General features: G+C 36.6%; 3 protein-coding genes, 2 long non-coding RNA genes and 1 pseudogene across 5 annotated transcripts; all 6 read right to left on the bottom strand.

The window, feature by feature from the left end:
• Positions 1–28,768: 28,768 nt before the first annotated feature.
• Positions 28,769–32,280, bottom strand: LOC140524365 (bromodomain testis-specific protein-like; annotated as a pseudogene).
• A 13,160-nt stretch (positions 32,281–45,440) lies between these two features.
• LOC140524366 (uncharacterized) lies at positions 45,441–49,236 on the bottom strand. The gene is made up of 3 exons (XR_011973698.1): positions 48,961–49,236; positions 47,699–47,836; positions 45,441–45,599 (listed from the first exon to the last, which is right to left on the bottom strand). It is a non-coding gene; the product is annotated as an uncharacterized lncRNA (long non-coding RNA).
• An 8,640-nt stretch (positions 49,237–57,876) lies between these two features.
• On the bottom strand, positions 57,877–61,463 carry LOC140524367 (uncharacterized). Its single transcript, XR_011973699.1, has 3 exons — positions 61,338–61,463; positions 58,970–59,259; positions 57,877–58,543 (listed from the first exon to the last, which is right to left on the bottom strand). It is a non-coding gene; the product is annotated as an uncharacterized lncRNA (long non-coding RNA).
• Positions 61,464–61,728: 265 nt separating this feature from the next.
• Positions 61,729–77,204, bottom strand: LOC140522504 (coiled-coil domain-containing protein 144A-like). Its single transcript, XM_072637925.1, has 6 exons — positions 76,970–77,204; positions 72,723–73,520; positions 70,057–70,206; positions 63,473–63,585; positions 62,358–62,471; positions 61,729–61,792 (listed from the first exon to the last, which is right to left on the bottom strand). Exons 1-6 carry the CDS (start codon positions 77,063–77,065, stop codon positions 61,729–61,731), a joined length of 1,335 nt encoding a protein of 444 aa, XP_072494026.1. The 5' UTR covers positions 77,066–77,204.
• Positions 77,205–79,455: 2,251 nt separating this feature from the next.
• Positions 79,456–106,389, bottom strand: LOC140522505 (ankyrin repeat domain-containing protein 26-like). The gene is made up of 13 exons (XM_072637926.1): positions 106,314–106,389; positions 105,728–105,856; positions 105,644–105,672; positions 105,478–105,559; positions 105,329–105,373; positions 96,206–96,255; positions 95,376–95,514; positions 93,211–93,424; positions 91,490–91,670; positions 89,734–89,877; positions 87,207–87,428; positions 84,007–84,156; positions 79,456–80,424 (listed from the first exon to the last, which is right to left on the bottom strand). The coding sequence occupies exons 1-13, from the start codon at positions 106,387–106,389 to the stop codon at positions 79,456–79,458; spliced, it is 2,430 nt and encodes an 809-aa protein (XP_072494027.1).
• Positions 106,390–113,519: 7,130 nt separating this feature from the next.
• LOC140522507 (uncharacterized) lies at positions 113,520–121,556 on the bottom strand. Its single transcript, XM_072637927.1, has 6 exons — positions 121,207–121,556; positions 120,522–120,636; positions 120,197–120,370; positions 118,558–118,664; positions 114,625–114,762; positions 113,520–113,694 (listed from the first exon to the last, which is right to left on the bottom strand). Exons 1-6 carry the CDS (start codon positions 121,434–121,436, stop codon positions 113,520–113,522), a joined length of 939 nt encoding a protein of 312 aa, XP_072494028.1. The 5' UTR covers positions 121,437–121,556.
• Positions 121,557–121,896: the final 340 nt, after the last annotated feature.

The raw sequence follows: 121,896 nt of genomic DNA on the forward strand, positions 1-121,896 counted from the left end.
GCTCACCAGTGGAAACTGCAAAAACACAAATTTTGATTTCACGTATAGACAAATTTTCTAAGAATTGGAGTCTTCCCAAAAGGAGATTGAGTGTTTGAAGAAAGCAAATGATGGAAAGCCTTTCATGTGCAGTCTTGCCAGGGCCTCTTAGAAATTCTGAGCTCCCTCTCATTCTCCGTTTCTCTAATCCTGAAGATAAAAAAATATCCCCGACAAGGAGGACTGAATCATAAACTATTTGAAAACTATTTGAAAAGAGATTTGAAAATTACCAAAAATAGGTGAAACAAAATTTGATTGCAAGATGATTACCGCTAATATTAAGAAACTTCACAATACAACATAGAGTTAAAAGTGAAGGACTTTCTCTATGAAAAAAGGGCTCGAGTTGGTTTAAGGGAAGGAAAGACTCTAGTAGTCTAAAGATTTTCATTTCATTCCTCCAGTAAGTGGGTGAAAACCTTTTTAGTGCACTATGTCCTCTGCATCGCTTTTCTATTTTAGGGAATCAAAGACCTTCCCCCAGCATGAAGAATAAGAAATTGACTCATTCATCTTAAACTCTTTCTTTTCCTCTTCTTCTTTTTCTAATTTTGTTTGCTTTCAGTGTTGTACAGTCATATCCATATAACTTAGATTGTTGTTTTCCTCTTCCCTCCTGCTCCTTTCCCCATGGGTTCATCAAGCAATAGATTGCTACATTCCTTCACTTTGTGTCTTGTGTATCTAAATTATTCCCCTGATCTAAGATTCTGTTTCTTAGCCAAGTGGTTTTCATAATTATTGCTTTATTATATAATTTGAGATCTGGCAGAGATAGGCCACCTTCCCGAGCATTTCTTTTCATTACTTCCCTTGATATTCTGGACCATTTGTGCTTCCAAATGAATTTGGATATTATTTATTCTATTTCTAGAAGATATTTATCTTGTGTTTGGTATGGCACTTAATAAGCAAATTAATTTAGGTTGAATTGTCATTTTTTAAATATTTTATCTGATTTAAACTTGATCTGATTATTTGGTGTCATGGGTAGAAGGGAGGAAAATCAAGGAGGGAGAAAAGTTTGGAACATAAAATTTTACAATAATGACTGTTGAGAACTATACATGTAATTGGAAAGAATACTACTAAGAGCAATAATGAAAACATTAGAAGACTATTTGAATGTGAGTTACTAGTTTTATTAAGAAAGAGAATGAAATACCAGAGAATTAATAATTAAACAACTAAAATGTGACTACATTTTGTTCATTTGTACATTTGTTCAGCATCAAATCATCTTAACCACATATGTAGAAATATGCCAATTGCATTTTGTTGAGTATTCTTTTGCTGTGGTCAATCAAATTTTAGAATCATAAAGCTTGAGGTATAAGAGATTTCAGAGGACATCTCAACCAACGCCATTATTTGAGATATGAGAAAAATGCAGGTGAGGAATGTCAACTGACTCTCCACATTCATACTAGAAATATGAGGCGTGGGATTTGAATCCAAATGATCTGACTTCAATCTGTGGGGTTTTTTCCCCATTAAAGAGTGCCTGCTTCTCTTAAGTTAAAGCATTAAGTATAATAGAATATTTTCCAACTCCTGGACATGTAGGCCTCGGTCTTCAGTCTTTCTCTGAACAGAATGTGTTATCAGTGGTCATGTGGCTCTCAGATTCAGAGTAGAAGCCGAATGCTCAGGTTTTTTAGCAGCTTTTACATTTTTCATAGACTAATTTTCCATGTGTGCGAAGAATATTTTCAAAGAATTGTCAGAAAGAAAAAAAAAAGAATGCATCTTTCCTCCTTACATGATACATAAAGCTTTCAATGGTCCTGGAAAGCTTTGGTAACAGGATAGGGACGCTGGGGAAGGGATTTTACATCTTCTGAAAAATTGATCAAAAAATCATTCTTTAGACAGGGTGGGAAGGTACATATATGGGAAGAGATTGTAAAGTCAAACGACTTATTTAAAAACATCTAGGTCAGCCTAATGTCTGCTTTATTATCAATTGTTATATGTCCCTTCAGCTTGCGTAGATTGTTATTTCAAATAGGTTAGATATATTTTCAATTTTTCTGCAGTGGAGGATAGTGGCATTTATGATCTAACGATTAACAAATTCTGAGATAAAATTTTGCATGTCCTTAAGGAGACAAGTGATAGAAGTGTTTAAAATGATAAAATGAACAATTAAAGGGCATTTGTTTGTCATGCTGTAGACTCGTATTTCTGTGATATAAAATCGTTATGAGGAATAGGGACAATATCTGTAAGGGTAAGAAGTGTACGGAGAAGTGTAATACAACTGAAAACACAGGAAGGAGGCAGTTTATGAAGTTATTGAAAAACCAAGTAGAGGATTTTGTATTTGATCTCAGAGCTAAAAACGAGCCAGTGGAATTTACTGTGTAGAGAAATGAAATGATTAGAAGATTTGGAATTAGGAAGACCACTTTGTCTGCAGAATAGGATATGGACTTGAAACAGGTAGTGACTGGAGGCCAGCAGATCCATTACGAAGGTTCCTGAATAGTCCAAGAGCCAGTTAATGAGGGTCTGTATGACGATGATGGGATATATACAAGAGATGATGTTTAAGGTAGAAACAAGACTCGGTAAGAGGTCTGATATGTGGTATGAATGCAAAGAAACAGTCCAAGTGATGCCAAGGTTATAAGCCTCAGTGACTGGAAAACTTTACCTAGTGTAAGACAGTTCCTACAATAAGGTCCAAAAAAGAAAAGAAACTCCCTCAATCAGTAAAAGTTTCTCCTCCTTGACGAAGGTAATATAAGTTTGGAATGCAAGATCCTTTTAAGGTTATTAGTACAACGAACTCATAGATAGTACAAAATAATTCATGACAAATGCTTGAGAAATTTGAATGAATCCCTTCGTGACGTCAGAAAGGGGAAAAATAACTCTGATGCAGGATAGATCTTTTATGTCCAAGGAATTTCAAAGTGTTTTTTTAAGTAACGCATTAGCTTTTTAAGAAAAACAGATATTGCACTTTGGATATGAAGAATTACTTTAGAACTGTTGAAATTTTTATTACAACTCAAAGGTTCTTAATCTGTATTGTAAGAGTCTATGTTAATGTTCAAAAGGCTAACAATGTGCTATATTTCAAAAGGCATTGGTTATGAAGGTCGCAATGGAATCTTCAGAGCCAATCAAGTAGAAGTCATTTACAAAGACATCCAGAGAGACGAAGTGACTAAAGTTACATAGCTGGTCAAAGTTCCCATTTCCTATGCAATCATTTTTCTCTTACACCTATACCTCTTGCTCATCAAAATGTTTAAGATGTGTCATCCTATTATGATTAATCATAGAGAGCAACAAAAATAAAGAAATGAGATAGGAGTTTTAGTAATTCCTGAATTTTTTACAGTAAATCGCAGATTCTTCAATGTAACAACTTCTGAATTCCTAACATTCCTATTAATCTGAACCTCCTCTCCCACAGCTACTCTTTCCCCTCCACCCTTACCCTTGTTGTAAGCTTAAGGAGAAAAACGGTTAGGAGCTTTTTTTTTTCCACTGGAGCAGCGATGAAAGGAGTGGTATCAGATATTGCAGTCTGCCGAGATGAGGAGACAGACTTCTCTTTTCATTTTCTGTTTTTCCCCATACTTGCCATCACTAGTTCCATTATGGGTACAAAATGAGAAAGTTCATTTGATTTGGGCATTGATCGTCTAGTAGTCTCAGTGAGTGGATCAAACATTGCTAAGAAAAGAGTTACAAGACACTAGTGTACATATATTCTGTTAGACTGTATTGCATTGCATTGCAATATATTATAGTTATTTTTATATTTTGTTATGTTACATCATGTTACATCACATCACATCAAATGACATCACATTACATCATCACATGATATATTATGTCATATTTTATGATATCTTTTCATTATATCATATATTATAATTGTATTATGCCATGTTATATGGTATCACATTAAATCATATGGTACTTATGATATCTCATTAACTTATTATATTTACTATCTCCTCCCATTTATTCAGCACCTCAAAATGCTATTATTTACAAAGTTCACTCCTCAGAACAACTCAGTTAGATAATATATAGAAGTGGATGTAGTAGACAATAAGGAAATATGCAGGAGAGAGTGAGGAAATATGAAAATTCTACTCTGAAGAATTTAACAAGATTCACCACTGTCGCACGGGCTAACGGCAGTGATAAATTGGAAAAGTGGAAATGTAACACAAACTACGTGCGAAAATATACCTAAGAATCAAGAACTCAAAGTGACCACTCAAAAGTCTAACACCTATATAACATGAATATTTTCCTTAGTCGAGTAGGGAGACAACAAATATAGTGAACATTCATATACTCACTCACTCACACACACACACACACACACACACACACACTCAGAGACATACACACACATGGAGACATTTATCTTATAAGAAAGGAAATCATGGGTTACTGTCATAATAATTACTTAATAATGAATTATCTCTATGTGGTTTAATCATGTTCTTGGTAGAGGCTAATCTTGGTAGAGAAAAGCAGTAGAATTATCTTTGAAGAAAAAAAGGGGATATAGCATGGAATTACATCAGCTGCAACACCAGAAATATCAACATTCAATGTCAAGTATTTTGAAATGGTCAAAAGGAAAGATATAGACCCTCATCTATTTCTTTTTTAAAATCATTTCTTCAATATATTTTGCTTTCTTCCATCACCAGAATTTTTCCTAGTGTCCTTTCCTGTACCTCCAGAGCCATCTCACATAAAAAATAATATTTTCAAAGTAAACTATAACAAAGAGAACAGCTAGGAAAAGTTCAATTTAACAAATAAATCTGGAAACATAACCAATATTCCACACTGATGAACTTCCCACCAGTGTAAATGAGTGAGGTGGGAGTGCCATTTTAACTCTTCCTTGGGAACAGGCTTATTTGTCATTCTACCACATTCACTTTTGATTGTTTTGTGCTTGTGGTTTCATTTACATTACCATAGTCCGAGTATATATTGTTTTCCTGGCTCTCATTTCTTCACTCTGAGTCAGATCATGCAAATGTCTCCATGATTCTTTGTTTTCATGATATTTGCAGTTTATTATAGCACAGATAAATATCTGACTACATTCATGTACCATAATCTGTTTAATTATTCTCCAATTCTTTGGCATCTACTTTCTTTTCGATTCTTTTCTATGACAAAAATTAGTGCAATAAATATTGTTTTGTGGATGAGGACTTGATTCTTGTCAAAGATCCTAATAGTGCAATCTCTGGCTCAGAAAGTATGAATGTCATACCCTCTTTATTTGCACAACTCCAAACTGCTTTCCAAAATGATTGAACTACTTTGCTGCTCTACCGGCACTATGCCTCTGTGCTTACCTTCTTACAATCCCATACCATGCTTTCTAAGAGTAGCTTGATGCTTTATGAAGGCAAAATTCTTACCACAAGGAGAATGTCCGGAAACTTCATTTTCTTGACAGTCAGAGATGGCCAGGGAAGGGAAGGGCAACATAGAGTTAGACTATAAGCCCAATTGTAAGAGTTCGTAGAAAGTTAACCAATCAACAAGAGTTTCATAAGCATTTACTATATGCTAGTCACTGTGCTTAGGGCCAAAGAACATAAGATGACAAACAACATAAACTCACAAAACAGTGAGGATGAAAAGCAGTAGGGGGAAAAGTTAGTGTGGAGTTCTTAGGGTTCTAAGTCGATTCATAAGTTACAGTGGATGAACAATATAGAGACGTGAAATGGAGCAGGTCTGAACATTTTTTCTGATTAGTGGTGATAACGGAACTACAACATTTGAATTCTACCTCTTCTATGCCCTATTTAGAATGTGAAGAAATGGCAACAGCAGCTGAACAGATAAAACTAGGAAGAACACTTGGATCTAACCAACATATCCAGAAGAATTGCATAACGATTAAATTTACAATTAATTAAATGAATACAACAAAATTTTGATGGAACTGAGGAATATGTTTTCAAGGTATCTGAAAGGAGGAAAGAGTTCAGAAGGAGTGAGAGGCTCCTTTCCTTTTTAAAATGTGACTCAAAAATACAGCAGCAATTAAGCCTCACACACAGTCCTCATCATGATAAACCATAGGAATGGACTGTGCTTGCATACAAGGTATCCTGGATGGATGCATCATAAGGGAAGAAAAGGTTTTCAGAGGTTGTTATCAAGCAGACCATACCTTCTTAAATGGACGTGTTTGGATATCTTTGTTAATTTTTAAAAGTCCTTGACTCAAAAAAACGTTTAATCTTCTCCTGAAACATGATATCCCCAATCCTATGCTAAAATCATACAAAATTCTGTAACAGAGGCAACCAGTCGTTTAACAGAGGACAAAACACAGACATATTTGCTTCCTTTATTTATCTTTTTCTTGAAGGATATCCTTTGAAGATTGAAAATGAAAGGATCCCAATCTATTCAATGAAATTCAACAAAAGTCTTTTAAAAAAATATGTAATTTATTTATTTTTCAGTTCTCAACATATAATTCCACAAGAATTTGAATTAAAAATTTTCTCCCCACCTCTCCCCAGCCACTACTCCAGGACAGCATGCACCCCATCCACCCCTTCCTCCAGTCTCTCCTGCCTTCTAGTACCCACCTTCTTCCTTCCATTCCCCTTCACCTCTATTTTCCTGTAAGGAAAAATAGATTTCTGTAATTCTTTGCCTCTACATCTTCATTTCCACTTGCATGCTAAAGCAATATTTAACATTTAGTATTAAAATTTTGAGTTTCATATTCTCTCCCGCCCTCTCCACCCATCTCGATTGAGATAACAAGCAATTCAAAATAGGTCATATATGTCTAACAGTGCAGGGCACTTCCATAGCGTTTGGTTTTAAAAGACTTACCACATTACTCTCTGTCTTATCCTGCCCTCCACTTATTCCATTCTCTCCCTTGACCTATCTTCCCGCAATAGTGTTTGCTTCTGATTATCCCTTTCCCAAATTTGCTGTCCCTTATATTATCTTCCCTCTCCTATGCCCTTTCCCTTTGCCTTCCTGTAGGGGAAAACAGATTTACACATGCAGTTGAGTGTATGTTATTCGCCCGCTCTAGCCATATCCCATGACAGTAAGGCTCACTTATTTCCCTTCATCCCCCACCCCTCGTCTCCTCCGTTGTAAAAGCCTTTCCTTCTATTTTTCATATGAGATGATTTCCTACATTCCACCTCTCCCTTGCTCTTACTCATAATACATACCCTTCAATAGTAAGTTTCATCTTTTTAGGTATTTTCGCTTCATATTCAGGTCATCCTGTTTCCTCTGTCTATATTGTTTGTGTGTATACATATATACACGTATGTATACAAATATATACGTATATATATACACATATATATATATATACACAGACACATATATACTGAGACACACATAGGCATATATAATATACATATTTACATACCCATATATATCTGCATCTACTCACAGACATATGGAATTATATACATATAGTATATATGTATATGTATGTATATATACACACACATACATATACATATACTACCCCTAACTGCCCTAATAATGTAAAAGGTCTCAGGAATTGTAAATAACAACTTTCCACGTAGGAATGTAAGCAACTCAGATTTAATGTGCTCTTTAAGACTTGGCTTTCTTGTTTATTTTTTCATATTTCTCTTGATTCTTGTATTTGAGAGTCAAATTTTCTATTCACCTCTGGTCTTTTCTTTTTTACAAATTCTTATTTCTGAGCATTCATTTCCACAAGATTTTGAGTTCCACATTCTCTCCCCGTCTCTCCCCTCCCCCATCCCAAAACACCCTGCATTCTGATTGCCCCTTCCCTCATTCTGCCTTCCCTTCTATTACACCCCTACCTTCCCTTGTTCCCATCTTGTTTGTTTTATGATGGGATAAGATAGATTTCTATACCCCATTACCTCTATTTCTTATACCCCAGTTGGGTGCAAAGCAATTCTGGACATTCTTTCCTCAAACGTTGAATTTCAGCTTCTCTCCTTTCCTCCTTCCCCACTCATACCTATTCAGATGTCAAGCATTTCAATATAGGCTCTATTAGCAGGGTTTTGCCAAAGACTTCTATGATAATCGTGTTGTGAAAAACTAACTATATTTCCCTCCATCCTATCCTGCCCCGTATTTATTTCTGTTTTCTCTTTAGATTTTTGTCCCTCCCCTAATGTGTTTACCTCCAATTACTCCCTCATCCCATTTGCCTTCCCACACCCCAGGTATCCCTTTCTCCCCTATTTTCCTGTAGTGTAAGATAGATATTTATAGGAAATTGAGTGCGCATGTTATTCCCTCCTTAAGCCAAATGTGATGACAGTAAGCTTCACTTTTTCCCTCCCACCTCACCCCTTTTGCAGTCCATTGAGAAAGCTTTTTCTTTCCTCTTTAATAGGAGATCATTTGTCCCCTTTCATTTGTCCCTTTCGCTTCCCAATATATTCCTCTCACCTCTTAGTTTTAATTTTTACTTATCATTACTTCCTATTCAACATACCCTAAACCCTCTCTCTCTCTGTCTCTCTCTGTCTCTCTCTTCTCTGTCTCTCTCTCTCTATCTCTTCTCTCCTCTTCCCTCTCGTCCTTCTCTCTTCTCATCTCTCTCTCCTCTCTTCTCTCTCCTCTCCGTCTCTCTCTCTCCCCTCCCTCCCTCCTCTCCCTCTCTCCCTATCTGCACGTGTGTGTGTGTGTGTACTCTTCCATCAACTAGCCAAATACTGAGAAAAGTTTCAAGAAGTAATGCTCGTAACATTTCAACTCTAGTAAGTCCCTTATGGTTTCTCTTTCATGTTTACCTTTTCATGCTTCTTCGATTCTTGTCTTTGAAAGTCCAATTTTCTATTCAACTCTGGGGTTTTCATCGTGAATGCTTGAAAGTTTTCTATTTCATTGAATGACCGCTTTTCCCCCTGAAGTGTTCTACTCAATATTGCTGGGTAGGTGTTTCTTGGTTTGAATCCCAGGTCCTTTGACCTCTGCAATATCATATTGCAACTCCCCAGTCCCGTAATGTAGAAACTGTTAGATGTTCTGCTTTCCTGATTGTATTTGCACCATACTGGAATTTTTTCTTTCTGGCTGGGTGCTGTATTTTCTCCTTGACCTAGGAGTTCTGGAATTTGGCTGCAATATTCCTAAGAGCTTTTCTTTTTGGATCTCTTTCAGGAGGTGAAATTTTTACCTTCTGCTTCGAGAATATCGGGGCAGTTTTCTGAGATAATTCCATGAGAGATGGTGTCTAGGGTCTTTCTTGGGATCACGACTTTCACGTAGTCCCATGATTTTTAAATTGTCTCTCCTGGATCTATTTTCCAGGTCAGGTGTTTTTCCAAAGAGATATTTCACACTGTGTTCTATTTTTTCATTCTTTGGGGTTTTTTATTGATTATTTTATTTACTTTCAGTGTTGTCCAATCACTTCCCATTATCTTAGATTTTTTTCAGCATCCTCGTCCTCATTGTCTCCTCTCTCCCTACTCCATCGCAAAGACAGCAAGCGGTATTAAAGAGCCTATACAATACATTCCTACTGAATGCAATTTCACCTCCGTCGTGTTGTTTAGAAGACTTAAAATGAGTGGGAAAAACCATAAAACCAAACCAAAGGTAACACACAAAAAATGGTTTTCTTCATGCTGTGATGTATCCCACAGTTCTTTCTTTGGACGTGAAAGGCATTTTGCCTCCAAAGTCCATTGGGAATTGTTGAAGTCCTTGCATTGCTTTGCAGGACGAAGTCTACCAGAAAAATTCCTCACACACTGTGGTTGTACACACACACTGTGTACAAAGTTCTCCTGGTTCTCCTCCTTTCACTCAGCATCAGTACCTGTAAGACTTTCCTGGCCTCTCTGAAGTCTTCCTGTTCATCATTTCTTATAGCAGAAGAGCATTCCCTTACATTCATATATCACATCTTGGTCAGCCATTCCCCAAATGATGGGCATCCCCTTGATTTCCAGTATTTGCCCATCATAAATAGAGCTGCTTTAAATATTTTTATACGTGGGAGACCCTTTCCTATATTGTTGTATCAAAGGGTATGAACATTTTTGTAGCCCTTTGGGCATCGTTCTAAATGGCTCTCTAGGATGACTGGATCAGATCACAGGTCCACCAACAATGAATTAATGTTCCAACTCTTCTACATCGTTTCCCACAATTATCATCTTCGTGTTGTCTCATGTGAGCTTATCTTATAAGTGTGATATGGCACCTCCAAGTTTTTTATTATTTGCATCGCTCTAATCAGTATTGATTTACAGAACTGGTTCATGTGACTACAAGTAGCTTTAATTTCTTACTCTAAAATGTGCCTATCCCTATCCTTTGACCACATACCAGGTGGGAAATGACTTGTATTCTTGTCCACTTGACTCAGTTCTCTCTATATAGTAGAAACTAGACCTTTTACACAGACCCCAGTGGCAAAACTTCTTTCCCAGTTTCCTGTTTTCCTCCTAATCTAGGTTGAATTGGATTTGATTCTGCAAAAACTTTTCAAGCTAATATAATCGAATTTATCCGTTGTGCACTTCATAATGTTCTCTCTCTCTTCAGTCAAAAATTTCTCCATTCTCCATAAAATGGACAAATACAGTATTACTTGCTCCTCTAATTTGTTTATAGTATAAATCTTTATACCGAGATCATTTGGACTTTATTCTTGTGTAGGTATCAGGCTTTGATCTCTGTCCAGTTTCTGCCACACTGCTATCTAGTTTCGCCAGGAATTTTTGTCGAACAGTGGGTTCTTTTCCCAGAAGCTGGAATCTTCAGCTTTCTCGAACAATAAATTGGGACATTCATTGTCTATTGTGTCTTGTGTACCTATATTTTTCCCCTGGTCGGGTCTACTCCTCTGTGTCTTAGCCAGTAGCAAATGGCTTTGATGAATGCTGCTTTGTAATACAATTTGAGATCTGGAAGTACTACCCCCACTCCACTCGCATTTTTTAAATTAGGTCATTTGATTTTCTGGACTTTTGTTCTTCCAGATGAATTGTGATTCTTTCTCTATCTTTTGTAGGTCTCTAAAATAGTTATCTGGTAGTTTGATAGGTATTGCACTAAAGAAATAATGTAATTTCAGTTGAATTATCATTTTATTATATTGACTCAGCCTACCCATGAGCAACGGGTGCTTTAATACCTACTGAGATCGGCCTTTACTTGTGTAAAAAGTGTTTTGTCAATGTGTTCATATAGCCCCTGGTTTTCTTCTGACAGGTAGAATCCCAGATATATTACAGTGAATACTGTAGCTTTCAGTGGGAGAAGGTAGAGAAGTAGGAACTCAAAGTTTGAGGAACATATTTTGTAGAATTGTTTTTGCATACAACTGGGAAAAAGGAAATAAAGGGAAGATAATGGAGTACAGAAATTTATTTTGCCCTACAAGACAAGGGAGAGGACGGGGACAAGGGAATGTAGGGATATGATAGAAGGGAGGGTATATTGGGTGAAGGGGTAGTGAGGATGTTCAGTGTTTTGGGGTGGGGTTGGGGAGACATGGGGAGTAAATTTGGAACTCAAAATTTTGTGGAAATAAATGTTGAAAACTAAAAATAGATAAACACTTGAAATCAACGAATGAATCAGTGAATGAATAAAAGCTGTAGCTTACCTGAGCCTGAGGTGGCTGTTGTGAGAAAGCAGAGGCTAGATGAAATCATTCAAGATTTCCCAGGACTTACCAGAGAGCTAGCTGCCTTAAGTGTGTGGGAGGAGTGGTCTGGCCACAGAAGATCTCCTCTGTTGAACGAGAGCATAGGAACACTCGGTGGTTGGTGAACGTGTCTGCACTACTGTCTTCCCTAGTCCCCTAGGATGCTGAGGCATGTATAGATTCCTGGTGTTGGTTTGTGGACTCCAACGCACTGGGGTTTCACATTTCTTCCTTGTTCGCTGAAGTTCTTGATAATTTCTTAGAAGATATTGTCCAGGTCCTTTTTTGCACCATGGCTTTCTGTTAGACCAAGAATTCTTGCATTTTCTCTCCTGGATATATTTTCCAGGTTAGTTCCAGAACACCTACAATACTGGTCCCCTTCAGCCTTAGCAAGGGGGACCACCCAGCCCTTTGAGATATTCTGAACCTCACAGGCTAAGAGACTGTTTTCCACTTTGGCTGATCCCACTGTTCCAGGATTTGTCCTGGGGAATTATTTTAAGGGTTTTTCAAAGATCAACAAGGGGAAGGGCAGAGCATTGAACAATCACTCCTCCATCTTGGCTCCCAGAAGTTCAAGTAGATAACTTACAGACTTTGGATCTGTGGGCTGAGAGTCACAGGAGTGACTGCTGCTGTTACCAAGGGTCCTGTACATCTCTCTCCCTCACTTACACAGGACTCCTTTCCTGGGCTGATATGTTGGAGAATTCGCATACCTTCTTCAGTTTCAGTCCAGCCAGGTGCTCCACTATGGTGTGTTCTGTGCTGATGCAGCATGTGCACTCCACGCTCCCCCAGCCCCATGTTAGAGATTCTTCCCATCGAAATTCCAGACCGTCCTGGGTTGGAAATCTGCCACACTCCATTTCACAATGGATTCTGCCACTCTCGGATTGATTCAGGGTAATTGTAACAGGGCAGCAGAGTCAAGATAGTAGAGTGAAAAGAACGACTCACCTAAGCTCTTGGCAAAACTCCTTCGGATACCTCTGAAGGCAGAATCTGACCAAATTTTGGAGGTGTGCGATCCAGTGAGAGACAGACTGTGGAGGATTCAGAGCCCAGGACAGACTGGAAGGTCCATGGGAAGGATCGGTTCTGCGGGGGTCAACCCACAGCGCACAGTGCAGTGTGGCCAGCACAGTGGAGTGGAGGGGCCCCGGGAAACCTCATAGCAGTAGGCAGAACGGGTTGAGCTGCAACCATGTTTGGGAGGCCATCAAAGCCAAGCCAGTGAGAGCTACTCAGTGCCAGATATCAGCAAAGCAGCTCCTGAGACTTTCAGCCCTCAGATCAAACAAGGTGAACCTACTTGAACTCCTGGGAGCCAGGATGGCAGAGTGATCAGTAAGTGCTTTCTCCTCCTACCCTGATGACTGTGAAAGAACCATAAAATATTTCCCCATAAAAATCCTGCGTCAGCGGGAACAGCAAAGGGGGCAAATAGTCTCATGACACCTGAGGCTAGGAATATAGGTAAAGAGGATTTCTCCTACTGTGGCAGAGGCAAACCAGAAGGTCAGAGGACCCAGGGCAGAGAAAAGTTGCACTGGGACCCAGCCGAGCCTCAGCACCGTGAGAGAGGCCCCAGAAGGGGTGGGAACTCAGACTAGCATCTAGGAGTGTCTTAGCACTCCTGGAGAAAACGGGAAAACAATAGGGCAGCTGTGATCACCATCCCCTGAGCTTACTTTTGCCTCAGTGCAACAGAGGAGATCGCCTGTGACCAGATCACACCTCCCCCACACTTAAGGAGCTAACCTCAGGGCTGTTCTGGGATACACAAAGCAAAAATTTGCTCTTAGCTTTTTCACAAGTCAGCTCAACACCACGTTGCGCAGCTTCTAACTGAAAGCATTAGAAGCCACAACACACAATCAATATCATGAACAAGAAAAAGCAGAAGGGCAAAAACCATAGAATCTTTCTATGGGAATAAGGACCAAAACACAAATATCAAAGAGGTCAGTACTGGGGCTGTACTTCCTTCTGAAACTTCAGAATGGTCTAGAAACAGCTCGCATGCACAAACAACTCTCCTGGAACACCTGAAGAAAGAAATAGAAGAAAAACTGACCAATGATTTTAAAATGATAAAAAAAGAATTCACTGATGAGAACATCTCCTTGAAAAGGAAAATCGAACAAATGGAAAAGGAATACAAAATTAACTGGAGAAAATAACTCTCTAAAAGGAAAATTTAGTCAAATGGAAAAGGAAGAACAAAACCAAACTGGGAAAATTGGGCAAATGGAAAAGGAAGTACAAAAATTAACTGGAAAAAAACACTTCTTCAAAGGAAAAATTGGACAGATGGAAAAGGAGATGCCAAAGTTAACTGAAGAAAACAATTCCATAAACATTACAATTGGGCCACTAGAAACCAATTAATCAAGGAGACAGCAAGAAGCAGTCAAACAAAATCTAAAGAATGAAAAGATAGAAGAAAATGTAAAATATCTACCCAGAAAAACAACTGACCTGGAAAATAGATCCAGGAGAGACAATTTAAGAATTCTTGGCCTGCCAGAGAGCCATGATGAAAAAAAGAGTCTGGACAGTATCTTCCAAGAAATCATCAAGGAAAACTGCCCAGAAGTGCTAGATCCAGAGGGCAAAATAGTCATCGAAAGAATCCACCGTTCCCCTCCCGAAAGGGATCCCAAACTCAAAACCCCAAGAAATATCGTGGCCATATTCCACAACTATCAAGCGAAGGAGAAAATACTACAGGCAGCCAGAAAGAAACAATTCAAATATGAAGGAGCTACAGTCGGGATCACACAGGACCCTGCAGCTTCTACATTAAAAGATCGAAGGAATTGAAACCCAATATTCCCTGAAGCAAAGAAGCAGGGATTACAACCAAGGATCAACTACCCAGCACAGTTCAGCATTACATTTTAGGTAAAGAGACCACCATTCAACGAAGTGAAGGATTTCCAGACCTTCCTGACAAAAACACCCGAAAGTAATAGACAATGTGATTTTCAAATGCAGGTCTCAAGAGAAGCATAAAAAGGTAAACGGGGGGGGGGGGGGGGGGAAGACTTGTTACTCAATTTGGGCAAACTGCTTACCTCCATATGAGGAAAGATGATATCTGTAAATCTTGAGAATTGTGCATCTATTATGAAATATCAAAGGGATATATGCAGAGGGAACGGGCATAAAGTAAATGATGTCATGTTAAAAATATGATTGAAGTATGCCCAAAGGATTCTAAGAGGAGATGTGAAAAGGAGGAAGCAGAAAATGGTAAATTACATCACAGGAAGAAGTACAAAAGTATAGTAGAGGGAAAGAGGGGAGGGTGATGAGCATTGTTTGAGAGGTACTCTCATCTGATTTGTTTCAAGCAGGGAACAATAACCTTAATTAGATAATCCTAACTAGTTTCAGAGGCAGTAGGAGGGGAAGGGGGAAGAAAAGGGAGGGAAGATAAAAGGGAGGAAAGAAGCAGTAAGGGTAAAGGAGAGTAAAAGGGAGTGGGGTCAAAAGAAGGAAGGGAAGGCTGCAGGAGGAGGTGGTGAAAAGTCAAGTTTATTCAGATTCTCCTTTTAGAGATATCTGAAGGAATTTCTGGTACAGCATAGGTGAGTACACGCTCTCCCTCTCCCATCTTGCAAAACAGCCCCCTCAGATTCTAATAAAAAGCAGCAATCATCCAAACCACTTGGTACTGGCTAAGACATAGTTGGTTGGGCATAGGTTAGGTACACAAGAGACATTAATCAATGCTTATAGGATCCTATTGTTTGAGAAACCCAAGGATTCCAGCTTCTGGGATACAAACTCACTGTGTGCCAAACCTGCTGGGAAAACTGGAAAATAGCATGGCAGAAACTGGGCATAGACCAATGCCTGACAGCATATGCTCGAAAAAGAAGTCCAAATGGTTCACGATCAAGCTGTAAAGGCTGATACTATATAAAAATATCAGGGAGCAAGGAAGAGATTATTTCTCAGTTGAAGGAGAATGGAGACATTTATGACCAAATAAAAGATAGAGAATATTATGAAATGCAAAATGCATAATATTGATTACACTACATTTACAAAAGTTTGCACAAACATAGCCAATGCACCCAAATTAGGAGGGAAGCAAAAAACTGGGATTTTTATGAATATTGGCTGAAGAAAGGCCTCATTTCTAAAATATATAGAAAACTCATTCAAGTTGAGAAGAATACAAGGCCTTCCCCAACTGATAAACAGTCAAACGATATGAACAGGTAATTTTTAGAAGAAGTAATTAACGATACGTATGGTGACAGGAAAAATGTCCTAAATCATTCTTGATTAGAGACATGAGAATCAACACAACACGAAGTTAACTCTCGGTTGATGCACTAAGATGTTAGCAATCAACAGCAGGAACTCATATATGTTGGACCAGTGTTCTCCAGTACACAAAATGGAAGGAAAAATACATCTGAAAGTAAGCTTGTCTTCTTTTTTAATTAAAAAATGACAACTAGTTTAGCAATTGTATCTGAATAAGAAGTAAACCTCTCTTCTCTATTATTTCTTAAATAGAAATTACATTATAACGTTCAACGATAGGTAATTAAAGTGTTCTAGCCAATTTAGTGGTCTCTAGAATTCCTGCAACAACTAACAATTTGAGGGACACTGTTAAAAATATAGTGAAATAAACTTTTTTAATAAAGGATTGTACAAACATATTTTCATACATATACACATGGTGCATATTAAAACATGACACAACATATTTTCGAAGTCAAGATTTGTTCACTTTTGTATATTTAATGGAAAAGCAGTAAACATTGTTAAACATAGTTCATTTGATACATAAACATTATTTCTTCCTCTAAGCGTATTTCCGGATGCTGATTCATCTTTGGCATTCTCAAGGATTTTTTAGTCTGTTGTCTCCTGGAGAAGTCCGTCAAGGTTTGAAATCAAAGTTTATCAGTAGCTGCTGGGAAAGCAAAGAAGGAAAATCTATTAACCTTATATATATGTACGTCTATATGTGTGTATGTATACACATACCACATATATGTATGTGTGTAATTCTTTACTTTTACTTGGGACAAAGGATTCATTATAGGAAGGAATTCTGTGTGTGAGAAGCATGAAAATTGTCACTGGTCCAACTGAGCCTAAGAGTGTCCTGAGCCCTTTGAAGTGAAGGAAGTTGGTCATGGTGTCATAGGCAGCATGTATCTTATCATAGGGATGAGTTGAACTCAAGCTCTTGGGGAAGTCATCTACCATACAAGGTGTTTTAAAGTTCAAATACAAGGTTTTCAATGTTTCAAGTGCTATAATAAAGTTCATCTTTTTATTACACTTAAGATATGTGTTGATTTGATTTTAGCAAATTGTTACTATGATTTTCCTTTTAAATTTTTGCTGTAGAAATCACTATATACATAACAATCAGGATGATGTTCATAAAAACATCTTTACTTATGCTCATATTGAACTATGCTTCCTACTTAAGAATGCTGATGTTTGCTTTTGAGTTCACCACACAATCAATCATGCCAATAATTTGATTTGCCTATTTCAAGAAAATAAGAACCACAATAGCAGTTAGCGGCAACTTCTTTGTATCTTTTGGTTAAACTGATACCCAGGGCGTCAATAAAAATTTTGCTTTGATTTTCAGTACTGTTGGTCATGGGAAAAAGAGTGTCAATTGAGGTACTAACAATTATATTGATATTTGTAAACGGTTTTTCAATCCTGGCATTCTTAGTACCGTTTGCCCCCTCTCTACTCACCCTCATGAAATCATCGTAGAATCACAGCATGAAACAGAATAATAGAATCTCAGGATTGAATATGACTTCAATAGCTTTCTAATCCAGACAGTCCTTGATCCTCTATCATCTTGATGGCATTCGCCCAATGTGACTCATTTCTCATTTGAAGATCAGAAGGTGCTACCGAGAACTCAGCACTATTCTTCCTTCTGTTTCATGGGATATGGTGGCCAAAGATTCATTACTTACTGACCAGGCTTCGGCATCTGAGTCTCTCTGTAACTGACCAGGCTTCTCTTCTGGAAACAGACACAAGAGGGCTTGTGCCACCTTTCTAGCTTATTGGAAAGAAGCTGCTAAATCTTGCACTTCACCTGCAAAGAAGAATCCCTGGTTGCTTCAAAGTGATGAAGAAAGAGGGATGTGGAAATGAAACAGCACCTCTGTGGAAGTTTTTCACCATATTTAAAAATCAGGTATAGTATCTAATCATAACATTTTATTTGTGACCAGTTAGGACATACCTTCATTGAGTTCCCTGGTTATATTTTCTTCCAACTCCTGTCACATCTGAAGTCAAATGAAAAGACAAGTCAGAACAGTGAGGTAAATGAGGAAAGGGGAAGTCAAGATAATACACAGAACTCAAAAAATCTTATAAAGAATGCAGACATCCAAAGAAATGACTAATAAAATTAAGACCTCAGTATATTTGATTTTAGACATTCAACAGAAAAGTTATTGACGTAATAAATTAATATTACTATGAACACAATCATGAATTTCTCACGATTAAATAAAAAGAGACATGTGAACATTTTTAGCACAGTAGTCATGTCTCAGGTTGGGAATACAATTTTCGTCTGTGTTAAGCAAATTGTGCCCTCTTTATTTCCATTGGATCAATATAACATTTTTCGTTAAAAAGAAAATCAATTTCATATTCTATGCTTAAAATACTTAATTTCAAACATTAAAATTGTGTTCATTAAGTTTCAGTATAAACAGAAAATGACCCGTAAGTGGTCCTTAACAGAAAAGAAAATTCCTGGAAATGATGAAATACAATACACTATCGCCAAGGAAGGGCAGAGAGTACTAAGTGAAAGCCGCTCCTGCATTGTCTGTTACATTCGAATTATGTCTTTATCCAGGCAGACACTGATTTCATTTGAGTTTCAAAATATATGCTTTCTCCTTGTGCAGATTTTAGAAACCACGCTAAGATGAATTCTACTTCCATCTTTAACTTGTAAAGAAGGAAGGAAAGATTGTTTCCTCATTCATTACTTCAATTCTTAAAACCACTTCATAGATACAGAAAGAGAAGATGAAATGGGAAATCACTGTTGATAACGATTAAAATGGTATAGTTTCCCTTTCAGGAGACAAATGAAATAGTTTGAATAGTATAGATAGATATGAGGTCAATCTTACAACATACACATACACCATTATTTGGACATTTTGTTTGTATTGAGTGTGACCTGGGGTGGAGTATGCCGACTTCTCATGTACTATAATTTGGTGCCTCCACTCTTAAGGCCACTCTCGTAATTAGTTTTTGCGTTCTGTATTCTGCAAATGTGAAGTTCAAGATGGGTTTGTGGGAATTATTTCGTGTTTACCTAAGTAATGATAATGTTTGTTGCCTACGTAAGGGTCAAGGATGCCCTTCGGGCTGAACGTAAGGTTAATGTAAGGTTAATGGTTCATGGGGGAAGAATTCAAGACCTCCCCATCCATTAATGGGCGTCAGACATGTTTTGCTAATTTCTAACGAGGCACAGAGTCACAATAGTCTTGCCCTTCAGCCCTGAAAAGAGTATCTACGCTCTGAGGTGAGGGTTTATTTTGGGGCTTAGTATTTGGACTCTTAATAATCACTCTGAAGGCAGGAGTGTCCATACTCTGACTACTTCTTAAAGAGGCCTATTCAATGAATGAGCATTGAGTCCCCCTAACGGAATACCTGTATAGCCATTGGCCTAAAAGTGCCAAGGTCTCCCATTGCACCTGTGGTCATCTCCAGGCTTCCTGAGGAATATCACTTCACTAGATGCAGATGGCTCTGGGGACGAAGTGATTCTATTGACGGTCCACAGCCCTCCCTCACTCAGAACAAATTCAAGTGTCATCAATTCTTTGATGGGAAGGTGTTCTTCGGGGATGAAGAACAAACACATGTACGTGTCCATGGAGAAAAATATTTATAGCAGCTCTCTTTGTGGTGGCCCAAAACTGGAAATCAAGGCGATGACCATCAATTGGGAAACAGCTGAATAAACTGTGGTATTTAACTGTAACGGAATGTGAATATACTATAAGAAATGACGTACAGGAAGACTTTGAGAGACCTGGAAAAACTTGTATGAAATGATGCTGAGTGAAAGGAGCAGAACCATCAGTCCTTTTCACACAGCACCAACCACAGTGTGTGAGAAATGTTTCTAGTAGACGTAGTCCTTCATTGCAATGCAAGGACTTAAAAAATTCAGAATGGTCTCTTAAGGTAAAACGCCTTTCACATGCAGACAAAGAACTATGAAATTGGATCACAGAATGAAGGAGAACATTTTCTTTTGTATTATGTTTTCTTTTGTTTGATGATTTCTCCCATTCGTTTTAATTCTTCTAAGGAACATGAATAAGGTGAAAATGAATTGAGTAGGAATGTATGTATAGACCCCATATGAAATTGTATGTTTTCTCATGGAGGGCGGGTGCAGATAGGAGGAAGGGGGGGAAGGGACGAGAAAAATATCTAAGATATATGGAAGTGATTGTAGAACACTGGAAACAAATAAAATAATAATTAAAAAAGAAAAAATGTTATTCCATCTTCTATCTCCAAGATATTCCAAAGACTTTCTCCCATGCCAGCATATAATCCCACCTTCCCTGGGTCTTTCAGAATCCCCAGTATCTTTTGAAATCTCAGTTCAAGTGCGTCCAAGTCCTATTTTAATTCCGAGTTCATTTGCCCACCGTGCAAAACAAATGACCTTGTAGGTATTGTGTATATGCTTCGTACTTACTTAGATAAAAGCATAAATGGCTTTTAGTCCTTTTCAACGGCATCCCTCCTTCCACGCAGTGGAGATGGTATTGAGACAATCATAGTTTAAGTCATTTTATGAATATTAACTTAACCGTTGGTAATTTCAGTGTACGATGACTGAGAAATTGCCCTGTTATTGCAAAAAATCCTTAACACACTTAATGAAGTCACCACAATAAGGGAGAAGACAAAACAAAATTCTAGTGAAACTGAAAGATAGCTTAGAAGGATCGATCATTGTTGGTTTCACTATGTGCTCCAAAGCAACAAGATTCATCTTTCCACATAATTGGCCATCACATACAGCAATGATTACGACAAGTCTTTATAAAAAGACCACCATGAAGATAATTGTTACCTCCATGCCAGTAATGTGTTGATTAGAGAAAAGAAGAGACCTTCTGTGAGAAATAAAGAGGTATTTATTCAAATCATAACATCTTTTGATGTTTAGTGACTTCAGAACAAAGATGGAATAAAAGGGGGATTCTAGAGGGTATGCTGAAAAACATAACTCACGTTTGAGAAATGAAAGAGAACAAAGGCTTTTAAGATGATTTAGAATATTTCTCTGTCTGCATGTCTCTTCTGACGATTTTTTTCCAGAAGAATTTGAAGGTAACTACCCAAAGCAAAAGAAAACCACACACAAAGAAGAAATGAAATTGGTTATTATGAGAGAAGAAAAGATTGATTCCTGAAAATGACATCAGAATCAGCTGACTACAGTCTGAATATAGACTAGTTTTTGTTTTTTTAATGGCAAAAATAAACTTCTATTCATAAGGGAATTATATGGTGATATAGATGCCACAGCATCTATGGTGGTCCAAGCCATGAACAGAGAGCAAGTAAGACCATTGAGTAATATTCAGTAGACCCATTTTCATGGATATAGTTGCAGAGAACAGAAGGGAGAAACAAATTGTTGATTAAGGAGCTGCAGAAGTAAGAACACATGTATAGATCTTATACCACACGGTTCAATGAAATAAAATGAAGTGAAGGTGAGCTGATTGGCAAAGGGAAGGAGTGATTATAATTCCTATCTATGTACAAGTAAAACAAAGTGGTCAACTATGGCTTAATAAGGAGACTTTCTCATGCAATATTTTCTTAAAAATTGCAAAACTATCTGTTTTCAAAATCAACGTTTTAATTAAAACTTCACAGGGAAGACATGTTTATTAACTTTTATTCATGTTTCCTTATATCAAAATCACTCAGAAGATTACTAGACACTGACCCAAAATGATTAATCATTTCATCTTCCCTGAGTGATTAACACATTCAATACATATATTTTTAAGGCATTTTAGTTGTGTCTTTAAAAAAAATGAAACATTTGCTGTATTGAATGTTGACTGCATTACATTTATCATGTTGGCTCTGGGAGGTCCTTAGAATTAGGCACGTTTTATAAAGGGAGAGAAAGATGCCATAGATATGCAATATCTTTTAAGTTTCTAAACTTAGTAGAAGAAAATACGCATACAAATAGGAACTAAAAACTAAATTAGGACGTAATTCCGTATATTATATGTGATGACTTTGCAAAAGATTTCTCTACAGTATTGAATAAAAAAGATGTGTTGATATGGGTATGGTTTTTTTTTTTTTGTTTATATAGATGTTGAAGACGTTCTAAAAAAAGCAGAAGGATCACAGAAAGACTGTGTTTTAAGTGTTAAGATGCCAGTACCATGGGAAAATAATCAGAGGAGATAAAACCCATCTTTAAGAACTGGTTAAAGAGGAAATAGAATTCATTTTAAGGAATATGAATGGCACTTCTCACGGGTACATAAAATGTGTTCATTTATATATGGCTACAACTGAGGAAGTAACAGATGGCATAGGAGAGTTGATCCATAAAAACATAAGTACATTTGCCTGCATAAAATTTAAGTATCTGGCAATTGTTCTTCCAGTAGAGTTGTTACCTCCGCAAATTTGCATGGAGTGTTTCTTGTGTTAAGAAGAACACCACGGGATTAATCCCATCCACTGTAATCTCCAATTGTAGTGATCTCTCCCTTTTATAAATACTTATATGTATATCATTCCCTCAATAGTTGTTTATGTGTTACCTTATATTAAAAATGAAATTCCTCTATTTTGCATTGGCTTCCTATTGAGGCTGTAAATTCTTCACGGAGAGAGGGCATGTCTTACACAAAGTCTTTGCAACCTACTGAGGACCTACTATAGTGTAATTAGCATAATTAACATGCACTAGTTGATGATGTAAGTTTTGAACAAGGAAGAAACTGTAATCTGACTGAAAGCTGACATACTGAAAACTTGCATGCTCAGGGACATTAGACGAAAAAGGGTGCCAGTTTTCCCTGATCACAAATAAAATGAGGTAATTTGTACTGCCAAAGATGGACTCTAACTTATTGCTTCCTTGCTTTACCTTCGAGGGCTCGGTCCACACCTAGTTTTTTGACTGCAGCCTGAAGCCAAAAGCTTTGGAAGGTTAATATTTCCATCAATGTGCTCCTAAAAGAAGGAGGGAAATGAAGACAATGAGTGATAGGGGAGTTAAATGGAAAACAAAACTTATTTCTTTGCTATACTGATTTCTGAAACTTAGAAAAATTTCTCAAACATAAAAATGCAAAAGAAAAGAAGTTTCCATAAGAATGAGACTGGCCCTCACAATAATTTCTTAGTTAAGACAAGTAAACTGAAATGAACCAGGTTAAGAGAACACTTTTTTAAAATTAGGAAGTGCTTATGAAAATGTGGGAGGCCGTGATTAGTTTTACATAATCGACAATGGTCACTATGTTTTTGGAGCAGAGATAGTAGCATTTATCATGTGTCTAATATGTGCCTAAAATAAAGGCCACAAAGCTAAAAGATTTACAATTATTATCTCATTTGATTCTTACACCAATCCTGGGAAATAGCTGTTGTTATTATCCCCCAAATGAGAAAGATTAAATGACTTGTATCACACAGATAGCATCTGAGGCCACATTTGATTTCAGATCTTTCTAACCCCAGGCTCAACTTTCTATCCATAATTCCTTCAAAGTACCTCTAAGTGGAAAAGAATCTCATGCTCAAAAATTCTGTTTTTGACCACATTGGCTTAAATTTCACTTACTTTATCACGTATGATGGGTACTAGGTTGAAAATATGTTTTGAAGAACATCGCTATTATCCACTTCCATACTTTTTGGTTCGCATAATGATGAATAGCACACATAACTACATACAAATATGAGAAAGCAACCAAGAATGGAGAAATCTATTTGATTGTAATAAAGTGAACACTTTAGGAAAATTTCACTACAGTGTTATTCTACGCTTAACTTTGCCTTCATTGTAATAATTTCCAATAATAATAATAGTGACAATACAATAATTATGTCCTGAATATGTATTTTGTCATTGAGGGCTCTGGGAAATTGAAAATGTGTTTAAAAAAATCAGACTAGAAAAACTCAAAATGCTTTAGTCCAAATGTCACCTTGCAACAATTTTAATTTTAGCTTAACTTTCAACTCATGGCAAAGTCCACAAATAAATCTTTAGTTTTCTTCTTCTTCTTATTATTCTTCTACTACTAGTACTACTGCTAATACTCGTACTCCTGCTACTAGAATTACTGCTACTCCTACTACTTTTACTACTACAATAATAAAATTACTTCTACTGCTAACATGCTGAGAAAAAGAATCCTTTCAAAAATACCAAAGTATAAGTAATCCCTGTCTTCTAGGAACATTTTTCTAGTTGAGTTACAAGACGTAGAAAAAAGAAATGATAGTTTGATAACAGATGTGAACACCATAATGAATATACAGTTAAACCCTAAATTATGTGATATCTGATAACATGTGGAATTCAGGAGATAAAGAAAGCAAGAGAGGTGAAAAGTCCAAAAAGGAGCATGGCAAAACATTCGGTCAAAAGTCTCTTGAAGTTGAAGAGTAGAGTAGGAGTAGTTGTTGTAGTAGTAGTAGAGGTAGTAGTGGTAGTAGTAGTAGCAGCAGCAGCAGCAGTAGTAGTACTAGTAGTAGTGGTAGCATCAGTAGTAGCATTAGTATTAGTAGTAGTAGTTTTCAGAAAATTTATAATGTTGGTGAAAAAAGAGAAACATCATACTGAACATACTTTTCATTAACCAGGGACAAATTACCGATTGCTTAATTTGATTTTAGTTTTCTTTATTTCCTTCTGTATTTTTTTCTGATTTTCATTATCCATTCGATAAAATTGCTGTGAAACTGCGGTCTGCAATTGATATTTGAGGGAAAGACGAAATTTTGTTGCAGGTATCTGACTTTAGCCTGATAGAAATATGTCCAAATAATTTCTGTTAAAGATTTCATAAATCAATATTAGCTTCCAGAATCTGCAATTTTGGACACTGTGCAAGAATAAGTGCCAAAGCAATAAAAAAATGGAGATAAATGAAAAAATTCTAGGGAAGCACAATTAAAAAATAAGATTAACAACACAAAAAAGTTAATGCTACATGCATAAACATAATCCTTTTGAACAGAATTTACTGTCCTCAATTTTCCAGAAAAGTGGTGGTTCATGTTAGGAATTTCACTAAAAATATGATACAATCTTTAGTGTTTCAAAAATTAGTTCAGAGCAGTCTGAGTTGCAATTACTCAGACCATTCAGCATGTTTACATTCTTGTAAAACATGTAATGGTAATATGCTCTAGTATCTCAAAAGAGATGTCTGATTTGAATTGTGATATTATTCCTAGCATGACATTGTAGAATTTTTCTTAAGTTTTAGCATTTCAAATAATTTATTCCAGTGCAGTATTAAAATGGAACATTAGGAATATTGTTAGAACAATAAATTTATCAGTATTTCTGCATTAATGATTTCCCCTATCAATATTTATTGTCAAAATTTCATGCAGTACATAATTTCTTTCAGCAAAGTGAGCCATCTAGCCTAAAAGATGATTTTAAAATTTTATTTGTATAATTTTATTTTCATTTTATTTTTATATTTAAGATTATTTTCATTTGTTTATTTAATTACCTATATTTTATTACACTAATTTATTACATTCATATTAAATAAGAGACTATTGTGTCATTATTTTCTTATCATATGTCATATTATTGATTCTCATGCTCCTTTCTTACATAGCAGAATTTTTACAATAAAGTTAAAAATGTCTGCCTGCTGAAAATTTAAATTCCTTAATTAATTTGATCAAAATTACTTTAACTTCCATTTCTGAAAGTTAAATGCTTCTCAAATACATTATTTAAAGACCTACCTCTGCTCAGCTTTCTCATTTTCATATTTACATATTTGCTCTTTAAATTGGTTACATTCACTGATTTAACCATTTTTTTCTCTCTTCTATCACAAGAACTTCCTTTTTAGTATCAGCATAAACTCTATTGAAGAGATCAAGAAACTGTACCTGGGCAAGACTCAATAGCTTTTCTTGAAGGATGACTGTCTTTTGGGTGTCTTCAAGCTGTAGCTGAAGTGACATAGTTTAACACTGAATTTGGGCACGTATTTCTTGGATAGAGTTGTTTTTGACAGTATGTATTTTTGCGTATTTTTCCCAAATTATTTATTTATTTTTTATCTTCAACATGCATTTCCACAAGATTGTGAGTTTTAAATTTTCTCCCTATCTCTCCCCTCCCCCACCCCAAAAGAGCGTACATTCTCATGACCCCTTCCCCCAGTCTCCCCTCCCTCTGTCACACCCCTTCCTTCCCATATCTCTATATTCTCTCTTTTCCAGTAGGGCAAGATACATTTCTATACCCCATATAAATTTCTACACCCCATTACCTGTATTTCTTATTCCCAGTTATGTGAAAAAACAATTCACAAGAGTCATTTCTGAAACTACTCAAAACTGATTGCTTGTAATTACTTCCTCCTCCCATTTACCCTCCCTTCTCTCATCTCCCAAACCCTACTTATCCCTTTCCCCCATACTTTCCTGTAGTGTAAGATAAATTTTCATGCCAAATTGAGTTTGCATGTTCTTCCCTCTTTAAATCATACATGATGAGAGCAAGCTTCATTTTTTCCCTCTCACCTCTGCCTTACCATAAGTTTGTTTACATATCATCTCTTCCTATTTAAGTCAATCTCTGCCCTCTCTCCCTCTCTCTCCCCCTCTCTCCATATATACGTATATACTTACATATATACATATATACATATATATATATGTGTGTGTGTGTGTGTGTGTGTGTGTGTGTATAACCCCTTCAACTACCAAATACTGAGAAAAGTTTCAAAAGTTACAAATATTATCATTCCATGTCGGAATGTAAATATTTCAGGTTAGTATATAGCTTATGATTTCTCTTCACTGTTTACCTTTTTATACTTCTCTTGTTTCTTGTGCTTGAAAGTCTAATTTTCCATTCAGCTCTGGTCTTTTCGTCAAGAATGCTTGAAAGTCCTCGATTTCATTGAATGACCATTTTTTTCTCTTAAAGTATTATATTTAGTTTCGCATCCTAGGTGATCTTTCAGTTTAGTCCTATTTCCTTTGACATCTGCAATATCATATTGCAAGCACCTTGATCCCGTAATGTAGAAGCTTCCAGATCCCGTGTTGTCCTCATTGTGTTGCTGCAATACTCAAATTGATTCTTTCTGGCTGCTTGAAATATTTTCTCTTTGGCCTGGGATCTCTGGAATTTGCCTACAATATTCCTAGGTGGTTTTTTTTTTCAAATCACTTTCAGGAAGTGATTGGTGGATTCGTTCAGTATTTATTTTGCCCACTGGTTCCACAATATCAGGGCAAGTTTCCTTGATAATTTCATGAAAGGTGATGTCTAGGCTCTATTTTTGATCATGGCTTTCAGGTAGTTCCTTAATTTTTAAGTTGTCTCTCCTGGACTTGTTTTCCAGGTCAGTTGATTTTCCAGTGAGATATTTCACATTATCTTCTTTACTTTTCATTGTTTTGGTGGTGTTTTGTAATTTTTTGGTTTCTCATAAAGTCATTAGCTTCCATCTGCTCCTTTCTGATTTTTCAAAGACTATTTTCTTCAGTGAGATTTGGAACCTCCTTTTCCATTTCACTAATTGTGCTCTTTAAAGCATTCTTCTCCTCATTGGCTTTTTGGGCTGCTTTAGCCATTTGAGGTAGTCTATTTTTAAAGGTGCTAAATTTTTCAGTATTTTTTTGGTTGTCTTTTTGCCAGCTGTTGACTCGTTTTTCATGATGTTCTTGCATTACTCTCATAACACTTCCCAATTTTCGTCACCTATCTTAGCTGATTTTGAAAATCATTTTTGACCTCTTATATGGCCTGAGACCACTGCATATGTATTTTAGAGGTTTAGGATGTAGAAGACTTGACTTCCCTTGATGTTATGCATTATTCTTCCTCATCCAAAGAATGGAAGAAATACCCGTTCACAAAGAAAATAGTCTTTTACACTGATGTTTTTTCCCTTGTTTGAACTTTTCCCCAGCCAGTTTCTTGACTTTTGAATCCTTTATCAAGAGAAGGGTATACTCTAGGTACATGTAAGTTTTCAGTTCCTGCGAGGTGGCAAAAACAAGGGGGAGGGATTGATTCCTCTCCTGGCCTCTGATCAGGTCGTGAGCAGTATTCCCTCTACAGAGACTCCACCAACTCCACCACACCAGCTACCACTCCTTCTCACCCCAAGGTCCCCACTCAGGGTTGAGATCCACATCAGTTTCTCAATTCACCCAGGGGTTTAGGCCAGGGCTCCAACAATGGAAGATGCAGCTGCCTGGGTCCTGCACTAGACTGTTGCATTCGCTTCTCACCCAAATGAAAGAGCTTTCTCACTGACCTTTGAAGCTGTCTTTGGCATTTGTGAGTTGAGGAATATGGGACCTGCAGCTGCTGCTGGTGCTTTCTTGAGGCCTGCTCCAGTCTTGTCCCTGTCACTGTGCCACCTATTCTGTGGTTCACTCTGCACAGCATGACAGACCTTTTCTGTGTACTTGCAGGCTGCTCTGGGCTGGAAATCTCTTTCAATCTGACATTTTGTGGCTTGTGCTGCTCTAGAATTTGTTTAGATTTAATTTTTACACGTATCTAATGGGCTGTGGGAGGAGAGTGCTAGAGGTGCGTGCTTCTACTCCATCATCTTGACCATGCCCCTTTGACAACACATTTGATCGGTTCATCCTTTTCCTGTTCTATTGTGTTTTCAAATTCCTTTGCCTTCTGTTTTTCATGGTGCAATTCTCTCTGTATGATTTCTCAAATGAATGTCTTTTTTCTGAGGGAATCATGTACATGGTACACCACTTTTTCTAACCTACTGGTGATGTTCACCTTTAGAGAGCTCTTAAGAAAGGAAACCACGGTTTTCTCTTAGGCTAGAAAAGTCATGACTTAGTTTGTGTTGTAAACGAAGCTATTCTTCACGTTGTCCCTGAAAGGAATGTTCAAGAGCTCTCTCTGATGTCCCATTTGGCTCATGAGCATGAACAGCAAAAATCAGAAGGGAACAGTATGATGCAATTTCTTTCTCTAGTCTGCCTGCCTTTCCCTTTGCATTGTTTAATTTAGAGTTCAGCACTGCATTCCCAGTTGTCAGAACTTTTATTTTTTCCACCCTAGTGGAATATGAATTTTATTAATGCTTCTTTAATCAATTGTAATTCCTTTTGAAGTTCATCATTCTTTACTTTTAAAACTTCAATCTCTTCTATATATTGATTTTATTTTTCCTGATCCTTAATTATTTCTGTGTCTACATCCACTTTGAACATGGCAAATTCATCCTGTATGATTCCATTTTTATCCAAAAGATATTTTTCTTTTTCATTCCTAACAGGAACCTAAACATAATAAACAGAAAATATGTTACTCAAGATCAATTCATGTATTGTGAGTTTTGCTTAGAAATTCAAAATCAACCCCAGGAGGCCAAGAAGGATAGTGTTTTCAGTAAACTGAGGATGTTTCATCTATTTCACATTTCTGTCAGACTCAATTTTCCTAAAGAGCAGGTCTTAAAAGTGCTTCATCAGTCAGAAAATATGGACTGTAATTTTAAGCCCACAAAGCTGTCTGCTTTCGGTATATTTGATTTCTTTTGCTCTATCCATTCTATCCCACACGGATTAGTCACGGTGTTACAATAAAAGTAACAAAACCTAATTATTTATGTGGGCCTTCTAAGGTTTTTCAAAAGTACTTTCAAAACATCATGTCACCTACAACTTGGATGACCCTTATGAGACACATATTTGTAGTCATCCTCCCCATTTTGCTGAAGAGAATTTATGAATGAAATATCCCACACCAGAGACAACGTTTTGTAGGCTTGCTTTCCATGAGGAACCTGATGATAGTCACAGTCACTATAAAGTGACATGCCTTTAGCAACCCTTTATTACTGTGATAAGCTGATGGAGATTTCACATTTTCAAACGTTTTATCAAGCTATCGTCCCTGTTTTCATCAACTGTTAATATCTCTGGAACATTACCAGTCTATGAGAGTCTTGTACAAGTTCACATACTTGAAGGTGGGAAGGAAAGATTGGGATGGAAAGCAAGGCAAATGGACCTGGCAGTACAAATCACACGTTGCAGTTGCATGCAACAAATACTCCATAAAGAGAACAGTTCTGGTCTTTCAAGGAACAGGTGTGCCACCTACACAGAGAGATGGAAAAGGGACACTAACCTGAATGGGAATCGCTGCTATTAGAAGATGTCGAGTTGCTGCTGCTGCTACCCCAGGGTGAGGAGCTGCTGCCACCGCCGTCGCTGCTGCTGCTGTTCTGGCTCAACCTTGTGCCCGCCCCCCGCGTGACCTTGGACACTTGTGTTTTCACAGTGTGACATTTCCTGGGTCTCTTTCTCAGACACACCATAACGTATTTTTCTACTTCTCTCAGGACTGATGCTTTTAGTGTTTCAAAATCAATTTCTATCTTGTCAGGATTAGAATTCAGTAAAGATGATTCTCCTGACACTATTATGTGGACGACTCACACAAGTTTATCTCTGCGGCGTTTGTTGATAGCCAAGCTTAACTGCCTTTTCTCATCATAGTTCCTAGGCTTAGCATTATCTTCCTCCCCAGATTTATTGCCAACATTTGTTCCTTGAATTGTTTGGCAGGCAATTTTTCAGCTCTTTCTGTAGTTATTTGCTGATTTTTTTCCCTCTGACTTTCATCTTTCTTGATACATTTCTTTGTTTCTTTCTGCTTCTGTCTTTTAGATCTTTCATTCTTTTTCTTCAACTTATGGTAAGGTACTTTAGACAGAACTTGCAGGTGTTGATGAATACATTTAAGTTGCTCCTGAAGTTTTGCACTCGCTCATCAGGAGACTCTCCAAAAGAGTTGTCTTCAAAGGAAGCACCACTGCTACTTTCTCTACAGAATGCTTTGGTGACATCCGTTTCTATATAGCACATAGACATTCTTGCAATGGGTTCATCTGTGATCTTGAAAACTGAATCTCAAAAACATCTGAAGTGTTGTTGCCATCACTACCACCTCAAGATCTGGTAGGTTATACTTGGAGCAATTCATAAACATTAACTGAACATCTGCAGCAAATTCACGTGCATCCTTACATTTCTGGTTATACCTTTTTCTTTAGTTGTGCCAAGGTCCATTGGATTTTTGACAACATCATTGTACTTATGGAGTTCTAGAGCAGTACTAGCAACAGGCTTATGGAAAGGTCAAGTATATGCTACCTTGTCCTTTGAAAACATTTCTTCAAGAATTTCACTACGGTATTTTAATTACTCAGTTAATTTAACATGTTCCCAACTCTATATTTTTGCTGAGAATCTGGTATGATATTCTTCACTACTTTTTCTATTACAAGTGGTATTTTAGCAGATGTGTGCTCAACCAGGCTTGATGAAGATTCGCTACTTGATGTATCTATCCACGTTATACAGGTTGTAGTATCTGCTTTCCTTTTCACACCCCTTTTAACTTATGTTACAGTTGTGTGTTATAGCGTGGTGGAGCGGCTTTAGCAATGTGCAATGCAGAAAGTAATGTCTCAGGACATACAGGAGATGGAATCACTTGCTGTTTAGCTACCTTTTCTGATATGCTATAGGGAATGGTTTTTCTTTCATAGTGGAAACTCCTAAAGATTGTTGAGTACCTTTTCATTTTCTTTTCCTTTCCACCTGCCACTAGTTGTTCTGAAGGCATTTGAGACAGTTTTTGCAGAAACAGTTTCTCTAAGACTTGTGTCATTAGAACAATGTCATCACCTGGCTTGCAAAACAATTGCAAAACAATATTTTCAAGTCTTCTATACATTCTGAGGCTTCCGCATATTATTTATGTTCCAAGAGCTTTAGGAGGCTGTAATAATCTGGGAGAGTGAGCTTGGCCGCATCCACAGTCTGCTGGAAGGGTAAAGAGAAACTGTGCTGCCATAGAGCCTTCAGGACAACCTTCTGCAATTACTGCAGTTGGTTTGTGAGGAGGCCAGTCTTTCTGGCATTTATGTACTCTGGTGGAAGGGGGTTGGCAATAGCCATCTGTTGGCTTGACAGAGACATTCTGAACAGCTTTTTCCTGATGGAGTGTTGTCTTCCATATATTTGTATCGCCACTCACCCATCGGCGTTACTGCTCACTCGAAATGGTGACCAGCCTGAGTCATTTTGGAAGTAGTAGCTTCTATTTCTTTGTTCATTCATGGAGGCTTATTCAGAATCCCATCTTGCAAAGAACTGACACTCAGACCCTGCCTTTGTCTTTGAATGTCGTTTTGCTCTTCTTCAACCTGGGGAGAACAATATTGTAAAGTTTTTCATCACTTTTTTCTTCAGAATTCTGCAGAGACACTTTAACTTTAACTGGAATATAGAATGTGAAAAAGGATGGAAAAGAGATAAAAATTCTAAGAAAAGGAGGCTACTGAAAACGAAAGGGAATAAGGATATCATTTCAAAATTGTAAGGGACCCTCAACAACTATTCAGTCCAATTCATATCCATTGCTAGGTGTGTAACAGAAGTGCAGTTTACTCTTTTAGAACTATAGATTGTGAGAGCAGAAAGGGATACTAGCGATGAGTCAGCACATCATGGAATAAATGAGGAATCAGAGGCCTGAAACAGGAAGCCATTTGTTGAAAATCATCTGGATGGCAATGGACTGAGCTAGGACTCAAAATCTGGTAAAAGTCACACTCAGACGCAGATTTTGAACAAATTTGTGTATGTACACATGCATATTTTTCTGTGTACATATATATACATATATATATATATATATACAGGAACAGATATACATATATACACATATGCTTATATATATGCATGAGTGTGTAGATATATATAGATATATAGATATATACATATATAATGTAGGTACTTGGCAATTGTACTTCCAGCAGAGGTACTAACTTAGCAAACTTATACGGAATATTATTGGTGTTGGGAACCCAGTAATGGATCAACACCACCTGCGCGAATCTCCAACTATAGTGATCTCTCCTTTATATAAATACTTACAGGTATAGCATTTATTTAATACTTCTTTAAGTTCTACCTTGTATAATAAATGAACTTCCTCTATTTTGTATTGGCTTCCCAGTGAGATTGAAAATTCTTCAAGGCAACAGGCCATGTCTTACACCAAGTCTTTGTAACCTGTTCAGAATCTATCATAGTACTATTCACATAATTAACAGTCACTGGTTGATGAAATAAGTTTTGATCAAGAAAGTAACTGTCATTTCACTGAAGTCTTACATAGTGAACACTTTCATCATCAGGAAAATTAGACAAGAAATGGTGCCACTTTCCCCTGAATGTGAATTAAATGACCAATTTCATGTTGTCAGAGATGGACTCTAAATTGTTGCTTCCTTGCTATACCTTCGAGAGCTCAGTCCATGCCTACTTTCTCGACTGCAGCCTGAAACCAAAAGCATTTGAAGGTGATTTTCACCTATGTGTTCCAAAAGGAATGTGAGGGAAATGAAGACGACGTGTGATAGGAGAGTTAGTACAGAAACAAAAATATTTCATTCCAGTACTGATCTCTGAAACCAAGAAAAATTTCTCAAGCATACAAATGCAAAATAGAAGAATTTTTTTAAGAAGTAAATTGGATCTCACAATAATTTCTTAGTTAATACAGATATACTTATATCAACCAGGTTGAGAGAACTCTTCTGCAATATTAGGAGGTGCTTATCAAAATGTGGCAGGCAGTAATAATTTGTATATAATTCACAGCTGTTTTATGTTTCTTTAGCACAGAAACTAATATTTAATAACTGTCTAATATGTGCCAAGTATAAAGGACATAAAGTTAGGAGATTTACAACTATTATCTCCTTTAATTCTCACAAACTTCCTGGGAGGTAGGTGCAATCATTTTCCCCATTTTATGCTTGGGGAAACTGAAAAAGATTAAGTGACTTGCCTAGGATTGCCCGGATAGCACCTGAGACCATATATGAGGGCAGATCTTTGTAAGTCTAGGTCCAAATTTCTATACAAAATTCCCCCAATGTATCTCTGCAAACTCTCACCATCCAAAGTTCTATTTTTGACTGCTTTGGCATAGATTTTGCTTAGTTTTCCACGTATGATGGGTACTAGGTTGAAACTGTGTTTTGAAGGTTATCAGAAATATCTATTTCTATACTTTTGGGCTGGTATCATGATAAATAGCCTACTACATAATGACACGTAACTGTGGGAAAGCAACTGATTATGGAGAAAGGTATTTGATAGTAATAAAGGGAGCAGGTTGTGAGAATTTGACTGCCATGCTATTCTACGATTAACTTCACATTCATCGTAACAATTTCTAATACTAAAAATGTTGAGAATGAAATAATTTTATACTGAATTTCTATTTTGCCACTGGGTCTCTGGGAAATTGAAAATGCATAAAAAATAAGACTAGAAAAACAAAAAATGCCAACTATTGACTTAGAACAAATTTAATGTTACGTAAACTTTCAATTCATGGTAAAATCAACAAATAAACATTTACTTTCCTTGTTCTTCCTCTTCTACTATCGTACTACTACTGCTAGAACAACTACTACAACTTCTTGTACTACTACAGTAATAACACTTACTTATGCTGCCAACACTTTGGGAAAAGGAAGCTCTATTGAGTAAATGAAGAATAAATAATTCTTGTCCTCAAGGAACCACAATCTAGTTGGAAAAGAAAGACTTAGAATCAGGACATGATAATTTGTTAACAGATGTGAACACCATAAGGCAATCAGTATAAAGTTAACCACTAAATTATGGTTTGTCCAAATCTTACTGGAATTCAGGAGATTAAGAATTCAATAGGTATGAAAAGTTCAAAAAGCGTTATGGCAAAAGAATCATACTTTTGTAATTCAAAGTCACCTTGAAGTGAAGAGTAGATAGGTTTTGGATAGGTATACTAAATAGGGAAGTGTTACTGAGTGAGAAGAAGAGGGTGATGAAGGTATGGAGCTGGAAATCAGCATGGTGAGGTCAGTTTGATTAAGGTAGAAGATAATAATGAGATTCTCCACCTAATTACTTTCATTCTCAATGGCATTTTGCTTGTGTATTTTATAGATTTACAAATTTTGACGAAATGACATTTTGCTTTTATTCAAGGAGTAGTTCGAAGAGAAGGAGACAAATAATTTCTACTTCACAGTGCTGTTTGGGGGAATAAATCAGTAAATAAATGTAAAGGTCCTTCTAAATATGAAGTATGATAGAAATGATTTACTTGTTATTGGCAGTTGGAAAAACACCTGATTCTTTGTGTAAGGCTAGATAAACAAAATTGTCGAATACATAAACAGTGAATGCTATGAAATGATTAAATATTGGGTGGGGCCAGGATGGAGGAGTAGGAAGATGCATATACTTTAGCACTTCCCCCACAGCCCACAAAATAACGGTAAAAAGGTCTCTCCACAAAGTGTAGAGCAACAGAAGCCCCAGAGCAACAGAGCGAAAGAGGTTTCCAGTCAAAGGCAACCTGCAGGCTTACAGGAAAGGTCTATCTTACAGGAAAGGTCTCTCTCATAGGACCCTGAGCAGAGCAGAGCTCAACCCTGGCCATGTGGCACTGGGAGGAAGAGGACCTGAACAGACCTCTGGGAAGAGCTCCTAACAGGGAGGATCCCACTTACTTCAACCCACAAGCAACACAGAAATCACCCAAAGTCAATGGGGGAGGGATTTCCCAGCTGGGGAGAGGTAAAGGGATTTCTTCAGCAATAGCCCAAAGTGATGGCAGAGGCCAGGAGCAGACACGGGAAGCCACAGAGGGTGGGAAGTAACCTGGGTCCATTGTTCAAGAAGCTCAAATGAAAGCCTCTGGCAGTAGGGAGCAGCTGATCTAAACGTCATCCCTGAGTGATAGTAAATGGCTGTGAAATTGACCCAAAAAGGGAACAAATGTAAGACCATCCAAAGTTACATTCTTGGTGACCAGCTGTCTCCTCCCATCGTTTCAGACAAGAAAGAACAAGACTTACTGTCACAGGAAGTTAAGACCTCTGCCTCCAGGGCCTCCAAACTGAACTTAAAGTAGACTCAGGCAATGGAAAAACTCGAAAAGCAAGGTAGCACCTGGTTCAAGGACAATCACAAAAATGCTGAGGAAAATAAAACCTTTATAAAGACACTGACTCGATTGGAAAAAGAGGTCCAAAAAGCCAGGGAGGAGAAGGAGGCAATAAAAAGTTGAATTAGGCAAAAGAAGGAGAACGTTCAAAAGCTCAGTGAGCAAAACAGTTCTCTGAAACAGAGAAGTGAGTTCAGGGAAATGAATAAGTGTAAGATAAACCGAGCAGTTAGAAAACAAACAAAAAAGAGTTTGAAAAAATACAAGATAATTTGAAACACCTCAATGGAAACACAAATGACCTGGAAAATAGATCCTGGGAAGACGATATAAAAATTATGGGACTACTTGAAAGCCATGAACAAAAAAGGAGCCTAGACATTTTCTTCCATGAAATTATTGAGGAAAAGAGTGCTGATATTCTAGAACGAGAGGCCAAAATAAACATTGAAAGAATCCACTTACCATCTCCAGAAAAACACCCGACAAGAGAAACTCCTAGGAATATCGTGGCCCAATTTCAGAGTTCCAAGGTCAAGTAGGAAATTCAGCAATCAGCTAGAAAGAAAGAATTCGAGTGTTGTGGAAATACAATCAGGATAACACAGGATGTGTTAGCTTCATCATTAAGGGATGGAAGGGCTAGGGAAAGCATATTCAAGAAGTCAAAGGAAATGCGATTAAAACCAAGAATGAGCTACCCAGCAAAACTGAGTATAATACTTCAGGAGAACAAATGGTCATTCAGTGATATAGAGGACTTTGCAGCATTTATGTTGAAAAGACTTGACTTGTACAGAAAATTTGACTTTCAAACACAAAAATCAGGAGAAGCTTGAAAAGATAAACAGGAAAGAAAAGTCATAGAAAACTTTCTAAAGCTGAACTGCTTATCTTCCTACTTTGAAAGAAAATATTTATAACTCTTGAGACTATTCTCAGTGTTTGGGTAGGTGGAAGGATTGTATACACATGCACACATGCACACACACACACACATTGACAAAGAGTACAGGCTGTGTTGAATCAGAAGAGAGGATATCTACAAAAAATGTATATAAAAAACCTAAAGTGTGAGGGAGTAAAATACTGGGAGGAGAAAGGGAGAAATGCAATGGGACAGGCTATAACTCATAAAGAGATAAAGAAAAATCTTGTTCAATGGAGGAGAAAAGGGAGAAGAGGACAGGGGGTAAGTGATGCTACTCTCTCTACATTCATCTAAAGGAGGAAATTAAATGCTCACTCAATTTGATATAAAAGTCTCTATTATACTAGAGGAATGTAGGGGAGGAGGCAACAAGAGGGGTGAGGGGAATGATAGAAGTGAGGGCAAATGGAAGAAGGGAATAACTAGATATAAACACTTTTGGGAAGGAGGAAGTTTAAATGAAGGAATAAAACATAACGGGGAATAGAACAGGATACAGGGAAATATACTTAGTATCAGAAAACATGATCATTACAGAAGTCTTCTTCAAAGCGACCTGTATTTAGTCTGTATTACATTATTTGCCTTCTCAAGGGGAGGAGTAGGGAGGAAGGAAGGGAGAGAAAGAGTGAGGGAGGGAAGGAAGGTTGAATTCAAAGCAGTAGAAAGGAATGCTGATAATTATTATTGCATATAACCCATAAACAAGTAACACAGGTAGTGAGGTACAGAAATTTATCTTGCCCTAAAAAATAAGACAGAAGATGGGGAAAAGGGAAGGGTGTGGTGTGATGGAAGGGAGAGCTCATCGAGTGAAGGGGTAATCAGAATGCAGGGAATTAGTTCGTGGGGGGACGGGAGAGATAGGGAGAATAATTGGACATGTTACAAAGTGATGTTAAAGCACTTAACATTAAAACAATTGACAGAATTAATTACTGAGACTACATCAGAGACATCGTTAGATTGGGGAAATGAATTTTGTTCTAAACCTCCTAGAGTCAGGTAACCTGGGGTAAAATTGGCATTGATGGAAAGGTTAAGGTTTGATTGGTAAATTTGTTTTTATGATTATTATTTAAGTGGGAACTAAAACAGGTATAGAACGGCATGGAAGTCACTTAAGACTTCTCTCAAAAGATGTGCCTTAGCCAATGTGAAATTCTAGTCATAACTGAAACCGTGGTCATTGCAACTTGCTATTTGAAGATGCTATGAGACTACTAAGTGACTGTTCTTCTAAATCTAACTCCATATATGGATAGCAAAAAAGTAATGTGAGCCTCCAATCCATGATGCCATTAAGCCTGTATAGGAATTGAAAAAGGTGATCTCATGGGAAGGGTGGGAGAGCGGCTGTACAGCCTGGGCTGAGGTAGGATTCTCCTGACTCAGTTTCCCCACTGATAGCTGGCAGACTCGAAGCCTCAGTAAATGCAACTTGACAATCTATTCCTGCCTGAAACTGACAGGAATTTGGGGAGATTTGTTTTTCGCTGCAATGTCCTAACACTTAGTGGCAATTGCCTCTAGTCAAAAAGGTGGTAAGCTTAATACGAGATCAATGAAATTATAGCTTGTTGGTAGGGGAACATCCAAGGTCAAGTCTAAAATTAAGCTATTAGGCTTAGGAGTTTAGAACAACAACAGTAACCTAAGGTCGTCTAATTCTTAGTAACAATGTGGAGAAAATTAGGACAAGGGCTTATGAAGTTAGCATAGAAAGTTATCATTAGTATCTCAGTTGGATACTGCTAAAAAAAATTACATTGTGAACACTTTAAAAGAGATTATCACCCGACCAAAGGTGGGAATTGTTTTATGTGATGTGAAGTATTTTACAAATGAAAAATAAAAAAAATTATTAAATATCAATTTAATTTAATATATTAAAATTCAAGTGTACAGTTGGTGGAGTTTTTATGTCTGGCTTTATGTGAGTTTAAATGACAGGCATAGTGTTCAGAAAATTTATAATATTGATGAAATAAAGGAAATAGCACACTCAACACACTTTCCATTAACCAGTGAGAAATTACAGATTTTATGCATACATACATTACTTTTCCTTTGATCTAATTTCTTCTGTAGTTTTTTCTTATTTTCAAAATCAGTTCGATAAAATGATGCAACTTGTGAAACTACTGTCATGGACTGATATCACAAACAATCAGCAAGTTCTTGTTGAAGCTTTCTTACTGTAACCTGAGTGAAATATTTCCAAATTATTTCGATTCATGATTCCATGACATGATATTAGCTCATAAAAAAACGAATACACTTTCAAAATGAACAGATATAAATATTTTCACATTCAACTTAATTTCATCTATATATTCATAATTACCATAGATTTAGAACTAGAGATATCTTAAGGACTATTTGATACAAGCACCTCATTTTACCAACATGAAAACTGAAGCCCAAAGAAGTTAAATGAATTACCCACGGTCCCAAAGGCAGTCACTGAGAGAGAAAAGGATTGGGACTTGGCTCCTGAGACTACAAAGCACAATTAACTATAAAACTTCACCTCCACTCAGCATGGATCAAATGCTATCTTCTTCTTGCTCAGTGTACTCCCCATTAAGCAATGCATTCAGCCTGATTTCTCCATTACCTCTTTCAGAGAAAAATTAAAAGACCTCCAAAGTTACTTAGGGACTAAACTCTTTTATCTGAAATTCACATGGAAGGTGATGGAATGGAGTGGGAATAATCGACAGATTTTATATTTGATAGAAACATTAGGGGTTTCCCCTTACCTTTTTCAGAAACGTGAACTTCTTTCTTTCTCTGCCCCTGCCTTTACAATGAGGGAGACATGCATAAGAAAGGGTTGCATTTTCGGTCCTCTCATAGTTTCCCCTGGAGAATGAACATAGGCACTAATATCCTTATCAGGCTTAGTAAAAGCATTTGACAAGAATGTTTTGGTTTGCTCGCAGCCAAAACTGCAACATATATCCTTGTTAACTACCTTTCACATGTTCAACTCTATTTGCCAAGGCTTCAAAGCAATTCACTTATCCATTAGAATAGGAATTACACGTCTGGCTGTAGCCAATGGACAGAGAAAATGGAAACCGTAAAAAAAGGGTAGTTTTCCCACTTATGTATACACAGTATATTGCAAGGTCAGTGTTTCTACATACATAAGTATATTCATCCATATGCACATATCTATATGTCCAAATATGCACAGAAATACACAGTCACAAATGCATAGAGAGATATGCTACAAAATATCATCTTCACTTCACCATACAGCAAAGTATATGAATGCACCAATGAGTAAGAGGAAATGAAGCCAAAAAATAAAAGGAACCAAATTTTTTTTATCTCTTATTAGATAATATTAAGTGCCTTTTACAACTAAATTTAAATAACGTCTAGTAAATTTTTGAAGGAAGCAGAAAGCAGAAAGATGGCAATAAAAACTTGTGAAAATAAAACTGACCTAATTAACTGAATTCATACAAGTAAACTGAATTGTAGTATGGAAGGACTGGATTCAAATTCACGACCATATGTACTAAAAATAAAATTTAAAAATTTTTTTGTGACATTGTTCCCCATTGAATTGATGATGAATCAGAGAGAATGAGAACTGCTTGTAGATTGTAAGGGGCAATGCATATTCAACAAATAAAAGGCAATGATTCCAGAAACTGCAATTTTGGACACTGAGCAAGGATAGTTATTAAAACAATAAAAAATACTGAGATAAAAAAAAATTAGTAGGGACGCCCAAACAATTAAAAAGTAAGATTAGTGAGGACACCTCAGGGGCTGAATCTGCAGTTGCAACAGTGAGGCCTCAGACCCCTTGGCCCACAGGCACCAAAGGTCAGTGACGGGGTTCAATCAGCAGGCCAGGAAGGGAGACGGCTTTCCCATAGCTCTGGCAGCAGGCAGTGGCCACAGATCTTGCACAGCAGCCCCTATGGAAGCTCCCTTGTTGGAGCGTAAAAACCCCTGGGGCCATTGAAGAGCTGAGTCTTCCCTCTGCCCTGGGTGGAGGCCCTGGGCTAGCTGCTCTTTGCCTCACACTGAATGATGGCCCTGCCATCCAGCCTATCTGAAAATCAGCCCCAAGTGCTGACTTGGGAACTTGAGGCCAAGTGCCAGTGGAGAGGTATCTGCTAAGATTCTTGGCATAGAAATCCCTCTCTGCATCCAGACCAGGACACGCTTGATTGTGCCACTTTGGAGGAAGTGAAATCTCACAGATTCCCGGAGAATACCCTACTCTTGACAAAGGACCCAAAAGTCAAGTAACTGGTTGGGAAAATGCCCAAAAAAGGGAAAAAAAATAAGACTGTAGAAGGTTACTTTCTTGGTGAGCAGATATCGCCTCCCATACATTTGGATGAGGAAAAGCAATGCTTACCGTCAGATAAAGACATAAAAGTCAAAGCTTTTGTATCCCAAACAACCAAAATAAATATTCAATGGGCTCAGGCCATGGAAAAGCTCAAAAAGGAATATGAAAATCAAGTTAAAGAGGTGGAGGAAAACCTGGGAAGAGAGATGAGAGAGATGCAAGAAAAGCATGAAAAGCAGGCCAACACCTTGCTAAAGGAGACCCAAAAAAATGCTGAACAAAATAACACCTTCAAAAATAGCCTAAGTTAATTGGCAAAAGAGTTTCAAAACGTCAATGAGGTGAAGAACGCTTTAAAAAGCACAATTACCTAAATGGAAAAGGAGGTCCAAAAGCTCACTGAAGAAAATAGTTCTTTAAAAATTAGAATGGAACAGATGGAGGCTAATGACTTTATAGGAAAACAAGGAATCACAAAACAAAACCAAAAGAATGAAAATATGGAAGATAATGTGAAATATCTCATGGGAAAAACAACTGACTTGGAAAAGAGATCCAGGGGAGACAATTTAAAAATTTTGGGATTACCTGAAAGCCATGATCATAAAAAGAGCCTAGACATCATCTCTCATGAAATTTTCAAGGAAAACTGCCCTGAGATTCCAGAACCAGAGGGCAAAATAAATATTGAAAGAATCCACGGATCACCACCTGAAAGAGATCCAAAAAGAGAAACTCCTAGGAACATTGTGGCCAAATTTCAGAGTTCCCAGGTCAAGGAGAAAATATTTCAAGCAGCTGGAAAGAAACAATTCAAGTACTGGGGAAATACAATCAGGATTACAGAAGATCTAGCAGCTTCTACATTAAGGGATCGAAGGTCATGGAATGTGATTATCCAGAAGTCAAAGAATCCAGGACTAAAACCAAGAATCACCTACCCAGCAAAACTGAGTATATTAGTTCAGGGGAAAAAATGGTCTTTCAATGAAATCGAGGACTTTCAAGTACACTTGATGAAAAGACCAGAGCTGAAAAGAAAATTTGACTTTCAAACACAAGAACGAAGAGAAGCATGAAAAGGTAAACAGCAAAGAGAAGTCATATGGGAGTTACTAAAGTTGAAATGTTTACATTCCTACATGGAAAGACAATATTTATAGCTCTGCAAACTTTTCAGTATCTGAGTAGTTGGTAAGATTACACACCCACAGACACACACACACACACACAGCACAGAGTAAATTGAAGAGGATGGGATCATATCTTTAAAAAAAATGGAATTAAGCGGTGAGAGAGAAATACATTGGGAGGAGATAGGGAGAAATGGAATGGGGAAAATTATCTCTCATACAAGAGGCAAGCAAAAGACTTTTCAGTGGAGAGAAAAAGAGGGGAGGTGAGAGAAAAACATGAAGCTTACTCTCATCAATCCGACTAAAGGAAGGAATAAAATGCACACTCATTTTGGTATGAAAACTGATCTTCAACACAGGAAAGAGGGGGACAAGGAGATAAGCAGGGTGGGGGGGATGATGGAAGGGAGAGCATTGGGAGGAGGGAGCAATTTGAAGTCAACACTCTTGGGGAGGGACAGCATCCAAAGAGAGAATAGAAGCAATGGTGGGCAGGATAGGATGGAGGGAAATATAGTTAGTGTTACACAACACGACCATTATGGAAGTCATTTGCAAACTTACACAAACATGGCCTATATTGAATTGCTTGTTTCCCAAAGGGAATGGGTGAGGAGGGAGGGATGAAGAGAAGTTGGAAGTCAAAGTTTAAGAACAACTCGCAAGTATTGTTCTTACTATTAGGAAATAAGAAATACTACTAATGGGGTATAGCAAGTTATTTGGCCCTACAGTTCAAAAGAGAAGATCGGGACAAGGGAAGGGAGGGATGTTACAAGAGAGGGCAGATCGGTAATAGGGGCAATTAGAGTGCTTGGTGTTTTGGGGTGGGGCAGGGGAGAAATGAGGAGAAAATTTGGAACCCAAAATTTTGTGAAAATGAATGTTAAAAGCTAAATAAATAAATTTTTTTAAAAATCCCCCAAAAAGTAAATATGTACTGGTTGACTTTGCAGCTGCAAAAAACAAAAAATAATAAGCTTAGTAACAGAAAATATTAATGCTTAGTGCATAATTATATTCGTTTTAATAGAAATACTGTCCTAAATTTTAAAGAAAAGTAGAGACTAGTCATTGGAATTCCACTAAAAATATGATTCGTTCTTCAAAGTTTCTAAAATTAGTTCAAAGGAGTATGAATAAAAACTCGTCAGACTGATGAACATTTTAAAATTCTTATGAAAAGGGTAATGCTAATACTCACCAGTATCTCAAGGGAGATATGTGATTTTAATTGCTACATTATTCCTAGCAAAATTTTGTAGGATTCTTCAGAAGTTTTAGCATTTCCAATAATTTATTCCATTTCATTAGGAAAATGGAATATTTGGAAAGGAATTAGAATAATAAATTTATCAATATCTATGCACAAGAGATTACACTATCTATACTAATGAAAAGAAAATTTCATTGACTATACAATTTCTTTAAGCAAAGTGAGTCATCTTACCTAAAAGATGATATTGACACTTTATTTTTTAATATTATTTTTATGCTTACATATTTTTATTTTTATTTATTTATACATAAATATTTTCTTTATGAAAATTTATTTTTATTTTATAAAAAATTTAATTTTATATATTAAGTATTTACTTTTATTAACTTTATTACCTGTATTTTACTGTATTACATTTCATTACTATTATTAAATTCGCACTTACTTGTGCATTCTTATGGTATTATTTTATCATACTATTGTTTCTCGTTCTTCTTTCTTACATTTCAAAATTTTGACAATAAAAGTTAATAATATTGGGTGCCTGCTGAAAATTCAAATGCTTAAATTATCTTCATCAAAACAATTTTGACTTTGATTTCAAAAAGTTAAATGTTTACCCAAGCTGAATATTTAAAACCCTACCTCGCTTTCAGCTTTCGCATTTTCATATGTACACATTTGCTCCCTTAAGTACATACATTCACTGGTCAACACTTTATTTCTCTATTCTACCGTAAGAACTTGATTTTCAGCGTCAGCACAAACTTTATTCAAGAGATCAATGAACAGTACCTGGGAATCACTCAAGAACTTTTCTTTAGTCATGGTTTTCTTTTGGGTGTCTTCAAGCTGTTGCTGAAACAACATATTTTCACTCTGGATTTCTGCTAATCTTTCTTGGATAGATTCCCATTTGATAACGTATTTGTTCAGTTTCCCCTTTTTCAGTTGATTTGTGTGTTGAAGTGCCTTTTCTTCTGTTGGGCAAGGTTTAATTCTCTCTGTATGCTTTTCAAATCAGTATCTTTTCCCTGAGGCAATCGTGCACCAGACAGCTCATGCTGGAAACTACTGGTTTTTCTTTCAGCTTTAGACAGCTCATGAGGAAGGACACCATTGTTCTCTCTTAAGCTAGGCGTGTCATGATAGCTTGTATTGTAAACAAAGCCACTCATCTCATTCTCCCTGAAAGGAATGTTCGTGGGCTAGTTTGATGGCTGACTTTGCTCATGATCGAGAACAGCAGAAATCACATGGGAACTTCATGATGCAATTACCCTCTCTAGTCTGTCTCTGCTTTGCATTGTCCAATTTAAAGTTCAGCACTGCATTTTCAGTCGTCAGATCATGTACTTTTCCACTGCACTGGAATGTAATTTTTCTTAAGACTTCTTCATTCAGTTGTAATTCTTTTGAAGCTCCACAATCTTTTATTTTCAAACTTTTATATCTTCCATACAATGACATTCTTTTTCTTCATCCTTAATTATTACTGTGTCTAGTTCGAGTTTGAGGTTGGCAACTTCGTCGTGTAGGATTAGATTTTTATGCAACAGACATTTTTTTCTTTCTCATTGCCATTAGGAATCTAAATATAACAAACAGAAAAAATTATTACTCAAAAAAAATTATGTATTCTGATTTTCTTTAGTAATTCAAAATAAATGCTAAGATATCAAGAAGCAGAGTTTCCTCAGAAAAAATTAAATTAAGGGAGTTTCACCTATTTCACATTTCTGTCAGACTCAGTTTTCACAAAGAACAGGTCTTAAAAGTGCTTCATCAATCAGAAGATATGAAGTGAACGTCTAGTCCCACGAAGCTGCCTTTCAGCATATTTTATTTCCTTTGGTGTATCCATTCTATTCCGAACTGGTTAGTCAAAGCGCTACAATAAAAATAAAAATATTTAATATTTACACATTGCCTTTTTTATATATTAAATTATTTTTTTGTTTTCTGTGTTCTACAGTCACTTCCATATAGGTTAGATGTTTTCCCTTTCCTCCTCCTCCATCACCTCTCTCTACACACTCTCTCCCTGATTCTGTGTACAATCTTATATAGGTTCTACACGTACATTCCTATTAAACACATTTTCCTGTTTGTCACGTTGCAGAGAACAATTAAAATGAATGGGAGAAACCATAAAACAAAACGTAATCCAAAGGAAAATGGTCTGCTTCATTCTGTGATCCAGTTCAGTATTTCTGTCTCAGGATGTGCAAGGCGTTTTGCCTCTAAAGGCCATTCAGAATTTTTTAGGTACTTGCATGGCAATGAATTACTAAGTGTACCAGAAAAATTCGTGGCACACTGTGGTTTTTTCTGTGTACAGAGTTTTCCTGGTTCTGCTCCTATCACTAATCATCACTTCTAATAAATCCTTTCAGGCCTGTGTGAAGTCTTCATGCCACATTGCCTTTTAAGGTATTTTAGAAAGTTCTTCCAATATATTATCACGGCTAAAATTTGCAACACACTTATGAAGGAAATATTTATATTATTCTCCCCATTTTACACATCAGGAGTTATGGTAGGACACATTACTGAATAACCTGCCCATTGTCACACTCAGTACGTAGTAGTAGCAGTGTTTCAAACCACATCTCTTCAAACTCCAAATCAAAGATGCTGTTGGAATAGCTAATTCCTCTTAGGAGCTGAAGACAAGCATTTGTCCTACGTTTAGAATCATTGTCTTGTTACAATTATATTATCTCCAGAACGATGAAGTGATAAGTCATAAATTTCTTAGTAGAAGTCCTCAGAAAATTCTCTTTGCTGATAGCTGTAGCGTTTTCACAGCAACACTGATTTAAAACTTTTAGAAGTTGTTAAGTCAAAACCTCTCATTTTCGGGATGGAAAAAGTGAGATCTGCAGTGCGGTCTCCTCGTGATGGTAACCTACCCTTCACCATCATATTTTAAAAGAATGATGAAAGCATTACTGAGGCCAAAGTGTAAAAAGTGCATATTGCACTCCTATCATAGTAAAACTGGTCCAGGATCATTGTTCCCCATTCAGGACTGGTGGAAAGAGTTATATCAAAAAGCTTATTAGCTCCATTCTGTGCCATCCTTTCTGGGAGTCTAGCAGGAGGGTATGAGGAGGTTTCAGCTGAGTTAAAAGGAGCACCCCAAGGCACCGTTAACCAAGGATTACTGGGGGCCACCAACACAAATGATTTCCTTCAAACAACTTTTGAAGAAAATATGAAAATGCAAAATTGTAAATTTAGAATTTGATGAATATGTATTACTATCATGGTGAGCAATATTGAATTAGAACGAATGTAGGAATTCAGGTCACAGATAAAGCCAGAGGTCAGGAATCTAAGAAAAGTTTTTCTGCGGCAAATATTTTTTTACTTCTCTTTCATGGAACATGAATGAGACAACAAAGTGAAATACAGCAAATTAATAATATGTGTGTGTGTGTGTATATACATATATATGTATATATATGTATATATATTATATTATTATATTACATATTATATATTATTGCTCTATTTATATGTATTTGGTCTCTCTCTCTCTACATATATATATAGTAACCCTTAATCTCTCTCGTGAAAAGAACAAAGAGATGAATCACTTAATCAAGGAATAAAAATGGTTTGTTTTGGAGGTGTCCCTTTCTACCTGTTTGCATTCCTTTCTCCCACTAATTTAGGGGTTAATGACACTGATGATCTCCTCCTTTTCTCTGACCAGAAAAGGCAAAGGCATTACTGAAATCCAGGAATTTTTTGAGTTGAAGTAGAGTTGGGTCTCAGGAATGGCCATTGAAGGAAAAAGGAAAAAGGAACAACCAAACTTAACAAACAGCGTGTGCGGATTTTGATAACCAGCCATGTCCCGACTTGTGTGCTGTAGACAGATGGACGGGACTGAGGATGACAAATATGTCCCAAAATGAAGAAGCACAATCCTGATTTTTAAAATATGGACTTAGGTTGGAAAGTGATCAAAGTGAATACCTCAGAAATGTCAGTGATTTAGGAAGAAGCTACTTCTTTTTCTTTCTGCTTCCAAGAGGATTATTCACAATTCCACCTTGTTCAACTCTGGCTTTCAGCTCCAGAAAAAAGTCTCTTTGAGATGAGCTCTTCTTCGTCCTGGGGACAACAATTTCAGAAAATTTTAAATCATCTTTTTTCCTTCCAAAGTCAGCAACAACATTTGACCTTCAACTGGAATATAGAATGTGAAAAAGCAAGGAAAATAGCTTTATAGATTCAAAGAAATGCAGGCTACCGAAAATGAAAAGCCAAAATATTATAGCACTTCAAAGATGGAAAGCAACCTCAGTCAGTAACCAAGGCAAGCCTTATCAATTCTTAGGGACCTAACTCTTACAAGCCTCAACCTGAAGTCTTCACAGGTGGGGGTGGCCACCACGTCTCAAGTGAGCGCATTCTGTTTCAAGATGTTTCTGTTGGTTAACAATTTTTTCCTGACATTCACCCTAAAAATGTACATTTTGGAAACTCTGATCCATTGCTCCGAGCTCTGATCCTCAGTCTGAAGCACAGAATGCTTCATCTTTCTTCAAAATGACTGTCCTTCAAAATCCTGAAGACATAAGAATCAATATCTTTAGTTCCTTTAACAGATCTTCACAAGTCATGGACCCCCAGGGTCTTCCTGTTAGGCATCGTTCTTACTATTTATCATAATTCTGTGAGAGTCACAAATGAATTAATCAGGATAAGCCAATCTATTCACTTCAGAGTACACAGGGATTTTCACCTTGTCTGTTTTGAAAGCTATGCTTCTCTGAATAGGATGCAAAATTACACTAGCTTTTGGGTTCTCAGATAACAGTACTAACTCAGCTTCAGTTTAGAACTAAGATTAACATCTTCTCAGACAAAATGCTGTCCAATTCTATTTCTTCCAATTTATACATATGAAACTATTTTGTATTTAATTATATAATTTTGTATTCATTCTTACTGAATTTCATGTGATTAACAGGTTCCATCCAGTGCTCTGACTTATGAAGACTTTGCCTTTCCCCCATGTAGAAAGACTTGAATAATTTTACGTAAATCAATAAGAAAATAAGTAAAAGATAAAGATCCTAGAGAACAACGAACTATTCTGAAATAGTGAGGGATGTATACTAAAGTGTAATGTAAGAAAGAGCAAAACGGAATGATCTTGAAATTTCATTCGCCAAGAATTTTCAGGTAAGGAAATACTCTCTGCAAAAAGAGAGGATTTCTCTGGAACTTACATTCTTATGGAAGGTGAGGAGAGATCAGTGGTGTCAAATAGATTCCCCCAGGACTGAGTTTTGTGGAGAAATTCGGGCCAATTTCAGACCTCTGGCTCAGAGTCAGGTAAGATGAACTCTGTGTCAACATTTGAAACCAGATCTTTCTGGACTTGAGGCTTATTGTATTCATTACATCATGCTGATTCTGTATTGGGAGAAATACTTCACAAAGTATCAATTCCATTGTACTTTTCCATGGCCTTTTAGACTGTAATTTTACATTCAAACGCTACTATACGGGAATTTTTTTTTTGTTTTATATTTATGTGTGCATATTTACAAATGATTGAACATAACTCATTTATTTAAGACATTATTTATTTTATGTCTTGTTTAGGATGAGGTAGCTTGGTAAACTGCATTGCCTGTTGTATTTCCCATTTACACGGAAAAACAATTTTATAACATTTGTTTTCAAAACTTTGTGTTCCAAGTTCTCTCCCTTCCTCCCTCCCCACCCACCTTTACTGAGAATTCAAGCAATTCAATATATGTTAGACATTTGAAGTCATACTAAATAGTTCCAAAATAATCATATTGTGAAAGAGTAGCTATATTTCCCTCCATCCAATCACACTTGCCATTTATTCTCGTCTCTCATTTCACCCTGTCCCTCCTTCAAAGTGTTTGCTTTGGATTACCCCCTCCCCCAAACTTCTCCCCTTTTGTCAATCCCCCCCTCTTATGCCCTTCCCCTTACTTTCCTGTACGGTAAGATAGATGTCCATACCCAAGAGAGTGTGGATGTTATTCCTTCCTTAAGCTAATTCTGATGATGGTAAGGTTGACTCTCTCACTCTCACCTCCCTCCTCTTCCCTTCCATCGTAAAAGCGTTCTCTTACCACTTTTGTGTGAGATAAATTACTCCATTCCACCTGCCCCTTTCTCCTCCTCCCGGTACATTCCTCTCTCAACTTTTATATTACATTTCAATACCATCCTTTGATATTCAGCTCACCCAGTGCCCGCCAGCTATCATAATGAGACAAGTCTCATGAGTTACAAATATTTTTCCATGTAGGAATGTTAACGGTTTCATTTTAATAAGTTATTTATGATATCTCTTTCCTACTTTCCTTTCCATGCTTTTCTTAAGTCTTGTATTTGCAAGATTCTTATTCTGTGGAGCTCTGTTTTACTCAAATATGTATTAAATTCCTCTGCATCATTGAATATAATTTTCCCCCACTCAGTTTTGATAGGTAAGTAAGTCTCAGTTTTAATCCTTGCTACTTTGACCTCTAGAATATATTCCAACTTCTCTGACTTTTGTTAATACCCAGGCGCCCAATTCTTGTGTTATCGGGATTGTTGTTCCACAATATTTGGATGATTTCTTTCTGGCTGCTTCCAATATTTTATCCTTGACCTGGGAACTCTGGAAGTTGGCTATGACATTCTGGGAGTTTTCCTTTTCATATCTCTTCCAGGAGATGATAGGTGCCTGCTTTCAATTTCTATTTTATCCTCTGTTTCTAGAATATCTAGAATATCAGTTGTCCTTTAGAACTTCTAGAAATATGGATGTAGAGACTCATTTTATATTATGTCTTTAAAGTAGTCGAAGAATTTTTCAATTATCCCTCCTGCATCTATTTTTCCAGGTCAGATGCCTTTTCAGTTAGATATTTCAGATTATATTCTGTTTTATATTCTTTTGGTTTTGCTTAGTAATTTCTTGATTTCTGATACACTCGTTAGCTTCGATTTGCTCCATTCTAATTTTAAGGAATCACTTATTCAACGAACTCTTGAATTTCCTTTCAAATTTGGATGATTCTGCTTTTTAAGGCATTCTTCTCCTCATTGATTTTTTCCACCTCTTTTGCCATTTGGTCTAGTCCATTTTTTTTAACACGTTATTTCCTTCAAGATGTTTTTGGTCTCGTTTAAGAAATTTTTGACTCCTATTTTGCGTTTGATTCTTTTTGCCTTACTTTCCTTTCTCTTCCCAGTTTCCCTCTATTTCTCTTATGTGATTTTCAAAATCCTTTCTGAGCTCTTCTATGACATGAGACCAATTTATGCTTGTGTGATATAAAAATCGTATCCCTTTCTTATGATTAAAGAGACTATAATACTCACCTCCCTATTTCAAGGAAACCCATAAGTATTCTTAACAAAAAGAGATGGAAATAGTGACTTTTAAATTCCATTTTCCCTGATTCAAATGATTTGCTACTGTTCTCAGTTCAAGGTCCAGAATTCTGAGAAAGCATTGAAGTTTCTGTTGAGCTCCACTTTTTTACATCATCATTCTTTTTTCCTTAACTGATGTCTAATATTTTCAAATAGCATTTCTGCAGTCACTTGCTTCATTTCCTCTTGTTTCAGAATAAACCTAGGTAAAAATTGCCTTTTTTCAATGACAGTTCAGTGGAAGGAAGTAATAAATGCCATTTGAATATACTCATCTGGATGTCTAAAGGAAAAAGAACGTTCATTTCAGGGGAACTAAATCCATGTAGGGAACTCATTGTCAAGAAACTCCCTCTATTGATGCAGAGTGGTCCGTGCTCTACCCTTTGAAGTTTACCTTTTTGAATTACCTGTGGCACTGAGAATTTATTGGTCTGCACAGGCCCACAAAATCAGGACATGTCAGAAATTGATGGGGTGCTTGACTGGATGTGATTGGACTCCAATTCCAAAATCACATTTCTCTTCAAAGATAACATTTGTTCTTAGCCTCAAAACACTATTTCAGGCAGTTCCTCCCCAGTCCAAGGACACGGCCTGCCCCAGCAACAACTATTTTCTCATTTACTGATACCGTAGCAAGCTCCAACTATAGAATTCATGAGTTTAAAGAGCTGTATGCTGGCTGACCTGGTTGTGTACTTCATCATGACATTTACTACTCACTGACCAATCATATGTGTCTTAGACTTGGATATAAGTACACTACCTTTCATTTATCTTCTCCAGCAAGATATTCATGAGAGCAGGACGGTATTCCTTAGTCAGTCCTGCAGTCAGTGGTCAGTCCTGACCACTAGCTGACTTAGTGATGTTTCAGGCCTAAAATCATACCTCCATGGAGTGGCCCTTATTCGTTTCCAGACGAATGCTGGGTAAAATACCTCCACAGTAGCAAAACTACATGTTCCTTTAAGAGCCTATTTGGCCCATGTTTTACTATAGAAAATGCTCTAGAAACATTACCTGTACACAGATGAGGTTGCAGGTGCCCTAAGGACCCTTGCCTGCTGAAAAATGTAAATCTTTACTTTGAGTTCAAAAATGCTTGAGTCCTTGCATTCATTCGAAGGGAACTGCCGCTTGTACTATGATCTTGGGAACGGTCTCACTGCCCCCCCTTCTAGCCTTCATCAAAATCAGTGAGGAACACATTTTTTATCCAGGCTACTCGAGGCCATTATACTTCTATCAAAAATGGGTCATATTCTTATTTGTGTACAACTTCTTTTTTGTATTCAATGAAAAGAAATTCCATACATTCTATTTAGCTAGAACAACAGATTTTTTTCATTATTCCTGAGTTTTGACACATTGGGATGACTGGAGAAAAGTGTAGAGGGGGACGTATATAAAATTCTACCCATTTTCCCATTATTATTGATTATTCAGAGTTGATTTTTTTTACTTCATTTTGAAAAATAAAACACAAATAATTCTGCTACAATTTTCAAATTTTAATAAAAATGCATCTCTTCCTGATATCCCTAGAGTACAAATGAAAAAGTAAGGCTCAAAAATAATACTGCTTTAATGACGTAGTCCTTTTGCCCTTCTAACCTGAAATCCTCTGTCACATTTCTTCAACAGTAAGAAAAATGCTTCCAAGGCTTTATTTAAAATCTCGAGTCTCATACCTGAGGCAACGGAGTTCTCTGTTCCATTCTGCTTTTTGGTGCTTGAACCCAGATATCCTTTGCCCTGTTTCTGGTAATTCCACGAATCTTGGTTTATAAACTCTTAACTTTTCTGGTGAGTAGTGGGCAATGCCTTTTTCACGTTGTAGTGATCAGTCCTATCCAAGAACAGCATCCTCAAGTTTCACAAGTTTAATAAGATGTATACAGACAAAAACACAAAATGAAAGTACGAGTATTTTAAAATCTGCAAGACAGTAGCATTATTCCCAGAACTGAAATACTCTTGCAATGGCAAAATAATATTCACGCATAAATCCGGAGAATATATCAAAATATTACTTTGTCAAAAAATTCACATTGCATATCAGAATAACCTATTTGTCTATGAGCATTGAAGAAAATGAAAAAAGATCCCTGAGGGATAAATTACTTAACAGAAAAAAACATGAAAGCTCAGAATTCTTCACAGTATGAGAAAATTATATGTGGAAAGAAAATATTCTGATGTGTACTCTGGATGGGACAAATAAGATTAATATAATGGATGATATACCTGATATCTATATATTTCAAATATACTGAATGATTTTATAAGTATCATCAATGCGTTTTATTTTACAAAGTTGTGTGGAAACACGGCTTCTCCTTTAGAGATGTGTAATACCAAAAACCATGCAAGATTCATATGGTAATATCAATCTTCATTTATTCATTGGCCAGACTTCTAGTACCTTGAAACAAATATAGGTGAAACAGCAAAGCGAAAAATTCTTCAGAGTATTAAGCAAAAGAGCTGCCCCTTTGCTCTTCAGAGAGGCATGGAGCCAAATTGTTACCTAACCCAGAGGTAGTAATGTGTGTTATGTCAAGTTACAACTCAACAGATTTGAATATTTTTTTTCCCTTGGTAACTTTCAATTCTTCATGTATTTCAGTGTTTAGCAAAACTGAGGCAACAAGAAAAACTCGGTTGCTAGATGGAGCCACACTGATTGTAGCAGGAAGTGAAGCTGACAGTAAGAGAAAGGATAAGCTGAAACATTCAAAACAAAAGAAGAAGCTGTGCACAGAGAAGTCAAAGGACATGTTAATACTCACACAATTGGTATGTGTATAAGGCAGAATCTGAAGCTAGCTGTTCCTGGTATGGTGTCCAGGACACTGTACTATATGTCATGTTGACAGAAGAATTACAAAAATTAGGCAGAACACTGACAAGATTGTTGACATTTTGGGCCGTTTTATGGAAGATTTCAGTAATTTAACCATAGTTTTCATGAAAGAGATCACTGCCTGACATCTTGATACTTGAAGTCAAGTCAATCTCTTCAATGGTTCTCCTTTCACCAACCAAGCAAATAAAATTAATGCACCTTACCCTACCATGAAATATTAATAACACACATTATATAATACAGCAGTTAGAGGCTTACAAGATACATCCTCCAAAAAAAAAATGCTGTGAAGTATGATATTTTCTTGATTAAGAAATTGAAGCTTCAAGGTTAAATGACTTGGCAACAGACAAAATCTAGGTCCTCGGCAAATTTATAATCCCCTAAGTTTCCATATTTAATTCTCACTACTAAATACTGTCCAGAAAAACTCGATTTTTCGCTGTCACTTTTCTGCCTTTTTACTCAGTTTCCATAGTTCAAAGGTTCATTTCACCTCCCTATACTCCCATGATCTATAGCTACTGAATCCATACCTATCCTTTAAAACTCAACTCAAATGCTACCTTCACACACAGGTTATTTTTTCTTGAAAGTTAGTGTTCTTTCCCCCACTGAAACTCGCAGAGCATTATGACTGTGCTTCTCATGCATATGTGTATATACACAAATATACATTTGTATGAATATATATATATATAGATAAATGCATATATAGGACATGTGTACACATATATCTACTTATGTACACATGCACTTATATTTATATGAATACACATATCAGTATTCGAGTTACTTAGGTAGGGTATAGCCCCTATTAGATTGCACACTCAGTGAGATAACTTATACAAACTTTGTGTATTTAGCACAAAATAGGTACTTAATACTTCTTTTTGAACTGACACAAGTAGAAGATGGCTGAAAAATTTATGACCCTGCAATCAACACAATCCCTTTTGCCTTGGCCAAGGCCTTTCAGTGATCGGCTTGCCTCTATTTTGCTGTGAATGAATGGGATAGGATTGCAGTGGTATCTTCTTGTATACACGCACATCCTTGATTTCTGTTTAGCAGTTATTATGTTTCGAAATTTTAAACTGTACTTACCTTTGCAATCGACACTAAGCTGTTCAATCAATAACAAAATATTCTTACACTTTAAGGGAGATAAATCTTCATCCTTTATCTTTGTCTCAGAGGACTAAGTGAGGTCATCCCAGTCATTTGCACAGCACTTTGTCCTATAAAATAGGTAACAGTAGGGGAAAATTCAAAAAAAATCAGAAAACTTTAAAAAGATAACAGTGGCTAACATTTCTCTCACACATGAAGGTTTTCATAACACTTTATATACATTATCTTGTGGCATGCTCACAGCCATTTTGTGAGACAAGCATTACTCAAACTCATTTCTCAGTTGTTAGGTGGCTTGTCCAGCACCACAGAGTTAGCTAGGATTCCAAGGACGGATTTTAATGTGAGTAGAAGATAAGGTAGTTCAAAGTTTAATTTAAATTCTTGATGATTAACCTTTTAACTTTCAATGTGCATTACAAATCTAAAATGCAAATAACAGTTTATAGAGTTTATGTATTCTCATTTCAGATATTATAACATGACCTTTATACTAGGCTCAAAAAGTGAAAATAAAGGACAATGACGTATGAAGGTGATATAAACACCAAACTATCCAATATATGTTTAATTTCTGGGTTTTTAAAATTTCTCCTATCTTCATTGAATTTGGCATCCTTTCAGGTTATTTTTATATAGTGTCTCCCCTCATTTTCCCTGTCTAAATGTTAGAGTTATTTACAGTCACTCCTCAAATCCATTTATCTGACTGTGACCCTAAAACTCTACTCAAACTGCTTACCCCAAGGTTGCCAATGGTATCTTCACTGCTAAATCCGATTGCACTTTTTGAAGTCTTTCTCTTTCATCATCTGACCTAGCACCACAGCCTTGGTAATGAGGTTGACACAGGCACTGACTGACCTAACTCAGTGTTTGGGAGGGTCCGAAGAATATTATGGGAGAGAAACGGTATTATACTCTTGTACGCCTCTGAAACCTGGACACTATAGCAGGTCCATGCCGGGGAACGGAATCTCTTCTATTTGAATGGTATTAGGAAGATTCTGAAGATTATCTAGAAGGCCAAGGTACCAGACTGAGGTCTTTTCTAGATATTGAACTTTCAGGCCTTCAAACTCTCCAACTCTGATGGGCTGGTCACATGGTTTGAATGAAAAACTTACGCTTGCAAAAAAGACTCTTTTACGAAGAACTCGCCAAGGGCAAGCATCCACACGGTGGTTAGAAGAAGCAATGCAAGGACACTCTCATGGCCTCTCTTAAGAACTTTGGAATTCATTATGTGACATCGGAGACACTGGCACAGGACTGCTCATCATGGGGTGCCCACATCACAAAAGTTGTTGTGCTCTGTGAACAAATCTGAATTGAGATAGCTCAAAGGAAACACAGGATACCCAAATTTGTTCACAAATACTCACAAGGACCATTTATGCCTAAAGTGAGGTAGACCATTGCCTATCGGAACTGGTATCATCAGCCACAGTCAGACACACTGAATCTGGACTCAAGCACAAGGACATACATACTGGAAGCATTTTCAGGTTGAGGAAGGATACACTGGAATTGTTATTGGCAACTGGAAGATGGGTTTAATTTCCAGGAGAGAGGGATAGCTTATGCTACTGGATGTGATCAAAGTTGGTCCGTATGTGTACATTCTTGTGGGGATCAATCAAATCCTGGCAAAAAGGTGATGATTGTTTTTGTTGGGAAACGAATAAAAAAGTCTCTAGGTAGCTCAGACCAGATGGGGAAAGGCACTCGGGTTCAATCTGTATCAGTTTTAGGGAACCTGGGCTAGAGTCTAGACCAATGAATTCAGGGATCCCTGGGATAATTGAACATTTACATATAATCATTTTCATTTCTATTTAACATTTGTTCAGTATTTCCCTTTCTGAAAAGTTCAGGAAAAAAAATGGCTGTTAGGTCAAAGTTTGGTAAACCTTGGGATGGATTACATTATCATATATGTAGTAGTAGGTACTCTGTAACATGAATTGATAGGGTTTTTATTTAGTATGCCTTTAAAAGAAACCAATAAATCAACTTATTGGGAAATGATTATCAGGGAGATGAGCAAAATCCAGGAAAGCTTCCCGGACTTTACACCTGTGGAAGTTTCTGAAGGAAGACAGAGATTTCAACGGATGGCCTGAATGGATACAGAGCAGGACAAAATACAGAGTAACTGAGAGAGCAGTTTGGCTTAAAAATGAGAGTGAAGACGAGCAGGATGAATTAAGACTGGTCAGAGTCCTACTGTCAAGGGTCCTAGAAGGCAGAGCTCCTTCATCTCCTGAACATTTGCTGGAAGGTGTGTTATTCTGCTGGGCATTGGAAATATTTTTTTAACTTTGTACATTATCCTATGCACACCACTTTTGAATATCCTTAGACTACATATCAAGATAGCAACATGCCAAGAAAAGGAGGCAAAAGGTGCAAAGAAGGGTGAGAGCAAAAAGCATAACCTATTCTTGAATAAATGAATTTAGGGAGGGAAAACATAGGTCTGGGTAAAAGTCAGTAATAAGAACTCCCAGTATAGACTGAGGCCTTCATACCCTCCCTCATACTTTATGAAAGTAAGGGAATTCTTTGTTTCTTTTTCTTCCTGATTCCAATGAACTCATTTCCTACTATCTATATTTCTGACTTCCTATTGCCTACATTTTTCTTCAGTCACTGTTTGCTGTCATCAGCCTATGGAATCTCTTGTCCAAAGTTACAAGAGTGTGAACATTAACAGCCTTTCGAAAGCAGATACATAAGATTGTTTTTTAAAGATGAAGGTTATTACTCATTTTCTTCAGTTTGTGTTTTATCTGATGGACACAGTGAATAAAGAACCAGAGGTTTCGGGATCAGGGGATGAGAGAGACCAGGGAGTAAGCATCAGAGTGAAGACTTGAATTCAGGTCCTCTGCTTCTACAGCCAAGGAAACGTTTCTCCAATGGACCACACTTCATTCCTGTCTACTTAGTTAACATTGAAAAAAAAATTGGTTTACTCATTTGTATTAACGAATATAATCTCTACACTTGACACCGAGTTCCCAATGGTGTCATGGATTTGTGAGTTAAGGATTTGTTCAGAATCAACATCGAAAAGTTCAAGAGCAATCTGATAAGTTCAAGTATTATTTCCTTAGTGTCTCTGCTTCGGCTTACCTGTATAATTTGTTTGACAATAATTTTCTCATTTTTAAATCTTCAGAAGAAAGCTGGTTATGTTTCTCTCTCTCTCTCCCTCAGTACCGTCTTGATATGAGTTTGTCATTCTTGAGAGTTTGGATTCCAGATCTCTTATTGGTTGCTCCATGTGGTTCCTGAGATAAGCATTCTTATTTTCTAGTTTATAATTATAAATATTTATAATTTATTTTCTCTTCATTGTTCTAACTTGTCTGTCTCTGCTGAGTCTAAAGCAAACGGAAAACAAAGAATGAAATTAAGGAGAAACTGCCCAGTTTTATCGTGGAAATTAACAGATGTCTACTTCTTAGCTTTCATTTTAATTTCAGTCAGGGATTCAGAGACCGATTCTGAATTTCTAAAAATAGATTCGAACTTTGAAAGTACTGATCATAAAGTTCATCTGAATTGAATTTTAGCTAAAAGCAACAACAGCCCTATTTCTACAGGAAGTTAGTCATTAGTTTGCACTTTGGTACTTACTCTGGTGCTAGTATTAGGATCATTACAAAAAACATGTATAATTCCAAAAGTTGTCTTCAACTCCAGAATCTCCCAGAATGCTTAATGTGGGCGTAGAACCGGGAAAAATATCCTAAAATTTCATTTACATTGAAATATTTTACAATCAGAGTGGTGGTAAATGAAGTTACCTGTAGGAATGTATGGAGTTCCTTTGGTTTTTCATCAATTTCCAGCCATGCTCCTTCATCAAGATCATGTTTCTATTCTGTGCCATTTAGCTGCATTTTAGCATAGGAATTTCCACATGATGTCTAATAGTAACGACTTCTTCTTCCAGGTGTTTGCTGTCTGCTTCCAACTGGTCACATTTCTTTTGCAAGATTGTCATGAAAAAAACCTCGTCTTGAAGATTTTGATTAATTGATCCCAAGTGTTTTTAAAATGAAAATGCTGCTTCCAATTGTGTAAGGTATTTAATCTGTATAAAATAACATTATCAAATTACACCAATTCAATTTAGGTCTTTCAAACTAAAGACTAATTTGAAACTGATAACATTAAATTATTTGGAATTCAGTTGTAATTAAATGCATCATTCTCTACGTATTAGAGCTACAAATTGTATTTCTTGAAATGATTATTGAGGTAAAGTGACAAATCAAAAACAAAATTAAGACTGAAATGACAAACCAAGAATTTCTTTGATTCATTCTGATACTCTGTGCAATTCACATTTTGCACTTCATCCCATATTGTCTTCTGTGATCTCTCATTTTCTCATGCATCTTTTTTTCGGCCCTTAATACAGTGAGCAGATATCAAAAAAATTCATATTCGAAGGAGATTAATAAATTCTTCCTCAGGTATGCCAGGTCTAAGGCAGCAAGACATCTCAAAAGGAATTTGGAAAGACATGAAATTTCCTTTCTCATTCTAATGAGAACACTGATTCTATGTTCAGAAACTTCAGTGAGAAAGCAATTACATTTATAGCCATTTGAAGGCCACATGGTAGGATTTTGGGTTACAGAGCCAGGGAAAACCAGAGAGGTCTTTCTCAACACTCAGGTGACAGTACCCAGGGACAGCACATCGTTTCTCAGAGCTTCTGTTGTCAAATGGCCCTCTTCCTGCTCCCCAAGTGCTTTAAGAGAATAAACCAACAAGCTAAACAGGACTCGATCATTATTCCTTCAGACCCAGGGGTTAGAGGACAGACTGAAATAAGTGATCAATAAAAAAATATGCCACCACTGCCTTCCAGAGGACCAATCGTCAATAAATATTAAGAAGTTAGTTCTTTATGGTAAATATTGATGAGAACTGCAAGACAGGAGATATCATCTACGAACATTGATGAGAGTTAAGATATGTTTCCAAGGAGTCACTTGACATAGAAAAAAAAGAGTATTACTATTAGTTAGCATTTAAATAGCACTTTAAGCATTATCAGTGGGAACACATTTGAACACTTGTTTTTCAAAACCTCTCTAGGAGTTTCCCCCAACTCCTGCCGGGAGTTAGGAAAATGTCTCAATATTACCAAACACTAGAATCCTTACAAATTAAGAAATCGTTCAAGATGATTTAGTCAACTTATTGTTCCTCAAGTTCGGGAAAATCTTTGCTTCCCTAAAACAGAAGAGCAATGTATAGGCCATATTGCAATGAAGTCGGTTTCATGCACTTCCTGGTGGAATGAAATGAAAATCTCCTAACTACTCAACTCCTTTCTCCTCTTAAAACAACTCAAGTCCTGTTTTCACAGAATGCCCTCAACTTTTAACTCTTTTAACTCAATTACCTTGTATTATGAAGGTTCTTAATCAGCGGTAATCACCTTGCAATCAAATTGCTTTCGTTGTTGTTTTTTTTCTTTTTGGAGGGGGGGTGTTTTTGCCATTTTAAAAGCTCTTAAAGAGCGACTGCTTTTCAAATTGTTTCTGCTTAGTAGTCATCTTTTTGGGGGGGTATGATTTGGATCTTTAAACATCCAGAAGAAGTGTCAGAAGAAGCTCAGAAGTTCTAAGAGATCCTGCAGACAGTGCCCCTAAAAGACTTTCTATCATGTGTTTCTTCAAATAGCTTATTTCCCTCTGGTAGCACTCTGATTGCTGGAGAGTTGTTCTTGAGGTCCAATCTAAATTTGTGTCTTTGCACACTTCCATTGATGAGTAGAACAAGTCTAATATTTCTCTCACCTGAGAAAGCCTTTTAATCCTTGAGAAGTACTATTAACACAATATATTTAGATAGATTCTATTTGATATAAGTTCCAAGATGGCAGAAGAGGAAAACCTTCTAGCATATAAATCTAGAAAGAAGGTTACTGGACCCCAGAATTTTCAGGGACATTATCAAGTCCCCAAGCTTGTTTACTGAGTTGCTAATAGCAGCAAGAGGTGACTAGGCCTGAAGTAGAAATTATTGACTTCCTAGCATGGGGAAGATGTAAATCTCAAGGATATTGGTGTCCAATGACCTGGTGCATATTGTAACTATTCCAAAAGGTATATCAAGGGAAGTCATTTGACACAATTCAATATTCAGGATTACCTGAGTTTTTAAAGCATTAATTTCTCTATCCATTTCAGAATGAGTTCACTTCACTCCCACCCTGGTCAACAACATCTCCATTTTCATATTCTTTCAATGCCGTCATGGCTGTTTGCAACATGTTGAAACATCTGTGACAATGAACAGAACAATTAAGTCAATGTCTTCATAGCTTAAATATTATGCATTTCAAAAGTGTAATTTTTGAACCACTACCTTAAATTATCCTCAATCATAGGGAAGAAAATAAATGTAAAAAGAGTTCTTGTCATTACTCAACACATCTGACGATATTTTGGGAAGTAAAACCAGAGAAACAGTAGCCTCACCAATGATTTCATCTCTCTTTCAAAAGATATATATTCGTCATCAGCTCTACATTAATGTCACTTCATTTTAGAACACTGCCCACATGATTTCTCGTTATGCCGTCATATTTGTAGAACGAAGGATGCCTTCCAAATAACATAATACAACAATTAAAGGATAAGGAAATTCATTTTGAATAAAAAAAGTTTTACAGTGCTGTGATGTGTCTTCGTTATTTTAATTGTCGATCCATGTAAAATTGGCTGGGGAAGTGTTTAAAGGTGCTAGGCTACAAAACACAAATGATATCATTTAATGCTATTGGAATACCAAGTTGCATTTAAAATGTTGCTTTAGTGGATGGAATTACAGGTAGTCTCTAACTTGAAAAATCAGTTGGATCTCAAACGCTCCTTTGCAAACTGATTTTGTGGAACAGGGGAGGCATTTCTCCCTCCCACTCAGAGGTAGTACTCTTAAAAGCAGTTCAATAAAAACCCCGCAAAAACTAATTCTATCATAACACTGCTAAATTAAAGTCCTGGAAAATGCAGGACCATTTGGAGATTCTCCTCTCCCACTAATACGGCAACCTCTCTCCTGTGGTAAGAAGATCTGATACCTCAGCGGTGATAACTTCTTGCCACATTCAATTAAAAGTCATCCACTGGAATTCAGTTACAATGCAATTTGAAAGCATTAAATGCTTACCTTTCAAAAGTGTGACAGAATACAGAATTTAGACAGGCTATGGTCGATGCTCTCATTGAAGCAGGATATGAAATAAATGTGCAGTTAATGACAATATACAACCACGTGTAAGAGCTTTAGGGGAGTGTAATCGAAATTTCAATGTCAACTCTGATGGGGAAGGTCATTCATTACCAAACACAGAGATCAGAGTAGGCCCCAGTGAGGAACTGCATTTGGGTGAGGATGAGTGTAGATACCATGGGTAAATATCACAGGCACAGGACAGATTTGGGAAAGCCCAGGGCATGTTTTGAAGCACAGAGAATAGTCCAGTTGAACAGGAGTGTAAAGTATAGAAGACAGAATAATATAATTCAAGAGAGAAAAGGCACGCTGCTGGCACATCTTGAAGAGCCTTATATCCCAGGTCAAGAAATGCTGTGGGGTCTAGCTCAAAAGTCATGTACTTAACTTAGTTTTGCTGATCCCACAAAATTAGAAGATGCCTTTTACTCCTTCAGTCTCTGACTGCATTTCATTTCGACCATTCTAAAGCACTTAATACATTCTCATTTGCACAGCTTATTTGGGTCCCTATATTACCTCTTTGAATAGCCTACAATCACTCACTGTCAAAGCAGGGACTGCACATTAGTAATGGACCCCTGTCACTCCAGGACCAGCACAGTATTTTATATAGAATCGATGTTTGATAATACTTTTTGACTGAATGACAATTGAACAAATTAGATAAATAATGAAGGAAATAAATTAGGACGGAAAACATAGAAATTTACCTTAGAGAAGCATTTGTGTCCAGAAATAGTATACAGAACAAGCGACGGTCAAATGCTGTATAGTATCATTCCACCAAACATACTTTCAGGTACAGGTGCTATGCAGCATTTTACTATAGCTTCAGAGATGCAGGACACAAGGTATATTTGTCAGCAGTAAGTTAGTGAAGAAAATGAAAGTGAAAAAAAAAACCCCTTTGTTCACTTAGAATCATCCATGGTGGAATTCTTTAAGTGTTAATATACAAAATGAATTTGTACTCAGTATTTAACAAAATAGTGAAATCCTTGCTTACTTAATGTTTCCTTTGAAAGGCCTGCCAAAAGGGGTCTTACCGATTTAAATCTTCCTCTAATTCATCATTTCTCTTCATTTGTCGTTCTAGAGAATCTTCCAGACATTGCTTCCACTCATTGAGTCTCGTGAATTTTTCCCTTTCAATACGAAGCTTTAAAAAAATTTTACAATGAAAAATATCACAATTGAACTGGCATTTCTCAAAGGGATTCTCTTCATTAACTCTAGCTCCAACTGTAAATATCAATTTAAGCATAGATTGTTAAACCAAAACAAATATGGAAAGATTTGAAAATGATTGATCTTCCTTGACATGACATACCTTTCCTGTGATTTCACTACAAACTATTTCTTTTCTTTTGAAATTTAAATCAATGAAAGTTCTGATTTGATTCAATATAGGTATTACTTTTACTAACAATATTCATAAATTTAGAAATGATTGAAATGAATAGGAATGAATAGAAAGTGGGCCAAGTCTCCCAACACACCACACCTTGGAGGAACATTGGCCTTTCCTATTTCTCTAGAGCCCATGATAATTATCCGTTCAGCTCCACTTCCCCTTTGCGTTGGCACACCTGACCCATGTTCCACACATTCCTATGTTGAAATGACAATGTATGTCTTTGTAAGTAAGGGTGTAAAACAGTTCTGCTAATCTCTTTGTACTGAAATAAAAGAGATGCAACGTGAGTAAATTGACGTTTTCTTTTTCTCCTTGAGTGGTTATCTGTTGTTCCCGATTATGAGCCAGGTGCTCTTTACTCTCTTGCAAAGGAAGACAGAAGCCTGCTCATTGTGGTGAATACTGCATGATTGTATTGTAGACTCACTCCTATTTCTCCTCTTTGCTTCCACATTTCTCCAATGAATTTTTACCACAGCTGCAATTTCTTCATTTCCTATTTCCATTTCATTCATCTATTTATCTGTAACTCTTCCCTTATTTATTTTCTATTTATCTGTGACTTAATTGGTATAGGAAATTCCCAGTCATAACGTTCATAACGTATCAGTACAAATAGGTCCTGCCCTCAACCGACATCTCAGAATCTGCAACTCTCAGAGTTTTACTGAATAACTTAGGGCACCAAAATTATACAAAACTGGCCCAGGATCATGAAGCCATTTGTGTCAACATTGGGATTTCAACCTATGCTTACGTCTGAGGCAAGATCTCTATTCCTAAAACATAGTGCCTTTCTTCATTGCCATAAAATCAGTTATTCCCTCCTTACTAGTCTACTACAACTGCATTCTCAAGAGGTAGAAGTCATACTGGTATCCAAAAACTTTTCTTCTTAGTCTCTGACTTGACTGAAACATAGATCCTCTTTCTCTTCTGTGATTGGTAATTTATATTCCTTATAAATTATCCTTTCACCCTGTTTCTCTTTCCTCTTCTATCTCATGGAGACCCCTTTGGTCCTAGATCATGACTTCAAGCCAAGGATCAAAGAGTGAGGGAGGTGAGCATTTAATCCCACCTTCTCATTTTACAAAGGAGGAAGCAATCACACTGGTGTTAAATCAGTTGCATACAGTTTAATTAAAAACAAAAGGGCTACAGAGTCTTTCTCTTCTAATTTTGCCCGCACACCAATCTTTCCTACAAAATGCTAAGCCAAGTACTATCAAACATCGTTGAGATCATGTTACTGCCATGTACAGGAACTTCTATGGGCTATCAGATTGAGGCTTAAATTCTCCGTCTTCTTTTCTCTTATATCTCACTTCATCACATTTTTCCAACTTTTAATTCTAATTGCTTTAGGGCTCCCCTCCTCACACTCCTATGCTTTTCGTATTTTCCTATCGCTCTCTATCCTACTAACCCATCACTTTCTTAGCCTATTGGACTCCATCGCTCTCCTGTCCTGCTGATCCCTTCCCAAATCTCGAAGGCAACTCAAAGTTCTCACTTTTCTTCAATGCTTTCCTTACTATTTTGCTGCAATGAACCTTGCCTTCACTACATTCTTTGAGATTTTTGTCTGCAGCATTCAGTGAGTATGCTATTCGGGTTAATGCCTACATTGAGAATCACCTCTCATTTTAGTTCTTTATTATTTCAGTGTCTACTGGTGACATATTGTATAGGGACCTAGCAGGAATTCACTAAATATTTTCAGGATAATCAACTGCACTATACTCATTTAGAACCATAACCAGAGCAAAAACGGACAAGTCATGAGTTAGTACAGATTTTTTTATAAATGAAGAATCCAAGGTTTGAGAGAGAAAAACATTCATAAAAACAAGTTGTATGCCAAGAGGCTGAGCCAGGACGCAAAATTTTTAAAGTTCACCCTCCTATATATGCTATCAATAATTAATAGACATATGTGCAGATGTATAGATGTGTGTACGCATATATAAAATTCAGATATTCGGCAATTTTTCCTCCACTGGAGTTGCTACCTCAGCAAATTTGCTCTGGGAACTTCTTGTACTAAGAACAGGACTGGATAATACCATCTGCTCTAAGCTCCACCTCTAGTGATCTCTCCTTTTCATAAATGCTTACATGTTTACCATTCACTTAGTAGTTGTTTATATGCTACGTTGCATTAAACATGAAATTCCTCTTTTTGGCATTGGTATGCTAGAGAGACTGAAAATTCTTCAAGGAGAGAGTGCATGTCTTACACATAGCTTTTGCTACCTGCTCAGAACCTCTCATAGTGGAATTCACATATGGATTTTCACTAGTTGATGAGGTAAATTTTGAACAAGGAAGAAATTGTAATTTGACTAATTTTTACAGAGCGAAAACTTGGATGATCTGGGAAATCAGACTAGAAATGGGTGCTAGTTTGCCCTGAATACCAATTACATGAGGTAATTTGTACTGACAAAGAGGGACTCTGACTTATTTCTTCCTTACTTTACCTTCAAGGGCTCAGTCCACACCTAGTTTCTGGACTGCAGCCTGAAACCAAAAGGTTTGGAAGGGTAATATTTCAATCGATGTGTTCCACAAACAATGTGAGCGAAATGAAGACAATGAGGGATAGGGGAGTTAATTGGGGAAAAAAAAGTTGTTTCACTCTCATACTGGTTTCTGAAACCTAGAAAAATGTCTCAAGGGTCAAATGCCAGAGTAAAGAAGTTTTTCTAAGAATGATATTGGACCTTGTAATAATGTCATAGCTAAGGGAAGTATACGGAAATTAACGAGTTCAAAATAAGGCTTTTGAAAAATTAGGAGGTAGATATGAAAATTGGGGAGGCAGTGGTTATTTGTATGAAAATGACAATGGTCTTTTGTTTTCAGTGTAGAGAAACTAGCATTTAGTCAGTGTCTAATGTGTGCAAGGAACAAAGGCCATAAAGTTGAGTGATTTGCAATTATGATCTCATTTGATTCTCACAACAACCCTGGGAGGTAGGTGCTATTATCAACCCCATTTCATGTTTGAGAATACTGAAAAGATTAAGTGACTTGCCTAAGATCACATCAAGAGCATCTGAGGCTATATCTGTAATCAGATCTTTCTCAGCCCAGGCTCAAGATTTTATCCATAATTGCTGCCAATCCCCTTCAAGTTGAGAAACATCTCATCATACAAAATTCTCTTTTTGATCACTTTGGCTTAGATTTCCCTTGATTTACCACTTATGATGGGTACTAGTTTGAAAATATGTTTGAGGAATGTCAGAAATATCCACTTCTATACTTTTTGGCAGGCATAATGATGAATAGCACACACAACTACATATAAATATGGGAAAGCAAATGAAACAGGAGAAAGGCACTTGACCTAATAATGGAAACCCTTTAGGGGAATTTGACTGTGTTGGTATTCTATGCGTAACCTCCCCTTCATTGTAATAATTTCTAATAATAATAACAACAATAAATTTTTTTTTTACTGAATTTATATGTGGCCATTGGAGGCTCTGGGAAACCGAAAATATATAAAAAACCAGAATAGACAAACTCAAGGTGCTTTCGTCCAAATATCACCTTGAGCCAATTTTCATTTTAGCTCCATTTTCAATGGCAAAGCCAAGAAATGAATATAGAGTTTTGTCCTTCTTCTTCTTCCACTAGTAATACTACTATTATTACCAGTACCACTACTACTTCTACTAGAAGTACTACTACCAAATCTATTACAACTACTACTACTACTTTTGCTACTACAATAATAACAATTACTCTACTGCCAACATCCTGGGAAAAGGAATTTCTATGGAAAATAAGGAAGCATGAATACTCCCTGTCCTCAAGGAACTCCATTATAATTGGGTAAAAAACAATGAGATAAAGCAATTGATAGTTTGATAAGAAATGCGATCACCATAGGACAATCTATATGTAATTAAATACCAGATTTTGTGGTATCAGATGAAAAGTGGATTTGAGGAGATTCAGGAATCAACAGGGGTGAAAAGCCCAAAAAGCATTATGACAAAAGAATCATACTTTTGTAATTCAAAAACATCTTGAATGTGAAGAGTAGAAAGGTTTTGAATAGGTAGCACAGATGAGGAAGTGTAACTAAACAAGAAGAGTAACTAAACAAGATGGAGGTATAGAGGTGGAAATCCACAGGGTGAGATCAGATTGATTAAGTTAGGGAATATTAATGAAAGCATCCATCTAATTACTTCAACTCCAATTTATCCTTTCCATGTACAATTTCTATATGTACAAAATGTGAAGAAATAACATTTTCTTGTTATTCAAGGAGTAGTTTGAACAGAAAGAAACAAAGAATTTGTACTTGACAGTGCTGTTTGGGGGATTAAATGAGAAAATGAAGGTCAAGGTGTTTCTAAAAATCAAGTATGATAGAAATGATTGAGCTATTATTGGTCCTGGGAGAAACACCTCACTCTTTGCATAAGGACAGATAAACCAAATAGCCAACCACAGAAAGAGTGAATATAAGTATTAAAATTTACGTGTACAGATTTTGGAAGTTGTAGGTGTAATTCTAAGTCAACGAAAATTACAGGCACAGTGTTCAGAAAATTGACAAAACTGGTAAAATGAGAAAGCAGCAATTCCCCAAACCACTTGGTAGTAGCTAAGAAAGAGAAGGGTAGAGAAGTGGAATGGGCTAGGTACTCAAGAGATAGCAGGCAATGAATATAGCAGTCTCTGGATTGATAAACTCAAGGACCCCTAACTTCTGGGATAAGAACTCACTGTTCGAGAAAATTGCGGGGAAAACTGGATAACAATGTGGTGGAAACTAAGCATAGACCAATTCATGACACCATGCACAAGAATGAATGGGTACATGATCTAGGGATAAAGACTGATATCATGGACAAAGTGAAGGAGGAAGGAATAGTGTATTTATCAGATTTATGGAGAAGGGAAGAGTTTTTGACTAAAGGAAAGACAGTAAGCATAATGAAGGGAAAGGTGAATAATTGTGATTGCATTAAACTGAAAAGTTTTTGCACAACCAGACCCAATGCAATCAGGATTCAGAGGGATGTAGTACATTGGGAAAGAATTTTGACAGTTCATGTTGGGGACAAAGGCCTCATTTCTAGAGTATATAGAGAAGTGAGTCAAATGTACCAGAATACAAGTCGTTCCCCAATTGATAAATGGTAAAAGGATATGAAAAAACAATTTTCAGAGGAAGAAATTAAAGATACCTATAATCATAGAAGAAATGCTCTCAACCACTTTTGATTAGAGAGATGCAAATCGAAACAACTCTGAGGTACCACAACACACCTATTAGATTGGCAAACATGACAGAACAGGAAAATAATAAATGTTCAAGAGGATGTGGAACATGTTGGAACACTAATTCATTGTTTGTGGAGCTGTGAGTTCATCCAACCGTTCTGGACAGCGCCTTGGAACTGTGCCGAAAGGGCTACAAAAATGTGCATACCCCTTCACCCAGCAATATACAGCAATATGACTGTATCCCCAAGAGATAATAAAAATGAGAAAGGGCCCCACATGTACAAAAATATTTATAGCATCACTCTTTGTAGTGGCCAAAAACTGGAAATCAAGGGGATGCCCATCAATTGGGGAATGGCTGAAGACATTATGGTATATGAATGTAATGGAATACTATTGCGCTATAAGAAATGATGAGCAAGATGACTTCAGAGAAGCCTGAAAATATTTACATGGTTTGATGCTGAGCAAGAGGAGCAGCACCAGGAGAACTTTGTGCACAGCAACCACCAAAGTGTGCAAGAGCTTTTTCTGGTAGACTTCGATATTCATAGAAAAAAAAAAATTCCCAATGATACCCTGAGGCAAAATGCTTTCCACATGCAGGGAAAGAACTATGGAATTCAATCGCAGAATTTAACAGATCATTTCTGTGTGTGTGTGAGTGTGTGTGTGTGTGTGTGTGTTATATTTTGGTTTGTTATATGATTTCTCCCATTTATTTTAGTTCCTCTACACAGCACGACTATAGTGAAAATGTACTCAGTAGGAATGTATATGTAGATCCTGTATAGAATTGTATGCCTCTTGGGGAGGGAAAAAATCTCAGTTTTGTTGTAGTGATTGGAGAATATTAAAACTAAATATATTGCTTAAAAATGTGAAATGTCACACTGAATATACTTTCCACTCATTTGTTTCCAGAACAAATTACTGATCTTTTTGCATACGTACTTGACTTTTGGTTTCATCTACTTCCTTCTGTAGTTTTTCCTTATCTTCATAATCAATTTCATTAAATGATGTGACTTGTTGTGAAACTCCTGTCAGGGACTGATAATTGCAGGAAACAGGTGGCTCTCGCTGAAGATTTCTTACTCTAGCCTGATAGAAATATGTCCAAATTACTAATATTACAGATTTCATAAAGCAACATTAGCTGATATAAAATATAATTTTAAAATTCAAATCAAAAGTCTGTATAATTTTGCATGCAACTAAATTTCTTCAGTATGTTCATAATTATCAAAGACTGTCTTTCAAAGACAGAAATCTCTTAGGGATTAAGAAAACAACCTCATTTTGCAGGTGAGAAAAGCTAAACTCCAAAGAGGTTAAATGAGTAACCAAGGTCCTAAAGGTAGAGGTTTAGAAAGAAAAAGATTGAAACTTGGCTCCTGAGACAGCAAAGTTGTTTGGATTATACCACTCAACTTCCATTTATCGTGGAGCAAATGAGATCTTTCTACTCCCTCAGAATACTCCTCAGAAATCAGTACAGTCAGCCTGCTTTCCCCATTACGTCTTAATTGACAAGAATGAGACCACCTCCAAAGCTATCTAGGCACTAAAACATTTTACGTGAAATTCCCACGCAAAGTAAAGGAAAGAGGAGGGAAGAAAGTACACTTTCTTATGCTTGGTAGAAAACTTAAAGGTTTCCCATTCCATTTTTCGGAAAAGTTGACTACCTTATTTCTGTGTGCCAGTCCATAGAATAAAGACATCTACAAGAAAAGGTTGTGCTTTCTTTCCTCTCATGGTTTACGCTGGAGAATGAACATAGGCACTGATATGCTTGTCAGGCTTGGTAAAAGCACTTAACATGCCCAAAGTCAAAATGTCAACAACAAATATGGGCGCTAGGTATTATTCACATCTTCAACAGTCTTTGCTAAGCCTTCAAGGAAGTTGCTTTCTCTGTTCAGATAAGAGTTCCACTCCTGGTTTCAGTCAATGGAGAAGAAACAGGAAACTATGGAAAATATGCTAGTTCTCCACGCTATGTGTACATAGCATGTTAGAAGTACAGAGTTTTGGACATGCAGACGTATTCATCCGTTCACATATATGTATATGTAGATATCCACACAGAAAAACATAACCGTATGTGTATAGAATGATATACTGCAACAATTCTTCTCCTCTTTCACTACAGAGCAAGGGGAATTATTGCATAAATTATGAAAACCAAATGAAGCCAAAAATCAAAAGAAGCCAAATGTTTTTTCTAATTAGACAAGATGAAGTACTTTGTAAAAGTAAATTTTAGTAGAGTCTCGCCAAATTTTTTGAAGAAAACATAAGGCTAAGAGAAGACAATGTAAAGTTCAGAAAGTAAAACTGGCACAATTCACTGAATTTCTACAAGTAAACTATACTCTATTATGGAATGACTAGATAAAATTTTAAATTTTTTAGATGAAATCATTACCCAGGACAATATATGGTAGAATTGACCCTCACTGCATATATGAAAAATCACAGATAATGAGATCTGCTATTAGACTGTATAAATTATTCATATTAAGGAACTAAAAGGAGTGATTCCAGAGCCGGCAACTTTGGAAACTGAGCAAGACTTGTTAGTCCAAGCACAAAAAAAAAAAAAAAAAGATGAAAAAATAGTGGAGTACAATTAAAAAATAAGATTAGTAACTGAAAAATTAACACTTAATGAAGAATCATAATGCTTCTGAATAGAAGCACTGTCCTAAATTTCAAAGAAAACCAGTGGCTAGACTAGCGAATTTCATTACAAATAGAATCCAATCGTTAATGTTTCAAAAATTAGTTCAAAAGTGTCTAAATTGAAACTAGTTAGACAGATGAGTATGTTTAAATTTTAATGAAACTCGTAAAGAGAATATTGCGCAGTTATCTCAAAAGAGATTTCATACTTCAACTGTAATATTGTTCCTAGCATTATGTTGGAAGACTTTTCTTAAACTGCAGCATTTGAAAAAAATTATGATATTTCACTATTCAAATGGAATAATAGAAAAATTAATGAAATAAAAATTTATCTTTATTTAGATACTAGAGATTTCCTATACAAATATTTATTAAGCCAAATGTCATGGACTGCATGATTTCTTGAAGCAAAATGTGTCGTTACCTAAAAGAAGAATTTGTAAATTATTTTTATACTTTTAGCTTTTATACTATTATTTTTATATTTAAAATTGCTTTCGATTGTTTGCTTTATTACTTATATTGTATTACAATACATTTTATTTTCATTTTTATATTCATTTGATCTTAAAAATTATTATATTACTTGTTTTATTTATCATATCATGGATTCTCACTCTCAATTCTTGTATATCAGAATTTATACAATGAAAGATAATAGCATCACCAGCCTGTCGAATATTCAAATTCCTAAGGTAACTTGATAAAAATTAAATTGAATTTCATTTCAAAACGACTAAAACTTATCCAAGCAAAATACTTCAAGAGCGAACCCTCTTGCGGCCTTCTCATTTTCATATTTCCACGTTTGCTCTCTTAAGTGGTTCCATTCACGCATTAACTAATACTTTATTGCTCTCTTCTACTATAAGAGCTTGTTTATCAATATCAGCATAAACTTTATTGAAGAGATCAATAAATTGCACCTGGGCATCACTCATTTGCTTTTCTTGAATTATGATTTTCTTCTGTGTGTCTTCAAGTTCTTGCTGCAGCACCATATTTTCACTCTGGATTTGGCCTAATCTTTCTTGGAGAGATTCATTTTCCAAACTGTATCTCTTGATTTTTTCGTTTAACACTTGATTTGGTTCTTCAAGTTCCTCTGCCTTCTGTTCAGCATGCTTCAGTTTTCTCTGTGTGTTTTCTAAAATGTATGTCTTCTCTCTGAGGGATTCATGGACATGGTCTAGCTCATTTTCTAAACTCTTGGCTCTACTTGCAGTCTTAGAGAGTTTTTCAGAAAGGACACCATTATCCTCTCTTAGACTACACAAGTCATGGTTTAGTTTGTCCTTTAAATGAAGCCACACATCTCTTTTACCCTCAAAGGAATCCTCAAGGGCTAATTTTGATAACTCATATTTGCCAACAATTTTAATCAACCTGGACGCGTATGATGCCCTATCGTCCTCTAGTTTCTCAATGTTTTGTTCTGCATTCTGCAGTTTAGAGTTCAGCATGGCATTCTCAGCTTTCAGAACGTTTACTCGTCGACGGCACTGAAATCCGATTTTTCTAAACGCTTCTTTATTTAATTGTAATTTCTGTTGAAGCTCCTCAATCTTTTCTTTCAACGCTTCAGTTTCTTCTGTGCGGTGCTTTCTGGTGCACTTATCCTTAATTTTTACTGTGTGTAATTCCACTTGGTGCATGGCAACTTCATACTGTATGATTTCCTTTTTTTTCTGCAGGTATTTTTCCTTTTCGTTCCTAAGAGGAACCTAAAGATAAGAAAAAGAAAAAAAATGTTATTCAAAATAAAATTATAAATTCTGATATTTCCATAAAAATTCAAAATAAACGCCAAGGGTCCAAGAAGCATAGTGTCTTCAGAGGAAAAGTTAACTGAGGGAGTTTCACCTATTTCCCATTCTGTTAATTTGCGCAAAGAACAGGACTTAAAACTGCATCATCAATCGAAGATTTGGAACGCGTTTTTGGACCGACAAAGCTGTCTGTCTTTCAGTATATTTGACTTCCTTTTCTCCATACATTTTATCTCACACTGCTGATTCTATTTCAGACATTTCAAGGTCTCTGGAAAGTACTTTCAATACATGATCTCACCTACAATTTGCACAACCTTTATGAGGGAAATATTTATATTTATTTATATTGCTAAGTGTGGAACAGAAGTGGAGTTCACGCATTTGAAACTATAGATTATTAGAGCAAAAGGGGACACTACTGATGAGTTAGTACATCATTTTATAATTCAAGAACCAGAAGCCTAAAGACAGAAAACCATTTGCCAAAAGTCGTGTGGATGGCAATGGACTGAAGCAGAACACAAAATCTTGGAAAAGTCCCCCTTAGATTGACAGTTTTACCAGATTTCAGACATATAATTATATGAACACAAGCACACGTGTGTGTAATTCCGTATGTGTACATGTATATTTTTGTGTGTACATATACACATCCACGCAGGAACAGATATATCAATATAAATAAATATATAAATGTACATACATATGTATAAATATATATACATGCATATTTACACACATATATGTATAATACGTAGGTATTCAGCAATTCTTCTTCCACTAGGGCTGCTAACTCAACCAATTTGCATCGAGTAATGTTCTCATTAATAAAAACATGAATGGATTAATACCATCTGCTCTAATTTCCACCTGTACTGATATCTTCTTTCATAAATACTTACAGGAATAACGTTCACTTAGTAGTTGTTTAAATTCTACATTTTGTTACAAATGAACTTTCTCTCTTTTGTATTGACTTCCCAGAGAGAGTGAAAATTCTTCAAGCAGACAGTGCATGTCTCACACACAGTCTTCGTATACTTCTCAGGGTCTATCACAGTGTTGTTCACATAATTATTATTCACTAATTGATGAAATAACGTTTGAACAAGGGAGAAACTGTAATTTCACTGAAATCTTCCGTAGTGAAAACTTGCGCGATCAGGGAAATTACACAAGACATAGTGCCAGTTTGGCCAGAATGCCAATTAACTGACATATCTCTTCCTACCAAAGATGGATTCTAAATTGCTGCTTCCTTGCTGTAACTTCCAGGAGTCAGTTCACACCTAGTTTCTTGACTGCATCCTGACGCAAAAAGCTTTGGACGGTTAATATTTTAATCCAGGTCTTCCAGAAAGAAGGTGAGGGAAAGGAAGACAAGGAGTGATAGGGGAGCTACTTGGGAAACAAAACTTATTTCATTCCAGTGCTGATTTCTGACACCTTGAAAAATTTCTCAAGAATACAAATTCAAAAGAAAAGTAATTTTCAGAAGAATGAGACTGGAACTCATAATAGTTTCTTAACTAAGCCAAGTCTACTGAAATTAGCCAGGTTAAGAAAACTCTTTTGCAATATTTGGAGATGCTTATCAAAATTTGGGAGGTAGTATTATTTGTATAAAATGGACAATGATCTTTATGTCCTTGGAGCAGGGAAACTAATATTTCTTAAGTATCTAATACGTGCCAAGAACAAAGGCCATAACCTTAAGAGATTTACAATCATTATCTCATTTGATTCTTCCAACAACACTGAGAAGTATGTGCTATTATAATCCCCATTTTGTGGCTAAGGAAAGGGAGAAGAATTAAGTGACTTGCCTAGGATCACACAGATAGAATCTGTGGACACATTTGAAGTCAAATCTTTCTAACCCCAGACGCAAACTTCTATCCCTAATTCCCCCAACATACGTCTAAGTGGAGAAATATCCCATCATCAAAAGTTCTTTTTTTGCCTGCTTTGGAAGAGATACGTACTTACTATGCAATTTATGATGACGACTAGGGTGAAATTTGTTTTCAAGAGTATCCGAAATACCTCTTACTATAGATTGTGCCTTCTACAATGATGAATCCATACCTAAATACTTGGAAATGTGGGAAAGCAACTGACAATGGAGAAAGGTATTTGTTAGCATTAAAGGGCACAGGTTAGAAGAATTTGACTGTCATGCTATTGTACGCTTAACTGTACCTTCATTTTAAAAATTTCTAAGAATAATACGAGTAACTGAAAAATAATTTTGTATTCAATTTCTACTTTGCTCTTTGTGGTCTGGAGAATTCAAAATTTATAAAAATCAGACTAGAACATCTTCAAGTATTTTAGTCCAACCACTTTCAACTGCTGACAAAATCAACAAATAAACATTTAGTTTCCTTGTTCCTGTTTTCCTACTACTAGGACTACTACTACAAGTACTCCTATCACTAGAACTAATAGTACTGGAACTACAACTAGTACTACTTGTACTACAACAATCATAACAATTGCCTCTACTGACAGCGTGCTTTGAAAGCAACGTTCTACCGAGAAAGAATGAAGTATCCATTATCCTGTCCTCAAGAAACTTTATTACAGTTGGGCAAAAAACAGTTAGAAAAGGGAAGTGATAGTTTGTCAACAGATGTGAAAACCATAAAGCAATAAATGCTCACTTACATACCCAATTCGGTATTAGGTAATTAGGTGGTATCAGATGAAAAGTGGATTTCAGGAGATTCAGAAATCCTTAGGGGTGAAAAGTCCCAATGGCATTATGGCAAAAATATCGTGCGTTTGGAATGCACAAGCCTGCTGGAGATGAAGAGTAGATAGGTTTTTGATGGGGAGTGCAGATGAGAACGTGTAACTGAGCAAGAAGTGAAGAAGGTATGCACATGGTGAGATCTGATTGCTGAAATTAGAAGATATTAATGAAATCATCCATCTCATTACTTTAATTCTCAATTGTATTTTGCAGGTACAATTTACATATTTAGGAATTGTGAAGAAACAACCTTTTCCTGTTATTCAAGGAGAAGTTTCAATGGAAGTATACAAATAATTTTTACTTCACAGCATTGTTTGGGGATTAAATGAGAAAATGATGCTAAAGGTCTTTCTAAACATAAAGAATCATAGAAATGATTTAGGCATTATGGGTCCTTGGAAAAACACTCATTCTTTGTGTGAGGACAGATAAACCAAATTGTCAACGACATCATGAGTGAATATTAGTATTGAAATTCATGTGCACAAATTGTGGCTGTTGTAGGTCTAACTTTAATTCAACTTAAGTGACAGACAGAGCGTTCAGAAAATTTATACTGTTGACGAGCAAAAGGGAAATGTCACACTGCACACAATTTCCATTCATCAGGAACAAATTATTGATCTTTTTGCATACATACTTTACTTTTAGTTTCGTCTACTTGCTTCGGTAGTTTTTCCTTCTCTTCATAATTCCTTCGATAATATGATGTAACTTGTTGTGAAACTATTCTCATGGATTGATCGTTGCCGGAAACAGGAACTTCTCGCTGAAGATGTCTTTCTCTGGCCTGATAGATATGTGTTCAAATTATTTCTATTGCTGATTTCAGAAAGCAATATTAGCTCATATAAAATAAATATAGTTTCAAAATTCAAATCAAAAGTCATTATAGTTCTGCATGCAATTTAATTTCATCAACATGTTCATAATTTTCATAGATTTGAAATATAAATATCTTAGATGGTATTTAACAAAATTCCCGCATGTGGCACATGAGAAAAACGAAACTCCAAAGAGGTTAGTTGAGTTACCCAAGGTCCTAACGTTAGTCGTTTCTAGGGAAAAAGATTGACACTTGGCTCTTGACACAAGAAAGCTCTTTTGATTATTCTACTCAACCTTCATTTAGCATGGATCAAATGCGCACTTTCCACTTGCTCAGTATAATCCTGAGGTATCAGAACATTCAGCCTGGTATCCCCATTGACTCCTTTTTCAGAATAATTACAGCCCCTCAAAAGCTATTTAGGGACTGAAATATTATAGGTGAAATTCACATGGAAAATACTGGAATGAGGGGGGAGGAATGTATACTTTTTTGTACTTGATAGACACATTAATGGTTTCCCATTCCTTTTTTCAGAGAAATTAACTGTCCCATTTCTATGCACCAACATTGAGAAAGAGGAGGACATCTACAAGAAACGTTTGAATTTTCCTTCCTCTCATTGTTTAACTCGGGAGAAGTAACGTAGGTACCGGTACTCATGTCAGGCTTGGTAAAAGCGTTTGACATGAATGATTTGTTTTGCTGAAAGCCAAAATGAAAACAACAAATATGGTCACTAGGCACTGTTCACATCTTCAAGAGTCTTTGCTAAGCCTTCAAAGAATTCCTGTTCCTGTTCAGATAGGAATTACACTCCTGGTTTCAGTCAATCGACAAAAAAAAGGAAACTATGAAAGAATATGCTAGTTCTCCCACTAATGTATACACAGCACGTTGCAAGTTCAGCGTTTTGTACATACAGACGTATTCATCCATTCTCATATGTGTATGTGTACATATACACACAAGATGCAAAGTCATGTGTGTATAGCCTGATACACTGCAAAAATTCATCTCTAATTTCATCATAGTGCAACGCAAATTATTGCATAAATTATGAATACCAAAAGAAGCCAAAACTCAAAAGAGATCAAAATTTTTTCTCTAATTAGGCACGATGAAGGAATTTGTGAAACTAACTGTAACTAAAGTCTGGGAAGTTATTTTGAAGAAAACATAAGGCTAAAAGAAGACAATGTAAAGTTGAGACAGTAAAATGGGCACAATGTACTGAATTCCCATAAGGTTACTAAATTCTGCTTTGGAATGATAAGATAAAATTTTCAACTTTTTTAGATGAATTATTGCCCAGTACAATATATGGTATAATGGACACTCATTGTATATATGAAAAATCACAGAAAATGAGAGCTGCTATTAGACTGTGTAAAGTTATTCTTATTCAACAACTAAACGGCCGTGATTCCAGAACTTGCAATTTTGCACGTCGAGCAAGAATTATTCGTAAAACAATAAAAAAATACTGACATTAAAATATTACTAGTGAAGCACAATTAAAAAATAAGATTATTAACCCAAAAAATTAACGTTTAATGCAGAAAAATGATCTTTCTGAATAGAATTGCTGTCCTCACTTGGAAAGAAAAGTAGTGTCTAGACTACGGAATTTCACTACAAATATAATCCAGTTGTTAATGCATCAAAAGGTAGTTCAGAGGAGTCTGAATTGAAACTAGTCATATTGTGGAATATGTTTAAATTATAATGAGATGTCTAATGGGAATATTCCACAGAATCTAACAAGAAATTTTATCTTTCACCTGTTATATTGTTCCTAGCATTTTTGTGTAAGATCTCTCTTCAACTTCAGCATTTGAAATAATTTATTCCATTTGAGAGTTCAAATGGAATATTAGGAAAATTATTAAAATGGAAAAAATTATCTGCATTTATACACTAGCGATTTCCCCTACAAATATTTGTGAAACCAAAATGTCATGGACTCTGAGTCTTCTGTAAAAAAAAGCATTTTTTATTTTTATTTTTATTTCGTTTTTATGTATCACATTATTATCATTTCTTAATTTCATTGCTTACTTTTTATTACAGTATATTTAATTATTATTGCATTCATATTATCTTAAAAATCATGACATTACTTGTTCTATTTATCATATTATGGATTCTCATTCTCATTTCTTACATATCAGCATTTCCCCAATGCAAGTTCATAACCTCACCAGCCGGCTGCGAATTGAAATTCCTAAATTATCTTGATTAAAATTACTTTGACTTTCATTTCGAAAAGCTTTATCGTTATCCAAGTATGACATTTAATGACCGAACCCTCTTTCAGCCTTCTCAATACCATATTTATACATTTGTTCTCCTAAGTGGTTACATTCACTGACTAACACTTTCTTGCTCTCTTCTACTAGAAGAACTTGTTTTTCACTATCAGCATAAAGTTTGTTGAAGAGATCAATAAACTGTACCTGGGCATCACTCAGTTGCTTTTCTTTCATCGTGACTTTCTTCTGTGTGTCTTCAAGCGCTTGCTGAAGCACCATATTTTCACTCTGGATTTGCCCTAATCTTTCTTGGAGAGATTCATTTTCCAAACTGCATCTGCTGAGTTTTTCCTTTAACACTTGATTTGTTTCTTCAAGTTGCTTTGCCTTCTCTTCAGCATGGTTCAGTTCTCTCTGTGTGTTTTCTACAATATATGTCTTTTCTCTGAGGGATTCATGGACATGGCCTAGCTCATTTTCTAAACACTTGGCTCCACTTTCAGCCTGAGAGAGTTCTTCAGAAAGGAAAGCATGGTTCTCTCTTAAACTAGACAAGTCACTGTTTAACTTGTCCTGTACATGAAGCCACTCATCTCTTGCTTCCTGAAAGGAATGTTCAAGGGCTATCTTGGACGCCTCACTTTGCTCATAATCGTCAATAACAGACATCAGACGACACCTGTATGATTCAATTTCTCTCTCTAGTCTCTCTGTGTTTTCTTTTGCATTCTCCAATTGAGAGTTTAGCGCTGCATTCTCAGCTTTCAGAACCTTTACTTGGCCACTGTATTGAAATCGGATTTTTTTTAATGCTTCTCTATTCCACTGTAATTCCTGTTGAAGCTCCTCATTCTTCTCTTTCAAAGCTTCAGTTTCTTCTCTGTGGTGCTTTCTGTTTCGCTGATCCTTAATTTTTACTGTTTTTAATTCCACTTTGTGCATGGTAACTTCATACTGTATGATGTCCTTTTTCTCCTGCAAATATTTTTCCTTTACATTCCTAACAGGAACCTAAACATAAGAAAAAGAAAAGAAAATGTTATTCAAAATAAAATGACTTATTCGGATATTTCCTTAAAAATTCAAAGGAAACCCCAAGGGGCCAAGAAGCATAGTGTATTTAGAGAAAAAGTTAACTGAGGGACTTTCACCTCTTTCCCATTTCTATCAATTTGCCGAAAGAATACGACTGAAAACTGCTTCATCAACCAGAAGATTTGGACACCATTTTTGAACTCACAAAGCTGTCTGTCTTTCAGTAGATTTGGTTTCCTTTTCTCCATACATTCTGTCTCACACTGATGATTCTATCTGAGACATGTCAAGGTTTTTGGAAAGGACTTTCAGTACATCATCTCACCTAAAATTTGCACCACCCTTGTGAGGGAAATATTTATATTCCTTCATATTGCTAATCGTGTAACAGAAGTGCAGTTCACGCACGTAAAACTGTAGATTGTTCGAGCAAAAAGGGACACTACTGATGAGTTAGTACATCATTTTACAAATCAAGAACCAGAAGCCTAAAGACAGAAAATCATTTGTCGAAAGCCATCTGGATGGCAATGGACTGAAGCAGAACACAAAATCTTGGAAAAGTCACCCTTACATGCAGAGTTTTAACAAACTTCAGACAGATATTTGTAAAAACACACACACATATATGTGCATGTATCAACGTATGTGTACATGTATATTTTTGTGTGTGCATATACACATCCACACAGGAACAAATATATCAATACAAATAAATATATAAATATATATTTACATGTCTATATAGATAGACAGATAGACAGACAGATAGATAGGTAGATAGATAGATAGATAGATAGATAGATAGATAGATAGATAGATAGATAGATAGATAGATAGATAGATAGACAGATAGGCAGATAGACAGATAGATATAGATATACAATAGGTAGGTATTCAGCAATTGTTCTTCCAGTAGGGCTGCTAACTCAACCAAATTGCATCAAGTAATGTTTGCATTAGGAAAAACATGAATGGATTACTACCATCTGCTCTAACGTGCAACTTTAGTGATCTCCCTTTTATAAATGCTTACTGGAAAATCGTTCACTTCGTAGTTGTTTAAATTCTACCGTTTGTTATATATGAAGTTTCTCTATTTTGTGTTAACTTCCACAGAGACTGAAAATTCTTCAAGGAGACAGTGCACGTCTGACACACAGTCTTTTATCCTGCTCAGGATCTATCACAGTGTTGTTCACATAGACAATATTCACTAGCTGATGAAATAACGTTTGAACAAGGAAGAAACTGTAATTTCACTAAATTCTTACATAGTGAAAACTTACACGATCAGGGAAATTACACAAGAAATGGTGCCAGTTTGGCCAGAATGCCAATAAAATGACCTACTTCTTGCTGCCAACGATGGACTCTAAGTTACTGCTTGCTTGGTATACCTTCCAGGAGTCAGTTCACACCTCGTTTCTTGACTGCAACCTGAAGCCAAAAGCTTATGAAGGTTCATATTTTAATCCAAGTCTTTCAGAAAGAAGGTGAGAGAAATGAAGACAAGAAGTGATAGGGGCGTTAATTGGGAAACAGAACTTATTTCATTCCAGTGCTCATTTCTGACACCTTGAAAAATTTCTCAAGCATGCACATTGAAGAGAAAAGTCATTTTCAGAAGAATGAGATTGGAATTCATAATAGTTTCTTAACTAAGCTAAGTACACTGAAATTAGCCAGGTTAAGAGAACTCTTTTGCAGTATTAGGAGATGTTTATCCAAATGTGGGAGGCAGTATGATTTGTATATAATGGACAATGGTCTTTATGCTTTTGGAGCAGGGAAACTAGCATTTCCTAAGTGTCCAATATGTGCCAAGAATAAAGGCCATAAACATAAGAGATTTACAATAATGATCTCATTTGATTCTCACAACAACCCTGAGAAGTATGTACTAGTATTATCCCCATTTTGTGGCTGAGGAAACTGAGAAAAACTAAGTGACTTGCCTAGGATCACACAGACAGAATCTCTGGACACATTTGAAGTCAGATTTTTCTAACCCCAGACCCAAATTTCTCTCGCTAATTCCCCCAACATACGTCTAAGTGGAGAAATAGCTCATCATCCCAAGTTCTTTTATTCCCTGCTTTGGCAGAGATACTTACTTACTTTGCAAGTTATGATGACTACCAGGGTGAAATTGCGTTTGGAAGAATCTCAGAAATATCCCTTACTATACGTTGTGCCTTTCACCATGATGATTAGCATACAGAAATACATGGAAATGTGGGAAAGCAACTGACAATGGAGAAAGCTATTTGATAGTATTAAAGGGAAGAGGCTAGAAGAATTTAACTGTCATGCTATTGTACGCTTAACTGCACTTTCATTTTAATAATTTTGAAGAATGATAATAGAAACTAAAATACTTTTGTATTGAATTTGTACTTTTGACATCTGGTAAATTGAAACTTTATAAAAAAATCAGACTAGAGAAACTCAAAGTACTTAAGCCCAACCATTACCTTGGAACAAAGTTAATTTTAGGTAAACTTGCAACTCCTGGCAAAATCAACAGAAAACACTGAGTTTCCTTGTTCCTGTTTTTCTACTACTAGTGCTACCACTACAAGTACTACTATCACTAGAACTACTAGTACTAGAACTACTACTAGTACAACTTGTACTAATAAAAACAATAACAATTTCTTCTGCTGAAAGCATGCTTTGAAAACAATGTTCTATCGAAAATAACGAAGTCTAAATTATCCCTGTCCTCAAGGAAATCTATGATACTTGGGCAAACAAGAGGTAGAACACGGAAGTAATAGTTTGTTAGCAGATGTGAACAGCATAAAGCAATAAATACCCAATGAGGTCATATCATGTGAAAAGTGGATTTCAGGAGATCCAGAAATCCATATGGGTGAAAAGTCCGAATGGCACTATGGCAAAAGAATCATGCTTTTGGAATGCACAAGCATGCTGGAGGTAAAGAGTCGATAGGTGTTTGACGGGTAGTGCAGATGAGGACGTGTAACTGTGTGTAAGCCAGAAGAAGAGTGTGAAGAAGGTATGGAGCCAGAAATCTACATGGTGAGATCAGATCGATGACGTTAGAGGATATTAATGAAATCATCCATCTCATTACTTAAATTCTCAATTGCATTTTGCAGGTACAATTTACATATTTACAAATTGTGAAGAAACAACCTTTTCCTGTTGTTCAAGGAGAAGTTTCAACGTAAGTAAACAAGTAATTTCTACTCCACAGTATTGCTTCGCGATTAAAAGAGAAAATAATGGTAGAGGTCTTTCTAAACATAAGGAATCATAGAAATGATTTAGGCATTATGGGTCCTTGGGAAAACACCTCACTCTTTCTGTAAAGACAGATAAACCAAATTGTCAAGGACATTATGAGTGAATATTTGTGTTGAAATTGGTGTGCACACATTGTGGAGTTTGTAGGTCTAATTCAACTCAACTTAATTGACAGACAGAGCGTTCAGAAAATTTATACTGTTGACGAGAAAAAGGGAAATGTCACACTGCACACAATTTCCATTCATCAGGAACAAATTATTGATCTTTTTGCATACATACTTTACTTTTGGTTTCATCTACTTGCTTCGGTAGTTTTTCCTTCTCTTCATAATTCCTTCGATAAAATGATGTGACTTGTTTCGAAACTATTCTCATGGATTGGTAGTTGCCGGAAACAGGAACTTCTCGCTGAAGATTTCTTTCTCTGGCCTGAGAGATACATGTCCAAATTATTTCTATTGCTGATTTCAGAAAGCAGTATTAGCTCATATGAAATAAATATCATGTCAAAATTCACATCAAGAGTCATTATAGTTCTGCATGCAATTTAATTTCATCAACATATTCATAATTTTCATAGATTTGCGGTATAAATATCTTAGATGTTATTTAACAAAATTCCCGCATGTTGCACATGAGAAAAACGAAACTCCAAAGAGGTTAGTTGAGTTACCCAAGGTCCTAACGTTAGTCGTTTCTAGGGAAAAAGATTGACACTTGGCTCCTGACACGAGAAAGCTCTTTTGATTATTCTACTCAACCTTCATTTAGCATGGGTCAAATGAGATCTTTCTACTTGCTCAAACATTCAGCCTGATTTCCCATTGCCTGTTTTCTGAGCATAATTGTATCACCTCAAAAGTTATCTGGGGACTAAAATATTGTAGGTGAGACTCACATGGAAGGTAATGGAAGGGGGGGGAGGAATGTATACTTTTTTGTACTTGATAGACACATTAATGGTTTCCCACTCCGTTTTTCAGAAAAGTTAACTGCCTCATTTCTATGCACCAACCTTTAGAAAGAAGAGGACATCTACAAGAAACCTTTAAATTTTCCTTCCTCTCATTGTTTAACTCGGGGTAAGGAACGTAGGTACTGGTACGTATGTCAGGCTTCGTAAAAGACCTTCACATGAATGATGTGCTTTGCTCAAAGCCACAGTGAGAACCACACATATGGTCACTAGCTGCTGTTCCCATCTTCAAGAGTCTTTGATAAGCCTTCAAAGAATTCCTTTTCCTGTTCTGATAGGAATTACACGCCTGGTTTCAGTCCATCGGCAAAAAAAAAAGGAAACTGCGGAAAACATGCTAGCTCCTCTCCCGCTTATGCATATATAGCACATTACAAAATCAGAGTTTTGTACCTGCAGACGTATTCATTCATTCACATATGTGTATAAGCAAATATACACACAGAGATACAAGGTCATGTATTTATGGACTGTTATACTACAGAAATTCATCTCTGCTTTCATCATAGTGCCAGGCAAGTTATTGCATAAATTATGAATACCAAATGAAGCCCCAAATCAAAAGAAATCAAAATGTTTTCTCCTATTAGACAAGTTGAAATACTTTGTGAAACTAAATTTAACTAAAGTCTGGTAAGTTGTTTTGAAGAAAACGTAAGGCTAAAAGAAGACAATATAAAGTTGAGAAAGTAAAATGGGCGCAATTCACTGAATTCTTACATGTTAACTAAATTCTACCATTCAATGACAAGATAAAATTTTCAAATTTTTTAGATGAAATTATTACCCAGTACAATATATGGTACAATGGATGCTCATTGTATATATGATAAATCACAGAAAATGAGAGCTGCTATTAGACTGTGTAAAACTGTTCTTATTCAACAACTAAAAGGCAGTGATTCCAGAACTTGCAATTTCGAACACCGAGCAAGAATTACTAGTAAAACAATAAAAAGTACTGAGATTAAAAAAAAAATTGGTAGTGAAGCACAATAAAAAATAATATTAGAAACATAAAAATTAACCTCTTTGTGAATAGAATTACCGTCCTAAATTGAAAAGAAAAGGAAAGTCTAGACTCTGGATTTTCACTACAACTATCATCCTGTCATTAGCATTGCAAAGAGTAGTTCAGAGGAATCTGAATTGAAACTCGTCAGAATGTTGAGCATGTTTAAATGCTAATGAGATGTCTAATGGGAATATTCCACAGTATCTCAAAAGAAATGTTATATTTCAACTGTTACATTATTCCTAGCATTTTTTTTGTAAGACTTCTCTTAAACTTCAGCGTTGGAATTAATTTATTCCATTTCAATATTCAAATAGAATATTAGGAAAATTAATAAAATAAAAAAATTATTTGTGTTTATACACTAGCGATTTCCCCTACAAATATTTATGAAACCAAAATGTCATGGCCTCTAGAATTTCTTCAATCAAAATGAGTCATCTTATCTACAAAAGCATTTTCTAATTTTAGTTTTATTTGGTTTTTAAACTATATTTTATATGTCACATTATTTTCATTTAAGTTAACTACTTATATTTTATTACAGGATATTTACTTATTGTTGCAATCATATTATCTTCAAAATCATGATATTACTTGTTCTATTTATCATATTATGGATTCTCATTCTCATTTCTTACATATCAGCATTTCCCCAATGAAAGATGATAACCTCACCAGCCTGTTGAGAATTCAAATTCCTAAATTATCTTGATTAAAATTACTTTGACTTTCATTTCAAAAAGCTTTATCTTTGTCCAAGTATGACATTTAATGACCGAACCCTCTTTCAGCCTTCTCAGTTTCATATTTACACATTTTTTCACTGACTAACACTTTCTTGCTCTCTTCTACTAGAAGAACTTGTTTTTCACTATCAGCATAAAGTTTGTTGAAGAGATCAATAAACTGTACCTGGGCATCACTCAGTTGCTTTTCTTTCATCGTGACTTTCTTCTGTGTGTCTTCAAGCGCTTGCTGAAGCACCATATTTTCACTCTGGATTTGCCCTAATCTTTCTTGGAGAGATTCATTTTCCAAACTGCATCTGCTGAGTTTTTCCTTTAACACTTGATTTGTTTCTTCAAGTTGCTTTGCCTTCTCTTCAGCATGGTTCAGTTCTCTCTGTGTGTTTTCTACAATATATGTCTTTTCTCTGAGGGATTCATGGACATGGCCTAGCTCATTTTCTAAACTCTTGGCTCCACTTTCAGCCTGAGAGAGTTCTTCAGAAAGGAAAGCATGGTTCTCTCTTAAACTAGACAAGTCACTGTTTAACTTGTCCTGTACATGAAGCCACTCATCTCTTGCTTCCTGAAAGGAATGTTCAAGGGCTAGCTTGGACGCCTCACTTTGCTCATAATCGTCAATAACAGACATCAGACGACACCTGTATGATTCAATTTCGCCCTCTAGTCTCTCTGTGTTTTCTTTTGCATTCTCCAATTGAGAGTTCAGCACTGCATTCTCAGCTGTCACAACATTTACTTCTTCACTGTACTGTACTCTGATTGCTGTTAATACTTCTGCATTCAACTGTAATTTCTGTTCAAGATAATCATTCTTTTCCTTTAAAATTTCTATATGGTTTTCTTTGTCTCGATCCTTAATTTTTAGTGTATCTACTTCGAGTTTGAGCATGGCATTTTCATCCTCTAAGATTTGATTTTTGTCGAACAGATATTTTTCTTTCTCATGGCTGTCAGGAATCTAAACATAATAAACAGAAAAAAGTGCTACTCAAAATAAAGTTATGGATGCTGATTATTCCCTAGCAATTCCACATAAACGCCCAGGTACCAAGAAGCATACTTTATTAAAACAAAATTAAAATGAGGGAGTTTCCCCTATTTCACATTTCTCTCAGAGTCAGTTTTCACAAAGAACACATTTTAAAAGTGCTTCATTAATCAAAAGACATGGAGTGTACTTTTACGTCTACAAAGCTTATGTTTTATTTCCTTTGCTCTTTCAATTCTATTCCACCCTTATAAGTCATAAATTAAAATACTTAATATTTTCAAACTGCCTCTTCTATGTTGTGTTATTTTACTCATTTTCAGTGTTGTGCAATCACTTCTGTATATCTTAGATTCTTTTCCCTTTCCCCCAACTCCTTTCTCCTTTTCTCTCCACTTACTCCCTTACACGGTGTATGACCTTATAGAGCATCAATATCTTGTCTTATATCTTATCTAGTATCTTGTATCTATACATACATTCCTATTAAGTGCATTTTTACCTTAGTTATACTCCCTAGAAGAATTAAAATGAACGGGGGAAACCATAAAACAAAATGTAACAGAAAAGACAATGCTGTGCTACATTCTGCGATCAAATTTCATAGTTGTTTCTCAGCATGTGGAAGGCATTTTGCTTCAAGAAGCCAAAGGGAATTTTTTAAGTCCTTGCAATGCAATGACGTACTACATCTACAAGAATATTTCCTCACACACTCTGGTTGTTCCTGCATACAACATTTTCCTGGTGCTGCTCCTGTCACTCATCATCAGTTCACATAAGTCCTTCCAGGCCTCTCTAAAGTCTTCGTGACACATTGCCTTTGGTGGTATTCAGCAAAGTACTTCCCATACATTGTCTCACCTAAGCCTTGCCACACCCTGATGCGGGAAATATTGATATTCTCCTCCCCGTTTTACAGATTAGAACTTAGGTTAGGATACATTATTGAACAACCTGTCCATTATCACACTCAGTAAGTATCAGCAGCAATATCTCAATCCAGGTCTCTTCAGACTCCAAATCTAGCACACTTTTTTCAATAGCTTATTTCCTTTCAGCAGTTGATATTAAGAATTTGTCCTAAATGGAGACTCCTTGCCCTGGTACAATGAACTTCACTCCAGAACAATGAACTCATAAGTCTTATGTTTCTTAGTAGAAGTCTTACGAATAATCGATTTTCTCATGGATCTGTCGCATTTTCATAGCATCATTGATTTAAAACTTTTAGAAGTTATCAAGTTGAAATCTCTCATTTTAGGGAATGGAAAAGTCAGGCCTAGAATGTGGTCCCCTACTGATGGTAACCTAGTCTTAACCATGACATGTTAAAGAAATGATGAAAGAATTATTGGGGCCAAATAATAAAATATGAGTATTGCACTCCCATCACAACCAAACTCCTCCAGGAGCGTTGGATCCCGTTCAGGACCAGTGAACAGAGTTTTGTCCAATAGCTTAGAAGCTGCATTCTATGATATCTTTTCTAAAAAGCCAGAAGGAGAGCATGAATTGGTAACAGGTGAGTTCAATGAAGCACTCCAGTGTGCAAGCACCAAAGGACTACTAAGGGCCAACAACCCAAATGATTTACTTCAAACAACTGTTGAAAAAGAGAAGAAAATGAAAATTTCTAATTTTGGCATTTGAGAAACTTGTGTTTCTATCATGCTGAGCAATGATGAATGTGAGCGAATGGAGGAATTCATGGCCCGGATAGAGCCTTATGTCAGAAACCTAAGTGAAATTTATTTCTGTGGCAAATACTTTTATTCCTTTTCTTTAATGAAAGATGAGGGAGACAAGAAGGTGAAATAGAGCAATCTATTAACATATATTTCAGAACCCTCACTCTCTTCCCTGAAAAGTACAAGAAGATGAAATCCCTTAATCAAGGAAGAAAAATGGTTTGTGTTTGAGGTGTCACCTTCTACCTAGTTGCATTCCTTTCTCTCTCCAAGCTAGGGGTTAGTGACACTGATGAGCTGCCCCTTTCCTATGTCCAGAAAGGGAAGAGGCACTGTTGTGCACCAGGAACGTTTTTCAGTAGACGTACAGTTGGGTCTCTGGAGAGATCATTCAATTAAAACAAGAAGAAACGGTCAAGCAAGTCAAACAGTATTGTGCTGATTTTGATAACGAGCTGTGTCCTGAACTATCTGTTGAAGACAGATGGATGGGACGGAGGATAACAAAGATGTCCCAAAATGAAGAACCAAAATCTGAACTTTCAAAATATGTAGTTAGATTTGAAAATGACCAAAGTAAATACCTCAGAAGTCTGAGTGATTTTGGAAGCAGTTGTTTTGTTTTCTTTGTGCTTCGAAAGAAGATTATTGAGAATCCCACTTTGCAAAGCTATAACATTTAGTTCCGGAAAAAGTGGTCCTTGAGTTTCCTTTAGCTCTTCTTCGTCCTGCTTACAAGAAGTTCATAAAATTTTCATCATCATTTTCCTTCAACAGTCAGCAACAACATTTTACCTTTAACTGGAATACAGAATCCGACAAAGCACGGAAACTAACTTTAAAAATTCAAAGAAAAACAGGCTACTGAAAAGGAAAAGCAACAAGAAGGAAAGCATTTCAAAGTTGGAAAGGAACCTCAATCACTCCTCAGGGCGATCCATACCCAGGGTTAAGTCCCTAACTCTTACAAGCCTCAGCTTGAAGTCTTCACAGGTGAGGATAGATACCATATCTCAAGTGAACTCATTCGATTTGTGGATGGTTCTCTTTGTTGGCAATTTTTTCCTCATTAATCTTAAAAATGTACATTTGTGCAACTCTTATCCATGGCTCTTAGCTCTTATCCTTAGACTGAAGCAGAGCAAGCTTCGTCCTTCTTCCACATGACTCTCCTTCAAAAACTTGAACATATAAGGATCAATAGCTCTATTTTCTTGAACAGATCCTCACAAGTCACGGTCCCCAAGGCCCTTCCTCATCCTGTTTGCCATCCTGCTTATTAGCGAGCATAATTCTGTGGAAGCCACAAATGAGTTAAACAACATAAGCCTATCTACTTATTCACTTCAGAGTAGAGAGTGATTTTCACCTTCTCTATTTTGGAAGCTATACTTTTCTGAATAAGATGCAAAATTTCACTAGCTTTTGGGTTCTCAAATAACATCAATAAATCAACTTTAGTTTAGAACTGGCCACGGTTCTTATATCTTTTCAGGCAAAATGCTATCTAAACCTATTTCCCCCAACTCATACGTATCAACCTAATTTTGTAACTAATTGTATAATTTGACAGAAATCCTCACTAAATATCATGTTATGAATAGGCTCAGTCCAGTACTCTGACTTCTTGAGAGTTTGCATTTCCTCCATGTAGAAAGTCTGCAATAATTTTAAGTAAATCAACACGTAAATAAGTAAAACATAAAGACCCTAGAGACCAATAAACTCTTTTGAAAGACTGAAGGATGTGTGCTAAAGTGTAGTGAAAGGAAGAGAAAAAGAGAACGAACTTGCACTTGCATTACCCAAAGAATTTTCAGATAAGGAGACTCTCTCTAAAAATGGAGAGGAATCCTCTGGAACTTATGTTGCTATCAAAGTTGAGGATAGAGCAGTGGTGTCAAACAGATCCTCCAGTACTGAGTTCTGTGGACAGATCTGGGGGACTTTGAAACCTTTGCTCAGGGGTAGGTGAGATGAACTCCGTGGCAACATTTGAACCCAGGTTTCTCTGGATTTCAGGTTAGTTCTATTCACTACGCCATAGTGATCCTCTACTGTGAGACATACTTTAAAAAGTACTAATTTCACTTTAATCTTTCATGGCTCTTTAGACTGCAATTTTACATTCTAATGCTACTGCATGGGATATATATTTTTTTATATTCATGAGTACATATCTACAAATGATTAGACCCAACTTACTTACACTAGACATAAAAATCCTAGTCCTTTCTCAGGATGAAAAAGAGTATAATGTTCACTTCCCCACTCCCAGGGAACGCACAAGTTTTCTTAACAAGAAAAGATGGAAATAGTGACTTTAAAATTCCAATTTACCTGTTTCGAATGATTTGTTTCTGTTCTCAATTCCAGGTCCAGAGTTCTGAGAGTGTGTTGAAATTCCTGTCTTAGCTCCACTTTTTCACCACATCGTTCTTTTTTTCTGAACTGGTGACTCATTTTTAGAACTAGCTTTTCTTCAGTGTCTTGCTCAATTTCTTCTTGCTTCCCGGGAACCCTAGATGAAAATTGTCCTTTTTCAATGACAATGCAGTAGAAATAAGGATGAAATACCATTGAATATACTCATCTGGATTTCTAAAGGAAAAGAAGATTAATTTATCGGAAACTGGATCTATGTAGGGAACTCCCTGTCAAGGAACTCCCTCTGTTCATGCAGAGTGGTCCGTGCTCTACACTTTTGAGTTGACCTGTTTCCGTTCCCTATAACACTGAGAATCAACGTAACTTGCACAGGCTCACAAAGTCAGGATGTGTCAGAAACTGATGGAGTTCTTGGGTGCCTGTGCTTGGACACAATTCTAAAATCACGTTTCTCTTTCAAAATCACATTTCTCCCTAGCCTCAAAACATTATCTCAGGCAGTTTCTCCACAGCGCAAGAAAACAGCCTGTCACAGCAACAACTATTATCTCCTTACCTGATACAATAGCCAGTTACAACCATAGAATTCAGAAGTTTGAACAGCTGTGTGCTGGCTGAACAGTCTGTGAACATGGCCAGAACGACATTGACTACTCATTGACCCATCATATGTTTCCTCGACTTAGATATAGGAACACTCCCTTACATTTTTCTTGTGCAACAAGATATTCGTGAGACCAATCTGGCATCCGTTAGTCTGTCCTGACCACTAGTGGACTTAGGGATGTTTCAGTCCTAAAACCGCATCTCTATGCAGTTGCCACTCCTCCTTATGCTATTTCCCTGTGAACTCTGCGTAAAATACCTGCCAGGTAGATACCAAAAGTGCATGTTCCTTTAAGAAATAACCTCTGCTTAACCATTGCCTAGTCTCACCTTGAATCATCTGCTTAGCATATTTGGCACATGTTTTCCTATAGACTATTGTATATAAACTTTACCTGTACCCAGCTAGGGTTGCAGGTTCCCTAAGAACCCTTGCTGCTGAAAAGTGTCAGAAAGCTTTACCTTGATGTCAAAAATGTTTGAGGTTGTGAATTCATTCCAGGTGACCTGCCCGTGGTACTCTGGTCTTTGCGTGGCACTTATTGCCCCTCTGCCAGTTTTCATCAAAATCAGAGGGGAACCCATTTTTTTTATCCAGGCTACTGCAGGGCATTTTAATTCTATCAAAGCTGTATCATATATTCACTTGGATGCTTTTGCTTCTTGTATTCAATGAAGAGAAATTCCATAAATTGTATGGAGCTGGAACAAAAGATCATTTCCAAACTCCCGAGTTCTGATACATTTCAAAGACGCTGGTGAAAAGTGTAGAGGGGGATGCATATGAAATTACATCCATTTTCCCATTACTATTGATTAGTGAAGTGATTTTTTACTTCATGTTGAAAAAAATGAAACACAGCTACTTGTGTTACAGTTTTCAAAATTCACTACAAATGCATCTCTACCTGATATCCACAGAGTAAAAATGAGTAAGTAGGGCTCATTCATAATACTGTTTGAATGAGGTGGTATTTTGGCCTTCCTAACCTCAAATCCTCTATCACATTTCTTCAACGGTAAGAAAAAAGCTTCCAAGGATTTGTTTAAAATCATCAGTTCCATACCTGGTGCTAAGGAGTTCTCTTTTCCATTCTGCTTTTTGTTGCTCTAAGTCAGACACCATTTGCCTTGTTTCTGATAATTCTTCCCGCAGTCCACAAATCTTGTTTTCTAAACTCTTCACTTTCCTGGTGAGTAATGGACAATGTCCTTTTTTACGTACCACTGATCGATCATATCTAAGTATTGCATCTTCATTTTTCACAAGTTTAATAAAATCTGTACAGAGAAAAACGCAAGTCAATAAAAATATGAGTATTTTGAAATCCGCTGAACCGTAGCAGTATACTTAGAATTCAAATACTCTGGCAATGACAAAATCATATCCACGTATAAATCCTCACATATTGCAAAATAATGCGTTGTCAAAAATTTACATTGAAGATGACAATAACCTATTTCTATGTGTGCACTGTAGGCAATGAAACACAATCTCTAAGTGACAAATTAATTGATATAAAAAAATCTGAAAGCTCAGAATTCTTCACAATGAAAGAAAAATATTTGTGAAAAGGAAATATTTTGAGGTGTATTCTGGGTGGGACAAATAAGATTCATCCAAGGGATTATATACTTAATATCTACATAATGAAAATATACTGAATTATTTTAGAAATATAAATATGTTTTGCTTTACATAATTGTATGGAAACACTGTTTCCTCTTTAGAGATTTACAACATCAATAAGTATGTAATATTCACACATTGAAATATCCATCCTCACTTATTCATTGGCGAAACCTCTGGTAACTTGAAACACCAGAGGAAGGTCAAAAATGGTTCTGAGCACTAAAGAAAATAGCTGCCCCTTTATTCTTGAGAGACATATGGAGTCAAATTGAGACCTAATCCAGAGTTAGAAATGTTCGTTATGTCGTTACAGTTTCAACGAACTTGATTATTGGGTTTTCCTTGGTAACTTCCAATTCTTCATATATTCATTCACTGTTGAACTGAAGTGAGGCAACAAGAGAGAACCCAATTGCTGGATGTAGCCACACTGGAGTAGAAGCGAAGCTGACGCTGAGGGAACTGGTTAGCTCACCGATTCAAAGAAAAGAAGGTACTGAGGCACAGGGAAGTTAAAAGACTTGTTAAGATTCGCACAACTGGAACGTGTTAAAGGCAGAATCTGAACCTAGCTATTCGTGGCATCGTGTCCAGTGCACTATCCTATATGCCATGCTGAGAGAAGAATTATAAAAACTAGGCAGAATATTTACAAGATGTTTGATATTTGGGGCCATTTTATGAAAGATTATCATATTTTGACTATTCTTTTCATGAAAGAGTTCACTCCTTGAGATCTTTATACTCGTAGTCAGTTCAATCTCTTCAATAGTTCTCCTATTACCAACCAATATTAATAACACAGATTATATGATATAGCACTTAGAGGCTTACAAAATACACCTCCTCCGACAACAATCCTGTGAAGTATGACATTTTATACGTTATGAAACTGAAGTTCCACGTTTAAGTGAGTGCACTACAGACAAAATCAAGGCCCTGTGCAAATGTGTAATATCCTAACTTTCCATATTTAATTCTTACAGGTATATATTGTCCAGAAAAACTGGATTTTTCAGTGTCACTTTTCTACCTTTCTACTCAGAGTTTCCATGGTTGAAAATGTTCATTTCATCTCCCTATTTTCCCATGATCTCTACCTACTGAATTCATACTCATTCTTTAAAAGTCAACTCAAATGCTACCTTCACACACAGGTTATTTATTTTGAAATGTTGATAGTCTTTCCCCCACTGAACCTCAAACAGCAATATGACTGTGCTTCTCAAACATACATATATATATATATGTATATATATATATATATGCATATATATGCACACATATATAGTACATATATACGTATATGTACATATACATATATATATGAATATACATGTTAATTTTTGAGTTATCTATGTAGGCTATATTCCGTACTAGATTGCACATTGAATGAGGAAACTTATCTAAACTTTGAATATTTAGCACACAATAGGTACTTAGTCATTCTTTGGTGAAGGCCTGCCAGAGATTAAGCTGACCTCTACTTTGCTATGAGAAAATGGGTTAGGACTTCAGTGGTATCTTCTTGCATACACACACATCTTTGGTTTCTGTTGAGCATTGTTATTTTCTTAGGAAATTGTAAAACGTTCTTACCATCACAACCAACACTAAGTTGTTCCATCACTAACAAAACATTCTTATAGTTTAAGGCAGGTAAATCATCACCCTCTGTAGCTGTGTCAGAAGACTGAGTGAGGTCATCACAATTGTTTGCATCCATCTGTACTGTGTCCTGTAAAATACATGACAGCAGGGGAAAATTAAAAAAACAAATATTTAAACAACAATGGCTAACATTTCTGTCGCACTTTAAGATTTTCACAAAACTTCGTGGCATTCTCACAACCATTTTGTGAGACAAGCAATATTCATAATCATTTTACAAATGTAAGGTGGCTTGTCCAGTATCATAGACTTAGCTAGGAATCCAAGGATGGATTCAAAATTAGGTCTTATTGACCCTACCTAGTATGCCACCTAACCCATTAGAAGCTACATTATTTAGGAATCTTGTGAAAATTATCATATATATATGATAGCATGTATGATATCATATAATGTATATAAAATAACCATATATAATCATATATTATTATATCATATGTATAATATATATAATCACGTCTTCCTGATTATAAACATTCTTCTTTAATATATAGGGAGAAATGAAGTAAATTCCAGCTTTATCATCAAATTTCTAGCATTCACAATGGACATATTTGACTAGGAGACAATTTCTAAAATTATTCATTTTCAAATTAACTATTCCTATTCGTTGTCACTGAAACATGCATTATTTTCTAAAGTTATTGCAAAAAGCATTGAAAAGTAAACCAAGTTATGAAAGTCTTGCAAGCAAACTAGCATGAAAGGCACTTTGCATAATACAAAATATCAGAAATTGGAATATTATTATTACATACCTGTTCCAGGTCACTTTTATCAAAACTTTCTTGACTTTCCTCTGATGATCCTTTAAATTCCAATTATTGGGTTAAATGGGCATTAATGTTTAAGTAACAGGTGATTTTATTCAGAAGTATTTTTCTCATAGAAATGAAACCTCCCCCTCTTATCAGCAGTGGCAATCAGGACAGCTATAAGTTATCCATTGTATTCTCTTTTCAAGAAAGGAATGAATATAAGAAAATTCGATTTCACTAATCATGCATTCATCAAATTATTCTGTAATCTCGATCAACTGCTACATATTAAGTAGCTTGTGAGATGTTCATTTTATACCAAATCACAGGAAGCTGTGAGGATTGATTTATGTATTCATTCCAGGTGAAATTGTAAAATTTGAAAATCTAGGGGGCGGAGCCAAGATGGCGGAGTGAAAGCAACGACTCACCTAAGCTCCTGGAAAAACTCCTTTGGATATTTCTCGGGGGAGAGTCTGACCAGACTTTGGAGGTGTAGAATCCAGTGGGAGACGGACTTTGACAGATTCGGAGCCCAGGCTGGACTGGAAGGTCCAAGGGAGGGATCTGTTCCTCGGGGGTAAGAGCCCGGCTCACAGCGCAGCGCGGTCGGCGCGGCAGGGCGGAGGCGACCCGAGGGGCCCGAGAGTGGCGGGCGAGACCAGCGGAGCAGGAGATAAGCCAGGCCGAGCCAACGATATCAGCGCAACAGCCTTTGAAATCTTCAGCCTAAAGACGGGACTTCAGTGGCTCACTACTTGAACATCCAGAAGCTGGGATGCCGGAGTGATCAGTAAGTGCTCTCCCCTCCCCCCCGATGACCGTGAGGGAACCATAAAATTCTTCCCCAGATTGATCCTGGATCAGTGGGAGCAGCAGAAAGGGGCGAGTGGTCTCGTAACACCAGAGGCTGGAGAGGTGGCAAAGGGGGATTCTTCCTACCGTGGTGGAGGCTGTCTGGAGGGACAGACGACCCAGGGCAGAGAAAAATTCGCACTGAGACCCAAGCAAGCCTCAGCCCGGGAGACGAGCCCCAGGAGGGGCGGGAACACGCATTAGCCTCTAGGCGTGCCCCAGCCCTCCAGGGGAAAAGGGAAGACAATAGGGAAGCTGGGATCACCATCCCCCTGGACCTTGCCTTTGCCTCAGGCCAGCTGAGGAGATAGCCTGAGACCAGACCACACCTCCCACACACCTATCAAGCTAAACCCAGGGTTGATCTGGGAAACAACAACAACAAAAAAAAAAAAGCCTGCTTTTAGCCTAGACAAACATCAACTCAACTTAAAAGATCTGTATCTTCTGACTGAAAGAACCAAAAGCTACAACACTCAGCCAACATCATGAATCGGAAAAAGCAGACGAAAAGTGAAAAAACCATAGAATCTTTCTATGGGGATAAGGACCAAAACACAAACACCAAAGAGGTCAGAGCTGAGACTGTACTTCCATCTGAAACCTCAGATGGGACTATGAATTTCTCGCAAGCACAACTAGATTACCTGGAACGTCTGAAGAAGGATATAAAAGAAAAACTGGCCAATGATTTTAAAACCATAAAAAAAGAATTCACTGATGAGAACATCAATCTGAAAAAGAAAATTGAAGAAATGGAAAAGGAAGTTCAAAAATTAACTGGAGAGAATAATTCCCTAAAAGGAAGAGTTAAGAAAACGGAAAAGGAAACTCAAAACCTAATAGGGAAAATTGATCAGATGGAAAAGGAAACCCAAAACCTAACTGGGAAAATTGGTCGAATGGAAAAAGAAGTACAAAAATTAAATGGAGAAAATAGCTCCTTAAAGGGAAAAATTGGCCAGATGGAAAAGGAGATGCGAAAGCTAACTGAAGAAAACAATACGATCAAGATTAGAATTGGGCAAGTAGAAACTAATGACTCAATGAGGCAACAAGAGTCAGTCAAACAAAATCTAAAGAATGAAAAGATGGAAGAAAATCTAAAATATTTAATTGGAAAAACAACTGACCTGGAAAATAGATCCAGGAGAGAAAATCTAAGAATTATTGGCCTGCCAGAAACCCATGATGAAGAAAAGAGTCTGGACAATATCTTCCAGGAAATCATCAAGGAAAACTGCCCAGAAGTACTAGACTCAGAGGGCAAAATAGTCATCGAAAGAATCCACCGTTCCCCACCGGAAAGGGATCCCAAACTCAAAACCCCAAGAAATATAGTTGCCAAATTCCAGAGCTATCAAGTGAAGGAGAAAATACTACAAGCAGCCAGAAAGAAACAATTTAAATATCAAGGTCACACAGTCAGGATCACACAGGACCTTGCAGCTTCTACATTAAAAGATCGAAAGAATTGGAACCCGATATTCCGTAAGGCAAAGGAGTTGGGACTCCAACCGAGGATCAACTACCCAGCAAAGTTCAGCATAACATTTCAGGCAAGGAGAAAGTCATTCAACGAAATAAGGGATTTCCAGAGCTTCCTGACCAAAACACCAGAACTCAATAGACAATTTGATCTTCAAATGCAGGTCTCCAGAGAATCATAAAAAGGTAAACAGAGGGGAAAAAACAAAAACAAAAACTTGCAACTCAATTAGGGCAATCTGTTTACCTCCCTGTAAGGGAAGATGATACCTGTTAATCTTGAGAACTGTGCAGCTATTATGATAAAAGGGATATATGTAGAGGGAACGGGCATAAAGTAAATGATGTCATGGCAAAAATATGATTTAAGTATGAGAAGGGAATGTAATAGGAGGTGTGGAAAGGGGGAAGCAGAAAATGGCAAATTATATCACAGGAAGAAGTACAAAACCATAGTAGAGGGAAGGAGGGGAGGGAGATGAGCATTGTTTGAGAGGTACTCTCATCTGATTTGTTCAAAGGAGGGAACAATAACCTTAAGCAGATAATCCTAACTAGCTATATAGGTAGTAGGAGGGGAAGGGGGAAGAAAGGGGAGGGTGGCTAAAAGGGAGGAAAGAAGCAATAAGAGTAAAGGGGACCAAAAGGGAGGGGGGCTAAAAGAAGGAGGGAAAGGCTGCAGGAGGAGGGGGAGAAAAGTGAATACTATTGAGGAGGGGAAGGGATACGGGAGAGTTAAAAGCATAAATGGTGGGAAAGAGGGTGGAGGGAAATACACAGATTGTAATCATAACTGTGAATGTGAATGGGATGAACTCTCCCATAAAACGGAGACGGATAGCAGAATGGATTAAAAGCCATAATCCAACAATATGCTGCTTACAAGAAACACATTTGAAACGGGGGGATACACATAGGATAAAGGTCAAAGGATGGAGCAGAATATATTGTGCTTCAGCTCATGTAAGAAAGGCAGGAGTAGCAATCCTAATCTCAGACAAAGCAAAAGCAGAAATAGATCTAATCAAAAGGGATAAGGATGGAAACTATATCCTACTAAAAGGCACCATAGACAATGAAGCAATATCATTACTAAACATGTATGCTCCAAGTGGTATAGCATCCAGATTCTTAGAGGAGAGGTTGGGGGAGTTGAAGGAAGAAATTGATAGCAAAACTATACTAGTGGGGGACCTCAACCTCCCCCTCTCTGAACTAGATAAATCCAACCTTAAAATAAACAAGAAAGAGGTTAAGGAGGTAAATAAAACTCTGGATAAGGTAGATATGATAGATCTTTGGAGAAAATTAAATGGGAATAGAAAGGAATATACCTTTTTCTCAGCGGTACATGGAACATTTACAAAAATTGACCATGTACTAGGACATAAAAATCTCACAATCCAGTGCAGAAAGGTAGAGATAATCAATGCATCCTTTTCAGATCATAATGCATTAAAAATTACATGTAATAAAAGGCCATGGAAAGAGAAACCAAAAATCAATTGGAAACTAAATAATCTAATTCTAAAGAAGGATTGGGTTAAAGAAGAAATCATAGAAACAATCAACAACTTCATTCAAGAGAATGGCAATAGTGAGACAACGTACCAAAACTTATGGGACACTGCAAAAGCAGTTATTAGGGGAAGTTTTATATCTCTGAATGCTTACATAAATAAAATAGAGAAAGAGGAGATCAATGACGTAGGCTTGCAGTTGAAAAAGCTAGAAAAAGAACAAATTGAAAATCCCCAAGTAAGTACCAAATTAGAAATACTGAAAACCAAAGGAGAGATTAATAAAATTGAAATAAAGAAAACTATTGAATTAATAAATAAAACCAATAGTTGGTTTTATGAAAAAACTAATAAAATTGATAAACCTTTGGTTAATCTGATCAAAAAAAAGAAAGAAGAAAACCAAATTACTAACATTAAAAATGAAAGGGGTGAACTCACCTCCAATGAGGAGGAAATTAAAACAATAATTAGAAACTACTTTGCCCAACTTTATGCCCACAAATTCGATAATCTAAACGAGATGGATGAATATTTTAAAAAATACAAATTGCCCAGATTAACAGAAGAGGAAGTTGAATACTTAAACAACCCCATCTCAGAAAAAGAAATTGAACAAGCCATCAATGAACTCCCTAGGAAAAAATCTCCAGGGCCAGATGGATTCACAAGTGAATTCTATCAAACATTTAAAGAACAGTTAATTCCAATACTACATACACTATTCTTGAAAATTGGGGAAGAAGGAGTCCTCCCAAATTCTTTCTATGATACAAATATGGTTTTGATACCCAAACCAGGAAGAGACAAAACAGAGAAAGAAAATTATAGACCAATTTCCCTAATGAATATAGATGCAAAAATTTTAAATAAGATTTTAGCAAAACGAATACAGCATCTAATCACGAGATTAATACATTATGATCAGGTAGGATTCATACCAGGACTACAGGGCTGGTTCAATATTAGGAAAACTATTAGCATTATCGACCACATCAACAACAAAGCTAACAAAAACCACATGATTATCTCAATAGATGCAGAAAAAGCTTTTGACAAAATACAACATCCATTCCTACTAAAAACATTGGAGAATGTAGGAATAAAGGGAACTTTCCATAAAATAATAAGCAGTATCTATCTAAAACCTTCAGCAAGCATTATATGCAATGGGGATAAGCTAGATGCATTCCCAATAAGATCAGGGGTGAAACAAGGTTGTCCATTATCACCACTATTATTCAATATGGTACTAGAAATGTTAGCTGTAGCAATTAGACAAGATAAAGATATTCAAGGAATTAGAATAGCCAAAGAAGAAACTAAGTTATCACTCTTTGCAGATGATATGATGATTTACCTAGAGAATCCCAGAGATTCAAGTAAAAAATTACTTGAATAAATAAACAACTTTGGCAAAGTTGCAGGGTACAAAATAAACCCACACAAATCCTCTGCATTCCTATATATTAGCAACAAAGTTCAACAGCAAGAGATAGAAAGAGAAATCCCATTTAAAGTTAGGGTAGACAGTATAAAATACTTAGGAGTCTACCTGCCAAAACAAACCCAGGGACTATATGAACACAATTACAAGACACTTTTTGCACAAATAAACTCAGATTTAAGTAAGTGGAAAAACATTAGTTGCTCATGGGTAGGCCGTGCTAATATAATAAAAATGACAATTCTACCCAAATTAATATACTTATTTAGTGCCATACCAATTAAACTATCAGACAAATACTTTCTAGAGCTGGATAAAATAATATCAAAATTCATTTGGAAAAACAAAAGGTCCAGAATATCAAAGGGACTAATGAAAAGAAATGCTTGGGAAGGTGGCCTAGCGCTACCAGACCTTAAACTGTACTATAAAGCAGCAATTATCAAAACCACTTGGTATTGGCTAAGAAACAGAGAGGTAGACAAGTGGAATAGACTTGGCACTCAAGATGCAGTAGGCAAGGAATATAGCAACCTTCTGTTTGATAAACCCAAGGACCCCAGCTTCTGGGATAAGAACTCATTGTTTGACAAAAATTGCTGGGAAAACTGGATAACAGTGTGGCGGAAATTAGGCATAGACCCATACCTGACACCGTACACAAGAATAAAGTCCAAATGGGTACATGATTTAGGTATAAAGATTGATACCATGAATAAACTGGAGAAGCAAGGAATAGTGTATTTATCAGATCTATGGAGAAGGGAAGAATTCTTTACTAAAGAAGAGATAGAATGCATTATGAAATGCAAAATGGATAACTTTGAGTACATTAAACTGAGAAGTTTTTGCACAACCAAACCCAATGCAACCAAAATCCAGAGGGATGTAGTAAATTGGGAAAAAATTTTTACAGCTAAGCTCGGGGATAAAGGCCTCATTTCTAGAATATATAGAGAACTGATCCAAATGTATAATCATACAAGTCATTCCCCAATTGATAAATGGTCAAAGGATATGAACAGGCAATTTTCAGAGGAAGAAATTAAAGCTATCTATAATCATATGAAAAAATGCTCTAAATCACTATTGGTTAGAGAGATGCAAATCAAAACAACTCTGAGGTACCACATCACACCTATAAGATTGGCAAACATGACAGAACAAGAAAATGATAAATGCTGGAGAGGATGTGGGAGAGTTGGAACACTAATTCATTGTTGGTGGAGCTGTGAGCGCATCCAACCATTCTGGAGAGCAATTTGGAACTATGCCCAAAGGGCTACAAAAATGTGCATACCCTTTGACCCAGCAATATCGCTACTAGGACTATATCCCCAAGAGATCATAAAAATGGGAAAGGGTCCCACATGTACAAAAATATTTATAGCAGCACTCTATGTAGTTGCCAAAAACTGGAAGTCAAGGGGATGTCCATCAATTGGGGAATGGCTGAATAAATTATGGTATATGAATGTAATGGAGTACTATTGTGCCATAAGAAATGATGAACAAGAAGACTTCAGAGAGGCCTGGAAGGACTTATATGACCTGATGCTGAGTGAAAGGAGCAGAACCAGGAGAACATTATGCACAGCAACAACCACAGTGTGTGAGAGTTTTTTCTGGTAGACTTAGATTTTTGTAATAACACAAGAACTTCTGAAAAAAAAAAAAAATCCCAATGGTGGACCTCAAGGCAAAAAGCCTTCCACACTCAGAGAGAGAAATATGGAAGTCACTCACATAATGTAGCAGATCATGTTTGTGTATGTGTATCTGTTTGTGTATCATGTTCTGATTTGTTATACGGATTCTTTCATTTATCTTAGTCTGACTACATAGCATGACGATAGTGAAAATATACTCAATAGGAAAGTATATGTAGAATCTATACAGAATTGTATGCAGTCGTGGGGAGGGAGGGAGGTAGTGGGGGGTGGGTGGGGAGGGATAAAATCGCAATTGTATGGCAGTGATTGTTAAACATTAAAAAAAATAAAAAAATTAATAAAAAAAAAAAAAGAAAATCTAAAGGTAAACTAATGAACAATGGTCATGTGTGATCATTTTGGTAGTTAGGCCAGGAGTAATCAATCCATTGGGTTACTTGTTTTTCTCAATGATGAAAGAGCAGGAGAGAGGCTTGCTAGCCTTCACGGAATGTGTGGAATATATTATCTGATATCTGCCCTCCTTTTCACTGTCCAAGTAGTAGAGTTATTTATATTCATTTGTCAAACCCTTTTGTCTGCCCTGGATCTAACCTTCTACAGAAACTGCTGATTCCAAGATTAGCAATGGTCTCTAAAGGCTAAATCTGATAGCCTTTATCCTCGTTCTTACTCTTTCTTGACCTTACATGGTCTTGATCACATACTGTTCAAGTTCTATGCTTCATGGATAACCTCCTCTGATGCTATTTGTTAGCAACTTTCATGATTTCTTGAGATAGGGTCAGAACACGTCATAGCAGACTATATTCACATTTTGACAATCTTACTAGACTGACGGAACAGGGTATTATTGTCATTATACTTTGCCTCCCTTTCAGAAAAGCATTTGACAAATTCCTACAAGTCATCTTTCTGGACAGAATAACGAACGCAAGTACAAGAACAGAATAGAGAATTACATAGAAATGGTTGTCAGAATTTCTTGGGAGTTTTTTGGATGATGTGCTTTCTCTGAATCAATATAATAACCGTGAGAGACAAAGCAATTTTAGATTTCATCAAAATAGAAATCATGTTCAGAGGAAGGGAGATATAAATCCAGCTGACCCCTGCCTTCATCAGACCACACCTAAATACTGTTCTGTGTTTTGGGCACCATCTTTTGGTACTGGCTCCTGGATCTCTCAGCCTGTATGTCCTCCTGGAGCTTCAAATTCAACATGAACAAGTCTGAACTCATCATTTTCTTTTCTCTCCATTCCAGCTCTTAAATCTACAGTCTTTAATACTTTTTATCTTTGGTAAACGCATGCCATCTTCTCAGGAATATGGGCCCGTATCTTTGATACTTCTCTCATCCATATATGTATGTGTGTGTATGAAGAAACATACACATGCAAAAGCTGCTAAGTCCCTGTTGGTTCTACCTCCATCACATCTCTCATCCTCTCCCTTTTCATCACTATCAAAGAACCCCCATTTCACGAACTCCTCAACTTTTACCTGGATTTTTGCCATAGCTTACTAAGCAGTCTTCATATTTCTGAATTCTACCTTCTCTACTTCCTTCTACACAAAGTCATCAAGTAATCTCTTTAAGACACTGAACTGGCCATTCTCTTTCTCTCAATCCTTCTGTGGTACCTTATTGCTGCAGTTCTCGGGGCTATGAAACCTTTCTTCCAAAACCAATACCCTTTCTCCTGATCTCTCACCCCTCAATTTTCCTGGAGCAGTGTAATTCTTCTCCCTTACCTTCCATACTGCTGACATTTTAACACAGTTTGTACGTTGTATCCCTTCAGAGAAAGTAAATTTCTTGAGGCAAAAAAACTGTTTGTTTTTATCTTTCCATCGTCCAATAAAGCAGCAAGAATGTGATATTCACATGATAAATAATCGTTCCTTAATAAATACTAACTTGAATTGCGATAATACATACAGAACTGAATTTATGTGCCTTTGGGAAATGTAGAAAGGAGGCAGCAAGTACAAAAATGCCACTTGAAATACGGTACTCATAACACAACAGCAAAAACCTGAAAACTGCAGGGCACATCTCCTATTAGGTGTGATTTTTTGAAAATAAAAATCACTTAATCTCCTACTTGTAAAAAAGGGGAAAATAAGACAATACCGTCAATATCATCTGAGTCATCTAAGTTCCTTTCTTCCACTAAATCTGTAAGATAAGTAGGGAGAAAGGGAAGGAAAAAAGGATATGAATATTTATGTTTTTAAAAATATACTTTCTTTCTTCCTAAATTATAGAATTAGGACACTTACATGACTTTCGTTTTTCCTGAACTCCATTTCCCAGGTTATCATACGTGAAATAAACATGCGTTTCTGTAGTGGGTTGAATGGGCTATGAAACCAATAAGAAGAAGATAGTTATATTGAAAGCTTTGAATAAATATCAGATGTAAATTAACAGTATCATTTTTATTACCTTCACATTTTGATGTCTCTCAAGAGAATCTGAAAGAAAAAGAATGAAAGGTTTATCAACAAGTGTATTTCAGCAATATAATACCATCACAACTTCCCACAAAACGAATAGGCTTGTTGGATCCCATTATGTGAATTAAAGAATGAAAGCCATAATTTGGTGTACTTCCGGTTATGGCGTTTGCATCCCAGCAATTAGAATCAATTATCAGTTCTTGAAATAAAACAAGAATATAGTGTTAACACAACATGCAACGCACATTTCAAATAGACCCTACTTCAAGGGTTTTACATATTTGTATATGGAGCAGTACATAACATGCTCCACAGTGACACATGGAAACGTGATTCTTTTGAAGGGATGGATACTCAAGATTCCCAGGGGGCTCTTATGAAGTTGATGCTGCAACACAGCATCATATCTTCCAAACAATGGCAGTGATTGATGCAATTATATCACAAGGGACCCCAGTGTGGATGATTCCTTAATTAGTTGTATAATTTGGAAATTCGCGTAATATGTAAGCAGTCACAATAAGGTACTTTCAAACAATGTATAAATGATATTCTTATCTGAGAAATAAAGAGCTAGAATTATGTTTTGAATACATCCACTTCGATGCACACTTGTAGAATAACAGTTAATAATACAGTTTCATTTCTTTCCTTACCAGTGCTGCCTACTGGCATCTCTACACCTCTGGTATCCGTTAATTTATCAGTCTTAAAAGGTTGTTCTTTACTCATGACGGAAAGTGCCGTCCACAGCCAGAGAAAGTACTAAGGAGTGTGAATTCAGAGTCAAGCAGACAATTTTCCTTTCGTTTTATTTTCTTTGTCATGGCTCTTCCCATTCACTCCAGTTCTTCTATATAACATGACTAATGTGAAAAAACGTTTGATAGGAAAATACATGTACAGCCTCTATCTGATTGCAGAATGTCTTGGGGAGGGGGGAAGGGAAGGAGGGGGAGAAAATTTAAAATTAATGTAAGTGTATGTTCAAAACTATAAAAATATAAAACCTACTTTTTAAAAGTTTTGTTTATCCACATAGGAAAGAACGTATACAAAATATTTTTAAGACATGATGGAAAAACTTTTGCCATTTTGAGAGTTATTTCAAGAAAGAAAAATGGTTTTAGTCATCTCCTTTAGTAATTCAAAGTTATTAATATATAAACACCCTTTCCACATATATATTTTAGCATTAATGACAAAGAAAGCTATGTACATGTTGGAGATATATCTCAGAAATCAAAATTTGAAGCTTTGAAACTATTGTATACTTTTAAAATATCATTTGTTTTCAGTATTCAACAATCATTTCCATATATCTTAGATTCCCCTCTCCCTGTAACCCCCTATCTCCCCATGTCCATGCTGAGACAGCATACCGTTTGTTATAGATTCTACACTTACATTCCAATTCAATACATTTTCACTTTGGTCATGTTACAGAGAAGAGTTAAAACGAATGAGAGAAATCCTAAAACAAATCAAAACAGAATACAAAAGAAAATGATCTGCTTCCTTATGTGATGAAATTTCGTAGTTCTTTCCCTGCATGTGGAAGGCATTTTGCCTTAAGAGACCACTGGAAATTATGTAAATCCCTGCATTGCAATGAAGTGCTACGCCTAGCAGAAAAATTCCTCCCATATAGTGGTTGTTGCTGTGTACAAAGGTCTCCTGGTTCTGTTCCTTTCACTCAGAATCTTTTCACATTACTATTTCCAGGCCTCTCGTTAATCTTCCTGTTCATCATTTCTTATAGCAAAACAGTATTCCATTACATTCCTGTGCCACACTTTATTCAGCTATTCCTTAAATGATATGCATCCCATAGAGTTTCAGGTTTTGGCCACCCAAAGGAGAGCTGCTATAAATATTTTTGTACATTTGGGACTCTTTCTCATTTTTGTGATCTCTTGGGGATACAGTGTTAGAAGCGATAGTTCTAGGTCAAGGTCTGTGCACATGTTTTAGCTCTCTGGACATAGTTCCAAAATGTTCTCCAGAATGGTTGGATCAGGTCCCAGCTCCACCCACAAGAGATTAGTGTTCCAACTCTCCCACATCTTCTCCAACATGCATCATCTTCTTATTTTGTCATGTTACCCAACCTGATGGCTGTGATGTGGTATCTCAGAGTTGGTTTGAATTGCATCTCTCTAATCAAAAGTTCTTGAGAGCTTTTTTTATATCACTCTAGATAGCTTTTATTTCTTCCTCTGAAAACTGCCTATTCATAACCTTTGACCAGTAATGGGCTGGGTATTGACTTCTATTCTTGTACATTTGACTCACTTCTCCATCTATTTTAGAAATGAGGCCTTTATCACAGACGCTAATTGCAAATATTGTTTCCCAGGTTTCCGCTTTCCTCCTAATCTTCGTTGCATTGGGTTTGGTTGTAGAAAGCTTTTCAGTTTAATGGAATCAACATTTTCCATTTTGAATTTCATAATGCTTTCCACCTCCTGTTTGGTCAAAAATCCTTCCCTTCTTCATAAATCTGAAAAATAGACTATTCCTTGCTCCATTAATTTATTTATAGTATCAATCTTTATTCCTATAGCATGTATCCATTTGGAATTTATTCCTGTGTGCGGTTTTGGGCAATGCTCTAACCCTAGTTTCCACCACAATGTTATCCAGTTGTCACAACAATTATTGTCAAGTAGTGAGTCCTTATCCCAGAAACTGGGTTCCTTGGCTTTCTCGAAGTGTAGATTGCTATATTCTTTGACCACTGCGTCGGAAGGACGTAAGCTATACCACCGGTCTGCCCTTCTGTTTCTTGGCCCGTATAAAGAGGTTTTAATGATTGGTGCTTTATAATGAAATTTGGGATCTGGTAGATCAAGGTCACCTTCCCTGGTATTTCTCTTCATTAGTTCGCTTGGTATTCTGGGCCTTTTTCTCTTCCCGACGAATTTTGATCTTATTTTGTCTAGCTATAGAAAATAATTATCTGATAATTTGATTGTTATGGCACTGAATAAGTAAATTAACTTAGGTAGAATTGTCATTTTTTTATTAACATTGGCTTGGCCTAGCCATGAGCAACTAGTGTTTTTCCGCTTACTTAGACCTGTCTTTATTTGTGCAAAAACGGTTTTGTAATTGTATTCAGATAATCCCTGGATTTCTCTTGGCAGGTAGACTCCTAAATATTTTATAGTGTCTACCCTAGCTTTACAAGGAATTGTTCTTTCTATCTCTTGCTCTTGAGCTTTGTTAATCATATATAAAAATGCAGAAGATCTGTTTATTTTGCAACCTGAAACTTTGCCAAGTTGTTTATGATTTATCATTTGAAGTAGTTTTTTACTAGAGCCTCTGGCATTCTCTGAGTATATCATCATATCATATGCAAAGTGAGATAGCTTAGTTTCTTCTTTGCCTATTCTAATTCCTTCCTTTTCTTTTTCTTCTCCTATTGCTACCACTAATATTTCTAGTACCATGTCGAATAACATTGGTGATAATGGACATCCATGTTTCAGCCCTGGTCTTCTTGCAAGTACATCTAGTTTATCTCCCTTGCATATGATGCTTGCTGAAGGTTTTCGGTAGATACTACTTATTGTTTTATTATTTTGTGGGAAGTTCCATCTACTCCTATGCTCTCCAGTCTTTTCAATAGGAATGGGTGTTGTATATTGTCCAAGGATTTTCTGCATCTTTTGAGATAATCATGTGGTTTCTGTTAGTTTTTGACATGATCAATAATGTTAATAGTTTTCCTAATAATGAGCCATTCTTTTCAAGGTAAGTTGCTGTATTTTTTTTTGCTAAAATCTTCTTTAAAATTTTTGCACCAAATATTCATTAGAGAAATTGGTCCAGAATTTTCTTTTTCTGTTTTGGCTCTTCCTGGTTTAGGTATCACAACCATATTTGCATCATAAAACGACTTTGGGAGGACTCCTTTGCCAATTTTCCCAAATACTCGATGTAATATTGGAAGTAACTGTTCATTAAATGTGTGATAGAATTCACTTGTTAATCCATCCAACCTTAGAGATTTTTTCCTAGGGAGTTGATGGATGGCTTGTTCAATTTCTTTTTTCCGAGACAGGGTTATGTAACTACTCAACTTCCTCTTTTGTTAATCTGGGCAATTCACATTTTTTAAAATAGTCATCCATCTCCTTTAGATTGTCGAATTTATGGGCATACAGTTGGGCAAAGTAATTTCTAGTTAATGTTTTAATTTCCTGCTCATTGTAGGTGACTTCAACCCTTTTCATCTTTGATAGTGTAATTTGCTTTTCTTCTTTGGTTTTTTTTTTTTATCAAATGGCTCAAAGATTTCTCAATCTTGTGGTTTTTCATAAAACCAACTTTGAGTTTCATTTATGACTTCAATAGTTTTCTTAATTTCCATTTTATTAATCTCTCTTCTGGTTTTCAGTCTTTCTGATTGGGGATTCACTTGGGGATTTTCAATTTTTTCTTGTTCTGGCTTTTTCACCTGCATGCCCAATTCCTTCATGTCCTTAGAGGAAGAAATTTTACATCTTTGAATTCCTACATCAGCCATTGTTTATTTTGAAATATTAAATGACTTTACTATATATCAGTCCAAAAACGTCTTAACATGTTGTTTAATATACAAAACTATATAATTACCTTTACTCTTCATCAGTCCACAATATATTACTAAATTCAAAGCTTTTTTTTTATCAGGGGTTTCTTGTTTATTAAGTATTTACAATTAGTTTGACAAGAGGAACTGGTTGCATCAATGAACATATGCAAAACTTTTTATTAACTTTGGGAGTTTTCAATTATTGATATATATGTATATGTACATGTATACATACATACACACACATACATAAATATGTATGTATGTATAGTCAAAGTCAGGTCCTCTGGTACGCTGAAATATGGGGCCGTGCTCTAGAGCCCTTCTGGAGGGGAGCACAAAGGTAAATGCATCAATAAACAGGTACTACTGTGCAAGTTTTTGTATATAGGATTATTGTTGCACCTTTGATTGTGATATTGCCTACGTGAAAATTAATATATCCCTTCACCTTTCAGTGCTCAAGTCAATTCTCTGCCACCCGAAGTTTCACAGAAGGTGCTAACCTGCACTTGCAGAAGGAGATAATTCATGCCAACGGAAATACAAGTCTTGTCTTTATCACCAAAAAGAATTGTGTGATATGGGCTTGTATCCTGAGGCAGACATTTATATAACCCACTCATTAAACTGAAATTCATCTCATTGTTTCCTAAAGCTAAGGACAAGAAGAGAAAAGTAATTAACAAGAGCACTGGATTTCTTAATTCAACACAATACCTGGCAGAGCCAGGACTAGATCACTTAGTCCTAAATCCTGCCTGTCTTATCTAGCTACACTACAGCACTGTCTGACTTGGGAAGGACAACTTTTACTTGTCAGCATTTCCAATTTGTATTACCCATGAAGAGTTGTGCAACAAGATGACATTACTCAATTAAAGTAATGGCTTCATGAAAAGAAAACTGAATATCAATCATCAGGGAGAGAGAGAAAAAAGACTTTTGGATTGCAATGTTTTGGGATAATTTGTGACTTTGCTACCATAACCCTGAATTAAAATATCAAAGAAATGAGAATTACTGATTAGGGAATGCTCCACCCCAGAATAGAATAATTTGTCAAAATGCCAGAAAACCAGAAAATTTCGAATTTCTCTGACAAATAATTTGGGCTTATTCTCAATTAATGTGAACAAAAGAAAACAAGAAATAATTACAAGGAAGGAAGATGTTGCTTCAGGGAACGAAAAATGACTACCAGGCCCCAGGATCGGAACTCTATCACACTCATACTTCATGATAAGAGCCTGGTTTCCTTTGCCAATATGATTTATAAGAAAATGTGTATGCAAAGGGTTCACTATTAATAAAACTCAAGAAAATACGTCCTCACTTTATTACTACTCTCATCTTCCCCTCAAAACAATGAAGATTTGAGGTTCATGGTCACAGCTCAGTGACTCCTCAAGTTCAAAAAAGTCATCACCAATTTTGTCTAATGCTGCATGAAGCTATGCTGTACTGCCACACTCGTGTATCAGATAACAAATTTTACTAATTCTTGGATGAACATAAATGAGATAGAACAAATAAATGTCTTATGGTACAGAATGAGTATTTCAAGGAAAGCATACATATTTAATAAAAATATATCACAAAAAAGAAATTTTTTTCTTCCTATTCCTATCCCTAGTTGTTTGAAGCTTTTAAAATTCTAACCTTACTATGGTTGCGCTTACACTCTGATTTGGGTTTCTATAGAAAATGATTCTGGTTATTATATATTTCATAAAGTCAGTGTCTGCATTCAGATATCTGTCACAAACCTACTTATGAATAGTTCTATCAGTAACAATCCTTTCAGTTTTCCCTATATTTATTTCCGTCTTGTAGACTATAAATTTTCTTGTTTGATGAAATTCATAGACATTCCACCTTCATTGAGTTTCCTAAGTACAATTATTTTTATTACAATTTGATTTGGAATTTCAAAAAATTTGATTAAATTTCTTTCTCTAGATAACATAATAGAAATTGAGGAATACAACTTGACATTTTTAATCTTAAAAGTTCATTCTATTTGCATGTATGTAGCTAGAGATATACTATTTTACAAACGAAGAAAACGAAGAAAAATGAAGTTCATTCATCACCTGACAAGCTATAAGCAAGGAATGTTTTCTGAAAAGGATGTGATTTTAGACTGTACTAGATATACTTAAAATTAAATACTGTTTCTTGTGCCATTGTGATTTCTTATTTCTTTTAAGGAACGATTTACATAGCTCATCTCTTTCAGATCTGTAGTGTAATATGCGCATGATCACACTTTCTTTGGAGCTCTGTTGGCATGAGCAAGGCATCTAAGCTAACTGCTCCTTAGTTTCATCACCATTCAAATGGAAGTAAACAGAATACCCACACTGCTTTTCTCACAAGGTAAAGGGTAAATTGATTTGAAACAGAAAACTCATAAATGCGGGATGAAGTTATTATTGCAAGCCCAGGTCATTGAGATTCCCAATGGCCCAGCTGGCAGGATTCAATATTAGGCAACCACTCAGAAAAATCTCTTCTCTTTGAAAGTTTAACGGCCTGAATCAGGAGATTGGAAGTGTTCCTAGGATGATGTTGGAAGTGGGCACATGTGCAAATATCTACCAAAAATCTAGGAACATATATGTATTACCTTTCAAACCTTTCTCCCCTGTTCCCCCTAACTTCTGTGTCTTTTGCATCCTCTTTGGTATCTCTGAACTGAAAGCTTTATGAACATTTAGAAATGTTGGAAACGTTTAAAATGTATCCATTTCCAAAGCTTGGATAAGTGATTTTCATAGACTTCCAAAAAGGAAGAAGGCTTTGCTCTCCAGCTGTTTTACCATTCTGCCTTTATATGTCCAAATATTAGATGAGCCCATCTGTGTCGGTGTGCCTCTGTGTGTGAACATGCTACAGTTACAGGAGACGTTTACGTACTTATTTTTCCCATGTCTAAGCATCAAAAATAACTAATATCACTACATATAATACATGTGAAATATGTTCAAAATTTTTCACATGATTTAATTAATTACATTTAGAACAATGGAGACTTCTGAAAATTGTTATTGTAACTTGCTTAAAGAAGTTTTTGGAGAAAGTAGATATTAATAACACAAAGTACCTTGAGGGTGTTTTGTTCAAGATAATCAACCTACAAGGACAATTAAGTAAATAACCAAAAATAGACCAATTCCTACCCTTTAAAAGTATAAAATGGAAAAAGAACGTACATACATAGATTTATATACATATATATTTAATATATATGAAATTAAAGATTGCTCTTTCATTATTTTTTAAAATTAGCTATTTTTTTTAATTTGTCACTCTTACCTTCCTGATCGTTGGCAGGTCCAGTCACGGTAAATCTGGAATCAGCAGCCCTTTCCAAACTGCTGATTTGGAGTGAAAGGGGCTGATTAAGTGCCTTCTGTTGTCCATATTGATTAATTAGTTCGTAATGACTATGTACAAAGTAAAAGATAAAACAAAATATTTCTACATCAACCAAGATAAAATTATATGTACCGGGTCTGTGCATACCTTAGACTTTAATAATCAGATTATCAGCAAAATTGTTGTTATTCTTTTGATAAAGTCTGTAGGGTATAACTAATTATTCAGCCTAAACCTAGTATACATGTACTCAGAGTCACAGTAATAGAGAATTATAGATTCAGAGCTTTAGATCATCTACTCCAAACACTTTATTTTCTAGATTAAGTAACTGAGTTCCAGAAAAGGTTAACAGTTGTCCAGGGTGATCCATAAAGTGAGAAGCATCATTTTTCCTCAGGTCCTCTGATTCCAATTAGAGCACTCTTTCCCCTGACCAAACTGCCTCATTGTAAATTTTGATGTTGGTTATTATATTTATTACTTATTCTCTTTAGCTGTCACTCACTTTCAGGTGTCCAACATATCATGTGGCTTTTCCTAAAACTAACTTTAAATCTACTATAACTGGAGGTATCAGCAAAGATTAAGAAACAAACAGGAAAAAAAACCGTGTCTTTAAAGCAGACTTTATAAATAAATTTTTGTGAAGTGAACTTTTGGGAAGATCAAATACGAAAATGTATGGAAAACATTGGAAAACCTTATAGAACTATAAAAATGGCACCTATCATCCTCGTTATCCTTACTTCTGAAAAATCTGATCTCACATTCCCTGACTCTACTTTGTAACTCGTCTCATGCTTATGTCCTCCTGAACTTGGAGAACCGAAATTGGCCTTTGGACCAACTTCTTCTCAGTGCCTTGAAGTATGCGTGCCAGGTGCTTGCCATATTATGCAACTATGAAAGTCCCAGACAGTCTCCTTTGTATGGAGGAGAAATGATTTTAAATGCAATTCCATACAAATTATTAGAATTAAAACGTTGATACTTACATGGAATGACCACTGAAAGCAGCATGTTCCTCAGCTGTCTGTCCAAATGCATCTCGGCAAGATAGATCAATATCATATTGAAGAAGAAGACTGACTACACCTGTTGGTTTACAACGGGCAGCAATCATCAGGGCTGTTCTAGAATAACAAAGAAACCATCGACATTTCAGAATTTAAAGGAGTCACACGTAATTAGATTTCTCTTGATATGTTGCAACAAGAGGATATCTCATATATGAGGTTATACGCATGTGCAACATGAATACTTCGTGAGGGATGAGTACTTTTTGTGCTTATATGCAGCATGAAAAATGGCAGTTAGGAAAAGAAGGAAAGACAGGATTGAGAGGGGTATTTTCTTGTCCTCTTAGAGTTCTAGCAGGAACTGTCCAATTCAAGACTTTCATGACAACAAGAAGGTAGTGCATCAGAGTAACTTGTGTACAAAAGTGAAGAACTTTCAAGGGAGCCTACACCAAGTTTCCACTTGTTTACTAGCCTTGAAAGGAAAGTGGAGGCTCTTTGAAAGTAATGTTTATGGACAAGCTTATGTAACTGAAGAAAGGTTCATCACCAGATAGCTAGGACCATTGGATTTCAGGAAGGCCCATTAACCCATGAAGGCAGTTGATAAAGAGTTAGTGTGATTACAAGCTGCACTAGTAGAGAAAATATCCAAAATCGTGAAAACAGAGATCTTCTGAAGTTCCAAGTTTGTGGTATGTTGAATGATTCACTGTCTTTCTGCCTAAGGCAGTATTGTAGGTATATCAGTAATGTCACGTAGAGGTTTACTGCTCCTTGATTACTTCGAGATAACTCATGGGGCAGCGAGGTGGTGCAGTGCATAGAGCACGAGTGCAGGAGTCAGGAGGACCTGAGCTCAAATCTCACCTCAGATACTTGACACTCACTAGGTGTGTGACCTTAGCCTAGTCACTTAACCCTAATTGTCTCATCCTGGGTCATCTCCAGTCACTCTGATGAATATGTGGTCACTGGATTCAGATGGTTCTGGAGGAGAAGTGACGCTGGCAACCTGCACAGCCCTCCCTCGCTCAAAATAAAGTCAATTGCAAGTCATGGCAGTATTGCCCTGATGGCATGGTCTTCCTCTGCAAGGAAGGATGAACACTCACGCAGTGATAACCGATATAATAGGCTAACTCTATGGAAGGTGGAAGTAGTGTCAAAAATATCCATGTAATATAAATATATTATATGGGGAAATTATGGATATTTTAAGGTATATTCAAGTGTTAATAAACTCTTTATGGCAGGTAGAAATGTTGATTCTGTTTAAATGTTTTTCTCTGATCCAAAATCTCAATACCAAACATAGCAAAAGGAACGAGTACAATATATTTGGGGGTGGCGCGGAATAAAGGATTATGGGAAAGATCGAAACTGATGGAGTTTTGAAATCTAGTATTAGCACTTAATATTATCTTATATTTAAAAATTTTAGGTTTGTTTTTTAAAAGATTATATTTAGTTTTGCGATCCAAGATGATGGAGTAAGCAGTAAATCGCCATAACTCTCCAATATTCACCTCGAAACAACCATAAAATATTGCCACCAAACAAATCCTGCCACAGCAGAACCATCAAAGGTATAGGGTGAAACAATCTTAGAGCCCCAAACCTTGGAAGATTGGCAGGGAAGTTCTTTCTCACTTGGGTAAAAGGGAGCATACTCCAGGACAGGAAGTATCCCAACAGGCCAGCAGCAAGCCCCATCTCAACAAAGCAATGGTACATTTGGAGCCCCAGTATAGGGAGGGGGCAGACTCCAGTTCTAAGAACTGACATGCCTCAGTATAGACTCAGCCAAACAGGTAGGGTCTATCCCTACAGGTGATTAAGGAAACAGGCAGCCACTAATGGTTACAATGACAAGAGCTTCAGGGTATATCTAGGGAAACTCAAGAACACTCCACCAGTCATAGCACATGACAAACATCAGCAGTAGAACTCCGGGACAGCATCAGGTAAGCTCCCAGAACCCTACTATCTGCAGCAGTGCCTGTCATTCCCAATCCCATCCCCCGAGCAAACCACCGTAAAAGAGGGCTCCCACACGAGTCAGCAAAACATTGCAGCACCAGGTAAACAGCCAGGACCTAGGGACCCTGCTATAAAATTCTGAAACAGTGCCCTTTCCACATTGTGAGCAGAGCTCAAATTGAAAAGAAAGGGGAAAAAAAGACGAGCAAAAAATAATTGGAAAAAATGACCATAGGAAGTTATTGTGGCCACAAAGAATGTGGAGGAAAAAAATTCAGAGAAGGAGAATGACGCCAAAACACGTATAAGCAAAATCGCAAAGAAAAAAGAGAAGTGATCTCAATCCCAGAGAGAGCTCATGGAAGAGCTCAGAAAGGAAATTAAAATCATATAAGAGAGGTAGAAGGAAAAGTGTGCAAAGAATTGAGTGATGAAAGAGAATTATGACAATATAAAATATTTGGGAATCTCTCTTCCAGTACAAACCAACCAACAATGAACACAATTACAAAACGTTTTTCACTCAAATCAAGTCAGATCTGACTAATCTGAAAAATATCAGTTATTCATTGGTAAGCCAAGTTAATATGATACAAATGACAATTCTACCAAAAGTAATATCTTACTCAGTGCCATACCAATCAAACTACCAAAATTATTGTATAGAAATAAAAAAATAAAATTCATCGGGAAGAACAAAAGGTCCAGAATACCAAGGGAAATAATCAAAAATAATACAAGTGAAGGTGGTCTATCTCTACCATATATAAAATTCTATTGTATAAATCGACAATCATCACAGCCACTTGGGACAGGCTGAGAAACAGAGTGTAGGATTAGTGGAATATGTTTGGTATCAAAGAACCATGGTCAACGACTACAGTAATCTTCTATATGAGAAACCCAAAATTCCAGCTTCTGAATTCACTAGTTGACAAAAAATGCTGAGAAAACCGGGGAAAAAAGTCTCATGACAGAAAATGTTATTCACATACAGAGAAGCAATTATGGAGTCTGAATGGAGGTGGAAGCATACTATTTTCTCTCTCTTTTGGTTTTCTGTTTTTTTCTGTCTTCAGATTTTCCTCTTTTATTCTACTACTTCTGTCAAACATGAGCAGTGTAGAAATAGGTTTAATATGATTGTACATGTACAGCCTATATTAGTTTGCATAACATCCTGGGAAAGGGGGAGGCCCAGGAGGAAGAACAATTTGAACTCAAAATTTGAAAACTGCAAAAAATTGAAAATTAAAAATAAATAAATTTTAAAAGAATAAAAGAGAGAAAATGTGACAATGTAAGTGCTTCCATCGTCCTCAAATATTAAAAGAACCAGGAAAAGGCTTCAATGCCTTTCATGGATCTTCTATGTGGAATTTCTGGTACTAGAACAAAAATCATGTAGCATGAGAAAGTATGGAAAGACTAAAATCTCAGCCAGTGGCATAAATATTCACAGTAATAAGGTCACAGGATCATTAAAGTCAGTCATCTTATTATTGTATTGATTTGTATTTGTCAATGCCCATATTCTTAAGGACAATCAAAGGAAGAAGAAGGAAAAATTACACACATCAATTCTCATGGGTGACATGAAGATTATTTCATATAGAGAATCAATTGCATCACGAGTGCACACAACAGCTATGTGATGATCTTAAGTCATTGAAAATCAAACAGGGAAACCTGCAAAAAGAAATCACTAATTGATGGTGGATGGCATGCCCACATGAATGGCTTTCTCTGCTGCAGAAGCATAAATAGTAGTCCTTTTCATAATTGATGTTTGTGCACATTGTCACCCTTTCTCAGTGATGAACAATTTCAATTATTGTTGCTCACTAAGACTTCCCTGACTGAGGTTGCTCTTATTCCTCTAGAAACTGTTACCTCTTTTTTTCTTGGAAGCTTTAATTACCGTACCTGTCAAGCCTATCTGATGTATTCACATTTGCTCCATTCTTTAAGAAAAGATCTACCATATCTCGGTTATTTTCTTTAACTGCAAGCAAAAGTGGTGTGCAGCCTTCCTGCAAAATCATATTAAAGATCAAGTTAAGGTATGCAAGAATTGTTTATATGATAGAATTCAGTTGAAGGCATGTTGTGAACATCCTGTGAACTTGCTAATGACATACTAAGGAAGAAGGCTACAATGGAACTCTGGAATGAGAAGAGCAGGGCATAAATCCAGCTTCTGTTAGTTAATTTCCATGTGACCCTAAGTAAATTATTTCACTTCTTTGGGCCTTAGTTTCCTCACATGTAAAATGCGGGAATGAATTAGATAGCCTCTGGGATTGCTTCCAGTTATTAATTTGTGATCAGGACATAGAAAACCAGGATGTGTAAGAGACTTTCCTAATCTTTTAGGGGTACCTTCCTTTCCTCTGTCTTCATGTCATGATCAATGATCGTCTGCGTGCAGTCACCCTTATTTCCCCAGTACTTGGCCAAGCTACAACTAAATTCTGGTCAGTTTTCAAGTTGCCTAGTTCTCTTCATCCTTTCCCCTGAAATATGTACAACCAGCCTCAAAAACTCAAGAAAATCTTGCCTTAAGGTGCTGAACCTTGAAGAAAGTCATTCTCTTGATATTTTCCCTCCCTTCACAACCCTCCTAATGTATATTTTGATTTTTATTTTCTCTCTTGAGCAGCAGTGACGAAGAGTCAAACCTTTTCTTAAAAATCAGGAGATACTCAATAAGTCTAGAAAGGAAACGATATAGTGTGTAGGAAATAGAGGAAAAAAAACACACCTACATACGCCTAAGAATTTGTTCTTGTGAAATGTCTGTCTGCAGTTTTATGCTGAACAAATTTTTAAAAGATTATTTTTTAAAACATTATGACATTTCTTCCTGACCAATTAACATTGTACTATCATAAGTAAAGGTTTATATGTAAAGTATTGCAGACAGATATTTGATGGAACCTTTGAATTCTGGGTACCAGACCTAATATAGCATGCAAAGAAAATTCTAGAGAGACAGATGTGATGGAATGAATGGAGAGCCAAACTCAAAGTCAGTGAAACAGAGATTCAAGGCCTGCTGCTGAGACACTTAGAGTGGCTAGGTGAGCGTGGGAAGTCACTTCACATTTGAGCATTACAAACCGCTCCCTAAGTCAAGTTTTCATCACTTTTTTGTGTGTGTGTCATGCACCCCTTTCCAGAATAATGCTTTTAAATACCTAAAATACAGAGAATGCAAAGGAAGCCAATGACATTGAAAGAACTATAAAATAAATGGTGATTTTTTTTGAAATTAATGGATCCCAGGTTAACAACCCTACTCGAAGATTAAATCTTAGAACAGGCCCTGGTCCAAAGCAGTCGAGGGAAGTTCCTCATTAAGAGTTCCGATGTGAATGGGGTCTCCTCACCGTTTTGCCTGGCCATCAGAAAATTCCCAAGGCCAATGAACTTTGAGTAGAGATGGATTTTAAGATACTTGCATTAAAGAAATGCTTCCAAGAATATAATGTGAATTGGAAAATACCTGATTTACACATTTGAGCTCAGAAAATATTTTCTCACACAAGAGGTAGACTTCTACCTTGTTTTTTGCTTCCATGTCTATTGTATGTCTAAGCAGCTTTGCTGCTATGGCTGTGTTAAGTCCAGAGGCAGCATAGTGAAGTGCAGTGTTGTCACGGGTATCCATCAGAGCAGGGTCTGCACCATACTCCAGCAGGATCCTTGCACACTCCTCCTGCTGACACTGTACTGCCTGTGAATGGAATGTAGAGAAAGAGGCAATCAATACTCTAAAAAGTATTTAGTATACTAAAACATCATTAGTGATATTTAAATAAGTTAGTAAAGCACATTTTCTTAATCAAAACGCATTCTATCGACCAGCAAGGTTAACTAGGGCATACCTTCATTAAAGATGTCTGATAGTGCTTGTCACGCAGGTTTACTTTGCATTTTCTCTCTACTAAGAGAGACACAACATCTGGATGGCCATTTGCGGAAGCCAGGTGTAGAGGTGTGCTATGAAAATGAGAGCTAAGTCAATGCTTGGTAATTACGAAAATCAAAATTGTACTCTTGTAAGGTACTATACTTGTAACATAAAATGCATTATTGTTACTCTGCCTGAAATCGAAATCGCTGCCCAAATAAATATAAGTGGCCACCCTTCTCACCCGAGGACATCTACAATGTGCATTAGTTCTTCTGACCGGATATGATGAACAAAAACGTCTGGGAAATAAATAGCAGACTCAGAAGAACATTTCACTGGAAGAGAGCAGCATTTGCTCCCACCACGTCACTGAGAAAGAGTAAGTCAGCTGGAAGCAGACTACAAGTAAAAGGAAGGAGTTTCCCCTCCATTAAAAATGGGCAGGCTGGAGGGTCAGGGGTCACCAGCACTCAGAACTTGGGATCCAATCTCCAGGAGGCAGAGTCTGCGCCTGCTCTGGCCCAGGTGCTCAAAGGACAAGTTTTCCAAGGATTAGCCAAGGCACATGCAGACTCGTGGAGGGTGGGTGGAGGAGGGGGTGTCTTAGACTGTTCCTGGGGGGGCCATCCCTTCTCTCACCCCCACCGCCCTCTCACCGCTTCTCTTTATCCAGATCGTCCACGTGTGCCTGGCCCAGCAGCAGCAGGTGCTGCACCCTGGCCACATCCCCGAAGGAGGCAGCTTTATGGATCTTCCCGAGGTCCTTCATTCTGATGACATAACCGGCACCTGGGCCCAAGGGTCGGACCTCGCTGTCTCTCCTGGGAGAGGAGGAGCCAGATGGAGACCGCTCTCTCCTTCTCAAGATTTTGAAAATCTTCCTCATCCTGAGGGCGGGCTTCAGAGATGGTCTGGAGAACTCACTTGGAGACCCTCAGCCTTCTCCGGGAGCTCGCTTACTCTCCAAAACACTTCGATAGTCAGAGACTCCAAGGAAACTGCGTCCAAACAGGGCAACAGTTAGAAAGGAATCGATCCTGGAGATGGTTGGAGCCCTAGCAACGCCTCGAGGGAGACCGAAGTGCGGGTGAGCTTGACAGACGCTCAAGGCATGCGCACGCGCCCAACGGGAAAGATTAAGCCTGCACGAGTGCTCACGTGCCAGGTCCATTAACTCTCTGCTGGAAGGGTCCAAAGGTCATGATCGCGAGGGTGGCTGGGCCCAAGGCTGGCTGCTTCCCCTGCTAGAGGTTCTGCCGGGTGTCGCGCTGGGACACGATGCATAGGGGCGAGGCTGTGAAGGGGTGGAGGAGACCTAATGGGAAAGCTGGAGCATCTGGATTCAG

This window comes from Notamacropus eugenii, chromosome 2 (genome assembly GCF_028372415.1).
Source record: "Notamacropus eugenii isolate mMacEug1 chromosome 2, mMacEug1.pri_v2, whole genome shotgun sequence".
Lineage (NCBI taxonomy): Eukaryota > Metazoa > Chordata > Mammalia > Diprotodontia > Macropodidae > Notamacropus > Notamacropus eugenii.

Excerpts from the sequence above, each read along its gene's own strand:
- LOC140522507 (XM_072637927.1), bottom strand. The coding sequence starts at position 121,436 with ATGAGGAAGATTTTCAAAATCTTGAGAAGGAGAGAGCGGTCTCCATCT. Across the intron at positions 114,763-118,557 it reads ACATCAGATAGGCTTGACAG|AACAGCCCTGATGATTGCTG; the intron begins GTACGGTAATTA and ends TTGTTATTCTAG. Across the intron at positions 113,695-114,624 it reads GCTTTCAGTGGTCATTCCAT|TCATTACGAACTAATTAATC; the intron begins GTAAGTATCAAC and ends CTTTGTACATAG.
- LOC140522505 (XM_072637926.1), bottom strand. The coding sequence starts at position 106,389 with ATGAGTAAAGAACAACCTTTTAAGACTGATAAATTAACGGATACCAGA. Across the intron at positions 105,560-105,643 it reads AGAGACATCAAAATGTGAAG|CCCATTCAACCCACTACAGA; the intron begins GTAATAAAAATG and ends TTGGTTTCATAG. Across the intron at positions 96,256-105,328 it reads TGACTCAGATGATATTGACG|GATCATCAGAGGAAAGTCAA; the intron begins GTATTGTCTTAT and ends TGGAATTTAAAG.
- LOC140522504 (XM_072637925.1), bottom strand. The coding sequence starts at position 77,065 with ATGAGAATAGTTTCACAACAAGTTACATCATATTATCGAAGGAATTAT. Across the intron at positions 73,521-76,969 it reads TAGACGAAACTAAAAGTAAA|GTTCCTCTTAGGAACGAAAA; the intron begins GTATGTATGCAA and ends TCTTATCTTTAG. Across the intron at positions 70,207-72,722 it reads AGCAAATGAGTGATGCCCAG|GCTAGAGTAAGAAATCTTCA; the intron begins GTGCAATTTATT and ends TATTTCTATCAG.